At 43.5% G+C, this 142161-nt stretch overlaps 3 protein-coding genes and 1 long non-coding RNA gene across 6 annotated transcripts; 2 read left to right on the top strand and 2 right to left on the bottom strand.

Moving 5' to 3' along the window:
- Nucleotides 1-40547: 40547 nt before the first annotated feature.
- ZDHHC15 (zinc finger DHHC-type palmitoyltransferase 15) lies at nt 40548-60739 on the top strand. Its single transcript, XM_058847833.1, has 12 exons — nt 40548-40689; nt 43606-43632; nt 45670-45764; nt 46428-46548; nt 47548-47617; nt 47984-48016; nt 49087-49207; nt 50324-50456; nt 51643-51769; nt 52343-52452; nt 53577-53659; nt 54648-60739. Exons 1-11 carry the CDS (start codon nt 40548-40550, stop codon nt 53618-53620), a joined length of 1023 nt encoding a protein of 340 aa, XP_058703816.1. The 3' UTR covers nt 53621-53659; nt 54648-60739.
- Nucleotides 60740-61577: 838 nt separating this feature from the next.
- Nucleotides 61578-74894, bottom strand: UPRT (uracil phosphoribosyltransferase homolog). The gene is made up of 7 exons (XM_058847835.1): nt 74544-74894; nt 68877-68919; nt 65232-65301; nt 64474-64536; nt 63321-63482; nt 62673-62771; nt 61578-61972 (listed from the first exon to the last, which is right to left on the bottom strand). The coding sequence occupies exons 1-7, from the start codon at nt 74828-74830 to the stop codon at nt 61866-61868; spliced, it is 831 nt and encodes a 276-aa protein (XP_058703818.1). The 5' UTR covers nt 74831-74894; the 3' UTR covers nt 61578-61865.
- Nucleotides 74895-75344: 450 nt separating this feature from the next.
- LOC131583569 (uncharacterized) lies at nt 75345-77336 on the bottom strand. Of its 2 annotated transcripts, none has more exons than XR_009278535.1 (3): nt 77191-77336; nt 76432-76551; nt 75345-75635 (listed from the first exon to the last, which is right to left on the bottom strand). It is a non-coding gene; the product is annotated as an uncharacterized LOC131583569 (long non-coding RNA). The 2 variants fall into 2 exon arrangements; XR_009278534.1 differs by having other exon boundaries at nt 76432-76510.
- A 4956-nt stretch (nt 77337-82292) lies between these two features.
- On the top strand, nt 82293-117843 carry ABCB7 (ATP binding cassette subfamily B member 7). Of its 2 annotated transcripts, XM_058847669.1 has the most exons (16): nt 82293-82492; nt 88240-88317; nt 89842-89928; nt 94617-94736; nt 101972-102104; nt 102929-103197; nt 104404-104492; nt 105016-105103; nt 105723-105897; nt 107263-107420; nt 107958-108121; nt 108283-108412; nt 108918-109089; nt 112635-112738; nt 114271-114378; nt 116860-117843. In XM_058847669.1, the coding sequence occupies exons 1-16, from the start codon at nt 82319-82321 to the stop codon at nt 117076-117078; spliced, it is 2268 nt and encodes a 755-aa protein (XP_058703652.1). In that variant the 5' UTR covers nt 82293-82318; the 3' UTR covers nt 117079-117843. The 2 variants fall into 2 exon arrangements, with proteins under 2 accessions (XP_058703652.1, XP_058703653.1); XM_058847670.1 differs by lacking the exons at nt 112635-112738; nt 114271-114378; nt 116860-117843 and adding an exon at nt 110670-110749.
- The last annotated feature ends 24318 nt before the right edge of the window (nt 117844-142161 follow it).

Below are 142161 nucleotides of genomic sequence, written 5' to 3'. Positions count from 1 at the left end.
ACTAGGAACCAAGACTTTGATGTTTGCACCTAAGATTTCTCAGGAGTGTTGTGGGTGGCTGCACAGAGATTAGGAAAGCAGGAAATCCCATCAGCAGAAACAACAGCACATGGAGGGAAACTGGTGTAAATTTGATTGGTCCCTTAAGAGCAGAAAGTGAGCGAGACAGGAGGCAGGTTTGGAAAAACAGCCAAGGGACACCTGCTACCTTAATGGATGGATGCACAGTAAATAACTGCTAGGTTTGTATTCTCAGGGACTAAGGAAGAAGTCCAGTCCTGGATCAGCCTGTAGCTCCTGCTCAGTCTGGCCTTGTTGCCTCAGGAGGTTGGTAGCTGGCAGATTGTACAGAGGATTGTACAAACCCCACAGCAGGGAACTTCCCGAGGGCTCCCCTTGGCACAAATCCTGGCAGCCTGTGCTCAGTCAGGATCAAGACTCCCAAATCCATCTGGGGACCATTTCCTGTCCATCTCAGATACTCATTTATGACAGTGTAGATAGAGCTGAGAAATTCCTGCCTTTCCCCAAAGCCATGCTTTTGGAGAATGTTCTCATTCCTTCACAGCTCAAGTTTGTTGTGAGCGTCTGTGAGAATTCAGCCTGTGGCTGTTGCATTTGGGGAGCTGGGGTCTGGATACTTGAGTGGGGGAGAGTCTCTTTTATTTTGTTAATCAAGTTTTCAAATGATTCTGCAACTGCTATTGTTTGAGACAATATTAAACTCATTTACTTTATTTCCATATATTCAGCGACTAATTTCTGTGCTGCTCTACTACGCCTGGCTGCCTGAGCTGTAACCCTTCTTAATTTCATTTTCTGTGACCTTGGAGCCATCTGTAAAAAGTATCATAACTTAATGACTTCAGAGCCTGAGCCACGAAAGCTGAGGTGGTTTGAAAGTTAATCACAGCACAGAAGTGACCAAACACCTCTGAGTTTGCCAGACCATTTGGAGTTTCATTGACTAAGAGGCAGCATCAAAGATATTCCCTGAATTTGAGTGTACATTGGGATTTAAATGACTGGGGAGGCAGATGATGCCTTCAACAGAAGCAAAGGAATCTCCTGGATGGTGCTGGGATGGGGGAGCCATTGCCGCGTGTGATCCATGCCCGCGCTTCCCGCGGCTCCGCTCTGTAGGATTAAGGAATCCTCGCTGTGGTCTTGCTGAACATGTTCCTGCACTTGGTTGGCCTCGTTAAGACTTCACTCTCTTTTGTCACAGCCCTGCCCTAACTGAAACCACATGCCCTGGGATCGTGTCATGCTTGGAAGGGAACCAATCAAACAAGGCACGTTTGATTGGCCTCACTTGTTTTAACAAACTTAAGGAAAACATTTCTGAGGGGATCTTCCAGAAAACCACGCTTCCTCCAAGGCCTTGCAACTGAGGGTTCAGCTGATGTCTTTCACTGGTACCCAGTTACCTCCTCCAACTCAGGATTTGGAATGAAAACGAGCTCCATTCTTTTGTTGCACATCCCTGGTTTTGATTAAGCGCATACGCAGGTGGAACCGTGAGCACCAGTGTCTTCACACAACTTTTACAAATGATTCTGTCCAGGGGAGATGTTGCTGTTAGTTTTACTGACACTCATAAAAATGCACACAAATCCTCAGTGTTGTTTTCTTTAAGTTACTAAAATAAATAACAGTGTGAAGAAGGAAATTGGTGGTGGAGGGCATTGGAGGACTGATAATCCTACCAGCTAAAGGGATAGGAAGGGAAACAGTGGGATGTTTTAATTACCAGGTGTTAAATCATTATTTCTAGAGCAATATCTACCACAGATGTTTTTCTGAGGTCATAACCATTATTCAACATTTAACACAGTTGTTTCACCTTTACTGAGCTTTTTGTCTGGATTTGTCCTCATATCAAATTCTTCCTTAGTAAGGAATGAAACAATTTTCAAGATACCATAAGTTTATTTCTGTAAGACACAGAAATTGGCTAGTATTTACATGTAAATATATATATTTATAGGGTGTGTTACATCTGTTTGATTAGTCACAAACAACATTAAACTCCTGGCAGGGACAGAAGAGAAATTCAGCAGGAGAAATAGATTCTATTACTTGTAGAATTTTAACTTCTACATTTTTAATGAAGTCTGTCCAGTTTAATAATAACCTTATATCAATCTCATAAAATACATATGGATTGTTACCATGAATATGGTTATTTTTTAACTGAACTCCCATCATGCAACAAACCAACAGGTATGTATTATATCATTAATAATATTATTTCCAATCCAAATGACCAAATTTCAAATGCATTTTTGCAGTTCTTTTACATCTAATACCAATATTAACTCATCATCTTCTCTTTTTAACCATTCCAATTGCATCTCTTATTAAACACAATGTGGTTTATGGTTACTTTTCCAGTATTTTAACCCAAATCTGTGTTTCTGTTGATAACATCTGTGTTTCTGTAGTTCTGGGATTTTGTTGTGTCACCTTACTACATTCTAATTTGTACATCCTATCTCACAGAAGTTATTTTATAAGTAGCTGTATCATGATTTATATTGAAAACTCTTTGATTTTAGCACACATTTCAGCCAGCAGTATTTAATTCCTAGTCTGTAATAGCCTTGAACTGATTAGAAAAGGTATTGAGATAGAATTTCCTCTCACTTTTAGCCATGAATTTCTGTTTATTCCATAAGTGCCATTGTTGCTGTGTGGGCTTGTGTTTAAATCCCCTCCTCACAGCTCTGTCATTGCAGAGGCTGCAGATGGATGAGAACAGGTTCTTAAAATGACCAGGCCTCTAAAATCTGCTGAAACCTGCACAGGGGCCACCAAATTTTTTAAATAGATTTGATTTTATGGTAAAAAAGACAAAAAGATTTCTGGTAGCCCCACATTTTGCATTAAGGAATTGAGTTTTCCGCTTCTAACGTCTCTTCGAAGTAATCAACACAACTTCTAAGGGGTGATCCCACCACAGAAAGGGGGAAATTTGCTTTTGGTGTAAATTTAAGCCTGTTTTGACTCAGTGCAAGTGAGGAAGAATTTCACTGCTGTCAGTGGATTTCTGTCATCACAAAGCAGGGCAGAGGAGCCCCAGTGCATTCTCCAGGAGCCACGAACACAAGGCATGGCTCTATAGTGCTTCTTCACTGCCTCTGCCAAATTTTAATGGCATTTCTTGGCAACTTGGGGAAACTGGATAAGGCTGAAGTAGCAAGAGGCACATTGTGATGGCTGTAAATGTTGTTTATATTTGATATCTTCAGCAGATATCCTCAAAGAAACATTTTTGGCCATAGTTTTCTGCCCTGATCACCACGGAGCTGAGGGTGAGGAGTCTCAGCCCTCCTGCAAAGTGGTCCCAGCTGTGCAAAGCAGCAGCCCCAGTGCAATCCCAACACATCCAGCACATGGAAAAAGGGGATCTTGTTTCCTGGAGTCTGTTTGGTTTTTGTTTATGCTCTTTTGTGACCAAGTAAAGATAATAATACATTACTTCTTCCAACAGAATGCACACTAGGAAAGAGCTGAAGATTTTTACTCAATGAGTATTGATTCCCCTTTTCCAGATTCTCCAAAAGGCTTTGTCGGCAGGATTTTTCTCCCTACAAAAGAGAATTATTGGCTAATTATTAACCACAGATGTGCTCCCTGAAACCCAGATTTGACTCCACTGGGTGCAGTGGGTGGGGTGATCAAACAGAAGAATTGAAGAATTCTTGGGCATCTCAAGTTGTTTTCCAATAAACTCACAGTAAATATTCTATTCCTAAGTGACCTAATCCTCCTTATGTCGAGCTCAAAGCAAAAGTATGACAATAAAAACTTTAAAACACTTTATTTTGTTATCCTGACACTCCCTCCTCTTTTCCTTTCAAGATCCATCTTTTGGCCAATTTGCTTTTTGTTCCTAAATGTCTCTCCATGTCCAGCCTATAGCAATATTAAATAGTTTGGTTAATTTTCAGATGGCATCAGTGACCAAGAGAAAATTTGGTTATTCCCACCTCTCTCTGGGATAAATTCTACCTACAGTTAATCAAATATTTAGAAAATACTATTAGTTCCTCCACAGCTTGATGTACAACTGGTCTCATCACTGAATTGGAGAAGATAAAGTATAAATTGAATATTATTCCTTTTATTCCAATGAGAGTATGGCTTGTTAGGATGAGAAGTGAAGAAAGAAATTTTAAACTTGAGTCTTGAGGTCTTGTCTCTGCTTTATGTACTTGAAACTACATAAATTGAAAATACTTGTGTGTACTTGAAATGCACTTGAAAGTTCCCAGAGCAGTTTTCACAGAAATGGAGTTTTGACAACATTACCTTTGCCAACATTTTATTTCCCTCAGCCGTTGTACGATGTGTTTTTAGTTGCCACTGTCTGCCACGAGAGTGGTTCTGTTTCAGTGGCACTGGAGTCATTTGTGAGTGTTGGAATGAAATGCTTGGTGTAAAAACAAGATTTGACACCAGTCAAATTCATCACCCCCTTGTTTGGAGTGTGGCTATTGCTGGCTCACTCAGGGCACAGGCAGAAAATACCTCTGTAGTGCCCAACACTTCACCAGTGTGAAGCAACTCATGAGCTGGTCCTGGCTGCGTGGAACTGGGAATTTTCTGGCTGTTTTGACAAGGATAATCTGAGTTTTAGCAAAGATATTCTCATGCCACCAAACTTGCATAAAATGGTGACATTTTCTGTAAATATTCCATAGCGATTGTCTCTGTTGCAGTTTGTAGAAAGCTCTGTGTGTTACTCACACATTTTCTTGCTTGAGGCAGTTCTAGCAAGGAAATGGTGTGGTTTAAGTATTTATATGAGTTGGGATTGTGGAGAATCCTGCCTAATCCCCTTTATTTTGGCTGAATTGTCCTGTTAGACCTGTAGATGAAGGAAGAGTTTAATTTTCAAACTCCTTAGCTTTAGCCCAACAGCTGATACCTGTGTCTGGTTTAAAAGATGATCATCCAAGAGAGCAGCTGGTTATCAGTGCCTGTTCTACAGACACAGCATCTACAGGAGGTGCTTCTGCCTCCAGAGGTGTTTTTCAGTACACTTTGCCTGGTGTTATCAAGTGAACATGAGCCAGGTTTTCCATGAAGTGTTTTTTGTAGTCAGTTTTCCTTGGGATCTTGTGTGTAACAGGGAGGTTGGTGCCCACCCTGCCATCCTCACTCGTTACTGTGAATGAAGGAGTGAGAGCACCCCAGCATTAGCATTGGTTCTGAAGAATTGCTAATTACAGACAAAAAGCCTGAAGATAAAGTTCTGTGATAGTCAATATTTCACTGATAATCTGCCAGAGAATAGAGAACTCTTAAACCATTTTTAGTGGATGACAACTAATTTAAGAGCCTGGGCCCATGCTGTGTTGGAGCCAGAAAATCTGGTAATTAGAGCAAGGACAATCTCTGTTGCTTCTGTTTCCCAGCTGCTCCACTTGGGATGCAAATGGCAATATGGAATTTCCTTGCAAAGGCTGAAATCCAAATAATTGTCTGGATTATTATATATCACAGTCTTTCTGTGATTTCAAATCTCATCAGGACTCAAGAATGAAAATGCTTTGTTTCAGATTATGTGTCCTCACCTCCTAAAAGAAAACACCAAAACGATAAACAAATCACCTGCCTGTCACCAGAGGAGATCACCAAAACTTCTGAGAGGTGGCCAAAGCCACTGAACAGTTAGAAACAGCAACTGCTAGAAAAGATCTGACTTTGTACTTGAAAACATTCCAATCTCAGGCCACTGCTCCAGCTCCTAGGCTGCCCATTCCAAGTGGGCCTGCTTGTTTTCACTGCAGAACAATGGAAATTAGAGGTAATGGAAACTCTCTGCACAAGAGAACAGGGGGGTTTAACTGCACCTGCACTCTCCTTCTCTGTTTGTGGGGCTCTCTTGTAAAAGGTAACGTGGAAATGTTCAGGAAAAGGTAGAAAAGACAATGCTACAGAAAAGTTTCGACTGTCACAGCTCTAAGTGGGATGGGAATACAGTGCCAAGAAATGGAGGAGGGATTTTGAAGAGTTTGAATCTTTTATTATCCAAATCAATGGTTAATCTGAGTGAAAAGCTGAAGGGTTTTTTTGTTTGGTAGCTTGTTCCAAGAGCTAGAACTGAATATTGGGCCCTTTAGATCTCTGGAAAGGTTCAGCTCCAGACTGTGCAGGCAGCTCTTCCTTCATTGCAGGCTGAATTAAAGCTTGAACAAAAGGTGTCCCATTTGAATCTGGGTTCAAATTTGGTTTCTGGGGCACCTCTCTTTGTCAATGTCCTGGTCAAATCCTCCTTCACACTGCAAAATCTTCCAAAGCCCTTGTGTGTTTGTGCCTTCCCCTGGTGGAAGGGCTGGAGAGCAGAAGTTATTGTTGACTGCTGCTGTGGACTCCCCTGCCCCACCTGGCAGCCTCTCTCCACCTTTAACTCCGGACTCTGATTTTCACAGTGTATTTTGGATAAAGCAGAAAGAAATGGAGGAATGTCTAGAGATGTTGAAGCTTTGTGTCATTTGCCGAGGTGCTCGTATGCCTGATTAATTATTGCTTAATTATAAACCCTCAGGGTCATACTTTTCACCAGTGAGAAGAAAATGTTACGCAGACTGCCAAGAAATATCAGATTTTCCATCCCAGCTGTTTTGTGATTAAATGGCTGCACCACAAATTTAAGAGAGCTGTTCAGCTGCGCTTGGGGGTGGTTTGCCTTTTGTTTATCCCTCTAATGTCATCCCAAGCAGAACCTCCACTTTTCCTCTCTCTCAACGGGGGATTTTTTTGATGTCTAGAAGCAGTGGATAGGTACAGCTGAAATGACATGCTTGGTTTTCCCTTTTTGTGTCCTGGAATGTTGCTGTGCCCACTCCAGGGGAAGGGGACAGAAACACAGTAATACTCACACTATGTACTGGGCAAAGGAACAGTGAAATTCTTTCTTTTTTTCTTTTTCTATTTAAAGACAGAACAAAACTCTTCAGAAAACTTTGGAAAGGGTTTAGATGGCTAAAGGAGATGCTGGTGCTCCTGTTCCTAATTTCCCAGGTCTTTTCAAAAGCACAGAAACTCAGTCCCTGACACTGGAGGTCACAAACACCCTCAAGTCTCTTCTGATGCACTTGAGAATATTTTGGAGCTGTGAGTAGCAGCGTTACCATGGCCTGTGTGAAAAACAGACCCTGGGCTTGCTCCTGCTCCCTGCAGAGCTGCTCTGTGTGAGGTGTGAGGGGCACTTTTGGTCACAGGGCTCTTTTTGACACCGTATTCCAGAGTAAAAAGAAGATGCAGAATTTGGAGAATTGCTGACCCCTGGGCTGTTGGGGTAGACAAGGACTTCCAACAAATTCAAAATAGTGATTGATAGAGAACTTGCAAGTCCCTAACAAAGCAAGAAGCAAAGGCAGAAAGGATGGTAGTAAGACACTGATTTGTGCAAGTTAAATGATCTTTAGCAGATTAAACTGGAGATTTATCAACAGCAGAGCCATTTAATAGACTTGCAGCATATTTACTGCTGCTTTGATATTTGTCTCTGGCAAAGAACTGTCATAAATATGAAAAATATCCATAACAAAAGAAAAAATAGGGACCAGCAAATGACCTGAGAAGAGTACAGGTCAGAAATCAGGGTATGAGTGACCTCTGAGGCACTGTGGCTTGTGTAGTTTAGAAAGTGATGGCTGAGGTGTGTTTGTAAGAGAAAGGTAGTGAACACTGCTCTAAACATAGAAATAGAATAAAAACCAGCAGGTAAGAGAATTCCAGAGTCAGACATTTTTGAAACATGCTAAAATGCTGATAATTGTTCACTGGAAGAGATTCTTTAAGGACAGTGTCAGTTGTAGATTGCAAAATCCTGTTGGGATAAACACCTGTTCAAATTGTGTTGAGCTGCTCTAGCACCACATCTGGGGGTGAGCTCCATTTTCTGTATAACCAGTCTGTGCAGAAATGAAACATCACATTTCCATTAAAAGGCAACATGAAGAAAGTTTTCAATTTTGTCCAGCTGTGCTTTATAGGAAACTTAATAGCCCAGAATGATGTACACTTTGTCTTAGGACAGGAAACAAAGACTATTGTTAGAGCTGTGCTATATCCATCAGGAAGTCACTGACCTGTATAATTTAAACTGTGCAGTAGGAGTGGAGATCTTAAAGGTATCAAAACCAGGAGGGCACCTGACTTAATAAGCAAAATACAATTGTTTGTAGTAAATGTCTCTCTACTCTTTCTCTCCAGCTAGAGGGGAATTTTGGCCTTTGCAGGCTGGCCCAGGGTGTGATGCATACATATGTGCCAAGGGACATTTTGAGCCACTGCAATGTGTTGTTTGGAGGATTTAATGCAGAGCTGTGTTTGAGGTGAGGTACTTCCACTGTCAGAAGGTCATCATCAACCTGGGTCTCCTGGAAGAAAAATCAAAACATCCCATCAAACAGCTAGTCTGGTCCAATTTTTTTTTTTTTTTACTTATTTATTTGAATTTTTTGCATATTCCTTGAAATGTGCCCTGGACCAAAGTGAGTTCTTTTGGGGCTTAGATCCAAAATTTGTGTTGATATTCACTAAATATGCCAATTCCCAGTCTGTTCTATGTGCTGCCATGTTTAGTCACCTTGCCAAGCACCCTCTTTCTTCTATTCAAATCTGGTTAGGTCTTCTAGAAAGATCTTTTATCAGTACTTCAGAATGAGCTTTATCATAGGTGTTTGCCTGGAAACTGTTAGCAGGAAAGTTGTGTTTGCTATGGGAGAGGAGAAACCTTCTGCTGCTCACTGCAAAACATTATATCCCTGTTTCTGCCCTTGAAAATATCAAAGGTTTCAATGCTGACTCCAGTACTTGTCCTTAAGCACCTGTCCCTGCCCTGCAGCTTGTTCTGAATTCAGCCTCTCTGTCAGTGCAGCACCAGGACTGATGGAATCCACCTGGATTTGTCAGCACAGGGATTTGTTATTCCTGAGTGGAGAGCAAATACAGATAAATAAACTGCTTCATTTCAAAATGAATACAAAGGAGGATGAATCCCTACAATGAGCACTGGTGCAGGTGGTTGCTGTTGCTCTGTTTGACCAGTTTGTTCACCTCAGAGAGCAGCTAAAACAATTTCGTTATAACACCTTCACTTTCTTTTTCCTTTTAAAATACTTATGCAATATTTTCTTCTTGAAAAAAAAGCCACTATTTTTGCCTTAGAGGATTTGAAATTGACCTGTTCCCCAGACTTATGAGCAACAGGCTCGTGGTTTCTTCCCCAAGAACTTAATCCTGCAAGCACAGCTCACATGGAGCAAGCCCTTAGTCACAGAGCAGTTTGTTTTGACAGTCCTAAATGATCCATACAAGTCACCCTTGCTGTACAAGAATTAAGTAATGTCTCCATGTCAACACTTTGTAGAGAGCATGCTGAAGTTAATTTGCACCCCAGGTCAGAGCCCAGATTCTTTCAAAGGAGTGACATTGAGCATAACTGGTTGGATTTCTGTAGCCCTTGGCTGAGGTCTTGGCAGCACAGTTTGTGTGAGTGTCCCGCACAGGACCGGTGTGAAACCAGAGCAGAGAGCTGTTCACAGCCTTGGGGCTTGACTTATGGCTAGACCCAGAAATTGTCCAAATTCATTTCACTGCTGTGAACATCAGTGAGTGAAGAGCTATGAAATCACCAGTGGTAATTGCCATCACTCGTTTGTGATACTGTGTATTTAAAAGATAAATAAAAATCCCCCTGAACTTCCCTGGTTTCTGTGTGCTGTTGATGACAGAGGAGATCCTCATCTCATCCTGCACTTTCCTGCTTTAGCTGTCAAAGTGTGAAGCCAGAAACTTCATGTAATCACAACTCTGTACAGAGAGTAAAAATCAATTACCAACATCACGGTAACCTTAATTTTCCTGTCATTTACCCCTTTAAAATGATGCTTAGAATTAGCATGTAATCAAGTATTATCTTCAAGAGAAAAAATAATTGTGCAGAGTCAGATCTTTCTTTTTTTTTATGTGAATCACCCTTAATTGCCTGCACTCAACAAAGGACAAGTCAGTTTGTATGGAAACAGAGGAGATTTCAATGGGAGAATAGTGTTAGCTATAAACAGTTCCTTCTTGATGGAGCCATGATGGACCAATATCAACAGAGCCAATCCCAGCTGCTGATTATTTCACATTTATCTAGCAAAGCAGAAAAGACCTGGAAAGGAACCCATTAATACCCATCTTATTCTGCTCTGCATAGAATTTTTGATACAGAAAAAAATTATTTGTAATTGTGATTTTGCTCAGCCATTGTTCCTCTGTTCCCAGTAAAACTGGCATTTTTTTCCCTTCATTTTGTTACAGCATGGCAGTTTTCTGAAGTCTTTGTAACTCAGCCCAGTGATTTAGATGGGAACCTGCTGGTGAGATTAGCCCCAGATTTTTTTCTTACTGCATTTTCACCAGGACTTTCCATGTAAAGAGTTTGATGCTGTAGGGATGAAACCCAAACTCACAATTGTAGGTGTCTCCTGTAGTATTTGCAGCCTTGCTGCTGCCAGCTGCTGACACACAAAGTGGATTTCCCAAGGCCATCTGGTTCATGGCAGAGATGCTCATCAGGACCTTCATCCTTTCAGAAATTCTCTTTGGTGTTTTCCTTTGTATGTAAAAGTTGTCATGAGCATAAAACTACGCCACTGTGAGATGGGAGTAGATTAAAAATAAATAAATAAATAAAAATACTGGAAACTATGCTTGAAAAAAGGGAGTAAGGAACATCCCCTCTGCCATCTGTGAGGTGGGAGGGTTAAAGCCACTGCTTGCTAGGACTGCAGGTGGCCTGTGGTGCTTTTCTTTTGTGGACATCCAAGAGCTGCAATTCCTTGGGGAAAGGGAGGCTTTGTTATGAGAAGCAGTCCCAGGGACTCACTTTTTCCAAAAGGTACCTCGTACTTGCTCTCAGATTGTTGCGCTGTGTGGTGATGAATAACACTTGGAAGCAGATGTCAAAGGCATCAGTGCTCAGTGGAAATAGTACATTTTTTCCATTTTATGTCTAGTTTAGACTATATTAAGGAGGAGGGAAAAAATTTAAAAGCTGAAAACATGTTGAAACGAGTTAGGGTTGTAACAGAACTGACGACAGCCAGGAAATTCCAAGTTAGGGTCCTCACTCCATCCTCTCTGGGCACTCAGAATAAGAGTTCAACATCCAAGCCCTTGGGTTAGTGTTGGTCACAACAGCTTCAGCCTTGTTATTTGCCATTATGTCTGTGCCTGTTTGGGGCTGGCTGTTTTTCTCTTTTCTTTTGATCTTTCATAAAAATTTATAAAGTCCCTGTTCTGCACCATGTGCCTTCATACCAGCTCAAAGCTGTTAGGTAACCATGAACTTCATAAACACTGGTCTAAAATGCTCTGCATCCCAGAAAGGTCACAGAAGGTTTGTTCTAGAGACAAGAATGAACACAAATATGAACTTCTATCACTGTTTATTAAAGCATGTGATACTCACATAAACATTGCAATATTTTCTTTGCATGTGTTAGCAATAAAAACATTCCGTATTACTAAAATATGAATATTTAATCATGTCATGTTGCTTTTTCTTGAAGGTAATATCAAATTTTATTTTGCTCAAATGTTGACAATAAAAACTGCTCTGACTGGGTTTGCTTTGACGGCACGGAGCAGTTCCATGTTGACACGGGGAGGCAGAGGCCAGCTCACACATTAATAAATGCAGTATAACCATGCCAGCCTTGATGCCTCTGCCCTGTTTACCCTGCTCCTCTGATGTGTCTGGATTGTGCATTTCTGCCATTTGTTCGATTTGGGAAGGTGACATTATCTGGAGACTTGTAGATCATAAAGATTGTAGTCCAAAGTGGACTCCTGTGGTCACGTACAGCAGTTATGGATCACAAGGCTTAATCCCCGTTGAACAGGAAGAATCCTGATCCTACAGTTTCCACTGATTCATCACAGTCTGTCTTCACTTATTCCAATAGTTGGTAACCAGAGTGTCTAAATTCGCTCCTTAACTCCTACTCTGTATTTATGCCCACTGGACTTAAAAAAGCATTCTTGTCTCTAGACTGAAATGTTCCTCTTCTTGGATTTCTTCTATTTTTTTAGATACCCAAAAAGTTAGCACAGAATCCTCTCCTTAATAAAGTTAAACTAATGTTGCTTCTAGACTTCTTTACCCAGAGCAAATTTAATTTTTAATCCTGAATCAATCAGGATTTCAATCAATTTCAATCCTGAATTAAGATCAAAGCAAATTTTGTCAATATCAAATTTTGGGGTGGTACCTGCAGCAGCACCAAACCCAGAGATGATGTAAACACACTTCCCATATGGGATATTCCACTTTTGGGAGCTCTTGACTGCCGAGTTACCCAGTGGGGTCCCTGCAGAGGATGTGGAGTGGCTGTGGAGCAGAGGGAAGGAGGGCTGCAGGTTGAGTGTCTGACACAGTATTTGGCTGCCCTGGGGCTGCTGCTGTTGCTGAGTTTTCCACATGGTGCAGATCCCAATCAGTGACCAATCTCTTCCTGCTTTCTCCTCCCACGACGTTTTTTGCTCACATCTTGGGTCGTTGTTTTATTGTTTGGTTCTTCCCAGTTAACACCAGAATGTGTTCATGCGGTCTCACAATTACTTTGGGATTCGGTGGTCAGGTTCATTTCTCAATCCCCATTTAAATGTCATTTAACCAATTTTAAACCCTCTTAATATCTTCCTTGTTGAGTTTGTCTTTCTCGCTTCTCAATAAGCAGCTTTTGCTGACATTCAGCCAAAGTGCTTTTCTGTAACCCTCTATTGATTTGGATTAATTATCAATCCTCTTTGAGCTGCATGGGTAGAGACATGTGCTGTTATCCCTATATTTTCTTTGGGAAGCAAGGCTGACCAGGCTGTCTTTGCCAGACTGTCCAACCTACCCTTTTTAGAAAACTGGCACACCACCAGCTTTCTTTTAGTCCTCTGGAAATTCCACTGTCTTTCAAGAATTCCAAGTATTCCAAGACTTACGATGTCGTGCAGTCTTGAATCCAAACTCCCCACCACATTTCCCTTCACAAAAATAACTATGAACTTTCTAAATTCAATTTATTTCTTTAAAGCATTTCCAAAGGTATAATGTTTTGTAGAATGTCTTTTATTGGAAAACCTAAATTTGAAGCTGAAAAGCTAGTTGGCTTTATCTTTAAAAACATGTTTTTTAAAAGATTCTCATTGTTCAACCCAAGCAATTCCAGTCTGTGGTATAAATAATTGTTTTAGTGTCTATTATGCTCGAGCACACTGTGTGAAGAAAGTGAAATTCCAGCTGGACATGTGTAGATAATTAATTTTGGGGGCAAGTTGTATCTCAAGTATACAGGGTTTGGATTTTCTGTTTCAAGTAAAATTATTATTTATCTACACACAAGCATGTGTACTTACTGAAGGAATACCATCAAAAACACGCTTCAGAACAGGTTAATTTTAAAAAACCAAAGAAGCTGGACACCCATGAGATGTTTAGTACAGGGAAAGCAATAAATGATCAACTCCAAAGTGCCTAAAGAGAAAGGAAAGCTTTAAAGGACAAGTGTCAGAGGGGCTCTGGAATCACTTGGAGTTATTTGTTAGACTGAGAGCAGGGGTTTGAGATTTCAAGGTTATGAGGAGGACATCAGAGCATGGAAAGAACAGGGTCAGCAGTGAGGACATCCTGGTGCTGCAGGCTGTGGTCCCACTCATAGGAAAGGATGATCACAGCTCCTGTGGTTTCTGAAGACACGTTCTCAAGTTCAAAAGCCTCTTGTCTGGAGCTGCTCCTTCTCTTGCCCTCTTGATGTGAGTGGGAAACATTTTAGCACTTGAGCACATCCTTCAAAGGTCTTTCAGGAGCAGTAGCTGCAAGCAGGACCTGGGCCATCACTTGTCCGAGCAAGCTGAAGGATCCATGTGAATTTTATCCACACAACTGTATTCTCCTGTGCTTGATAATTTGTTCTCAGAAAACCTCTAACAATGTAGCAGAGGCCAGATGTTTATTCCTAATCACACTGGTTCATGCTACAAGCTTTTAGTTGTCCCTCAAGGCTTGATGCCTTCGGTGCTTTGGTTTCTCTAAAATGCCACTGGAAATTGTCTCACATGAAATTAATGTCGGTTATTGTCGATTTAAAACTGAAAGTGCCTCAGTGGTGTGTGTATATGGCTTACAAGTTTAAAGCATTTTAAACCCTGTAACCTATTAAATACAGAACAGTTTTGTAGCATGAGAACCACTTTGTGTTTTACAGCTGAGGGAAACTGATGAATAAAAACCACCAGTGGCAGAGCTGCTGGGAAAACTCTCAAGTGTTGAACATCAGGGCACCTTCAAGGACCCTGGTTTTTAACCCCAGCTCATATGGCTTCTATTATTTATTGCATTTCACTTTTTTATCGGTGGCTTTAATATTAAAAGATGTTATCCTTGGTGAACTTCTGTTCAGCAAATGTGCTTTCTGCCTTTTATCTGTTACATGCAACACAGAGCTCCCAAAGTTACTGCCAAGTTATAAACCCCTATGAAAACGGGCAAAACAACCAAAATGAACCAAAAGGAGATCCAAGATCAGTTTCCCTCACCCCAAATTTGTTGTCAGGGAACATAAGGACTGATGTGACCTCAATGGCCTAAGTGGAATATTTGGAAGTGCTGTCTTTTGGGAGCACAGCTAATCTCCAGCATCCCTGCCAGCTCATGCTGCTGGCTACATGTGGCATTTGTGGGTGAGAATGAGTTTTTGATGCTACTTTTATTAAACTGGGAAAAAAAAAAATCAGCTCCAGTCTAATGCAAGCTGCTTCCCATCCAATAATCTGAGTGGGCAGTGCAATGGGGTATTTGGGGTTGGGTGATGAGGATGATGAAGGTGATTGTTTTGTTATGTCCATCCAAGCTCTGTGGCAGTGACCTGGCTGTGATATCTGCTCCTGATTGTGAATTCAGCCCTGATCCCCAATGGCAGCCACGGGAGGCTGCAAAACATCAGCTGGCCCTGGTAGTGCTCATGGTAGTTTTTTAGGTTAGGGTTTCTATCCCTTTTCCTTCCCACACAGTTTCAGATACATTTCTTGATAAACTAAAAATAGTAATAACAACCCAGATAAAAATTCAACATCTTAACTCATATCTGGTTTAGGTTTTGGGCTTTGTTAAAAATCTGCAAATCAAAACCTGTGTATTTGTGGGTTTGCAGTGACCTGACTCTGAACTCCTGGCTGCCAGGGCAGCACCCAGAGCCCTGTGACCCTTCTGCATCCCCAGCCCTCCACACCCCACACCGTTCAACCTCGGGAAAATTTGGTACTTACAGGTCTAGCATGGGAGTTGAGGATTTCAGCTACGCTCCTGTATGTTTGGGTCTTCAGTTTTGATTGGAAATCTTTATTCTGCCAATATGCTGCTCACACAGCATGATACCAAATGTTCTCACTTCTTAAAGTCTCTGTAGATGGAGTATGAATTTATTGTCTCTGAAAACAGAGCTGATCTTAAATTAGGATGCTTTCAGCTTTGCCAACCTGAAGCTCATAAAGTAATTAATGCACTGAGTTAGTGAGTCTTTGTTGTCATTATCTCTAGATGGCTCCCAAAATGACTTTACTCCCTACTAGAGCAATAAGTCTTCCCTTGTACTTCTGTGAACATCTGCAGTCCCACAGGAAAATATTCTGCACAATTACAGCGATGCCTTTTTCCAGGAAATATCTGCAAAATCGTGTCAGTCAATCAATAAACAAAACTCCCTCTTGTTTTTATCTTTGGTTCTTGTAAGCTCTACGGTCAAAGCACTGCCTCTATTGGAAACTTCTTTTACAAGTGCTGTAAGAGTTTGGGAAATGTGTCAAACATCCCGAGCAGCTGCTGAGCAGAGCCCTGCGATCCCTGTGTGCTTTGGCACCGGAGGGATGCACAGGAGCAGCGAGTGAGTGGAGGAGCAGGGCTTTGAAGTCTGCGTGGTGATGTTATATTATTCTTGGCTCTCTGCACTCTGGAAAATCCACTGCACCGAGTTCTCAGCGCTGCTGCAGCTCAGGGTTTTTCTTGAGGCTGGGGAAGGGTGGTTTTAGCATTCTATTCGCCTATGAAACACCTCAGTCGTTTTGCTGCTGAGATTATGTTATTTTATTAAACTCCCATTAGGCTTTTCCTTTTTATGATTGGAGCAGTTGCCCAGTTGGTTTCTTGGGGTGTTTCGTGCTTTCACCACAACACTGATGAGTCCCCTCCTCTGCATTTGCAGTAGGGTTTTGTAATGACTAAATCACAGCTGAATTTTCTGCTTTGTAATTGGATTCACCTACACCCCACACTTGAAAAATAGAATTACTTCACCTTCTATTGCATCTTCCACCTCCAGCTGAAAAAGCTCTAGACAACCTGTTATGTACTCAAGCTCAAAATACAAAACCACAGCTCTGGGGCACTTAATGATTGGAACATGGGATGTTCATGGTTATCTGATTGGTGGCCTCTGAGAGACAGATGGCAGTCTGAACTCTGGATGAGGAAGGTGCTGTGCTACAATAACTCTTTGTGAGGCAATAACAGCTGGTCCTTTTGGAACAGGAGTGTCTGGAAGGCACTGCCACTCTCTGAGTGGCCAAGTGACAACAACTGAGCTGAGCTGTTATCTCAAACTCACCCCCGTGTTCTCCCTTTAGCCAAGAGAAAAATAAGAGTAGGGAAGATTCAGAGAAGGGGCAGGAGAGAGGGGACATGGGATGATTTAAGTCACAGGAAAATGCTTTTTTCTCAAGGCAGACTTGAAAACCCATATGGCTGTTCAGGAGTGTCTTAGTCTCCCTCCAGCTGCATCCCAAAGAGTCATCCTCCTCTGGTACAAATAGTGTAGTTTGCACTCTTAACTAGAAAAGCATGTTGGGTCCAAAGTGCCAAATTCTGCTTGCCAAATATTGCTACAGATCTAGAGCTTTTTTTCTTCTTCTGTTTCAAATTTTTGAGTTGCTACTCTTCAGCTTGGTAATGTTTTCCTACATGCACACTGGCATTCCCATTTGTGTCCTTCTTATTATTATTTTTTGTTATTATTAGCATTCCTGTTATTATTTCAGTGAATGTCTCACAGCTACGTTTTTCTAGTCTTTAAATTGCAGTGCAACATTTTTAATCCCGTTACGTTATCTCTCCTCATGACTTGAATGACGTATTTTCTTCAGAGCTTTCTTTATTTTCTTTTTCTTTATTTTCTCTATGTCTGAAAACACTCACATGGCTCAAACCCCGAGCCAAGCTATAGATAAACAGCTCATCTCAAACTGACCTTTGATTGTACTTCAAAACAATAAGGGACAAAGGAATTCTCATAGACTTGTAAATCTGTGGTGGGTCTTTGATGCTGGCACAATGCATGGATTCGTTCAAAATTTGCAGCAGAACCCAAAAACTTTTTTGGACTTTGCAAAGAGTCAAACTTTTTAAAGGGCTTCAGAACCTGAGTGCTTAACCATGTCAGGTATTCTTGCAAATGAGTCTCTTGTCATGTGAGCAAAGGATGCTGAAGCAGGCTCTGAAATGCTACTGATCCAAACTGCTGCTTTTCTCTCTTATTTTGGATGTTTTTCTCTTGTTGTGCACATTAAAGGAATGTGAGGGGTTTTTTTTCTAGACTACTGTAAATTTAAAATAAATATTATTGATAATATGCACTAAGTTTATAAATCAGCTCAGTTGTGCTCGCTGGGGGTTTTAATCATTGTCAGAGGGGGTTCAGCACCTGCTGCTTTGACTTGTGATCTTCCAGTGGGAGCAGGTGCTGCATTTCTGCCTTTCTGCAGCTCAGGGAAGCTTGCTCAGATGAGGTTAAAGAACTGGTACTGGCAGGATTATGTGTAGCTCATAGGTGAGGAGAAAAGGAAGGAAAATAGGAACAATTTGTATGAATGTAGGAGAAATTAAAAGCTTCTCCTTGAATATGTAAATAAAGTATTTCTGTAGTTCACTGAAGTTTAATTTATTATTTTCTTTTCCAGAAGCAGTAGGGGCAGGAGAGCACTGGAGAGGGGTTCCTTGGCCTTTAGAAAAAAGGGAATTTAAAAAAAAGCAATAGACCAATGCCAGGGAGGTGCCAATGGCTGCAGATGGGTCTGAGCATCCCAGAGCTGCCATTAGGGACAGTGGGGAGCTGTTGGGGCACTAATTTAATGTACTTCTGCACTGTCTCCAGTCACATATGGCTGGATTTATTCCCTCTTTTTTCAGTCACCAGAGTTTTGGGGTCTCAGGTACTGAGATTTTACAGAAAGGAAGAAACCTCAGTATAGAGAATCGCAGAAAATAATTTATTGCCACACTCCAAAAATGGTTCTATCAGCCTCTGGTTTATTATTTGAAAGACAAACAGGAGTTTAAATATAGGACAGATATAAATTCACAAAGCAGAAAGGTTGTTTCTTCTTCTTGTTATTAATTTGAGAATTCTCTTCTGTCACTGCCTGTTTTCCTTCTTGACACAGAAGTCACCCTGTTGGCCTGCAGGACATGCTGAGCCATGAGCAGAGGGCACATTTTACTGTCTTAGACAACAGAAAATCTATGAGGCAGCACTTCCAGTGAGGATTGTGAGGGTGCCACAAGCACTGACAGGACTGCTCTGGCTCTGCAGCATCTGCTCTGCTCCCCTCCTGCACTAATGTGCTGCTGCTTTCACAGCAAGAGGTGATGGCCAGGTGTCCTCAGCACGTTCCTGGCACTACCCAGCTCCTCTGGGCTTCCCAGCAGCTCCTCTGGGCTTCCCAGCAGCTCCTCATCACATTGTCCCCACTCTCCCTGGAGCTGTGGCTCATGCAGCCAGCTCAGTTGTGTGAGTCTCGCTTGGTGTGTGTCACAGACACCCTCCTTCCACCCTGGCAGCACTCCCAGCTCCTCGTACAGACCAGAGCATCACGCTCCTGGGAAATGCAGCATCTCCTCAGAGCCTGGGGTTAGTTCTGAAGGATCTGTGCAGCTGCTGAAGGCACCAAACAGCCCAGAAACTCAGCAGAGGGCTTTGCTGCTCCAGGCAGGGCAGGGTTTAATTGCCCGTGCAGCAGCACCTCTCCAAGCACGTGTTCCAGACAGCCAAAGCCCCAGAAACTTGATGCTCCATGTGAAGAACACAATGTTCACCTGGTGCTTGCTGCCAAGACTTGAAGGATGAATTTTGAGACCAGGGCAGCCTATAAACTCACACATTAGGCTGAGTCACTGTTCTGGCAGGATAGGTCTAATTTCTCTTTATATAAACTTATCTCCAAAGTACTTTATCATCCAGCAACTGCTCCAACACAACAGCCTCTGAATGGCTTAGCATTGCAGAAGCAATTATTTACATCAGGTGGGGGAAACAACTCTGTGGTAGGTCTTCCAAAGAAAGGAAGCAAGCCCAGATATTTTATTTTTGTGCTTTGTTTTAATACTCGGCTCCCCTTCGGATGATTCAGATCTCGCAGTTTTCCACGCCAATTTGTCTTATCCTTCCCAAGAGCATTGGGTCAGTTCATGCAGCTTTTCATAAAGGCTCCATCTCTTCCACAAACACACACGCACTGACACCACTCAGAAATGGCCCCTGGTAAACAAGAATGGTAATTGCTGGTAATTATGGGCTACGAGGAGGAGGGAGGCGTTTAAAAGAAGCTGCAGGCTTTGCAAGACAACAATTTGTAGCTGGATTAAGCTGGAATAAACCCAGGTCCCAGGAGTGAAAAAACAGCATTTCTAAGCCTAAAGCAACACTGGTCTGCCAGTTGGCTTGGAGTGTGCAGTGCCCAGTTGTAGTTCCAGGCCCTCTGGAAGCATTTAACAACCAAACATTAAGGGGACAGGAGCTTAACCCTTACATGCTGGAGGTCTGAGTTGTTTAGGGTTTTTTGCCTGTATATATGAGTCCAGGAGGGTGTTTAACAATTTTTTAACCTAAACAGAATTTATTTTTCTATAGTATTTCATGAACATCACTTGCTTAAAAAGCCACTTCAACAGTTAAAAGAATTAAGCTGAAATTCTTGGATTTCACTGGAAGGGCATCCTGTCCCTATCCATCAAGGACTTGTTGCCAGCAGTTTTGCCAGGGATTTTGTTCTGAAGAGTGATGGACGGGCAAATGTTTGCAAAAGTGTTTATTGTAGACTTTTTTAACTTCAAGAGCACATTGGCCACAATGCTTATCTTGACAGATTTCGGAGAGAGGCCATACAGAACAGGTATAATTGTGATTATAATTGTGATTTTGGGCCATGAATGCTTTGCAGAATGTTTCTCTCCTGGAGTGTTGGTATTTCCAGACTTGAGGGGATTGTCAGAGGTCAGTGTTTCAAAGAAATTAATCCCTGTTTTGGCCTATCCCAGAGTCTTTATGTCAAACAGCACAGTTTGTAGCACATGGTTTGTGCACTTGGGTAGTTTTTCTTTTTCCCCCTTTTCTGGCTAAGAATGCAAAAAGCAGATATAAATGTGAGGTTTTACAGAAAAGTGCTCACAGGAAAAAAAAATTGTCCTCACAAAACCTGGGCAAACTTTAGAGGGGCCTGGAAAATGATTGTCTTCATCAGCATAACTCACGACTGTTAGATAAATATACACAGCAGAAGCGTGCTTTAAAATGATTTTACTCTGCAGATCCCTGTGTAGAACTCCCTTGAAGGAGCTGATGCCATTCTGGAAGGAAAATATTCTGTTCAAGGCTGGGTTTTAGCAGAGGGTCAGGAAACTTGGTGCTTCAGAGGTGAGCTGCAGGGCAGGGGTGTGTAGGGTGTGATGGGGAAGATGGTGTGGAGTCCATCAGGATCTTTTTCAGGCGGCTTTGATGCTACAGGAAATACTCACAAGAACTGCATCCTCAGTTTCTAGTTGTAATCTCCTAGCATTCTCCTAGAGCATTCTTTAGGACATGCAAACAGATTAAAGACTTGGCAGAGTCTTTATATAATAATAATTTATCTATAAGGAGTATTCAGTGTTTTTTTAAGTATTCACTTTCCAAGAAAACACATGCAGCAGAAGAAATCATTTCAGGCTTAACGTATTTTGGGTTGTTTTTCAGTTGTTGAAATCACATTTTCTGAAGTTTTCCTTTAAAAATGCCAAGCTGATTAGTCTAGCTAGCTGCTTTCCCAGCCTAGCAGCCTCTTGCAGGGTTAAAGTAAAAAAAGCATCAATTGCTAGATCTTTTAATTTCTGAGCCTTGCTGAACGTGCTGCCTGTTAACCCCTGAGGACTGTGAAACATTTGTGCTCTGCAGGCCTGTGGCCAAGCTTAGCATGCCACAGATGAAGTAATGCCATACCTGTCCATCTGTTTGGCCTATTGCTTTACAATATTTGGAATAAAAATTGAATTTCGTCTCATTTTCTCTGACATTGTTTAGAAATAGACCATTCTGACGTGTCAGAATGAAATGCAAATCACCCCTTTAGCAAACCAAAGTGTGATTTCTGACTGATATTTTGCAAGCCCTGACTGTTATGATTGCTACCCAGTTGTATATCCTCCCCTTCCTCCAGCAGAAAATGTAATGGAAAACGTAACCCTGACAATTACATACAGATGGCACCATCCCATGATTTCAGCTCTGTGTGGTGGCTTAGATTTCTGTGCTACAACTGGTGTAAATTAAATTGTAGTCATCCCCCTGCACATGGATTATATTGTATCTGCAGCAGCAGTGAGAGCTGCACATCTGCTGGGTGAGAGGCCGTGCTGGCAATATTCAATTTATTTGCCTGGGACACGGTGCAAGTGCCAGTGAGGGCCCAGGGATCCAGCTGAATTTGCTGGAGACCGTATGAAATGTCTTGGATCACCCCAGCCAGGATTTATCATCTCTGTGTGGTGACAGAACAGTCTGGGGTGTAATTTTTTTCTTCATCTTCTCCCATGCTGGGAACAGCAGCCTTTTCCAATTGGAGTTAGGGGATCTGTTATGGGGTCGTCATGTTCAGGGGGAGAGAGGTTGGGTTTGTCCAAGCAGAGGAGGGAGGAGAGGGAAACCAAAGTCTGCACCCTGCTGCACCCTTGAAAAATCAGTGTTCTCTCTTTTCTTTCTCTTTCTCTTCTTTCTTTTCCTCACAAATGCTTGGTTTTTCTTTTAAAAAGAATCAGAGGAGAAGGCTGTGGTGTCCCTGAGCCACACATGGGATCCAGCCCAGCCCCAGTGACAGCCACTGTGGCCAGAACAGCACTGCTGTCACTTGTCCCTCCTCAAACCTGGCACAGTTCTTCAACCTCAGGAGACTTGGTCTTCAGCTGAGCTAGGTGAGAACATCTTTTAGAGGCAAGATGAAATGATTTTGGGGCTTGTCAGAAGAGTCAAAACATCAGCAGTAGAGCTTATCCATCGGTGTTCCCAGGGCTCTTGCTGTAGGGATTCAGCTAATTAAAATTCCTTTTACCTACATTTTCCTTTACTGCTTCAGGTGGTTATAAGAGCCTTCATTTCATGTCCCCAACTATTCTAATGTGTAAACCAGATGCTCTGCTCCACTCTGAAGTGGCAGCATTTCAACAGTGGATCAAATGATCCTCCAGCATGAGATCTGTTACTGGCTTGTGCCTTCGAAGATTGTGGCAAGAATTTTAATGAAAAGTCTAAGAATAACATGAAATTTTAAGATTGTAAGTCTTTGAGCAGTATGAAGTGCTGGTTTTATTTGATTTTACCTTCTTTCCATCCCATGGGTATGTGTGTGTTTATGTGTGTGTATATATCTCAATAAATTAAAGCAGGAGCTCTTTCTACAGACCTGGCTGTGTGATTCATGCATGGAAAAGGGACAATACCAAACATGTGAGTTGTTACTGTGAGGTTATGAGCCCAGTCTTATTCCCAGGGAAATTGGTTTAAAGCAAGGCCTACATCCTTAATGTTTTCTACAGAAAAGCCTGAGACAGTAACCTTAGGAGAATGAAATGTGAAACCCCCGGGGTGATTTGAGTAGGGCCACAGTTGAAAAGCAGCAAGAACAGGTTCCCTTTGTACTTGTGTGAGCTGCACTTGGCATCCCTTGGGGCAAATGGGGAGAATTTCAGCCTTCAGTGTCTACACAATCCCTCATTTTTCGGGAGGCTCGTTACAGAGGAATGCTCTCTGTTCTTGTGAGCCTGGAGTGGAAGGTGATCACTGATTAAAGCAGAGGCTTTTGATTAAATGATGAGGCTATTTTAGTGATTAAACACACAAAATAAGGTATTTTGGAGGGTGCTTTCTGCAGGAGCTTGGGTAGAAGGGTCAATGGTGGTTTTGGTGGTTGGGAAGGTGCACAGCTTGGAAGGGGAAATTACAATTTCAGGATTATGCCAGTATTCATCTGTAACCAGATCTCTGTTTATTTTTGTTTCCTGAGATGCTGTCACAGGCATGTATTGTATTTACCTTTCTGACTCCAGACACACAATGCTGTGTCACTCATCACAGATAAAAGGCTTCAGTGTCCTCGGATAATTACGGAAGTTTTATTAGCTGTGATGAAACAATGATAAAAGGTATCAGGGCTTTGATTCCATCTTTTGGAAGGGAGCCTATTTTTTCATCCGCATTTTCCTTTTATTGGAGCAATTTTTAAAGGACTGGTAATTTTTTTAGGAGTCAAACTACCCATTTCCATGAAGCTTTTACCCACATTCTCAAGGCATTGACTTCTGTAATCACCATAATTAGCATTGCACACAGACCCACTGTTGCAGGATGATTCATTAGTGGGAGGGCACTGAAATCTCCTGTCCAGTAATCTCAATGCACAGAACCACAGAGGTTTTGTTCACCAGGACAGGAACTCTCTGGTTTATGTGTAACTCTGCTCTGGTTTGTGTGTGCAATCCCAGCTCTGTGGAACTCCTATAAAATCGTGGAAAAAGGGCTCTTCTGCTGACATTTGTTTCTATGTATTTTGCTGAGTTGCTATGCTTGCATTTTTTAGTGTTTACATGCTGCAGGGATGTAAAAAGCGCAATGTTATGGGGGAAAGGGCAGGGTTTGCTTCAAATTATCATTGAAAGAAAGAAAAAAAATGCAGAGAAATGTCAGGAGATCTTGATGAACACGTTTCTGCGGGAACTGGAAAAGAGACCAAGCCACAAAATTGGGAACTAGATCCAGATTCCATATCCTTCAGCCTCACCCCTAAGGGGATGAGAAATTCAGGGCTGAAATACCACAAGTTTGGATGAAATTTCTTGACTTCAACCCCTCTCTCCACAACCTGGTTACACTGATAACCTCCTCATAAATGTTAGTAGAGCAACACCTCTTTCTGATTATTGTTTCTGAGCATAACAAGAGCATTTGCAATCAGATTAAGCATAAATGTAATTTCTTCCTGTTTTTTTTCCATGACATGAATGCGTTGTTTGAAACAAGCAGTTATGCTAAATATTACTGAGTTGCCTACAAAAACATTGTGAGATGTTTTCTGCTTTTAAATTCTAACTCAAAAAATCATTGAACTTGTTTACACTCTGGCCCTTTAACCGATAAAACATAAATTAGTGGTTGTAAGAGGCAAACGTGTCAGTTTTTGGACTGAAAGTAAGAGGGTTTTTAAATCTGAAAAACTAATTTGATTCCAAGCCAAACCAACCCACAAGACAATACCAGAAGATGCATTTAACTAAATAATCCAGCCCTTTTCTCCCAACTATTTAGATAAATGAATATTAATGTCAGAAATTTGTGATACTGCTTTTAATTTCTAAATATCTCGATGACAGTAAGTGAGAACTAGTTGTAACATGTCTTTGGGTACCACAGTATTTCCCCTTCCTGCATAGCAACACTTAAGATAAAGCAAGAAAGAAAATCTTCCTGTGAATTTTAAGATTCACATTAGTGTTGTTATAATTATAATTAAATGAAGGTGGGGTTTGGTGTCTTGGGTTGGCAAGAAGTGTCTGCAGGAGATGAGAGGATGTGTTGATGCCAGAGGTGCTGGTTCTTGACCCAGCTCCTGGTACCTGCTGGGATCCCCAAGGTGTGATCAAACCCCAGAGATTGATGCATTTTTGTCCTTCAGTATTGTACAGAAAATGGTCTGTCCCTGGACCTTTGGAATTCTGAGACTTTCAGGAGCTTTAGTCATTTAATTTATTATATAAAACTCTTCTAATTATCTTCACAGTCAGAATGTTCTTCCTATTTTCGCTCTTCTGGCTGAATTCCTCTGATAAAATAGAAGTGAAACTGTGCAATGATGGGAAGGAGGAACCACATTTCTTACTAAGGGTAGCCAAGACATAAAAGATAAGATAAAGAGACTCAGGAACAAGAACACATCAAATCAGCCTGAACCTGGCTGTCTGCCTTGTGCCTTTTATCCTCCATCACAGAGGTACCTGCTTGTCTCTCTCTAAGTCAGAAGTTCTGTATCATTGGTCTGCTGCCAGGTCAGCTATGACAAAAGAGAGTTTACTTTCTGTAAAGAGAAAATAACTGTTTAACAGGCAAAACTACATATTTTATATTGAATATATATATATAATTGTAATTATAGAATTATTATAGAATATTTTTATCAGAATTATATGCAGCACCAATTCAGTTGGTTCAGCCATACCTGGTCATTAGAATTGGCCATACCTGGCAGTATAACTGGCTTTCAATAACAATCATCTGTTTACAACTAAAGCTAGTTCAATACCTTGACTTATGTCAATTAATTTATTGATTAGGACTAGCAATATTATAAGCTTGGAGTAGAAGTCTCATTTCTTGCACTGTTTTACTCTGTTGGAGTAATGCAATGCATTTAAGAAGACATCTAGTAGATAAGGGTGATATTTAGGTAAATTTAATCTGATCTGAGATCTGCAGAACTACCTTGTCTTCACCTGTTGATCTCAAAAGCAGGAACACAAAGCTGTCATTGCATCAGAGCAGCAGCAACTGAACTCTGAAACACGTGAGGATGATAATTACCTTCAGCCTCTCTCCATGGATTCTGGCTTCTGACAGGACTCCCACCAATGGATAGAAATGTTGTGCCAGTAATGAAAATGACCTGGATTTGTAAAGGGTTTTTTGGTTTTTAGGGCTGTCTGTCCCAGGGTTGTGTTCTGTTCCAGCAGCAGCCCAGGAAGGGCTGTGGGAGCCCAGGGGACCAGGCTGGGTGGAGGCAGGAGGAGGAGGAAGGTGCTGGAGAAGGTCAGGAGGAGCCAGGGTTGCCTCTCCCAGCCCAGCCATGAGCCAGGGCCGGTTGGTGGGGCACAGGAAGGGAAGCGGCTGAAGGTGTTCAGAGATTTAAATCATCACAGCTGCCTTTTTCCACCCGGTTTTGTTCTGCCTCCTCTGAATTCCGACACCTACACAGTGCTCTGTCTTTTCAAAACAACGTTGGAGTTCCCGACATTGAACTCTGCAAACAAGTGTGTTCTCAATTAAGGGAAGAACTTCTCCTGCCCCCCCTGCTCCATCCCAGCCTTGGCTCAGATGTGCCGGCCTCCAGAGGAATCACACCAGCACATTTTTCATAAGGTTTCCCCCTCCCAAAATCCCATCGAATGGCTGTTTCTTATAAACCAATGGAGATAATTTCATGGCTTTTCCCTTTCATGGCCACCCACCTCCTCTTCCCAGCTAGCTTTGATATAAAAAGACAAATCCTTTCCCATTCACATCAAAAGCAGGAGGGTCGCCCTGTGTCACCTACCCTGGGATTTTGACTCAAACTTTTGGAAAAAAATTAATGGAAAGAGCAACTTGGTTTTAACTCCACCACAGTGTGTGTCACCAAGAGTTTTCAGGGTCATTGACAGATCAGTTTCATAGACCAAACAGATAAATAGGCACGAGTTATTCTTTATTATTATTGTTCATAATTTGTTCATGCCATGAGTGTGCTGAGTGCACGGCAGGGATACCAGCCCTTCCTCAGGGAACACAGGGTCTAAGCTGGACATATGTTTTGTATATTTTCAGTGTGTATTCAGGCACCTCCAGCACTGGATAGGCACTTTCAAAAACAAATTTGAAGTAATAACAATAACATGCTGAGTGATAACAACAGGCATGAGGGTGAGAGGAGGACAAGGGTTACAAAAATAAAGATCATGTGAATTGTTTGCTTTATGTCACACATGAGGCTTGGGATCTCTCTGTTTTTCTTTTTCTTTGAATGCTTTTGTCATTCCTTTCTCTTTGGCAAGAGAAGCTGACAGACTTTAGAGGCAGAGGAATTGCTGCTGGAGTGAAGGAGCAATGAGGCAGAGGAAAGGGGCTGCTCCTGCTGATACCTGAGAAACCTCTGGCCTTGCTGCAGGCTGAGGGCTGACTTAGAGAAGGGGAAAGAAAATCTGAACACAATTTCTACCATCTCTGGTGTATGAGGCTGTCCCTAGTATGAGCCTTAACACTGATTTTCTGAAGGTTAAAACTAGAAATACCTTTCTTCGTTCTTATTCCAGATGCCTCTAACAATTGTGGAGGTTTGTGAAAGCAAGAGAAAAACTGAGTGAAGTTCCCAGGACTCAGCACTGATATTTCAGTGCTCATTCTCAGCACATTTACCTGGTTCTACATGTACCTGGTGTCCTTCCCAGAATCTGCTCAGTGCTTGGAGCAATCCCTGCATATGGTGGATGTTTCTAAGACACCTTTAGCCCCAGACAAGTGCTGAGCACCCTGCTCTTCTGAATGGTTTAATGTTTGTCAGCTCTATCCCTGAGCATCTTTCCTGGTGCATGATACCAGGAGCTCTGTGTAAGCTGAAGATCTGTTTGCTCCTGTGGGGTCAGGAGGCTCTGGAGAGCTCTTTACACACTGGAGGATCTCCTGAGGAGCACAGGCAAGTCCCAGCTCCACATCTCCCTCCCTGCCCTGGGCAGAGGGGACAGCCCAACCCCAGCACAGATTTGTGTTTATGTTTGCCCTGGTTGCTGGGCCAGCCCTTGGACAGAACCAGGAGTCACTTGGACTCATGGTGGGAGTCACTGGCTCTTACTTTATCTCAAAAGTGGGGTATAAATTTACTACTTGCTTTGACAAGGTTGTCATTACACAAATGCCTTTTTCCCTGTGCCTTACATGCTGCAAATCCTTTCTATTTCAGCATATTCCCACCACTGCATTCCCAGTGCCAAGGTCTATGCCTGCCAGGAGATGTGGTCTATTTGTGCTTTTGTTTCCAGTTAATTCTATTTTTTTCCTCATCAGCTCTTGAGAAATGCTGTGGCCTGTAGAGATAGAACACATTTTTGCATTTTCTCCATTGCGTGAAGGAGTTAGCTGCTAATAAAGCCAATTCCTTTATCAGATGCTGCTTGCAAAAATATTTGTAACACACGCTGGAACTAATTTTTTTATCAGTTATTTGCTTCATGTGGGGATTACAATGGGCTGTGCTTCATCTGATAACTTTTGCAGCTTATTAGATGTGAATTTACTAGCTGTGAACAGTTGAATAATATAAAACTCACAGAAGAAACAAGCTGCACCATCACTAGTGTAATGATCTCTCTTAAATTAGCTCTGGCCAAAGTTCATATTTCACAATCCACTAAATAGCTTTCTTATGGATCATAAGATGAAGATACACTGAGTAAGGCAACTGAGTTTGTAATATCTTTGGGATAAGGTGAACACTTTCTAACAGATCATGACATTATCAAAGTGCTATTTGAAATTGGCTCCATATGCTGCAGCAATGCTGTGAGATTTCACCCAGAATTTCATTTTCAAATGTTTTCCATTCAAGTTCACTGAGGGTAAATTGGAAACACTTGGGTATATTCCACTTATGGACCTGTTAAGACCCACTTAATTTTAACATGTGGATGTGCAGAGAGAGAGGAAGGAGAGGGGAGCTGTAGGATGGGGTGAGCAGGAATGACTCTATCTACTGGTGGCTTCAGAAAATCTGAACAGTGTGTGTTGGGTAGGGATTGCACAAACACTGCTGTAAAACCCCCTCACCAGTGCATGACTTGTGTGAAGGATGAGATTTTGCTCTGGAGGGGGCAAGAGTCAGCCTTTGGCTCTGCCTGCTGCAGGTGGCATCAGGCACCAAGGAAGAGCCAAGGCAGAGCTGCACTGGAGCTGTGCTGTGGCTGGCAGGCTTTGGGCTGGCTGCAAACCTGCTCTGCCAATGCAGGATCTGCTCAGGGTGCTCTGGGCTGGCTGCAAACCTGCTCTGCCAATGCAGGATCTGCTCAGGATGCTCTGGGCTGGCTGCAAACCTGCTCTGCCAATGCAGGATCTGCTCAGGATGCTCTGGGCTGGCTGCAAACCTGCTCTGCCAATGCAGGATCTGCTCAGGATGCTCTGGGCTGGCTGCAAACCTGCCCTGCCAATGCAGGATCTGCTCAGGATGCTTTGGGCTGGCTGCAAACCTGCCCTGCCAATGCAGGATCTGCTCAGGATGCTCTGGGCTGGCTGCAAACCTGCCCTGCCAATGCAGGATCTGCTCAGGATGCTTTGGGCTGGCTGCAAACCTGCCCTGCCAATGCAGGATCTGCTCAGGATGCTTTGGGCTGGCTGCAAACCTGCCCTGCCAATGCAGGATCTGCTCAGGATGCTCTGGGTTGGCTGCAAACCTGCCCTGCCAATGCAGGATCTGCTCAGGATGCTCTGGGTTGGCTGCAAACCTGCCCTGCCAATGCAGGATCTGCTCAGGGTGCTCTGGGAGCAGGTCTGGCAGTTGCTCACTTTGCTTTGTCAGGCTCTGACAAAGAGTGGTGATCTCAGTATCATCTTTTTTTGTGATTGTCGGGTAAAGGATGCATCAGAAATTCCAACTGGGATTAATTATTTCCTTTCTTTAGAAGAAACTGTATGAGGGACTTTATTTTGCAAAGAAGGATTCAAATTTCTTATTTCACCAAGGAGAGGAGCTGAGGAAGGGACCAAACTGCTTCAGTGGCCACTGGCTCCAGAAATGAGGAATCCCCAAGAGCTTTGTTACACTTGTAGGCTGATAGCATTCCTTATGTGAGCATTCTGCACCTGCTAGGAATGGGTATAAAAAATGGGATTTGGTAGCAGTACTAAAGAGTCTTTTCAACTATTTGTATAAGATATTATGGAGTGCTTTAATTTAGATCCCAGGGGCTGGACTCGATGATCCTTTTGGGTCCCTTCCAACTCAGGATTCTATGGATCATAATAATTAATTCAATTTAACAGGTTATTTGGAATAATGCCTGAAGGGGGAAAAGTGCAATTTTCTTAGTGCTAGTTCAGTTCTGCATTTACATTTATCTGTGATATTTAATTATGGGCAGAAACACTGACTATTATTTGCATTAAGTATCTCAGTACCCGTCTGGTCTTATTAAATATATTTGATTTTTCTAGTGCTGATAGTTGTTTTTGTAGGTTAACCACATTCTCAAAACGTGTGGGTTTTTATCACACTATTTCTAGCAGGTTTTCAGTGCCAGACAGGACATCTTTTCCCTAAGGGGAAAATGCAGAAGAGAGCTAACTGGGAGATGGGATGCGACAGCTATCACAGCTCCACCACATCACCCAGCAGAAACCACGGCAGGGGAGGTGATTGCACAGCTTATCCATGGCTGGAAGGGTATGGTTCTCATTTGGAAACTGCTATTCATCTAAAATCTCCAATTCTTCTGCCCTCAGCATGAGTGTTTCTGAGTTTTGCATCAGAGCCTGGAGTGGAGCCGCACACGTGCACACCTTTACATCTGGTGTTTTATGGATTGTTTGGAGGAGCTGTTACTAAGCAGCAGCTATATCAGGGCTCCATTTTATAAAGAGGAAGGGCTGTGTTACTCATTTTGTTTCCAAAAAATTCATTTGTTTTGCATTCCCAGAAGGTACTTTCATTCTCCCAGAAAGGTCAAGCAGAAACATTGATGTAAGTCCTGTTTATGGCAATTTTGTTAGATTTCCAGCAACTGCAATGGAACATATTTATAACAAGTGTGTTTCTCTCTAGGGTGATACCATTAGTCAAAATATGCTTTCTCATATTTCCTCTACATAAACACAAATAAGTTTTAGGATTCAAACTCACTGGTCTTGAGGATTCCCACAACCACATCTTATTAGAGGTTCAGAAGGCTGCACTAGCTGTAGTTTCAATTTGGGATGAAAAGGTTTTTTTAGGAGAAAGAACTTCAACCAAACTAAAAGGGTGAAAAACAGCATAATATTCCATGTTTGGGCTGTGGTCCTGAACAACACAGCAAGCCTGAGAAGTCCAATGCTTTAAACACACAAGTTGAGATTTGATGTGCTGAGGATCCAGCTCTGGCATTTGTGTTGTTTCCATAGCAGTCAGCATCTCACAAACTTCTACTCAGTGTGCTCAGGATCCAGCTGTCATCTGTGGTGCAGAGCAGCCACTGCCCCTGTTCTCTCCATGTATCCCAAAATATGTGGGGTCCTAGAAGAAAATGGAAGGAAGCAAATTGTGCCCTGCTACAAATGTCAGGAACAAACTTGACAAAACTGATGGCTGGGAAAGAGATCAGGGGTTGAGAAGATCAGAAGTTGTGACTGATATAACCATGGGGATAAAGCAAGTTCTGTATCTCCACTTCCATCTCATTTCTTCACTCACAGGGCTTCTCTTTAAATAACATGAGTGTTAATCTGGAAAGTGTCCAGACAAAGAGGTAAAAATCAGTTGAGCTGAAATGACATTTTAGATTTCAATGTAATAATGAACTGGCCGTGAATTAATTATTGAAAGCAAAACCTTCTGTGATGCCTTAGGAGGATATGTCTGCAGTGTGTGTCAGCTGCTTTTTTCCATGTGCATCTCAGTCTGAACAGAGCTTGGTACAGACACAAAAACTGATTTTATAGAAATTTTAGAACTCTGGTACCTTGAACTCTACATTTAAATGCAAATCTCACTGATGTACGTGGGACAAAAGTGAATAAAACTGGAAAGCTCAAAACCTCTTTTTTTTTTCTTCTCCTCCTGCTCCAGTTGAAGAGCAGCTGTTTGAAATGCAGAGGCCCCCCCTTCCTGGGGTCTACCAGCACAGGCATTAACTATTTTTTGGCAGCAATATCTCCATGTCCTAGGACCTCAGTGAGTTGAAACAGAATTTCAGGCCCAAGTTCCAAGGAACAGCATTAAGGGCGTTGTTATGTATCGCTATGTTAAAAACACTAACTACAATTCAGCAGGAAAAAAGCTGGCAAAACCCTGCCTCCTTTGCTCTGCCAATATTTATGAGCACTCTGGGGGCTCATCGGCACTGCGAGGGAAGAGCGAAGCGAGTGCTTAGATTATGTTCCGAATATTTGGGGCCAAAACTTGTTTTTTTTCACACAGCATTTCAAGAAAAGTATTTTGTTTTTCCCACAGATTAGAATGGACAATTGACAAGAAATTGCATTTTTCTCAGGGTCACCAGCCGTAATTCCCAGCACCCATCACATCCCTCGCAGTCACAGTTTAGAGGAGTTGGAGCTCGTGTAAGGCAAGAGAAAAGGGATGTGGGCTGTCAAAGGTGGGTTTAACCAGCAGCAGTCACTGCATTTATTGTATCTTTTTGTACATTGAAGTCTAAAAGTGACAATGTCAGGTATTTGAAAGTGTCCTAGTTTCGTGTGAAACGGATTTATCAGAGATTTGTAACAATGAGAACAAAACATTCATCGCTGATGGACTCAGCTGTATCCCAGTGAATAGAATTTGCTGAAGCTAAGACAGAGAGAAATCATGTGCTAGGAATAGAGAACAATTTAAATTACACAATACTCACCAAATCTTCCTTAGTATCTCATTAATGGAATAAGAATGGGAAAAAAAGTGATGGAGAAACAGAGGTGAAGAATTAAATAACGGTTTTGGGAATCACTTTCTGGGCAAGCAACTTTCACCAACTTTCTGACAGCTAAAAATAAGTTTAGAAATAAAGCCATGTGGATAACTTGGTCTTCTCTTCTGATTGTTTTAGTTGTACCTCATCAGTTGTGTATTTCTCTACACCTCCAGCTTCTCTACCCCAAAGTCTCTATCAGACAATGAAAGCAAAGGAAATGTATTAGAACTGAAGGCAAAATAATAATGAAGAAAATGGATGTTATCTCTAAACTGTAGTAAAATGAACAACTCATCCATTGGAATACTATGGACAGAGCAAAGCAGAGTCTGCTAAGGACAGTTGAGAAGGCACATTCTGAGATGATTCCCACTAGAAAATGTTTCCCTGTGTGCACCACAAGTGTGCTGGGGTCTGTCTGTCACTGCTGGGGTGGTTGAACATCGTGAAAGGAAAAACAGAGGGGAAGATTATCATGATTGACAAGAGATTAAAGGATTAAACAATTATAACTTGGACAAATGACAATTAAGGATGAGAAAACTTTCTGAAAGTAATTGAAGTTGAGCTCTGAGAGGGAGCAGAAGTGCTCAGGGTTTTTCCTGGGGCTGCAGGTAGGAAACTGAGAAAAAGAACTTGGTAAAGCTGAGGGTAAACACTGAACTTTGGTGCAGTTGTTCTGGTAAAGGTGGTACAAGCTCCATCAGCAAGTCCTTTATATTTCAATGTTATAAATCTTCTTATGCTGTAGGGGATGATGTGTTACTGTCAGAAGTGCAAACTAAATCTAACACTCTTAATAGATATTAATTGTCTTCTGTGTGTCCTTGCTGCTCGGATAGGGCAGCAGAGGAAAAAGGTCATGGAATTAACAATTCATCAGCTATAATTTGTTTCTTTTTAGGAATATATATTACACATGTAGTAGTAGATTCTTGGGGGCTTTTCCATATGTTTTCTGAGTCAGGAGTTAATATATTATAAATGAAAGCACTAAAAAATTGTTCACAGGACCAGCTAAACTTTTGTGTATCTTGGATTCATAGCTTTAGACAGGCAAATATTTGAATAGATCTTTTTTCCAAAAAATCAACAATTCCAGTGTCCTAGCAACAGTTCCATAGTTGATTACAAATATCAGACTTCCCAGGGTATTGTGGAATTCATTCTAGCAATCCAATTTAATTAATTCTCTCTTCAAACTGATCACCAGACTGACACAGGTTCTGAAGCTTGGAAGAAATCTCAGATGTAAATGAGAGTGGAGCATCCTCCAGGAGATGGGCATGGATCTGTGAAAAAAGGAGTAAGAAAATCCATTGTCAGTAGTGATGGCACTAATTTTAAAAAAGTGCCTAAAGCCAAAGCTTATTTCTGTTTCATGCTAGTGAAGAGTAGCAGGATGCTTGAGAGATTTCTGCAGCACTTATCATTGTACTGAAGGAATGGACACTGCTGCTCCAGGGGAGACCCTGCCTTGGATAGTGCAAAACCTGAGAAATCAGCTCAGAAGGTTCAGTTTGTGTTTTACTTTCAGAGGCTGAAGGACAGTGAACTTGCTGGAGTCACACCAACTCTATCCTGCAGGGCATGGAGGGAGTTATCAGTCTGAAACCCTTTAAAGAAAAAAGAAAACTCCAGTAAGATAAGGCAAAATTACATAAATAGAAAAAGACAGTTGCTTTTTCCATGTGAGTGATTCTGTAGGCAAGAGAATTTGAGTCAAATGCTGAAAATGCCTCCCTTGGTTCATTAAGGATGGCTCCTCCTCACCCTGATTAGTCCAAATGAGGGAGTCCTGTGGCAGGGATCCTTAGCAGGGGCTCATCAGCAGGACCATGGGGTTGAATTTCTGGTGTCCTGATCCTGTGTAGGCTCTTCCTCAAGCTCTGCCTGGTAAACCCAGTTCTGAGGTGCTTTCATCCACAGGGTGGAGGTTCTCCTCACTGAAATACATTTATGTTTCATTATTTTGCAAAGGACAACTCTGCAAGGACCACAAGCAGTGTTTTCAAGTCTATACCTTGAGCAGAAATTCAAAGCCACGTCGTTCTTCCGATTTCCTTGATATTTTTCCTCATTCAGTGCCTGGGGGATAAAACCAGTAATTTGAAATTTGCATCCATATTATCTGCTGCCTTCCCCATCCATATGCACCATCTCCAAGAGCCCAGGGCAAAGATGCCATTATGCTCAGTCACTGCCCAGCCAGGTGCAGTCAGGAGATCTAACAATGTTAATAAAAGGGCTGATGAAGAACAAAAAATAAACAAACCTGCTATTGTGCCTGTAAGAATCGCTGCTACCAGGAAATTAAAAAATTACACGTGGCATATGCTGCCTGGCTGCACTCAGCACTGCTGTTCAACTCTGAAATTACTGCCACCAGCTACAAAGAAAACTAAGATTTGCAAAAAAAAAAATCCGTTTACAAAACATGATGAGGTTACAAAAATGTAATTTTCTTCTCTGCATCTCTGAGACTGCATATTTATTTTCATGGCTTAAAACACAACTCTAAGAAATTCCATTGCTGTGTACATCTCATTCTTTAAAGGTCTTTTCCAACCTGAAATCTGTGATTCCAAGACTGTTTTAAGCACTGTAGCAGCCCAGGGATTGTCCCAGCATTCGTCTCATCTCTTCCCTTGAGGGAGTCAAGTGCCACAAGGACTCTTGTGGCTGAAAAGACAGAGATTTAAGATATCATAGAGGAACCTCCCTGGATGTAGTTTCTCTCCACATCTCTCCTTCTCTAAGGGCACTGTGTGAGGAAGGCCTTTTTCCTTCACAAAGGGAAAAGACCCCTCTACCAGGTCAGTAGAGTCAGTGCCAACTGCTGTGATCAATCCAATGTCAAATAGCAAATATCTGTGAGAAAAATTCAGGATTCGCTTGGTGATCCCAGAAGAGGAGGAATGAGTAAGACAGCTTGGCTCTAAGTCTGTAGAATGATATTTGTGTTAATGTTTTGCTTTTAAAAGGTGTGAAAAAATATCTGTCATCTGTCTTATTAGAAGGATGTTATTTAGGGTGCAAAATGAAGAATTTACAAAACAGGAAATATCAGGTTTATGGTATTCCATGGCACTTTTTACCTAAATCTACCTTTTAAGCGCATTTGATCAGACATAAATCTTTGTGGAGTCTGTGAAGACAACAGTTGCAGGGAAATATTTCAATCGATATTTGGGCAAGGTTTATACACGTGACAAAACAAGATTATGGTTTTTCATCCCCAGATTTGTCTTTCTGAAGCTCTGCTGTCCCTGTGGAGAACGAGCAGCTCTGGAGCTGGATGTGGATTGGGATTGTGTGGACTCCAGCACCCTCTAATGGTGCCAGCGCTCCCTCTACGTCCCTAAATCCTCACAAATCCTTTCAAACAATATAATAATGAGAACAATTCTACTGCAAATGGCCAATTTTTCACTCGGTGGCAGTTTTGTGCTATTTTAAACAGCTTTAATTGCAATCTGTTCTGTCAGACACATTCCATATATCCTGCCCGTATTTCCACGTTAAATTAGGAGAAAATGTTCCAGTGGGGGATGGGAAAGATGAGAAATAGGAGTGAGCAGATGCAGGTGATGACAAAGAGCAAACAACACCCCGTGTGCAGCTTGGCAGGGCTCCTACTGCTGGGCAGGACAAAAAAAAAGCTGAGAAACCTGAAGGGAAAAAGTCAATCCACTTTGGTTTAATATTAATGAGAGGTTAATTGTCCTAAATGTAACTTTTGTCTGAGAGCTGAAGAGAAATCTTAAAACTGAATGTTGAAACAGAGCTCCACCTGCTTCATTAGGGCTCTGCTGATTTACATGAGTATGTTCTAGCAGTTTCCTAATTTATTTTCTCCACTGCAAGGCAGGATCCACGGGTTTATGTGGATAAAGGAATGGTAGGACCATTGTGTGTGTGTGCACAAACTCCTGTGAAATGCAGGAGTCCCACTACAGTGCTGCAAAATCCTGCTGAAATAACAAAAAAGAGCTTTTCCTGGGCTTTCTGGGAAGGTGTTAATGTGTAAATGTGGCGGCTTATCCCACATAGTGGAGAGTTCTTAATGCTTATAACAAAAACACAACTTGCTTGTAGGTCAGTACCAATCCTCACTGCATGCTCTAGGAAAGCTCCTCTGCAAGAGCTGGGGTGCAGCATTTTTGATAGAAAGCCCAAATCTGATATGATAACATTTAGCATTTTAGAGTAGATTTATCTCCTTACCTACAAGTACAGCGTGTGATAGGCCAAGATGGGATTGAGATAGGGAGGGTTGCTGTGTTTTCCTACAGTAAAGGACAAAAATGGGCCAGCCTTGGGGCTCACAAACTTTTTTAGCTCAGCAGGAGCTCAGGAGCCAGCCAGGGTTGGGTTTAGTTCCCAATTTAGCTCTTGGATTATCAAATCTTCTTGGATGTCTGTCACTGATAAGCAAAAGCACATTAAACCTATCCAGATATAAATATGTCTGGCAATTGGGTCACACCTTTATTTTACATGCCCTTGCTTTAGAGTAGTTTGAAAAGTTGGCTCTGTCCAGGCTTTGGCTCCCTGCAGTTTGCAGGGGTTGTAGCTGACTTTCCCCACAGCTCCAAGACTCAAGATTTGGAAATGAAAAGTGGGGAAGCAAATTGTGCAGCTTTGGTTTTCTGGATCAGAATATAATTTTGAAATTCAGACAGTAATCCAGGCATAGTTTCACATTCAGCACTGCAAAGACAAACTGCATTTTCCAGTTGTGTTTCTTTTACAGGACGAGACAACTGAGCATTTTCTACCATGAGTGATTTTTTTAAAGCATTTTCTCACATGAAAGAGCATCTCAGTGAAATTGGTACACGTGGGGGTTTCTGCAATTGTAAAAGCTGACATTTCTTTCCTGATTTCTTCTGTTTCCTGATTTATTTTAGCTGTGTTTGGACCAATGCCAGAGCTGTCTTAGCTGCTGTCAGCCTTGCTGTGGTTTTTAGCTCCTGGGGATGACGTGTTCCCTGATGCCCAGAGTGTCTCTGCCACTGGTGAGTCACCATCATCTTCCTTTCTTTAAGCACCCAACAGTTTGTTTTTCAAGAAGAACCAGTGATGATGAGCCTTATTTAAATCACCCTAAAGCTGCTGGGGCTTGGGGTATTTTCTGCAGTCTGTGCTGGTAGTTTCGAACAGTGTAGTTACACTGTGGGTGCAATCACAGCTTCCTGAACTCTGCAGAAGCCGCCCTGTTTAAAGTTGTGTGAAATGTGTCTCAGCAGGAAACTGCCCAAGGTCAGGGTTAAATTTAAAATAGGGATGTTATTTAGGATAATCCCACTTTCGTAGTTTCTGTGGAGCCCAACCAGGCTGCAAACCCAGAGAGGTTTTTCTCTACTTTTACAATTGGCTTAAGGTCAATTAAATTTAATATTTATTTTGAATAACACCTGCAGTGTTGATTTCTGGAAAGGACACAAGGTGCCTTATCCCATTTATATCTCACTCCAGCTTTTTCAAATGGGGAGCTATCAGCAGAACCACAAGTGCAGAAATACATCCTAAGAATCACAAAATTTAAGGTCACCTGATTGCTTTGTTTTAAAGAGCTGTATTGAGGAATCTTACCTCAGATGAGCTCGTGTTTATATAACTAAATCTCCCCTGGAAGCACAGGAAACAAAAGAATTTTGAGAATAATCATGTGGACCTTAGAGCACATAGAAAAACTGGTTGTTGAACCAAAGAAAAAGTCTTAACTTTATTTGCAGAGGCTTTATCTGACACACTCTGCTCACTTTTGCATGTTCCTTTGCTGTCTGTTGGGAAGGTGCCTTCCTGCTTTACAGGAATATGAAGGGAAAGTGTCCCATGGATGTGCTGTTCATCCCATCTATCACAAGAGAGGAGATTCTGTGATTTGCTTCAGGGAGTGATTTAACTCACGAGAGTGATTTATAAATCTTACTGATTATAAAATATATTGCTGGCAAAAATATTCCTTCTCAGCACTTACAGTGGGGCAAGGAGGGAAAGCAGGGAGCACTCACATCTTCTCCTAAATCCTCAAAACTTTGAGTGTATGTGTTCTAAATCCCCTTCCTCAATCTCCTGAGAGGAGTTTTTTCATATGCATATATATATAAATAAATATAATCTTAATATAATGTAATATAAAAATAAATATATATTTCTAGTTTAGGGTTACATGCAGCTCAAGCCAACCTATGTTATCCTATCTGCAAAGCACTTTTGCTACAGCTACCCAAAATCTTGGCTAAGTTCAACCACACACAGAAAATTAAAACAAGTGCCAAAGCGTTCAGGTTTTATATTAAAGAAAGAATTTAGTAGCGTGGAGGATTATACTGATTTTATAGCCTGAGCAGGGTAGAGAAGAGGTTAAGACAGCTGTCAGCTCAGTAGTGAACAGATTTTTTGTCAAAAACAGAGGTTGTAGATCATACCCATCTTAAAATATTGAGAGAACTAAATGTGGAATTACAGGTGTAGTCTGAGGATTTGTGGGTGATGTCTTAATTTGTTGATCTGGGCAGGAGAGTGGCAAATGTGCCAAAAAGAAAAAAGGGTTGGTAGAGGCAGCACAGCTCTGAGTGTGAGCCCAATAAGGGAAGTTTTAGAACAAATTCTGAGGGGAAAAAACCTTAATGAACAAAGAGGTGACCAGAAAGTGTCACAAACTACACCAGGGGTTTGTCAGAAGAACATTCTGTCAGATAAGTCATTCTCTTGGTGAGAAAACGAGTGTCATTACCAGATGTGATAGAGTGGAGTTGTTCACCTGCAGCTGCAACTCAAATCACTGAGAGAGGGAATGAGGAGATTCCTGCTGGAATTCAGAGGGGGATGTGGGGCAGTCTGGGGCGGGGGGATTATTTTTGTTTTCTTTTTTGTACATTAAAAACCATGTTACAGAGGACGCTCCTTTTGTGTTCCACGAGTTGTCTGGAATCTGATCCTCCCCTGGATATTCCATAGCAATAAGCGAATATTGCATATATATTCACTTGTATATGTGTGTTTGTAAACACACATATATATATATTTACATACTCCTAGGTGTGTGCTGAGGGGATTGGAGAGCAATGCCAAGCTTTTTTCTGTGCAGAGGACAGGACAGTGCTACGAGATCCCGGCATGGTTCAGGATTTACCACAGTGGATCCATCTGGGGTCACCCCCCTGCTCCAGCAGAGCCATCCCAGAGCACAGGGCACAGGATTGTGTCCAGACAGCTCCGGAATATCCCCAGGGAGGAGATTCCAGCCCCTCTCTGGTCTCTGTTCAGGGCTGGCCACTGCCCAGGGAAGCTCGCTCTCACGTCCAGCTGAAACTTTCTGAGCATCACCTTCTGCCTGTTCCTTTGGTGCTATTGCTGGGCCCCGGGAGCGGAGCCTGGCGCATCCTCTGACACCTCATTTTAGATACTTATTAATGAGCCGTCTCCTCCCGAGGGTGCTGAGCCCCAGCTCCCTCAGCCTTCCCCCTCAGAGACGCTCCAGCCCCGGGTGTGCTGTGCTGCGGAGCCCGGAACGGCACACAGCGCCCCAGGTGTGCCCCATAGCGCTGAGGAGAGGGGCAGCATCACCTCCTTGCCCTCGCCAACAGCACCAAGGCTGGGATCGGGCAGATTCTGAGGGAAAAGTAAAAGTTTTGAGTAAAGTACTGGAGTAAAGGCGCCTCAGGTGGGACCCGCCCCGAGCGGCACCGCCCGCCCGCCCCGCCAGGGGGCGCCGCTGCGCGCAGGCCGCTCAGCCGAGCGCCGAGCGCGCCGGGCCGGGGCCAGCCCGCGCAGCCGCGCGCCGATGCGCGGCGCTGAGGGCGGCGGGATGGCGCTGTGGCGGGGGCTGCGCTGCTGCCGCCGCGCCTTCGCCTGGCTGCCCGTGCTCCTCATCGCGCTGCTCCTGCTCTGGTCCTACTACGGATACGTCTGCGAGCTCTGCCTCGGTGAGTGCCCGCTCGCACCCCGCGGGGCCCGCCCGCCCCGGGCCGCGCCTCGGTACCGCCGGGGCCCCCGCGGAGCAGCGGGTGGGGGACGTGGCGGGCCGGGGGCTTCGGGCCATTCCCCTTCTCTTTCTCCTCTTCCTCCTTCTTCTCCTCTTCTTTTTTCCCCTCCTCCTCCTCCTCCTCGCTTTCTCCCCTGCCACCTCGTTCTCCTCATCCTCTCTTCATCCTCCTCCTCCTCGCGGGGCCCCGCGCCCGCCCAGGTGCCCGCGGTGTCCCGAGGCTCCGAGCCCGGCAGTGATCCGTGCACAGCGAGAAACACTTTAATAAGAGTCGAGTCCTTTTCGGGACTAAAGAGGGGGATTAGGGCGTGCTGCCCTGTTTCCCACAAGGTTTGTGCCCCGGCCGGGCTGGTGCGGGCTGTGGGTGCTGTTTGTTAATCATGAGCTCTTGTTTTGTGTGTTCCTGGCAGCGGAGAGGGAGGGGACATTTGAGAGGGCTGGGAGAGTGATCCCACAGTGAAAGCCAATGTTGTTGTGATTTGATAACGTCCAGATGTGATTTATGAGCTTTGATAACGTCCAGATGTGATTTATGAGCTAAAATCAGTTTGTGCCCGGCCTTACAATCGTTTCATGTTTATATTCTGAAAAGGAAAGAAGGTTACATGAAATCCCACTCAGGGTTGGAGTTGTTACAGTAGCACAGAAAACACTGCCTTTTAGAAGAGGAAGCTTTATGCTGGCTAGTAATTGTATATTTAATGTAGTAATTTAACTGTATAGTAAGTTGCAAACTTTCTTATGTTTGTTATTTCTGGTTCAGTGTGCTACTGAAAAAAAAGAGTTGCCCGGTCTGATGGAGAGAAGAGCTGGAAGCCTGGGTTTGTGAAATTGTCAGGAGATGTGGCTCCCCAGGATAGAGTAAGGGAGATAAAGGAAACCAGAAGTCCCAGAAAGGATGGTTTGAGATGTTTCTGGGGCATGAGATGCCTTCTGGTGCTGTACAGCAAACATAAATCAGGTGTTTGTTAGGGTTGGCAGTGCAGTGAGACCTGTTGTTTTTTTCTCAATGGGAACTAGAATGAAATGCAGCTTTTTTGGTCTGTTCTAATCAGCAGCTTGACAAAGCTCCAAAACACTTCATCATATTTATCCCATCTCTGAGACTTTGGGCTGTTTCTTTCAAGAATTCACATGGGATGATATCTCAGTGGTGCATGTAACTGTCATTAGAACATGTGATAAAAAATGGGGATTATTTTCCTGAAACGCTGTCAGTCTTTCGAAATGTGCAGTGCAAATTCCGTAATGCTGAGCACGGGCTGACCCCAGGTCTCAGTGCAGCTGCTCGAGGAGACCCAGGTGATTTGAGTGAGGTTTGGATCGGGGCTGTGTTGCTCTGCAAGTGCTGGTTCAGCTGGCAGGAGCTCAGCTCACTGCCTGAAATCACAGCTTAAAATCATTCATTTGCCCACACCCACCTGTTTTTTTGCCCCATTTCTCTCTCGTCTCTTTTATTGGTGTGTGGAGGAGTTTATCTATGCAGAAGTTGAAATAACTGAAATATTTCAGGATTTGAGCATGAACTGTTGGCCTGTGCTGTCACTTGCTAACCAGGACATTGTCTCTCCCCACATTTCTAACACAGCAAGGCTTGCTGAGCTGGCTGCCTCTTCTCAGCTGCTGTGAGCCTGTAAATAGTGAATGCTTTGTCTGGAATCTTGGTTTGCATTTTCAGCTGTGCAGAGCACTGGAAGTGCTGTGGGAGTGATGTCTGGGAGGCACCTCCTGATGCTGGGTTTGAGCTCTCAGTGCCTGGGGTGACCAGTGAGTCACAGGAGGAGGCCTCAGTTCCTGTTTGGCTGGCAGTTGCTGCCACAGTGACAACAATGATCCTGCCACAGAACCTTTTGTATCATCTGTGCTTGTGCTCTTTTCTCAGGTAAAATCCTTAGCAACGTCCTGCTGCAGGTGTGGTCAGGAGGGAGCCCCGCAGTGTTTGTTTAAAGCTCATCATAGCTTGATTGACAGAAAACCAAAGGAAAAACTAAATGTTTCCTAACAGTCTTGTTTACCTGAAATTGAGTGGGCAGAGACACAAAAGGATTCCATTTCTTTTTTTGTCTGTATTGCTGTGTGTCACAGAGCTTTGTCTTCCAAGCAATGCTGTTAAAACATCACAGAACTCTCTGTTTTCAGTTCAAGAAAGCTGTCCTTGTCTCTTCTGTTAAACTTGGATGCTGGCTTTTAAAATAATGGATGGATTTTCAAATAGTCACAAGAAGAAGGCATTGAACAATGCACCTTTTGCTGGTTGCTCAAAGGGCTTCTGTTAGTAGGGGCTTTTCTCTCACTATGGAGAAGTAAGAAGGGGTTGTAAAATTTCTGCTGGTAAGAAATGTAAAAACAACTAAGTCATTGCAGTTGCTGACTTGGACAAAGCTGAGAAATTTATAACTTTTTAATCCTACTGATGCAGAAATGCTTTGGGACAGTGCTTACAGAGGAGGTCAAGACCACCTGGAGACCAGTGGAAAGCAGCTGCAAGTATGTGGTAAATGCATAGAGATGCAGCTTGAGGCAGGTGCTAGAGGAGCCCTGGTGATCTTCTCACTGTCACCAGCAGATTGCTTTTGTCATATTTCTAATGCAAAATATACAGAATATATTTTATAAGCAGGGAAAACACAGCACAAGTAACAGTGACTGAACATCTTGCTGTGGGTGTGTGTGAGAGTGAAGAAGAGTTGTTACGGATGCTTTTGGTTTGTTGCTGATCTGTGGGTTCTCTCTTTGCCTCTTGAATTTGAACATTTTTCCTTAAATGGCTTTATTTCACATAGAAATGTTAATTGTCAGAAACTTCTCTGGGATTCATATTTCCTCTGTGAACACACATTTATTTTTTCTTTTCCAGTGACTGTGAGCAACCCTGTGGAGAAAGGTACGTGTGATGATTTATTATTTGCCATTCAATCCTTGTGTAAAAGGACTCACATCTGTTCTATCTGAAATATCAGAAATATCTGCTGTCATTTTTTTAAAGGTACATCCTCTTTCAGCATTTCCTTCCTGTAATTGCACCCTCCTGAGGTACTCAGAGCATGCTGCACCTTCTGGGTGCATTGGGAAATGTTTTGTTTAGTCACAGACTGGGCAGAACATGGAAAGGCTTTGATCCCTCTGACTCTTTCAGGAAAAGCTGTTTGTGTCTGTGCACACCCACACGCCTTTTCTCCCTTTCCCTTTCACATTTCCAGAGCTGATTTTACAAGACAAACAGAAAATACTAGTTCCCATCTGCAGCCCACCTGGTTCCATTTGACCTTTCAGTGAAAGCTATTTTTGGTGAGCTTTTTCTCTCAGTTCTGGTGCCCACTAACAGATCCTGAGTCACAACACGGTAGGATTGCTCAGTGACACTCTTCAGACCGGTGTGTTGGTGGAGGTAACAGCCATGTTCTAAGAATAAGGAGTCAGTGGCTATTTTAATATTCTTCCTCTTCTTTCCTGGAGGTGCTTTGGATGCTTTTGGCTAATCCAGGTGCTCTCTTGGTGACTTTCTTCTTCAGGGGTTATGAAGGACAGAAGTAGGTGTAGTGTAAGCTGTTCCATAAAGAACAGTGCCAGCTGACATTTAAAGATCCTCCAGATTGCTGCATCCAGTAAATTCTCTTTCCCCTATAGAGCAGTTCTAACGTTTGAAATTGCTACAGAGAAACTGCAGAAAGCAGGATGTTAATGTCTACTCAGCAGAAGAAAGTGAATTGTTGCCTAATCCGTTAGTGCATCTCCAGGTCAGCTTCCTCTAATGTGCTGCTGGGCTGATCAACAAAATTAAACCTGTTGCAAGATTTATCTCCTTCCATGTTAATTAAAAATGGCTCAGCTCCACCTGTAGTGTAGGGATAACATCTCAAACCAGCTTGGAGCATGAGAATGACTTAGCTGTGATTCACAGCTCCTTCCCACAGTCCATCACATCCTTGTGAGATGTGTCCCATCATTTGCCATCTCATTAGAAAGTCTCGCTAATGCATTTGGCCTTTTTTACCAATTTTCACACAGGAAAATGTGTTTGAACTTAACCATGTTTTGACATAGTTAAGAAGTGTTTGAATTTTAGATTTCTCTTTCCAAGTAGTTATTTTAATCTTATTTTCTAGAATTTGAATCTTAAATGAAACGGGGGAAACAAGATTGTTATTGCAATGAAATGATGTGTTTAAATAAAACTATCTTGTAACTTTGGTAATGTCTTAATGAGGTAAGTGTAAAGAAATGGCAAATAATCTGTGCAGCTGAAGGACACAGTTCTGGCAATTCTTCCTCAGTAATCACAAGCCTTATTTTACTCAATTTGAGGGAAGTTTTCCTGATTTGTTGTATCAACTGTGGCAAATGTAGAAGATGTTTAATAAGAAATTTGGCTTTTTCTGGTGATGCAAAGCTCATATTATTTCCTTCTGCTCTCACAAGAAGCACGTGGTGCAGGAGTGGGCAGTGCACACTCTGCTTCCCACTGCTTTTAGCAGCAACTGAACCCCAATACTGGGAAGTGCTGGAGCATTGCAAAATTCACCTTTACACAGCCAGTTCTGCTGGGCTTGTGCCTGGGATGTGGGGAAGAGACAGGAATGCTGTCATTCCTAGGGACACAGGGTTGTCAGCTGCCCTGTGGGACAATTCTCTGACAGCTGCATCTTCCTCACCCACAGAATGGGATCAGGTGGAGCAGGGGAGGCTCTGAGATTGGTCACCCTGAGCTCTGGGATGCTGCTGACCCTGAGCCATAAGGTTTAGCTGGACTGCAGTAATGGGTGGCACTGGATGGACATCTGTCTTTTCCTTTCTGTTTCCTTTTTATTTCTTTTTTTTTACATATTTGTGAAAAATTTGAATTATGCCCATCATGGATGAAACCCTTGCTTAAGAAGTCATTGCTCTGTTTCTGTTTTTTCTTTTCTTGTTTTGTTTTTAGTGGCCTATCTTGTAGTATTCCATATTCTCTTTGTGCTCTTTGTGTGGACATATTGGAAGTCTGTTTTCACTCTCCCAATACAACCAGGCAAAAAGGTAAGAGAGCCAACACCTTTCATTCCTTGCAAAACAGAAGCAGAGATGTTAAAGAAAACTTAAAAATCCTTCAGTCTAGTTGATCTGGAGAGGAGAGACAGAGGCAAATGTGTTTTAATTATTTTTCAACCAAATATTTACTCTGTCATGTTGCTTGGATTGGTAGATTTTAATTTTTTTCTCATTTTGTTTTACCTCTCTGAAATACTAATAAAACCCTCAGTTTGAGGCAACAGAATAAGGTCAATATTTGTGTGGCACTCCAAATATACACAGCCTTGCTCTGATCCTGATTACAAGAATGTAAATTTATAAATAACAACTAATCCCAGTTTTAAAAATTTAAAAATGTAAAGGTTCTTGTTCACTAGAGAGGTGCTGAATGTGTTATAAAGGTGAGTAATGGTATTTATCTAAGGCAGCGATAGGAGCAATTCTAGTAAGTTGTTTTATGAGCCTTAATTTCACTTTTTTATTTCTTATTGATGTGTCTCTCAGTATTCTGGCTCTCCAGCACTCACTACCTCCCTTTGTCTTAACAACCACATTTTCCCACTGCATGAATCTCAGGAGCGGGAGGTAAAAACATTTCCAGACTCAGCTGTATGTGAAATGCTCTCTTCTCCCTGTGGTAACTGCTCCTCTGGTGCCTTCTGCTCGCAGTTCCACATGTCCTACGCTGACCAGGAGCGCTACGAGAACGAGGAGAGGCCCGAGGTGCAGCGGCAGATCCTCGCCGAGATCGCCAGGAAGCTGCCGGTGTACACGAGGACAGGGAATGGAGGTCAGCCCAGCACGGTGGCCCCACATCCACCCCCACACACCCCAGCAGCACGGGCTGGCACCCATGGGATCCTGCTGACCAACAGCGTTCCCAGGCACCCACTGACTCTCCCTTGCTCTCAGGGAAAACAAAAAAAGCCTTGAACCCTCAAATTCAGTGCAGTGCCATGTGCTGCCTTTGAGAAGCAAGATGTTGCCCTTTGGATTTATAGTCCATAAGCCCACATGTGCTGTCTGTATTTAGAAATAGCAATAGAATAACCAAATCTGTCCTAATTTTTACTTAAAATGGAGTCTGGCTTAGAGATGCAGGACATCCTTCTGTAATCAGTTTTCTGGACTTTGTTCAGTGATTAAAAGCCTGCTGCACTCCCTCCACAGCTTAAAGAAATCTGTGTTCATGTTGGAGGCTCTGACCTGCTTGTTTCTGTCAGGCAAGCTGAAGAATTTTGAAGTAGAGAACTGGAATAAATTGGGAATTATCAAAATAAAATGTAGGTGGTCTGAGTAAATGTGGATGCAAGTGTGCAGCTTCGGTTTGTCACTTTTGAGCTGGTTGTATGGGTTAGAGTAGGTTCAGGATAGATGTTAGGAAGGAGTTCCTATGAGGGTGGGCAGGCCCTGGCACAGGTTCCCAGAGAAGCTGAGGCTGCCCCTGGATCCCTGGAAGTGTCCAAGGCCAGGTTGGACAGGGCTTGGAGCAGCCTGGGATAGTGGGATGTGTCCATGCCCCTGGCAGGGGGTGGAACATGATGAACTTTAGAGTCCCTGCCAACCCAAAGCATTCCATGGTTCTATGATTTTATGCTTTCACTGATTGTTGCCCCATCTGCAAGTCTCCAGCAGAATTACGAGCGTTGCTTACCTGATTGTGACCTGGCAGCAAACACCAGCTCACCTGCTGAAGTGATGGAGGAAAAAAAAGAATAGTTAGGAAATGAGCACAGTATCAACCAAGACGTGAAAAAATTGTTTTGTGTTAATTTGTCTCTAATTCCAGGGATTCGGTTCTGTGACAGATGCCAGCTGATCAAACCTGATCGTTGTCACCATTGCTCTGTTTGTGCCATGTAAGTCATGGGCTGTCCTTCACCCCAGTGCAGTCACCACAAGGTTCTGTGAGTGGGCTGCTCTTTCATGTGTCTTTTTACACAAAAAGGTTCCCCAGGGTCTCTGTTCCAGCTGCAGCCAGCAGTGCTCTAGGGCAGAAATCATTCTCTTGTCTCTTTATCGGCCCAAGGACATTAGTTGGTCTTCAAATTCTAAGAAATGTTCCATCTTAAAATTATATCTACCTTAAAAAAACTTAGAGACAGCATAATTTTGAGTGTCTACCGTGTAGAAACCTCACAAAAATCAAAGTTTTGCTGTTGACCTGCAGTTGGTAATGAAGTACCAATTAAAAATCTTCCATTTTCCTTTTTTGTCCTTTGCAGGTGTGTGCTAAAAATGGATCATCACTGTCCATGGTATGTCCTAGATACTGGTTTGTGGTTTTCTGAAAGGAAGGGCTACTTAGATATATTTCTGTGTGCCTCTCATGTCTGTATGCCTCTCACATTTTAGGCCATTCATCTCTTGAGTTTGGGAAAATTATAAAATAATTGCACTTTAAAATTTGCCTGAAATTAAATTTTAACAAATCATTCATGTTTGCTCCATAACCCATGTGTAAAAATGCTATTATATTAATAAAATTTAAACCCCAACTGCTAATACACTCATTAACTATTATTTGAATTTAAAAGGGCTCCAGTTTAGCCTTTCCTTTGGGCTGTCTCAGTGTTTCAGCTGCACTTGGGGTGCTTTCAATAACAACATTTGCACATGGATTGTTTCTGAACTGATGCTGATCAGAGACAGTCTGTAAAGAAAGCTGCATGGAATAACTGAGCTTTCCACCTTTCAGAATTGCTGCCACTAAATTTCTTAAATTCCTCCTTTTTTTAAAAAAAGGAAAATTTAAGAATTCAGAAACTACACAAACATTTCCCTACCTGAACCCTCTTGGTTATCAAAATAGTAGATGATTTTCCAAACCTGAGTTCTGACACAAACACCCACTGTGGATTTTTGTACATCCCCCTGTTCCTTTCTAGAGTTGTCCTGTGCATGGAGAATTCTAAGCAAGTGTGGGGTTAATTGGGCTGTATGTAAGCAAACAGGCAGGGGGGAGGTGGCTCCTGAGGTTTGCAAAGGAAGAAAGTAGCACAGAACTCCCAGCTCTGATTCCCTTGGCAGACAAGACCCAGACAGGAGGAACGAGCTCCTGCCTCTGTGACCCATTTGCCTGTGGTGCCAAGCTCAAAACAATCCCAAAAATCTGAGCTGTGCTTCTCCTTGGCCCTCAAGGAAGGGTTTGAGTGGGAAGCAGAGCCATCGGTTCTGTTCCCTTTTGGCCACTGAGGGGAGCTGCTTATTGGCAAATTCCGTGTTGTGATCCAGGCCTTTGAAACCCCCCAAACCTGGTCGTGCTCGTTGTGTTACAACCACTGTGTGCTGCACAAATCCTGATTTCAACTTTGCTTTTGTCCTCCAGGGTGAATAACTGCATTGGATTTTCTAACTACAAATTCTTTCTACTGTTCTTAGCCTATTCTTTGTTGTATTGCTTGTATATTGCTGCAACAGTCTTCAAGTATTTCATTAAGTATTGGACAGTAAGTCATGAAATCCAGTTCCTTTTTCATCTCCTGTCAGTCTCGTGGGCTTCAGTGACTCTCGGTGCTTTGTTGCTCTCAGGCAGTGAAGGAAGGGGCTGCATTTTCCTGGGAGGTGTTTCCTGGGCCCTTTGGGCATCCACCTCTTGTTAGATGTGCAAAATGCACAAAGCAAGAAGCAAGCAGCCTTCAGGAATTTCAGCCTGTAGATTATTTTCTGGCAGAGAGTTTCTGTCCCTTCCCTGTCCTTGTGTTTGCATGGGTGTCCCTTGGAAAGTTTGGCATTGATGTGTAGGATTCTGGCAATGATTTGTACTTATTTACTGTGAAGAAAAAAACGAGTCAAAAAACCATGTTCATTTTCTAACCCCCATAGACCTCCTTTTTCAATTTAAAAAGCTGAGTGAACCAAAGGAGGCTTTTTTGCAGTTACTGCTGATTGTTTCTATGCAAGCAAGGCCGGCTGACAGCTCCAGTAAGACACTGGCCCTTGGCCTCTATTTCTGTCCCCTCTGCTCAATAGCTCTGTCTGTTTGTGTTTAAGTACCTTTGCTGTGCACTAATTGTTCCCCACACACAGCCCTGAGGCCTGGAGGTCCCCAGTGCCTTCCTGTGTCCCTGCTGGGCACCTCTGGTACCTGGCTCTTCTGCTGGAGAAGTCCCACTTGGCTTTTAAACTTTCCCCATCCATCTGTGCTCAGTTCTAACACCCCCCCATAGCTGCAGATGTGGAGGGCACGTTTCTCTGGGCTTACCTTGAGCAAGGTGCAGAATTTTAATGTATGCACAGGAAACTGAGCAGACCTTAATGAGGGCTTCAAGAGCTCGTGCTCATTTCCCAGGGTGTTCCTCATGCCCACCTGGGCAGCTGTGGTGGGCTGGCTCTGAACCATACCAAGAATTAATAACACCCCCCACTCTTTGTGCTGTGGTACAGGAGGGGAAATGAACCACATTCATTTCTTTGTCTCTTTTTGCTTTTTATAGTAAGGTTGAATTTTGTCTGTAAAAGTTTGAGAACTCCCAATAGGAGTTTTAGAATTGTATTTCTAAGTACAAATAATTTCCATCCTTAATTTGTTCCTGTCACTTGTTCTGTGTTGCTTTCCTTTCCAGGGTGAGCTGACTAATGGACGTTCCAAATTTCACATCCTTTTCCTTCTCTTCGTGGCAATCATGTTCTTTGTAAGCCTCATGTTTCTGTTTGGCTACCACTGCTGGCTCGTCAGCAGGAACAGATCCACTCTAGGTAAGGCTCTTCTGCCTGTTCCTTCTAGTAAGACACACCAAAGGTGCTGTAACAAGAAAAAGAAAGAGGAGAAAAAGGGCATTTGTTCTATTTCTGTACATTCCTGCTGGTTTATGAGGGGAGGAAGATTTAAGATCTTGGTACAAGCTGCAGAAATTTGTCATTGCAAATGAGCTGCATTTATTAGCTGGTGTGACAAAAGCTTTGTTAGGGAAACCAGAGCCTTAAAGTGTAGAAGTCCAATTATAGAAGTGTGTGTTATGCATATGTAAAATTACATTTGCTGTGAAATGAGTGCAGCTTTTCAGGAATAAGGGTTTGTTATGCTCCTGTGATGGGGTACATCCCAACCAGCTTGGTGAGCTTGGGAAACACAGTGTCCATCTTTACTGATAAAGACAAAGAAGTTGTGACTGTAAAACCAAAGAAATTATCATCTAAAATAGTATCATTTTACCAAAAGTTCTTTGCCTTTCCTCAGATAAATGTTCAGCTTTCAAAGCTTTTGGGATAAAGTTTTGTAACAAAACAGACACGATCAAGAGTGAGCAAATATTCTGATTTTATCTAGTTATTTACCTCAAAAGTCATTTCATGGGGCACTGAAGCTCATCTATCCCAAAACATCAGACCTGTGCAGCAGCTGAGAAGGAAGATCAAGCTGTTCCTAAGGCACTCAAGGTTCTTCTCTCCTCTCTTTTCTTAATTTTATGCCTCACCAGAACCCAGAGTTTATTTGCAGTTGTTTGTCCCTAGTGGTTGCTCATTGTTACATTAATGAGTGAGGTGATTTAAATCTGCAGTGTCACTCCTGGAATATGCATTGAAGGCCAAGCTACTTCATTCTGCAGTTTTTTACCTAGAAACTTTTACCCTCTGAATTTCATCAACTCTCACAGAAACATCTTTTAACTCCATTCTCTGGATGAAACAACCCATTGTGAGTTGATTTGACTCTTCTCTAGGTTCAGTTGCACTACCAAATTCCTGCCTTGAGTTGGAAAGCCTTTACAGGCTTTGCAAAATGGGGAAAAAAAACATTATTTTGAAACTTTGTAGTGCTGTATCTCTATAATCCATTAAATCACATTGTTTTTAGATGGCTACAAGATGAACAACCCTGTTTCAGAGTGTTTGGCATTGATTTTCATGTTTTTTTCTCTACTGAAATTGCCTCTGTTTGCAGAGGCTTTCTCAGCTCCAGTGTTTCAAAATGGCCCAGATAAAAATGGATTCAATCTTGGCTTTGTGAAGAATCTCCAGCAAGTGTTTGGGGAAGAAAAAAAGCTCTGGCTGCTGCCTATTGCCTCTAGGTAAGTAACCCTACTAAAAGCTGAAGTGCTAAAAGCGGATATAATTATAGCTTTTCACATTTTATGTATGGGTTTAGGTCACAGGAAAGTGAAATTTTTATGTATCTTTCAGTAAGAGTGGGGACATTTTCTCTTGGGTCTCAGCCAAACACAAGTGAGATTTCTGCCCTGAAGTTGTGGGATAAAATGATAAAATTTATACCTATTAATTGCTTCTTTTTCATAAATGTTTTCCTTAGTTCCCCTGTCACTTCTAACTATCCACAAGTTAGGTTTTCCAGGGTTTTTTTTTTCTGTATTCAAATGATTTGATCAAATTAACACATTTACCTTCTGCTAAAAATTACTTGATTCCAGGCCACAAGTTTTAACTTTTGTACTCCAGAGACCTTGAAAAAATTGAGAACCAAAATGAAAGATAAACATGGTACTTTTCAAAGCTTAGAGACGATTTTAAGTGAACATGGGAAATACTGGCTTCAGAAAACTTTGCAGAAACAATGTAGGGAAATTGTCATCTTTTAGAGTCACTTTTTGCTTTTGCAGTGTCCCTCTCTGCCTTTCTCCTTGCAGCCAGGGGGATGGACATTTTTTCCCAATGAGAGCTTTGAGTGAAGCTCGGAACCCTCTCCTGATAAATGAGGAGCAGTGGGAAGAGGACGGAATAGATGAAGAGCCTCAGGGTAAGGAAATCAGTGAAATTAGTTGTCCTGACCTACAGTGGCCAGTAGATGAATTATAAGAACTAATCAAATTTAAAAACTGTGTTGGTTAAGTCTCTGGGTAGCTCTGACTTGATTAATGAGCACAGACTAAAAATAAGCTCTGCTTTGGAAAAAATTCTTTTTTTTTAGCAGCTTTCTACTTGCAAGTGAATGAACTTAGAGGGTGTTTCAAGGATTAGAGAAACTGAAGTTGCCACAAACTGAGAGGATTTACATGTAAATGTTGCTGCATGCAGCACAATTATTTGGGATGTAAAGTGGTGCCTGCAAGAAGGAGGATATTTAGATTTTTTAAAGTGTATTTATCCTCTGAGAGTGTGTGAAAACAGGCATGCAAACACCTAAGTGCAGGGATATATTTAAGGAAGCTGCTTTATAATTTATCCAGCTTTTTTGCCAGAGTAAATTTACCTGCTCTTCCTGGCTGGTTCTATACATTTTGGTACTTACACAAGGTAACACAAAGGAGTTTTGAAACCATCAGAATTCCTGTGCATTTTTGTCATTCCTGTGGATTTTTAATGATGCTTAAAATAACTCCTTTAGGAATGAGTCAGAGCTTCTTCCAATTTTTACAAACTTTAAATTATCTGAATAAATAATTAATTCTTCCATATGAATACAGTGACACTGAGGTGATTTTTGGCTAGATCAGAACCCAGATTATGGTTAGGAGCTTATATAAAAACTCCCAATTTATAGTGCTTATAAAATAACTGACATTTCCAGGCAGTTGGATGATCACTGTGGGTCCTTTCAACTGAAATATTCAGATTCTCTCTTACACAACAGAGGTAAACCAGTAAAAATGTCTAACCAGAAAGACCTGAAATGTTCCATTAAAACTGCAAGACCTTTATTTGTCTTTGTGGCTTTTTAAAGCTTGTGACTTGGTTATGAAATAAATAAGGCAAATAATAGAGCAATCTCAGTTAAAAACAGCTGTTCAGTTCTCTCTGACAAGTGGTTGTCTATTTTTGTTTGTAATTATCCTTAAAAACACAATTCCATGCTTAGTGAAAAAATGTATTCACAGTGAGAAAAACAGATTTATTTACCTCTGACTGCTTTGGTTTTCACAGGCTCTGGTGAAGCCTCATCCCTTGCCATAGAAAGGGAGACATAGCAGTGTGAAAGCACAGTGGTGTAAAGCTGGATCAGAAAGGTCAGTGTTTCTTTCTCTATTTCCCTCAAAACCACTGCTCTGCAGGGCGTGGGGAGGTGATGTTGGACAGGTTTGGGCTTTAGCAGAAAAATATTTCTCCAGTTTGCCCAGAAATCCCTCGTTCAAGGGGCCCTGATGGGAAGATGAGGCTCTCAGTGGCCCTGGGCTGGGTGCTGGCACAGGTGACACCAGAGCCACCAGCACTCTCCAAAGGGAAGGACACCAACCCTGCAGCTCCTCTGGAAAACAGGGCAGGAAGGACCCTTGCAGTGACCTGGCCAGTGACAAGATGGAAATTCTGGGATCCAGGGGAGGTGTGGGAAGGTGCAGGTGCGGTGTTGAACTGAAGCTGAGCACAGCCAGGTGGCAGCTGGGAATACAAGGAAGTGCCTTGTAATGTCACATCAGCTGTCACTCTTCTCCAGGCTTTCCCTCACCCTGGAAAAGGTGACAACAGCTGACACCAGCTGCTTCCAGAACATTCCCTGCTCTGCCCCCTGTTCTGACTTGGAGAACAGGGCAGATGCCCCACACACATCCTGCCCCAGGAGCTGCAGGCAGGGAGGAGGACACAGTGTCCTGTTGTCCCAGGGGAATGTAACTGACCGAGATTCCAGGAGCATCCTCTGCTGTCCCCCTGGCTGGAGGTGGAATTGCCAGGTGGAATTTGCCCCTCTCAGTTCCAAGGCAGTCAATAACTGGTGTGACAGAGCACTGCAACCCCTGCCTGGCTCCCCTGGCACACAGGGCCCCTCCACACTGCTACCAATGGGCTTCTGGCACCTTGTAGAAGTCCACTAAGAAAAACCCCAGAGTATTTTTCTGTCAGCAGTGAGGGCTGCATCCTGCCATCCCACCAGGGCAGGCAAAATCAGCATTTTCCTGTTGTTCTTCATGGCTTTAAAACGACTCCCAAAGCCCAGATTAGCCCTCAATCCCTCCTAAGAGCAGTGCTATGGTTGCACATTTGTATTTCTTTAAATTTCAGCTTCCCTCTCAGGAGCCAACATCCCTTCTCTTCGCAAGGACTTCAGTTTTGAGGGTCAGAAAACAGGTGGATCTTCAAGATGAAAAAACATCCTGAAGTATTGTCTGATGGGAATCTGCATTCTAGAGTGCTTCTCCAGGAATCCTGCTGTCCAGATGTCCCAAGGCTTTATAAGTTTAAGTTACAGACTTAACAGAACAATTTGACAGAGTGATTCTGGCCAATCTTCTTTGGCCTGCTCTCTTTATTTTATAAATACTATATATTTTTTATTCAAAACAGGTAAAAATGTTGATGCGAGTGCATTTCCAAAGGCCTTTTCATTTTGCAAACATCAGGGACTCGAGCTCTTGAAATTCTTCCAAGCCATAATATTCTTGGGGATGGTTATTTATTCTGAGGCTGATTCTCCAACCTTCTCTGACAAGTGACATTTTCTAATGTGTTTAAATTCTAAGTCAGTCAGTTCAGCTCAATGCAAGACAGACCCAGTTAAATCTGGCACTAAATTGGTAGCTGAATGTAAGAATATTGAAAGCAAAAGCGCTGAACATGCACATGTACATGTGCATCTGTGAATGAAAATAAAATATTCACATTGCCAGTATCAAGATTCAAGAATATTGTGGCCATAGATTTTTTAAAACTGTTTTTTAGGAGGGTGTTATTTTCTTAGAGTTTGGGTAATAGTGCTTTTGCATCCTAATTGCAGGCTCCTAAAATGCAAAAGGGAACTTCAGACAGTCCAATTTGCATTAATTCCTAGGGCTAAAATGTCATCTCATTCCTGGATCAGTGTTTGATGGAGATTTGTGTGTTCATGGAGTCAGAAAGGAAGATGTGAGTTCGAAATGTGCACTGAAAGCGTGGCTCCATGAGTCGTGTTTGGAGTTTACACTCCTCCGGGGTGGTTTGAACCCCAAAATGTTGAAGACACAATTGATATATTGAATTTTATCAGACTTCTTCCCAGCTCAGTGCACTGACTGGCTTCAGGGGTTTCTGCACTAAGAGGTGATCAGATTTTTTGCTGCGTTTTGCTGCATTTACAGTCAAAGAGGTGGATCCCTGTTTTTGTTCTGGGGAATGGAACTGAGACTTGGCTGGCTGGATTATGGACATTTTTCTAGACCTGAGTCCTTTTTTTTATTTGCATGATTCAGCCCAGTCCATCATTCTTGTTTGAATTAGGTGCATGCTAAAAGTATTGGTGTACTGCCTCTAAGATCATTTAGTACCATTTTCTATCCCATTTTTGTGTTTAACAGCCCACTGATGTTGGCAGTGACTACAGGAGCAGCTGTGCATGTCAGGAGAAAGGAGCTGCTGAGTGAGTTTGGTGATGGAGGCTTTGCTTGCAGACTAAACCCCTTTTTCCTCTGTTCCTTTGCTGCTGCTGCCACAGGGAATGTGTTTGTGAGCCAGGACAGCCTTGCAGAGGTTTCTTCCCTAAGAAAAGGTGTTTAACTCCTGGTTGATCCGCACCCTGTGGGTGGGAATTTTGTCCTCAGCCTCTGCAGTTTGTGTGGAGCAGGCAGTGCTGACCTCTCTGCGATGTCTCACTGCTGAATTTGGTTGTGAGGGACCAAGGTGGGCTGGCCCAGGCTGGTGTGGCTTTGTGTCTCTCCTCAGGGTGGCCCTGAGCAATGAAAATATTCCTGCTTCAGCCACCTGAGCCCCATCTGTTGAGTGGATTTGTCACCAAACTGCTGCTGAGTGCTGGAAGGGTTTTTCCTGTCAATCTGAAGCTGCATTTCTAATGTAAATCTGGTGTTGGACCTTGTGCTGTGTGTGATGCAATGTGGCAGCTGAATTAATCCCCTCATTCCTGGCAAAATGTGCTCTGGAGAGGGAGCTTCAGAGGATGATGGCAGCTAAACACAGCCGGAATTTAGCACCTACAGAGGTGCTATTTGTGCCTTTAAAAACTTTCAATTCCTTGTACATAAAACCAGGAAGATTATTTGGTGACTTTGTTTCATCCTGTCAGCTGAAGGGTATTTTTCCAGAGGTTGTGTGGATTTCTGAGCAGGTTCTTGTGCCCTTCTTGGGCTTGGCTCTGGTTCCAGCCCTGCCATTATTTGAGTTGTTTGTGTGCCAGGCAGCAGCAGCAGAGCTGTGCAGGAGCTCCCCTGCCTGTTCCTGCTGCTGCACTGCTCATTAGAGAGTACAGAAAATCAGGCTTTGTCTTCTAATACTAATCCAGATATCTTCATGATGGTACAGATACCAAGCTCAGTTTAAGAAAGGTTGTTAAATGTTTCCAAGTAACTTTTATTGAGTCACTTTTCTTGTAATTAATTAAGGTCATCTCTTCCCTTTCCTTCAAAGCAACTAAAAGCCTCCCATGGTTTAACAAACTCTTGTCCGGGTGGAAACAATACAGAGTTTATCACTTCAGAGCCACTTCTCAATATCCACACGTCAGATGCTGGAAAGCTTCATGAAATATGAAACAAACCCAAAAGTTGTGTAAAATGAGGCAGAACAGAATGGGGAAAACCCACAAGTCTGAGTGAGCAGCTCCATTTTGTTCCCTTCTGCCTACTTAAGGTGATATCCTTATTTTCCCCCTGGCCTTTGTGCTTTTTATGCTTTTTTAAATGCACTGGAAGAGAGAAGTTCCTCAGGCTGCCGTGGTCGCTGCTGCAGGTGACAAGAGAGAGAATATTCAGCCCAGTGTGTGGTAGTTTCTTTTAACCTGCAAATGGCTCTTCAGGGGTAACCCACTGCAGCACCTCCTCTGTTTTCCATGCCTTGATCTTCACCCAGAGGTTCTCCACCATCATCACTGACTGTAAGGGCTGTATCATCAAACCTCTCCCCTACCTGCCCTCCATCCCAGCATTCCAGGAGTGGGATTCATCCCACCAAGTCCCATCAACACCAAGGGTACTGCAGCTCTGAGAGCTGCCCAGCGATTCCAGTTCATCCTGTGCTGGTGTCCCAGCACTCCAGGTACACCCTGAGCCCTCCATGTGCCAGCAGCAGCCACCAGTGTTCACTGTCACTCTCTGGGTGTGTGCTGGAGATGCAGCTCCAGTCAGAGAACCTGGAGAATTGTAAAGGTTTGAGTCAATTCTGGTGCTGCTGTCAGTTGAGTGCCTGAAGGTGTCTCAACCCCCTCCAGGGGCTGTTTGCTCTGCTTAGCATTGGAGCTACACTACAGCTTTCTCAGCTATGAACAACTTTTCCAAGTGATGTCACCACAGGAAAGGAGGGAATGCTTTTGTTGGACTTTACTGTGAGGCCTCCATTGTTATCCCTCTACTCCTGGATTCATCCTCTAAAATAACTGACCACTGACCTCACCTCCTCACCTCTCCCCCTTCTCTCTCGTTTACATTCAGGTACAAAAACCCAGACAGAGCATCACATTGATGTTTCTCTGTGTGGAATTGTCCTAAGTCCAGTCCTGGGCCAGCAAGTCCTGCCCAAGGAACCAGGACTTGTGCAATCCTCACTGCACTGCCAGGTTTCTCTTGCTGAGCTGGAAGATTTTGGAGTAGGATAATCTTGTTTTCTTCCAAGCAGGGAGCAGTTCTGTGTTTGAGGAGGCTGTATCCAGTGTGTGTGGGGTGCAGTCAGTGGTGAGAATCAGGAAGATTCCAAACCACACTATGCAATGAATGTTTGCTTCCTGGGACAAACAGGAATGGATTCAGCAAAATCCACGCCAGCTGCAGCTCTGTAGTTCTAGATGCTGGTCTGGACTGAAAGCACAACTTGATGCATAAAGTCTGTAATATGATATGAATGTAAAATGTCAAGGGGAAACAATAAAAAAAAGTTAATTATTTTTTCCCTGTATTTAGCTATGAAGAATGATGTGCTGAGCAGTTACTCTGTGCAGAGTTACTCTGCTGAGCAGTTACTCTGCACAGAGCTGGTGCACTCATGGAAGGGTTTAATTAGCAGGGGAAGGAACCACTGCTGACCTTGTTTATTAAGCCAGAATTAATTAACTCAAAAGGGTCATATTTTAATTTCAATGACTCCTGTGGTACAGATTTCTGAAATGGATCCATAGTACTTGAAAATACCTCAATTTTATTGATATTTTTCCAATTCTATCCACTTCTACTTTATTACAGAACACTTGCAAACCTACAGTCATCCTGAACAGATCACTGAAGGTGTTTGTGTGGCAGAGGGGCTGTTTTCATTCCCAGCCTGATCTGTCAGACCCTGCCCTGCTCACAAACACTGAGCTCGCACCCACTGCTGCAGGGTTTTAGTCTCCTGTCCTTTTTCCATCCCACTTTGAGTCTTCCCTCTTCCTCCTGAACATGCAGTTAAATATCTTCAGCTTTGAGCAGCTTGTGCTGGTTTTTTTGGGGTACTGTGAAGGTGAGTAGGTGTCATTTTATGCAGTTGTGCCATGCATTTTATTTGTAATTAATCTCTCTGTTTGTCAGGTATTGGTTTGTAGTTCCATCATCAGGCCCAGCTGGCTTTGCTTAGAGCAGGATCCCACTTCCTGCATTTTCTCATTCCTAAAAGCCTCATTTCTTCATTCTCCAGCTTTCTTTTGGGATGTAAACCTTGTGAAATAAAATGTAAGTTTACATTTCAAATACAAGCCTATAAGTTGCTCATGCCTGCATGCTCCTTAAAATACTGTTGTTTTCTGTATGAGGTTTTAAGATTTACAGCAGCATTTGTAAAACTTTAGTGGGTAAATTGTTAAAAAAAAAAAAAATTATGTTAAGGAGGGTGGAAAAAACCACAACCCCCAAAAAATCCAACAAAAAGGACAAAGGGATCATCTCTGCTTCTTATTCCAGCTGTGCTTGAAAAGAAATGCCTGTTTGCATCCAGTGCTGGTGTCAGACAGCCCTTGGAACACGCAGGTACATGACCAATGGCTTCCCTGCTGCTTCAGTACTTCCTGAAGCACTTCCTTGAGTTAAACCTTGCACAAATCCCACGGGAAACCTGAAACCCAACAAAATCGGCCTCCCCCTCTCCTTTCTAACCTGGGGAAGGTGTGTGCAGCCCCTTCTCAGCACTTCCCTCTGTAAGAGGAGCAGAAGCCCACAGTGAAAGTGTTGGTGAATTACTTCCCCCCCATTTTCTGGAGGATCCGGGAGCCTCCAGGACGTGTCCCAGAACTCCCTCAGCATCTGGAATGTTGCTGATGTCATGAACTGCTGGGCTGGTGCAGGTGACCTTCCCTGGGAGGGAGGAGGAGGAACCTGTTGTTCCTCTGTTCTCACTTAACCCCATCCTTCTCTGGAATTAACCACACTATGGAGAGGCTTCCTGCTCTACTCAGAGCTACTCCAGAGTGATTCCAAATCCATTGCTGGAGCAGGGAACTTTGGGTTAGGAACATGGGAAGCAGGAAAAGTCTTTGTTAGTTTATAAATTTATAATCTGCCTGCTCAGCTGGCTGCTCCTCATCTGAAAATGCTGTTTGTGGTGCAAATGGGTCCCTCAAAGATAGAACCGAGCTAAATCTCAGGATCAGGGGATGGCAGAGCTGTGGTGTGTGAAACCCCAGGAGGGTTTCAGGCCCTGGCAAACGGGGCTGGAGCAGAACCCCAGTGCAGGGGCTGCTGTGGGTCAGGGGAATCCTTTGGGAGCTCCCTCTGGGATCAGCGCTGCCATTCCTGATGGAGCTGACAATTGGGAAACAGCAGCAATCCCCTGGAGCAGTTTGGAACTGCATCCAGCTGCTTTTTAGGAGCCCAGCATGGCCTGGGGCTGGCACCTGTTCCAGTCAGAACTGGTGACTTAATACACATCTCTCCCCACGAATTCAGTGGGAATTCTTTTCCAAGGAATGTCACACCAGGATTGCTGCCCACCTTTGGGGTGTTGTGTTCAGGAGTTTAATGCTGCTGCTGCTGCTGGCATTGAGACTTTTGATATCAAATGGGTTTTTACAAAAGCTTTGGATACTCGTTTTTACTGTTGGACCAATGTTCTGACTATGCTGATGCTCTGTGAAGTTTCACTGGCATTTTCCAAGTGTTTGTACAGTTTCTACAGCTGAATATCCTGTATGTTCTGCTTTGTTGTTTTTTATTATGGTTTATACTGCACTGCAGGCAAGAACTGCATTAAAACCATTTTTGGCTAATTCATTAGACTTGTGAATGGTTATTTCCTATGCTTGGGCTAAAGAGTTCCTCTGGAGGTGTTACACAACTTTAATTGGAATTACTGCTTGGAACAGGGAAGGTTCTTTATCTGTGACAGAAAGATTCAGACCTCAGCACTCCACTCACCTGATGAGAGATACAGATACACAACATTGCCTAACCCTGCAAGTGTAGAATCTGGACATACTTTAAAATAATAATAATGGTTTATATTGTATTTATGGATTTCCCCAGAGTTACAGAAAGGGGAGGTACTGGCCAGCTGCGTGTGATGTACTTGATGCCAGGGGATTTAAAGAAAGAAGGGATTTGGCTGCAGATTGATGTTTAATGTGACCAAACAATGAAGGCTGCTGAGCCCTGAGGGCCACACTTGTCTTCCAGCTCTGGTGCCTGGAGAACAGGACTAGAAATCAAGTTCCAGCTTTTTGCTGCAGTTTTCCTGTCATTTAAAGGGTTGGTGAGACTGATCCAGCCACAGGTTTTGTCTCCTAGAACTTCTGAAGTTCTCTGTGTAGAATTTCCACAGGCAGTGCTGCTCCCACCCCCAATTCCCAGCCAGTTTGCACCTGTGCTGCAACAGGAATCTTCTTGATTCAGAACCCTTGAGCAAGACAGCCAGGGATGTTGCACTATTTGAGAATAATGTTTGCAGAGCAAAATTCCAAGAATTGTATCTTTGGTTCTTGGCCACCAGCCAAAAATCCACGTGGCTGCTGAGGAGGACATTGAGATCCAAGTGCACCCTGAGATTTGGAAGCACTGGGAGTGGCTGTAGCTGGAGTGACACCAAGTGACCCTAGAAATGAAGGACACTCCCTTGGGGTTTAGTTGGGTTTATTTTGCTCTTGCAGGTGGCCACGGACAGGCTGGAGAAGAATAAATAGGTTAAAGCAGAGTGTGGCAGTTACAGAACCCCAACAAGGAGATGCTTGACCGTGTAACCGGAGTGCTTTGTCACTGTACCTGATCCCTGTTCAGGCCGCCACTAACCTAAGTTAGTTGGCCAAAAAGGTTTGAAACATGCCCTTGACCAACTCAACAGTAATAAAATGTAAAAAAAACCTCTTGTAATGCCATAGAGTCATATCCAGTTGTTCCAAGACTGTCAGTCTGTCCCAAAATACTTCTGTCCAAAGTGTGTTGGTGCAACAGGATGCACTTCTGTAGTTAAAATGGTGATTTCTGGGAATTCCTGGATGATGGATTTGGCACCTTGGAAGAGACAGCAAAGGCAATAATGACTACAGTGCTTCAGCCCATGTCAAATTGTGATCAGAATTGCAAAGATAAGTCAGGCTCTGTGCTCCTGTCTCCTCTTCCTGTTCCTGTCTTAGCTAACCATCTATAAGGAAAACTGCCCGACTTTAGGGGATTGCTTTTTTGGGGCTTTCTTCTTCGAAAGTGCCTTTCCCATCCACACACACTCCCAATTAAAGTGGTTACAGGCTGCTCTGCAGTTCAGCTGAGTTTTTTGATGGTGATTTCTGCCATGGCCACTTTCTAATACAATACACAAGATCCTCTTTCCTCCCAGACAAGCAAATGTTCCTCATTTCGATCCCCTTTAACCTGCAGCCAGGCCAGTTCTGTAGCTCCATTCAGCTCCCACTCCTGGTGTTCTGGTGCTGGAGCAAGGCCCACATTCCATGGTCCAGAGCAGCAGCTGGCCTGGCACTGCTCTGTGAGCCATGGACCTGGCAGTGCTGCAAACTCCTGCTTTTAGGAACATTCTCCCATTTGCAGTTTTGCCATTCAGTCCCCTTCTCACTGCCCACATCAAACATGGCGCTGTTGGCTCACTTTTACAATTCAGCCAAAAAAACCCCAAACCTGTGAGAGGCACAGCTCTGCCCTGCCTGTCCCATGTATGACTGTGCCACTGTCCCCAGCAGCCAGAGCTGTGCTCACTCACCATGAGGTGTGGAGAAGAGGCTGAGCAGGATGATGACGCTGGGCTGGACCCCGTGTTCCACAAGCACTTTGACAGCCTCAATGACCGTGTTCCCAGTACCTGAGAGCGCAAAGAGGGGACAGGATTTAGGGGTTTTGCCCTGGTTGATGAGCTTGTCCTAAGCTGTCTGAGAATACCTGTGGTACAGTTGGTGTGACTGAATGGTGATTCTGTACTTTCCCACTGGAAAGGCATCACCTCTGCATGTACTCCCTGTAGAAAATGCTGGTCTCCTAATGGCAGAACTTGGAGTGGACAAATAACCTCATCCCAACAAACTCCTTATTATAATAATCTAGAAATGTCTCATAATAGAATAAGAAAAGCACTGAGTTTTTTCCCATGCCAAAATTCATATAATTAAATTTATATCGAGTCTTAATCTCAGCCTTTCTCCCAAAAGCAGCCATGCCCAAACGATTTGCTCTGCATTCACACTGGTGCAGCTGAGTAATGCGTGTCCTGGCACAGCCTGATCCATTCCCTCCTCTGTCACCTAAACCAAGCAGAAAACCCAATCAAAGCCCCTGAAATGTGGAAATTTCCTTCCAGTGCCGGCACTCGGCGTTCAGAGGAGTCTGTCTGTCCGTGCTGGCGGCAGACACTCACTCAGGATCGGGTACATGAGCAGCACTTTCCTCCTGTAGATGTCTGGGGGGAACTTGGCGTAGTACACCTTGGCTCGCTGGGTCTCCTCGTCGCTCTGGATCAGGATTTTCCCGATGCGGATGGATCTGCAGCAATCCCGCAGGCCCTGCTCCATCGCCTCCCCTGCAAGGGGCAGCACAAACACAGCAGCAGATGCTGACACTGACAAAGGGCTCGGGGCAAGGGGCTGCAGGGAAAGGGACAGTCCCAAAGGGACAGGCCCCAGATGGACATTCCCAAATGGACAGTCCCCAAATGACAGTCCCCAAATGGACATTCCCAAATGGACAGTCCCCAAATGGACAGTCCCCAAATGACAGTCCCCAAATGGACAGTCCCCAAATGGACATTCCCAAATGGACATTCCCAAATGACAGTCCCCAGATGGACATTCCCAAATGGACAGTCCCCAAATGACAGTCCCCAAATGACAGTCCCCAAAATGATAGTCCCCAAATGGACAGTCCCCAAATGGACAGTCCCCAAATGACAGTCCCCAAATGGACAGTCCCCAAATGACAGTCCCCAAATGACAGTCCCCAACAGGACAGTCCCACCCCTGTGCTGGTGAACAGCTCTAAGCATTCAAACTCTTGAAGCTCTTTCCCTTTTTCCCCATTTACAGCAAACCGAGTCTCCTCGGTGTTGCCGAGCCCCTGGGTTTGGTGTTCCCACCTCTCCCAGGAGAGAGCTGGAAAGGACAGAAGGTGCGGGCGGGGTTTGGGGACATCCCGGTGACAGAGGGTGGGGCAGAGTGTGGGGCCGCTGGCTGTGACAGCTCAGATCCAAAGGTTTGCCCGGCACTGGGCAGTACCAGGGACTCTGCCCCCACCAGCGTGGCTGGGGTGGGGCCCTGGCTCTGGGCACAAGTGGGAAACAGGGGAGGGCACCTGGCCCCTCACAGGGAGCAGCTGCCAGGGAAGAGGCCACAGGAGATCTGTTCCAGACATTTGTCTCCTTAAAGGTTAATGAGAGATATTCCTGGACATCCTGTTATCAAGGATACCTAAGAAAGAATTTGGGTAAGCCTGTTGTTGCACATCTTAGCAAGGAAGTTGCTTTCAGGTTTCCAGAGCATTTAATGTGTGCTCCTTCAGCAGCCAGCAGCACCTACCACTTCTCATGATGCTGACCCCACAGTTTCCCTTTTCGAATCGGACTCCTTCGTACTTGTGTCCTGTGAGGAAAGAAACCAGGGCTCAGTGGCAGTGGCTGCTCCCTTCTGCACTCTTAACAGGGAGGAGATGGTCCTGGATCTGTCACTGACTGATGGGAACAGATGTGACACCAGTGCTCCAGCAGCTGCTGCTTGACACAAAAAGGAGGACAGGTAAGGGATGGTGCCTCCTGGGGTGGGTGTGTGAGCTCTGGTTCCACAGCTGAGAGTTTGCAGTCCATCATTTCTCCAAGAGTAAGTAAAGCCACACCAATGTTTTACTGCAGAGTGGCAGTGTCACCCTGCAGGAACGCAAGTGGAGCTCTCAGGGGGAGCAGGACTCAGCTGGTGCAGTCTCACAGGTGTGATGTGGGTCACACCACCCAGCTGAGCAGCTCCTCACAACCTGCTGATGCACTCAGCAGCTGCCTCTGAGTGCTGCACACCTGAGCATCTGTAACCCTACAGATCTTTATAGCTGACAGGAGGAACCACAACCCCTGCAATGGTTTTCTCTAGTCCCTACATAGCCACTTTTTATTTCCTGCTCATCCTCACTCCCAGCTGGCCCCAGTTGCAGGGCCAGATTTAGGCTGGCAATGATCCTCTGAGTCTCTTGCACCTCAGGATATTCTGTAACTCTTGTAATAAACTATGTATTTTGATATCAGTTCCACTTCCAGTCCTGCCCAGGCCAGGGGTGAATTCCCACATACCTGTTGGAGTGGTCACAGTACATTCTGTGTAGGGCAGTTGATTCAGTCCCTCTTCAACCACGAGTCTGATCTGTGGAAGCAAAGAGATGGATCAGCTTAAAGGGATTGCTATCTCTGGAGATAAGGCACTTCATGGCAGTAGCAGTTACAAGGACTGGGTGAGCCCAAAGGGTCTCTTGAACATCAGTTAGGGACTGAATTTAGAGACCTTTTGGGGGTGAGGCCTATGTTTTGGCCACAAATCAAACAAAGGCATTGCAGAACAAAATTGGGAGAAGAGAGGGGTTCATAAGCAATCATAAACCTGACTTCATTTACATCTGACAGGCAGAGACTTCAGAGACAAATTATTCTCAACAGGTGAGGGAGGCACCAATGCCACTTCATTTGCTGACAGGAAATCCTGGTGAGGGAAAGGAGAAGCTCCCCCTCAGCCAGGCTCTATTTTCACATCCCTGTTTCCAGGACCAAACTGCAGCTGGGCTGCCAGAACAGCCCCAGAAGCTGCAGCAATGCACACACACCACCAGTGCCCAAAGACAAGTCAGCAGATTTAGGAATCTCTTTATGACCATCTCCAAGCTCCTGCCAGCTCTGGTTTCCATGTGGTGCTCTGCCAATCCCTGCAATTTTGGATGGTCCAGGTGAAGGGGCAGCTTGTGAGCCCCCCAGCCCTCCCCTGGTGCTGCCCTGCAAAGTACAAAACACACCCATCTGCACCCAGAATGATTGTCCTGAAGGATGCTCTGGGTATTAAAGATGTGAGAATTTTCTCTGTTCATGAGCCAAAGATTCACAGGCCAGAACTGCTCAAGGAAAACTACTGCCAAGCAGGAGCTTCAACTAAAAAATCACAATTATTCAAAATTCACTGTGGGATGGCAGAAGTGAGGCAATGCTCCTGGGATGGAGCAGGTGTACTGCTCACCTCAGGCAGTTCTTATTCCAGGACAACCTGGAAGGTTTTTCCTGTCCTTCCACTCTGCCCCAGTTCCTGGCACACAAGCAGCCTCTGCTAGAAATGGTCCCTTACATTTATAACCTCTCTTTCAAGGTATTTTTAGTCATTTTAGTACAACTTTTTTCTTCCTAGAGCTGTGTTTGTGGCAGCCATACTCAAGAGCTTGTGGTCAGTTTCTGGCACATTTCTACCCAATTTTATGTTTTTGAACTTAATTCACACAAAAAAAGCCAATCTATTTGCAAGGTTTGGAAGAAAAGCTTTTTTTGTTTTGCTGTAGTCTGACATTGCTCCACATAATCTGCCAAAAATTTAGAGTAATCCAGTGAAGGTTTTATGGTCAAATAATCTCTGTGATCTCCCCACACTTATCAATGTTTTACACAGAGGCTGGAAGGATTCTTCATAAACTTGTCAGTGTTGATAAAACATTAATTTTTGCACTGTGCTTTCTGCCACCTCCACACTCAGGGATTAATTTCCTCCTCTTTTCTCTTGTGCCCCAAGAATCAGCTGCTCCTCTCCCAGAGAAAGGTGGCTGCCACTGTTTACAAGATAAAACCAGTATTATTACAGCCCCACATGAAACAGGAAGTAAAGCTTTGGTCCCAAGGTAGAAAATCCTCTAATCCATTATGTATGGCTTTTCTTGGAAGCTCAAGAGGAGGCAGAATGTCCTCTGCATCTCTACAGCTCAGCATTTCAAACCACTTTTGGATGCTCACCTCCTGAAAGAGGTGGGCAGAAAGATGAAGTGACCTGGTCAGTGTTACAGAGGGAGCTGCTGGTAGAATTGAGAAATGCACTCATGGCTCCACCTCAGGCCTCCAGTCACCCCCAAAAATGTGCTTTCTGCTGCACCAGCACCTGTGTCAGCAGTTCAGTACCTTCAGTGTGTGGTGTGGGATCAGGGGGTGCCTCCTGTCCCAAGAGGAGCTCTGTGCTGTTCCCACCACCTGCCCTGAGTTCCAGCTGTCCCCAGTTCCACCAGCAGCAGCCACAAGGACTGACTGTCTCCCATGCCAGGGGCTGCTTGTCCTCCTTTCCAAACACCACAAAGGTTTGTCTTGGTCCTTCCTCATGACTTTAACCTCACTTCTTTCAGCTTCAGCATCACAGCCCTGGCAGTGCCTTTCAGACACTCCCTGCCAACCTCCACCACCCATTAAATCCTTTTTCTCACAAGTATCTTCAACCATTTCCTTTGTGCCATCCCCTTACCTGTGAAACAAACTGCCAGAAGGAAAAACTGCACCACCAGAAATCCATCAACTTTAGAATCCCTCCTTAAGACCTCTCCCTCTGGTGACCTCAGGAGACACTGTCCCTAACAGCTGCCAAGGTAGGAGCAAAATTAACTTCATTCTCACTGCAACAAGGTGTTTTTTCTTCCCCTATAATCCCACACTTTTCTTCATGTATTGCCTCTTGCCCTTAAACTCTGTTTGCTCTCTGGGTGGAAAAGATGGCAAGTCATAACCGTTTGCACCTTGCCAAGTATGGTAGAGACCAAATCCCACATGAAATTATAACTGTTCTTGTCACACCTAGGAAAAATATTTAGAAAATGAGAGTGCTACATATTCTTTTGTGCAGAATTCCTCGTAAAAAGTGGAAAACAGAGCTGCAGGACCAGCACACAGAGGGTCTCTGTCTGTGCTGGCCAGCCCATAGAGGACACTGGTGCAAGGACCTGAACTCACTCCCTGGATCTGCAGTTTCCAGCAATGAGAGGGGGGAAAAATTCAGTGTTTGCCTCAGAACAGGGCAGGGCACCCAAGAAAGGTGAGAAGGCACATGGAAAAAAGTCCTTCACACTAATTACTGACAATAAGGTACTGGAATGCAGGAAACATCCTCAAGAAGGGGAAAGTAGGGGAGAAAGTGGAAAGCCGTGAAGATAAAAAGCACTGCAGTCACAATCTTGGGTTGTGATCATATCTAAACCTGAGCAAGCCTGGATTAAGGTTGGGCTCATCACAGGAATCCTGCCTGCTGTGGCTGCAACTGTGAATGGTTTCTGGACTATGCTGGAAGGGAAAACACTTCCCTCTGTTAATGAGAGTGGATTTGCAAAAAGCAAACACCCTTGTGGACACAAGCATGTGTGTGGTAGCAAGTGCTGGGGTTTTCTTTAAGCTTGTAATTTAAATGAGATAAAGGCTGCACTTCCTACAGTCTTTGTTCTGATTTACTAAAATATGTGAAAACTTCAAACTGCTTTGTCCCTGCCAGTAACCACCATATGGCTAAAAGACATATTCTCCATGTGGATGCACCCAGAGCTCCTAATCTAATACACAGCAAGTGTCAGGAGGCACTTCTGCAGGCAAGCAACTGGTAAGATCTAGGCTGTAAGAAATTATACTGCTCTGTTCACAAGATCAAAGTGCTGCTTCAAAATAAAACTCAATTATCTGCAACCTCTGTGCATCTGGTTTTGAACAGAATTCTCTTATTACTACAGGTCTCTGTCCTCAAGCAGCTGTGTCTGGTAACACCATGGTTTCTGGAACCTGCTGAGATGAAACAGTGAACAGAAGTCCCTTCACAGAAAGTTGCTGTCACACAGAAATTTCTTTTGGGTAGAAAAGTTGCTGTCACACCACCATTCTTGTGTTCTGAGAGACCCATTTTATGGAAGAGTTGCAAAGTAGAATATCAAGAAGAAATTTTTCACCTACCAGACGATCAGCAGAAAATACGAAGTCTCCTCTACTGGATTTCCTGAAAAAGGTAATCATTTACATTTTAGGTTGGGGAATAACTTTAAGAACATTGCTTAAATACAATAATAAATACTATATTCCAAGGCAGTTCAGAGAAAAGGCTTCTATTATAGATTAAACTTATCCCAGAGGTTCTGCATCGTGGGTTTCCTGGCTGGTGGCAGAGATGCAGTGACCCAGCACTGGGGTTTGGCTCTTGCTGCTGGCAATGCTGCTGCTCTGCACCAGTTATTAAACAATTAAACACAAGAGGATGATGTTCTGTAGGTTTCTCATGGTACTGCTGTTCCAGCTCAGCTCCAAAACACCTCCTGAGCTCAGATATTCCTGCATTCCCTGCAGCTCTGAGCAAGTGAGCTTTGTTTGCCTGTCCTCCAGTCCATCAGAAGCTGTGGGACAATGATCATGCAGCTCCTTAACCCTGGGCTGACAACACACCTGATAAGCAGGAGATACATCTTATCTTATCTGGAACTCACTGAGTGTGATTAGATCAGTGAATGTGGGGTTAAACTGAGCAGGGATTAATGAGCATTCTCATAAAAACACATCTCTGCCTCTTATTAGTTGGGTACAACCTTTTGCTCGTGTGCCTGTGTGGCTTTTGGCCCCTTCAGGAGGCGAAAATGCAAGGTTAAAGCCTGAATTTTAGAAGCAGCTTTAACACCTTGCTTCCCATGCCAAGAGCAGCTCTCACCACACCAGAACAGGACCCGTTTCCAGTCAAGGAGCCAACACTCGCAGGACAGTAGCCTTGAAAACCCTCAGACACAGCACCAATATGGTAAGAGGCACTTTTAAATGAAATGTTCTATTAATCCCTCTCATGTTTTCAAACCCTGATACTCTGCATGGCTCCTTAAATACCATTTTGTATTTAATCCCCAAGATTCTGATACACCTCGTGGTTACATGAATTAAAGTCAAAAGGTTTGCCTGCTCATTGCCTGGGAACCAGACACTTATTCCCCACTTTAAAAAAGAGGTTTAAAAAGAGCATTAACTTAATCTAGTTTCTTTCCTTGTGCTAATAACACACTTCTAAAATACTGATTGTTTTTATTTTTTCCTTCTTTCTGGTAATGACAAGATATTCCTAGCTTTCTGCTATTCTGATATTAACTAGACAGGCAATGCTCAAAAAGACCCCAAAACTGAAAAAAAAAAACAAACCCAACCCCAAATCCGTGCAATTATATGACCTGATTTTATTAAGGTTTTTTGAAAATTTCATATATGTGATGTAGATAAGAGGGAAGTAGCTAAGTGGCATATCTAGGTTCTTCCAGACTGGCATTTCAGAAAATTTAGCTGAATTTCACAAATAGGTGTAAGACAGAGCCAACAATGTCCAGACCACAGTTTTGACTGTAAAGTGATAACATGTTTAGAGTGAATCATCTGAGTTATAAATGCAGATTATGAGGTTTTGAACCAATTCCTCTGTCCTTGCAGAGACACAGATGTTCCTCTGCACAGCTCACTAAACACCCTTTATTGGTTATACCTGGCTTTTGAGAAGGGGAGGGCAACAGAAAACCACAGTGCATACAAATAACAGTAATACAGAAAACGTCAGACCTCATGTACAGGGGCAGCTGGAAAGCTGTGACCACATCTCAAACCCCACATCCTGTCAGAATTGCCAGGGGGCAGAAAAAAAAAAGGGCTTATGTGAAAACACTTTAACTGTTCTCCTTAAATACCAAATAGAAATACACAAAGTAACGATTCATGTCAGACTAGAAACTTCTAAAGATAAACATCTTTAGACAACATCTAAACCTATGAGGCATTAAAACCTAACTCGTAACAGGAACATTGTGTTACACAATATAAATGAGTTTCACTTCATTTCTGAAGGCAGGGGGGCATGGCTGATGCCACAGTGTCTGCCTTAGAAAGTGAGAAGAAATGGGTTTTTTGGGACTGTGTTGTAATATAAAGTAGCTGCAGGGTTTCTTCCTGCTTCAGCACTCGGTATTAGTGACAAACACTGTCAGGTCTGCAGGTACTGGGGCTTCAGTAATTCCTGTTTCTCTCATTACCTCACAGAATTTGTTCAGAGACACCCAGGGTGAGGGCCAGGCTGAAAAAAGCCACTTCCCTACAAAGGATTTGTAAAAGGTTTTAAGAAAACTGAAGGCACTGGATGAGCTGCTGGCATTCAGGGAGATGATGTGGCTGGGAACAGGTCCACGTTCTACCTGCAGCACTTCAGTACTTAATGGACTGCAGTTGTTAATATTTTCCATTCTGGGGCTGGGATGCAGAGGGACCCCACCCTCCCTGTCTGCAGCAGTTGTCCTTACCCAGCACAGGTGAGTTACACTCCTGAATCCCCCTGCTCTGTGCAGCAGCCAGGACTGCACATCCAAGCACTCTGCCATCTGCATTTCTGTGTTATCACTCATTCCTTAGGGAATAAGAAGCTTTAGCAGAATACCAAAGAATGATCCCACCCAACAGACACAAAAACCTTAAAGTATCTGGATTTAAATAATATCTCTTGTTAAATCATGACTTAAAATGACACTGCCAACCTGGGCTAATGAATTTGCTTCTATATAAACACATCACTGCACTATCCATTTCAGCTTCCAGATGCCTGGTTCACATTTGTGAGGCTAGAAATTACCTTGAGATCATTCCTTCCTTGTAAAGAGGCTGTAACTGTTCTAGAATGTTCAGTACTTCAGTGCATCAGCTCACATCCCATTAGAGCACTTGAGGTTCATATCTCACTCAGTATAAAAGGCACCTGCCCCCATTAAGCATTTGCTGAGCAGAAAAGCCTGAGGGAAAATGAGGAAACCCAGGCACAGTTAAGATGATCTATCCATCTACCCAAATCTGGCACACAGACCAAGTTCTTTTTAATTTTAAGGAAGCAAAAGTGCCATTTCAGTCTACCAGGAGGACATCCCTGACCCAGCCACCCACCTCTGAATCCCATGGGACACCATGACCAGCCACATGAAGATGGATTTTTCTTTATAGTAATACCAATTGAAAGGCCATGATTTATTTCTCTGAATCCTCTCAGGAATAAGGAAAGAGCTTTCCACTTCTCTGAGCAGCTCATGCTATGGACAAAACAGTCCCCAAAGTCTTCTGCATCTGGCCTGACCATTCTAAGCTCCATGAAAGCATGCCTGGTTCTACCTTGCAGTTCACTGGGATTATCTATCTGAGTATTTACCCCTTCCTCACTTACAGGAATAGTCCCAAATTGACTGGGTTTTTTTCCCTACTTTTGTTCCATTTCTCACTCCCCAGGAGCTTGCCTTTTAATGTCTGCCATTTTCAGGTATTGCTGTATTTGGAACATCCATCCTCTGCAGCATTAAGGAATCTAAATATTCTCCTTGAGTTAAGGTGTTACCCATTCTTTTTCAATTCAGAAAGTCTAAGTGACAGGGCTCTAATTGCCTGTAGATGACAGCTTCTCCCTCTTCCCAAGCACTGTATGTGAACATACCCCTCTATTTATTATCTAAAGTAATATTTTTTTTATTATTACTTTTGACCAGTAGCTGCTCTGAGCCACATTGCTGCCAGCTCACAAACACAGTTCTGAGAAGGAGGAGTTTCTTTTAGCACCTTTGAATGCTACAGTAGCTACAGAGTTGTCTTAGGGCAAATTATAGCTGCCCAGGGAAAGGTTAATGAACAGTGCTTAAAAAATCCTCTTCTCCCTTCAGCATCTTTCTGAATGACAGGCACTAAAATAGGCCACTCTGAGGTCTCTTAATGAGATGCATTTTTCTGAATGTTGAATTCCTGGGACAGAACACAAAAATAATGTTTCCCTACTGTCCTTACCTACAAAGCCAACCCTTCTGAGCAGGCTGCAGCCCGATTTTCCTCACTGGTTGGGAAGGGAGCTTGGAAGTGACAGTTCCATCCCCACCTCCAGGGCAACATGGCACTCAGAATAAAGTACAGTCTGCGATTGCTGCAGCTGCTCTGACTAATTCACTGTTTACAAGTCCTATTCTAGACTTCCTCTTACCAAAGTCTTGCACAATGAAGCTGATGTAACTAAAAAATGTCCTTCAAGTTAAAATTGCAGCTGCTGCCCTCTGGATAAGCTCACTGTAACCTGAAACCTCCTAAATGTATTTGAAAGAAGTCAAAACCTCTGTACAACAAAATAATAACAATAAAATCCCTGAGTAAAGTAATAATATTGCTAGTATCTATCCAGACATCAAAACTATATGGTTTTCACTAACCTCAAAACCTGTCACAGGCCATCACCAAGCATTGTTCAGACTCCCCCTCTGTTTCCCACTGCTTAGCCCACTCCCAGCTTCCTTCTCTGCTCCACAGAGAAGCTGCCAGGTGGGAGATCTGTGTGGTCTTGCCACAAGTGCTCTCCTTACATCAAGACTGCACTGCCTCTGGTGCTTCTGCTGACAGCTTTTGGTTTTGCCATAATGCTTTGAAAATTCCTTTGAAAATTGAAGAAAAATCCTCCACAAACTAATTTAAGGTAAGGAGGCTCAGATAAGTTAATAAAATTAATGGAGGTATTGTCTTTGAGAAATGGTGAGCAGTTTTGCATTAAATAATTAATTACTGTTAGCTACAAAGTTAAGCCTCAAGAGCCAGAAAACAGAAAAACATGGACTATGCAGATGGACTGATGTGAAACACAGCAAGGAACAGTGTCTCTGAAATGACTTATTGCAGATGTCAGAAAGCCACTGTGTCTCAGGGAAGAGAGGGCTTTATTCAGAATCTTATCACTCTGTTGATAGGCTTGATTTCACACCTCTTTGCTTGCAAACCAGTATTTTTTTTAATAAATAGATGGATGCTACTGAGTTTGTCTCATGTTGCATGCTGTATTTAATACCTTCCACTATCACCTTCCCAGGGCTGAACAAGCACAGCTACAAACGCGACCGATGGGAGGGACGTGTTCAACACCTGAGCTGGGTTGTGGAACATGGTGCTCACAGCTGTCCCCAGTTAGATCCTGGGAACGGCACCCCGCCCCATCCTGCCTGCAGGCTCCGATCTCCAGAAGCGGTAACGAGCCCCAGCTGCTGCCGGGCCCGCCCGCGGGACCGTAAGGTACAGCCTCCTTTCTCATGGGCTTTACACACCATTGTACTGCTCCTTGTGCTGATGTGGCACGCAAACTCCGAGCCGCCCGCAGGGCGGAGGTGAGCAAAAATCCCCATCAGGAACCGTCCAAGTGTGTGAGGGTTTAAAGACGCGCCGAGGCGCTGTCTCAGAGCCCGGCAGCCCCGCGGCGGGGGTGGGCAGGGAGCCCCGGGAGCGCAGCCGTGCCCTGCCCTCGGGCCCGCCTCACCAGACATGGCCGCGCCGCCGGCCCGGCCGTTCGAGCGGGTACACGCGGCAACCCTCGGTCCCGGCCCCCGGGGACAGCCCGGCCACGCCGGGACCCGCCGGCAGCGCATCCCTCCGGCGGCAGCGCCGAGCCGGACAGCCGGCACCAGGGGCCGGCTGAGAGCTGTTCGGCGGGGCTGCGGCTCCCTGGAAGAGGGAGGGATGGAACGAGCGACCGGTGACGATCCCCCTCCGTGTTCCCGGCCCGCCGCGGCTCCTCCCCAGCCCACGGTACCCGGCCCGGCCCGGCGCGCTCACTTGTCCCTGATGATGGTCTGTAGCTCCCGCAGTTGATCGTTCATGGGCAGCAGCTTCAGCTGCGGCCCGATGGCCGGCGCGCCGACCTCCCCCGCGGGGACCGGCGCCTCCGCCGCCACTCCGTTGCTGCTGCTGCTGCTGTCCGGGCTGGGGCAGCCGCTGTCATCGCTGGGCTCGGCGAAGCGAATCAGCCGGGAGCCGCCGCTCGGCGTGGCCGTGGTGGCCGCCGGCGGCTCATCCTGCGGCCGCGGGCCGAGGCGCTGGTTCTGGCAGGGCATCGCCTCCATGCGCCGGGGCCGCGCCCCCGTGAGCGCTGCCGGGGCGGGGGAAGCGCGCCCGCCGCCCGCGCTCCATTGGCGGCCGGAGCCGCCGCTCAGCCCCGCGGCGGGAGCGCAGCGCGAGGGAGGGACCGGCAACGTCCAGCCCCGGCCCAGCCCCGGCCCAGCCCCGGCCCGGCCCCGGCCCGGCCCCGGCCCAGCCCCGGCCCAGCCCCGGCCCAGCCCCGGCCCAGCCCGCACTGGGCGCTCCGGGACAGCCCCCCCGAACTGTGTAAAAGCCTCGTTTGCATCGCTGTTTTTAAATTGAAAAAGGAGGCCTGTGGGGGTTAGAAAATGAACATGGTTTTTTGACACGTTTTTTTCTTCACAGTAAATAAGTACAAATCATTGCCAGAATCCTACACATCAATGCCAAACTTTCCAAGGGACACTCATGCAAACACAAGGACAGGGAAGGGACAGAAACTCTCTGCCAGAAAATAATCTACAGGCTGAAATTTCTGAAGGCTGCTTGCTTCTTGCTTTGTGCATTTTGCACATCTAACAAGAGGTGGATGCCCAAAGGGCCCAGGAAACACCTCCCAGGAAAATGCAGCCCCTTCCTTCACTGCCTGAGAGCAACAAAGCACCGAGAGTCACTGAAGCCCACGAGACTGACAGGAGATGAAAAAGGAACTGGATTTCATGACTTACTGTCCAATACTTAATGAAATACTTGAAGACTGTTGCAGCAATATACAAGCAATACAACAAAGAATAGGCTAAGAACAGTAGAAAGAATTTGTAGTTAGAAAATCCAATGCAGTTATTCACCCTGGAGGACAAAAGCAAAGTTGAAATCAGGATTTGTGCAGCACACAGTGGTTGTAACACAACGAGCACGACCAGGTTTGGGGGGTTTCAAAGGCCTGGATCACACCACGGAATTTGCCAATAAGCAGCTCCCCTCAGTGGCCAAAAGGGAACAGAACCGATGGCTCTGCTTCCCACTCAAACCCTTCCTTGAGGGCCAAGGAGAAGCACAGCTCAGATTTTTGGGATTGTTTTGAGCTTGGCACCACAGGCAAATGGGTCACAGAGGCAGGAGCTCGTTCCTCCTGTCTGGGTCTTGTCTGCCAAGGGAATCAGAGCTGGGAGTTCTGTGCTACTTTCTTCCTTTGCAAACCTCAGGAGCCACCTCACCCCTGCCTGTTTGCTTACATACAGCCCAATTAACCCCACATTTGCTTAGAATTCTCCATGCACAGGACAACTCTAGAAAGGAACAGGGGGATGTACAAAAATCCACAGTGGGTGTTTGTGTCAGAACTCAGGTTTGGAAAATCATCTACTATTTTGATAACCAAGAGGGTTCAGGTACAGAAATGTTTGGTGCTTCAAATTCCTAAATATTTAAGAAATTTAAGGAATTTATTTAAGGAATTTAAGAAATATAGTGGCAGCAATTCTGAAAGGTGGAAAGCTCAATTATTCCATGCAGCTTTCTGCACAGACTGTCTAAAATGAGAGAGGGATATAGACATGTAGCAGAAATACATATAAAACCAATTCTTTTCAGAAATGTGCCTTTTAAAAAGAGAAACTGCATGAGAAAAGAAAGATAGACTCACCCTCTCTCCTCCTCTTTCCTTCTCAGGTTCTGGTGTGCAATTCAAGAGCAACAGTGTGCTGTGAGAAATGATGCTGAGCCTGCAAACACCGAATCCTTCTTACTGAGGCTGAAGCAATTCCTGAAGGATAAACAAAGCTGGAACCATGAACTACACACACGGAATTTCTCCTTTCCTCTCTGGCACACCTGATAAGCCTTAAAGCTTTGTCAGAAAACCATCCCATCCCACCCAGCCCAGCAGTCCAGGCTGAGCCCCTGGCTGCAGACAGACTCCCCGAGTTCCTGGCTGTTTGCATCCCCTCCCGGAGCGCTGTCTCAGAGCAGCTGCAGGAGCAGAGCTGGTGTTTAGTCCACACCTTCTCTTTGCCCCAGTGTTCCAGACACACCCAGTAGATGCTCAAGGCTCTTGCTCACTGGGAAAGACAAATTTCCAACGCACCTGACAGAGCCGTGGAAGGTGAGGAGGGTCCCAGAGCAGTTCCCAGGCTTCTCCATTCCTTGACAGGCTCCTTGTTCCACCAAACAGCCAAAAGATGCCCAACCCTGCCTCACAAGGCTAAAAACCTCCTTATTCAAGTCAGGCAGCTCCAGCAGGGTCACAGCCTCTGAGGATCCCCTGGCCCCATTAAACTCTGCTGTTAACAGGCTCTGAGCCCCCCAAATCTGTCCCGGCCTATTCCTTCGTTTCTCCCCCACCTTCCTCCCAACTTTTCAGCTTTCTATTGTAATTCTTCCTTAAATTGTGCATTTCTCTTACCGGTTTCCATGGCCAAACACCTCATTATTGGTGCCTTGTGAGCAGGAGGAAAGAAAAGCTCCTATTTGTGCCTGGGCCAAGGCGAGCGCTCTGTGGACAGAAGGCTCTGTGTGCCCTCGTTCCCTTGGCAGGAAGAACAACCTCGGCCACTTCAGGGGAGGTGACTGGATTAGCAGGGGAGAAGGAAAAAAAAAAAAAGAGAAGAAGAAAAGCAACCAGCAGCAATCAAGAAGTCTCAAGCATGGCCTGGTGTATTTGCAGTGAGCCAGAGCACAGGTTGGAATTCTTAAAAACGAGATTCACTTAATAAATTATAAAAAGAATTTCATATAAATAAAAAGACAATTAGGAGACAAAAGGAATAAAGCAAAGGGTTAAAACGGCCGGGTGCCCTGGTGAGTTGCCAGGAACACACCTGGTATCTCAGGAACACTCTTTTTATCCCCCCCTGCTGTGAGGGGTTAATGCATATTCAAAGCGTGTCCCCTCCCTGGTTCTGCCTTCTTGGATCATGCTTTTGCACAACTTATTTTTCTGCTGGTCAGCACTATTTTTGTTGGTCATCATTATTCTTGCTGATGAGCATTATTTTGGAGTTTGGTTTCCTTTCTCTTGCAAATGGTCACTTGTTGATAAGAGTCTGGCCCCATCACCGTCACCGTTCCTCTGAGGGTATCTGGGCTTCATATCTTTTGCTGATAACAGTTTGGACTCTATTGTTCTCCTGATAACAGCTTGGGCCCCACTGTCCTTGCCCTCTGGGGTTTCCTTGCCTTGTACCTAGGAAATTCTTTTAAGCTTAAGACTTGTTAGTAAGAAAAAAGTGCATACATAGCTAAAAGTACTTAACATATAAGATTCATCTGCGAAAGCCAATATCACAATACAAATTTATAACAGAATAAAACCTGGAGAAGGCAAAAGGATCAGGACGTGACAGAATCACAAACTGCTGTGGATTCACTGTAAGTTTGATCTTTTCACAGGCACTAAATCCATGACCTGGGCAAGGCTGGATGCCTCTGCTCTGTGCTGGGCTGTTGTGCCACATTCAGTTGTTTCTTGAACACTTCAAGGGATGGTAACTCCACCACTCTCCTGGATGACCCCTTCCAATGCCTGACCACATTTTCAGTGAAAACAACTGGAGATGTCATTTTTGTAACACAAACACATTTAAAAATACAGCTCTCTTATGCTACTTGTTTAATTGACTGTGAGATATATTTCTCACTGCATTTCCAAAGTCTGTGCATCTGCTCAGTTCTTAAATGCAGGGTCTGAGGATTAATATGTTATAAATGCAATGGCAAAATAAGGTCAATAAAAAGCAATTTATTATAAAACAATTGAAGCACCTGCAACGAAAGAGAAAAACCACAATAAATAGGTCATCGCAGTGCTGGGTGGACAGGGGTCTATGCCCAAAGGTATAGGTGTTCCCAAATCCACCCTGTATGGGCTGCAGTCCGGGGTTCTTATAGGGGTTTTGTGCCCTGAGGCCAAAACTCTGAGCAGTCACTGTTCAACAAAGTGTCTGGATGGTTGGTTGAATGGATTTCCTGGAACCAGAGAACTGAATCAATAGACAGTGGGGCAGAGTCTCCTCATATGTAAAAAGGTCCTGGATGTTCCTTGATTTCATCCTGGTTTGGGCCATCAGGACGGAGTGGTTGGCTCCGGGGTTGGGGCCGATGAATATCTCAGCTGGGCTTCTTTCAACCTTGTCTTGTTTTTCTGGTTTTATTTTCTTTGCTTTACTTTCTTCTTATTAATTTTCCCTTTTGCTTCATGTACTTCCTTGAAGCATTCCCATCCTTTTATTCATATCCTTCCAATACCATTGATACTAAATTATGTTTGAATATTCACACTTTTCTTTTTCCTCTAGCCTTACTCTGGAATTGATTTTGATTCCCACAGTCCTGAGGGACTTTCTTTTAGGCTGATGTCTGCTATAGCTGAAACTGTCAATGTTACCACACAGAACAGAGGTTTCAGTCTCCCTTTGGCATACTGATTATCTGGAATTCAGTGTTGATTATTTCCATTTTATAGGAATGTTATTAATTATAAATCTTACTTCTATATATAGTCTTTATGAAATTGTACTCTGCTTTTTACAGCTAGAAGAAATAAGTGCTTGTTGCTAGAAGTGAAATTCATTACAGCACTAGAATCATATTAAGGACCTTTAATGAGAAAGAAGCTAAGAATTTCAAGAAACTCTAAATAAAATGTTATTTTACCTCCACAAGATGGGTGTTGTATTTCTGTTGCTGAGCTGCTTCTGTAAACTTTTCTAGCCGAAAAACTAACATGCTCTCATTTAGTACACTGACCTTATTCTCAAGCCCTGGTTTGTTGTCTACACAGCTCCTGGAAAAAGGCCAGATTAGGTATCTTTTAGGATTCTATTCACAAATCTCCTTTGTGGTGAGTTATTTCCATTCCCGAAGCTATTTCTTCAACTGAGCTGCTTCAGCAGGCATTGATCTGTCTGTCTCCAAGGAGATCCTCTGCTTCCACAGCTAAATCTGCAGAGAAATAGATATTTATTCTGTGGTGAGCTACTTTAAGCAGTGTAAGTTCATAAAACTTCTCTGTTGACCTTCTGTGTCTCTATCATGAGCTCTGTTCTCCTGGTTCTGTCACTCTGGGATAGAAGTTGTAACTACTACAGAAATGTGGGCTCTTTTCACCCTGTGTGTCTCTCAGGCTTTGTGCAGGGCCTTGTACAGGTATCAGTAATCTGGGATCACATAAATAAAGTGGTATCAAAAGGAGAAAGAAAAGATCAGAACTGGAAACAAGACTGAAATATTAGCAGGAGGAAATAAAGCCAGTAGCATGGGAGAGTTATTAAAGAAGGAAGAGCAGCTGAAGTAAAATTGGCAGGGAGAAGACTCATATCCAATATATTACATGTGGTAAAAAGTAAAATGGTACATTGTCTAACAATGACAAGGCTGGGATGATGCAGGGGGTGTGAGGTTTGACAATAAACTTTTGCTGAGTGATTTGTAAGACTCCGTTAGAGGCATTGGACCTGTGAGATCCTGTGATACCACAGGTTCTGTTATCCCAGTGCAGGATGTTCCATGTGGCACATGTCTGAAGAGACATGGTCAAAACACTGGACACATTTCACAGGGCTGAGAGCCTGTGCTGCATGTTGAATCGACCCATAAAGCACCACGTGTGCACACAAACACTGTGCATGAAACCATCACAGCAGTGCATGTGGGAAAATTACAGAAACGTTTGAAATCACTCAAACAATGCAGCTGTGTTGGCCGGCCTGTCTGTCCAGGCTATCCCAGACAGATTTGTGATTATCCCGCTTTGCCTGGTCAAATTTCCACGTAGAGCAGAGCATAGGGAAGGAAGCGGATGTATGGAAGCCAGAAGCCCAGAATTCCTGTTTATCCCTCTGAAAAATGCCACGGGGCGGCAGTGTTCAGAGCCAGCTCTGCCAAATGCAATTATGATGAAGAATTAGATTAGTGCCAGAGAAATGTCACCTCTGTCATTTGAAGTGGATCTTGGTCAGGAGCAAAGTTGCGTATCAAAGCACAGACTAGAGAAATCCTGCCTCATTAAAAATCTACTTTAAGCCAATTGTCCTCTTCCTTTCTGTCTGTCTGTCTGTCTTTCTCCCCTGCAAATGAGCTTACAACTCTCCCTCAAGGCAAGAGCATCAACAGTCAAGCTCTGGTAGCTTTGAAGAAATCTTCATGTGATTAAAAATGCCACACAGAGTTACAGCCTTCTGACAGCTCTGCATGCCGATCACATGGGAGTATATAGGCCATCAGAAATGTAATCCATGGCATAGCTCTATCTTCCTAAGTGGGTGTTTAATTAGGATCCGTTCTCTTGCTGCATGATTCTGCCTCAAAGGAACTATGGCTGAGCTGTGTGGGCTGGAGGAGGCCTCTGAGGTAGCTCAGAACTTAACCCTGGGAAGGGTGTGGAATACAGGATTAGGTATGTGCAGAGATGTATCATCCCACATGTCATCCTCACCTTTTCTGCTGGTGCTGAGGGTCAGGGCTTTTCTGTTCCCCAGGCAAGGAAACTGACTGGGCAGCTGCTCTGTGGGGGACCCAAAATCCAGAGGGACTGTGTGCCAGCTCGAGCACCTCTTTCGGTCTACAGCAAGGTGTGTCCAGCTGCATCAGGACAAAGTGTGGGAGTGCTACAATCAGCTTGGGAGGAGTACCCTGTATGAAATACTGACAGAGCTACTGACCAACATAAGCGATGCTTGCAGCTGTGTGGCTTGTGCTGGGGACACCCCTATTCCAACAGTGCAGTGCACCAAAGAGAAGGCTTTTATCTGCAGTCAGAACAAAAAGCCTTCTGAGAGGGGCATGGCCCAGAATGGCCTGTTTAATTCTGGCCCGGAAGGGCCTGTTTAACTCCCAGCTTGGCAGAGGTGTGCCTGTCCCCCTCAGGGTGCCATGGCAGGACTCAGAGCAGCCACTTTCTGGATGCTGCCATGGACTGAGGGCAGCTCCTCTCACTGCATGCTTTGGTGGGGCCATGGGCTGCTCCTCTGAGGAACCCTCTCGAGACACCATAGCAGGGCCAAGGGCTGCTCATGAGGGGGCAGAGGGCAGCCCCCCTGAGAGTGCCATGGCAGGACTCAGGGCTGCTCCTCTCTGAGTCCAATGGTGGAGCTGAGGGCTGCACATCTCTAGGCACCATGGTAGGGTTGAAAACTGCCCCTCTCTGGGTGCCATAGTGGCACCATGGCTCAGAATACCTCCTTTTTTGGCACCATGGGGAATGAGGGCAGCTCCTCTCAGGGTGCCATGGTGGAGCTGAGGGATGCCCTTCTCAGGGTGCCATGGTGGGGCTGAGGGCAGCCCCTGTCAGAGCGCTATGGTGGCGCTCAAAGCTGCCCATCTCGGGGCACCATGGCGGAGGGCAGCCCCTCTCACAGAATGCCAGGGGGAGGCCCAGGGCAGCCCGTGTCGGGGTCCCGAGGTTCCGAGGGCAGCCCAACTCGCTTCCCGCTGTGGCACCGCACGACCTTTCCCCTCAGGGCACTCAGCCCCGCCCCGCCCCTCCCGCGGGTCCGCCGCCGTCCCACAATCCCCTGCGCCCCGGCCCTCGCAAGATGGCGGTGCTGGGGGCACCGCGGGGCCTGGCGGCCGCAGCCTCCCACAAGCGGCGGCTGCTGCTCGCCCTGGCCCTGCTGCGCCCGCCGCCCGCCGCCGCCGTCGCTTGCTTCTCCGGAGGGACGGTGGGGAGCGGGCGGCAACGCGCCCGAGCCGCCCCGGGGGGTGCACAGGTGTGTGGGGGCACCGGGGCGGGCGGTGAGGGGCTGAGGGGGCGCCGGGGGCTGGGAGGGCTGAGGGGTGGGCGGTGAGGGGCTGAGGTGGCGTCGGTGCCCGCAGCAGTGCTCCGCTGGCTCTGCCAACACCGCCCGGTTCGTCCTTGCCTTACCGGTATCGGCGCCCGCCGCCCCGGGGGACGCGGGGGGGACCGGAGGGACCTCTCGTGGGGAGGGACCGGGTGTGTCCGGGGGTCTCTGGGGACAAACGTTAAAAGCCTCAGTGTCTTTGAACGGATGCTGAATACGTGTATAGTGAATAACTTGTGCTGGCAGCTGGTTCTGCCGCTGTGTGCGGAAAGGGAGTTGGAATTGGAATGCTTTCTGTCAGCTGTGGAAGGTTGTATTATGTCCTAGTGAATTATTATTTATACAGGTAAAGTATTAAGTACTTTATCTCAAACTAAGTCCAGCTTTCACATGCATTTTTCAAAGTGGCTTAAGGAGATGTATCAGAGAGACTGAGGCAATGAACTTTCATGAAGTCTCAGCTTGTAATTCTGTTCGGTAATAAACTTTTTTATCCCCTCACAATACTGCTGTTTATGAGTAACTTTTCTTTGTCACCGACTTTGATTAGCTTTTCCTGACAGGCAGAATTCTGTCGGGGACTACAGTCAACTTTATCTTACTAGATGAGATGAGCAGGACTGAAAGGGTAAATTTTGGAGGTTTTAGTTTTGAAACTTGTGCAAGAGGCTGAGAGCTAAAGTCGATGCAGATCAAATATTTTACCCATATATTTGCATACATTAAAATATACCTGAATACTCAGTATTGTCTGGTGTTCCTGGAGACGTATTTCAGCTGTTAGGGAACAAACAGCAATGTTATCATGGTGATGAATAGAAGTATTAATTATATTCCTGCTTTGCTTTTGAATGACTTTATTTTCATGCAAGAAATGCCAGTCCCTGCTGATCAGTTTTAATTGCCACGTGTCACTAAATGTGGATTTGCACTAGATTTGCTGAACTAGAGAGCTAATACTACCTCTTTGGGATATATATATGTGTTCATCTCTTTGGCTTTTTAGTTTCTAGGCATTTTTGTGTTAGAAAGTGGTCAGTGACTGCATTTTTAACGGACTGGTAATGAATTCTCACTTTTGCATCAAGGTCTATTTGGCTGAAAATTAGAATTCACGAAATGCACGAAATAGAGCATTTATTTTATTAAATACTCTAACAGGATGCTCAAACGGAAGTGTTCTGGACTTTTTTGCTTATAATGCACTTCAAAATTTTGTTTTTTCAAAAGGTTAATTAAGTTTGCTGACAGAGGAAGTTGTGTTGTCCTGACAGTAAGGACTTTACAGAGGACACAGTTAAACCAGAGCTCCTCACTGCTGGGGTAAAACCCCAGTGGGGAGTGAACTCCACAGCCACAGTCCTGCTTTAATTGACATAATTTACACAAACAGCAGAGGTTTGTGGCAGCAGAACTGGATCAGTCAAGAGTTGTGCCTGTTACAGCTCAAACTGGTGAACAGTACAGCCATAGCTTAACTCCTGAGGAAAAATGGGATTAAAGGAGGGAAGAAGCTCTGGTAAAGTGACCATAAGAGCAAAGTTGTAACCATTCTTTTTGAAAAAGTTAATTTCAAAGACTTGCCGCTCATCCCTCTACTCTTCTTTGCATTCATGTGATACTTGGCCTCCTGTCTTCATAGTTTCATGTCTGTTGTAATTTTTTTTTTAGCTTACAGTTAATTGTAAGCTCAATTGTATTATTGTACATTATATGTATTTTCTATGGTACTTATTGCCATGAGAGCAAAATATAGTAGAGTTGTTTGGGTGCTGTTGCATTAAGATTCAAATATTTTTTTCCCCTCACACTTATATTTTTCGGTAGTTTTGATTGGAGTTTTTCTTTTCTGAATACTAAGCCATGTAACATTTGTACCCTGAAGAGGAAAAAAGCTACATTTATGGAGGGGAAAAAACAGGTTTCATAAATATTGTGGAACTGGGATTAGGCCTCATTTTTTTTGATATTGAGATCAGTTTGTATTTCCATAACCACAGCTCCTTCAGTTCAGCCTCCTGTGGTTGGAGCAGGCAGGGGTTCATCATGTCAAAACTTGTTTTTGGAATTTAGGATACTGCTGAGTAGAGAACTGGCACGTTGGCTTGATAAACTTTCATGAGTAACTGAACAATTGCTGTTGAGTTTTTTTCTAAGAAACTTGTGGGTTTGTTTTTTGGGTTTTCTTGTAGAAGTTTGCCTTTATCCAAAATTAAAAGCAATGGCAAATTCTATTCAGTGTAAATATGGAAATTAAATGAATATAAGAATTAGTTAAATTAGATAAATGGAAAGAAAACAACTTCTGATTGGAAAGGTCAAACAGCCCTTAACTATATTTTGCTAGGGATCTTTTTAAGCAAAGAAATACACTGAGGAGTTTCTTTAGGGAAGAACTTTGGCAGTTGTAGAAAGCAGGGCTGTCTAAATTATTGTAACTGTAACGGTACAAAACAGAGACTTTTTCCTTCCATTATCTTGCCCTTCCAGCTGCCAGTGATAAAGAGCTTGTTCTTCTGCATAACTTAATATTATCCCTTGCTCTGGAAGGGGTTGCAAGTGAAGTTTCAGGTATTTTTGTTACATTTATTTGTATTTTAGCTTGGTTTTTTATTTATTTATTTTCACCTGAAGCTTGGTCTAGTCTGTAAAATCACACTGATACTTATTTTGCAGACATTTCATGTGTTTGTGTGCATTGCTAAATTCTCTTCTCTGGACTCTGAAGGTGCACTTGGACAGTCTCGGGCAGTCAGCAATCCTCACTGGCAAATACCTGCTTTGTAAGGGGCTATTTGAAATTCTCTGAATTTTCAAAATCCCTTTAGAGAGGAGGCATTGCTGTTGAGCAGAGCAGCAATCCCATATCTGTGCCTATAAAAATGGACATTAAAAGTTGCTGTGAGGAAGGATGCTCCATCTCTGGAAGTGTTCAAGGCCAGGTTGGATGGGCTTGGAGCAGCCTAGGACAGTGGAAGATGTCCCTGCCCATGGCAGAGGGTGACACTGGATGAGCTTTAAGGTCCCTTCCTTTGCTCTTTACACATCCAGAGCAATTGCACATTGGCCACTGTTAAATGTAGCTCCAGTTAAGTTTATATTGTTCATACTGGTGACAGTTTAGCCTATCATTATACCTGAATATTTTCACCTTTTTCTCTCATTGTCCTCCACTCTTATCTATTCATCATTTCTTTTCTTGCCATGTAAACGTAGTAGGATTAGTTGTGGGACTTAAATGCTGCAGAGGAACTTGAATCCCTCCTTCAGTTATCTTCTCTGTTACAATTAGTTTAAAAAAAAATCCTCATGAGAGGAGTGCAGTTTGGAGCACAACGTATCATATTCCAGAGAGAATCTTCTGAGTGTGGGCTTGACCTTGTACAAATGTGTTTAATCCCTGTTGTTTGTTTGCATTTGTAGTATTTAAACTACTACCCACAGTCATGACACTTCAACAACATGACTTTTATGTGCAATCAGTACTAGACATCTGTTTCATCCTTTAGAGCTTATAGAATCATATCCAAAAATACATTAAAAGAACATAATGGTGCAGAGTCAGGCATTCAGGAGTTACGAAGTGCCAGAATTCAAGTTCCTTGCATTATTTCTTAAATTCTGAAATAAGTAGGACTTGCTCCTGGTTCTTTAAAGCAATAACCTGCTTCTTTTATGTGTTGTGATTAGATTCAAATATGGCTTTTCTTTGTAGTTTTAAAGCTCTTGGGAGCCCTGGTGAGGGAAAGTGGAGTCCTAAGTCTTCCTGCAGGATGTGTGGAGAGTGGCAGGGAAAGCTTCAGCCCCTCTCATTTGGGCAGTTTTGCTGTCAGTGCTGTGACAGTCAGAGGAATTACCAGTGAAGAAAATTATTCACCTTGTTTAACTCTTTGTTTCTTTGCTCACATTTGTTTTTTAGCAGAAGCTTGAGAGATGATTGATACCTCCAGTGTTCCAGACTCAAGACTGAAAATAAGAACAAGTTTTATTTTGTATCTTGTACAAAACCTTTAATGTTTTTGCTGCCTTAACCCCAAGACAGTTCATAGCTTTGGTCAAGAAATCAGGCTGTCTATCTAATGCAGTAATTGAGACCAAATCTGCTGGTGCTTCAGTAGAAGTTATTTCTGTGATGTTGTTTGCTTCAGTCAGAAGTGAACTCTAAGAATTTTGAGGTCAAAAGAGATGGATTTTTAGTAACACATTTTTATAATGTCCTGTGGCTACACTCTAGAAAACAGTGATTAGCTACTTTGCAATACTGCTGAAGCATCATAATTTTCCCATTATATTTTGTGTTTATCTCTGTTTACACTGTCATCATTCCTGTGGAAAGTGTCTTGCTTTAGATGGAATCCTTTGTTCTGGCACAAAGCTGTTGAGTTATGACTGCATTTACAAGGAAGTGCTTTAGAAATGCAGTTCCTTTGTTTAACCCAGGTCTTGGAAGTATCAGGATGGTTCACCCAGGCCAGTTAGCTCTACTAAGTGCAAAATCTATAATTATGATGTTCATTCTTTCTCTGTATATAATGTCATATAATAGAAATGTTTGGAATAGCAGGTCCATGTGATGACTTGTGGAGAAATGGTTTTAATTTTCTTTGAAATGACTCATGAAATTATTACTTGAGGTATGTGTCTTAGGAAGAAAAGGATGTTTAAGGCAACGTATAAAATATATGATGGTACTGCTGTATGTCAAGGTTAAAATTGCCCTTTTTTATGATCAAGGGGGTTTATTGGGGTTTTTTTTTTCCTATTTGTCCTTTGCTAAGGGCTGATGAGCAGCTCTTTGACTCTTTTGCTCTTGATGTGATTATATGGAGTGAGGAGTATGGTTAATACTGTAACAGAACAGTGAAAGATTGAATATTGAGTGTCAGAGCTGGTGTGGCACCATCAGTGCTGACCAGGAGAGGTCCCTGTGTTTTGCCATGGGGAAGCACTGCCAGCCAGTCCCTCTGAGGAAAAGAAATAGTCCTTTTCAACTATTTTGGTACTTTAAAACATAAAAATTTTGATTGCTTTGCGAGGTAATGTGTAGAATGTGGCACAGTTGGTGCCAGCTGTGTGTTACAGGTTAAGGTGCATTGAAGGATCTGTGAATATTGCATATATTGTGTCCTAATAACCTAAAACTTGTTGCCAGCCCTGTCCACTTTCTCATAGTCCCAGTGCTTCCCAGGCAAAAGCTGTAGATTTGATTTGCTTTCTGGAGACAAGCATGGCATGAGCTAAGAGGAATTGAGAACCTATAAGCATAAAAATAGCATTTCTTAATGAAAAACAGGACAAAAGACTATTTTTAAAAGAATTCAGGAGACAACCTGGGAGAAAATTAAAGTGAGAGGAAAGGGAAAACTGGGCTTTTGTTGTACTTAAGAAACAAAGTGATGAGAGTGGGGATTCGGGGAAGGAAAATTCAGTTCATTGTCACTGAGCATTTCTGATGTGTGAATGTAATTTATTTTACAGCTGCTCCCCACCAATTTTCTTTTTCTGTGGTCAGTTGTTAAAAAACAAAGCCATCTGCCTTCTTTTCATGTGATGCTTGTTTACATAAACTAGATGAATATTCTCTGAATGTGAAGTGCATGTTCTGCATGACTCTGTTTTCATTTCTCTCTTTTTTTCTCCCTTCTTTTTTTTCCTCTCTTTTTTTTATTCTGTAGATTCCACCAATCTCCAGGCAAAGATCTTGGCATAGTCTGGGAGGGAATTATTCAAGGCCATTATTGGAGCATTCAGAGGTGGGTATAAATTGTTCCATCCATCAACTTGCAGGTCATGAGAAACTTAAGCCCTTGGAGCATCTTTCAGTTTAGATGGCTGTTAATTTTTTTTTTTAATGTAACTATTTACATTTCTGAAGTTAAATGGCAACTTATGTTTCTGCCCCTAGAAGTCTTTTTGAATCTCTGCAAAATAATGATAACACAAAAACTTCAAAAAAGAGTTCTTGAAAGTACAGGTTTTGCATGGTGATATTTATATTAATTTATTAATCATAGAAAATACCCAGGTAAGGAAGAGCCAGGTAGGAAACTCTGAGTTTTCCTTCATTATGTAGGGCTTTATTCATTCAAAATTCTGCTTAAGTTGTAGAATATTCTCATAATTGAGTGCCAGAATGTCAGGCTCTTACTCCTATAAGGTCTGCTTGCTTTAAAACCAGTGCAAGCACAGGGAAGATGCAATTTTTCCTGTTTATGGAAGAATTATGACACATTTCTGAGTAACACACTTATTTGAATGAAGCTGAGAAATGTATTTGTCTTGCTTTTCTTTCTTGTTTTTAATTATAAAATAATAACCACTCATAACTGACTTAAGTAGCTACAATCTTTTGAGGGTCATTGTGACTTCAAAGCATGAAATCAACTTAGATTGGTTTTCTTATGAGGTTTTTCTTTAAAATGTAAAAAGTGACATTTTAATTTGGGAAACCCTGGGGTCTGCTATCAACCAACATCTATAAAATAAGATTGCTCATGAGCTTTTACATAACTTGAACCTGGAAATTGTCAACATGTAGCAAACCTTTTAAACAAAAAGCAGATTCTTTATTGAAAAGCTTTAACATGTCCATTGTTTGTGGCGGGCACTTTGAACTTGGAAAACTGCCTGGTGGTAGTGAGTTGTTATTTTTTAGTACATCTACATGCATAAATAAATTCAGAAGTTTTCTCCAGGGAATCTTGGCAACATGCTAAAAGAAATGAGCATTTGTTTTTAACAAGCAGGTTCTTTTCCAAATTGTCCCTGTACATGAATTGCAACAGGGCCTCTGGAATGAGACAACTTGTGCCCATTCCCATCCTGCTAGGAAAGAGAAGTATTTATCTATCTATCTATTTATTTATCTAAGCAGATCTATCTATTTATTTTGCCCTTAAGTAAAATTACTCTTACATACATGAAGAGAATATTACTGCTTAAATGTGTTCCACTTTACCTATTAATGTGCCTGAGTATGGTTATCCTCCAAAACCTCAAGGTTTTTTCTGTGTTCTTCAGTTCATTTTCAATATTTAAGGCTCTGCTATCTTTCCCTCCTGGCTGCTTGGAATGTGCTCTTTGCTGCTAGGATTATTACATCCCTTTTTTATTATTGTTTTCTTAAGGCAAAGTTTTTAGAGGAAGGTGAGATTTTTTATTAAACCAAGTTTAAACTGTTTGACAATGAGGGAGGAAAAACAGGCCAGTAGTTCTTTCTGCTGAGGTTCCTTTTTTTTCCTGAGGTTCTTGCAAACTGACTTCTCATTTTCACACAGATCCTGCCCAGGTGGCAGCTGATAGAGAAGAGGATGTGTTGGCACGGCCATGCTGGTGGAGGACTTCACACAGATCCAAAAGAAGGGGTAAAACTTGTTCAATTATTATTGCTCTTTAAATAAAAAATGTTATCAGATTCCCCAAAAAAACTAAAAACTGAAGACCTCAAGGAACAAATTGTCCAAAATTCACTTGGCAGATATATAAATATTGTAGTAGATACTGTTAAATTGTCAGTGTAGACTTGCTAGCTCTTAAGTCACCAAATGTTTGTGATAATGGTGTTGAAGGGCTTTATTTATTTTATTAAAAATACCATTTTACTGTTACACACTCCCTTGCAATTGGCCTGGTTTAGATTCTTTTGATGGAAAATATGTTTTCTTGTCATTCACTGGGTTGTTGATCTTGTTTGTGACTGATATTTCCCTGTGACTTGGCAGACAGGATAGTAGAAATCAGCTCATAGGTTATTGCATCAGTTGGTAAAATCACACTTGAAATGGGAGGGGAGAGAAGTAATTAAACTCTGTGTATTTTTACTTGGAATTAATAATATTTTGACTGTATTTCTATTCAGGAAGCACATTATAATAATGATGGTGGTATATGAGGTAAAGCATCTTTTATTAGATCAGCTAAAAGATTGATCTTTTATTAGATCAACTGATTACAATCAGAAAATGAGGCAAACTTTTGGTTAAAACAGGACAGTATCAACTGTGTGATTAAAATTGCCAAAGCAAAGCTCTTGAGTGTACAGAACTTGCATCTTCTCATTTCCTGGGCACACTTATTTCTGATGTTTCGTGTATTTGTAGAGTCATTCTGTGTGAATGGTTATAACTTGTTTGAACTTGGATGGAATCTTCCCTAAAATTAGTGAAGACCACATTGATGACAAACTGAATTTTCAGAATCCAGGTCTTTCAGGGCTGCTTTGCTGGTTTAACTGTTCTGAGGTTGTCTCTCCTACAGCCTCAACTGTAAAGAAATTGAAGAATTCAACCTAGGATTTTCTTTCAAGTTTTCATTTGAGAGTTGTCCCTTCATTGAATCCAGACCTGTTTTTGCTACAGACAGAAGTCAGGAGAGGTGCATGTTTTATAGTAAGGGGGAATTTCATGACCTGAGGTGTAGCCAGGCTGTTCCAGTAAACATCTGTGATCTTTTCTGCATGAGGCACAGGGAGAAACAAAAAAATTTGCTGTCTCCAGTCAGTGGTACCAGTGGCTCTGCATATAACATTAACTTCAGACTCATTTTAACACCCTCCTTGCAACAGGTGTAAGCTCTTTTCAGAGATTTCCTGGACAAAAAAAACTTAAATCAGAGAAGCTGATTCTCCTTCTCTGTTTCACGTATTTAAATTCCAGGATTTTCTCTAGTCAGAAAGGAAATGGAAAGTTCTGTTTAGCACAACACAAGTAGCCTTAAGGGATGTAGGAAGTTCCTTATAGCAATATGTTATCCAAAAATTTTGATGCCAGATGATATTTTTTTAATTTGCTGGCATTCTCCCTTCAGCTATTACTTGAGCTATTCCTGTATGAATCAATCCCTTAATTTCTTTACTCCAATAAAGGTTAATAAAGGACGTGGTCAGTTAAGGCTGTTGTCTAACTAAACAAATACCAACTGTCCAGGAGAAGGCAGCAGGAACCAGCTGTGGAAGAGGTGAAATGTGTGAAGAGTGGAAAAAAACAGGGTAATATTGAGTTTGCCAGGAATTTCTCAGCAAAACTGTGGAAGGGAAGGAAATACTCTGTTGCTCCAAGTGCAGTTCCTGTATCTCATGTATACATGTGCTTGTACTCAGTGTGTAAAAATACTGGCACCCCATTTACCACATTTTTTCCCCTTAGGATTATACTTTTAGGAGAACTGCAGGTGAGATACCTGTCAGCTCTGTTCCACCTTTCCCTGTTCCAGATTTTTTCTGACAAACCAGGCTGTTCATTCTGACTTTGGGAGTGACATTTTAAATTGCCCCTTTTATAGCAGCTTCTGCAGGTACAGAACTGAAGGTTAAGGATGAGCACAGAGTGAAGGGCACATTACCTTCATCTCAGATGTGACTACCAGAGAAACTTACACTTTTTAAATTCCAAAATAACTTTTACTTGCAGCAGTGGCTGCTGTGCTGAGTACTGAGATCAGAACTGGTCTTTACCATCTTTGGGGTTTTTTTTGGTGGTGGTTGGGAGAATAACCTCATGCAGGGAGAAAAATCTTGTGCTGGTACAATAAAGGGGATGATAGAGCTCCCTGAGGGAGCACACAGGGAGCCAGAACCGGGTGTTTCTCTCTTCATCAGCAGTGACAGCTTAAATTCAAGTCAAACTACCACTTTGTTGCATCCCACTTCTGACAGCTCATCATCCTGGCACAGGCTTTATCCACCAAGTGACAGGATCAGCCCAGTGAATGCCTTGCAGTGCTCAATAACCATGGAGATTGTGAAGAGGATTTTTGGCTTTCTTTTTTTCCCCCTCTTTAGATATTTTAAAAGGTCCAGAACGTGGATGGGGCGGGTAGAAGGGACAGGAAGTTGGTCAATAGTCATTCTTCTGAAAATAATTTTCAGTATTGCATAGTGTGTTTTAAAAACATGCTGCATTCAAAAAGAGGAAAAGACTTGCCTACTTTGCTCCCTGCTGTATTAGATTTATAATATTTTTCCTTCCATTCCTTGTATTTCTGTAGAAATAGACCTTGAAAGAAAATGTAAAACATTACTGCCATTTAAAAGGAGGTAAAATAAATTCGTCTCTTAACCTTTTTATGTACCTCAGAGAATCAAAAAAGGGCCTGAGTCCATTGAACAGATTGCTCATTTTAATTCTTAATGTTGCCACTTGCATATTTAAACAATTTTTAACTCATGTTTCTGTACAACAGTAACATTTATTTCATGGTAAACTTTGATGTAATATGTGTGCATTTTGCATCCTTTGATATTTCTTCTTTTTCTTTTGCAAGGCCTTTGGCAAATGAGTGGCTGCCTCCTGACTTTTTTCTAAATGGATTTACTTCTGTCACCATTCAGAGCCATGAAAAAAGGAAATAGATTCCTTGTTTGCAGCCAATATATTTTGTTCCTTTTAATAGCTTTTCTGTGCAAATTCTGCCTAGCCAATAGCAACATATAATTAGAACTGCTCTGATTGCACATTTGTATCTTTTGTGTTAATGTGGTACCAATTTTTTTTAAGTTCCTTTTAACCTGTAAGTGGTGATCAAAGATATTTTCCACGTGTTTGAACTGCGTTTTATGCATATCCTTGGCTCAAATGGAAAGATTTATGTATATGCTGCAGCAGATATCTCCATTTTTTAAGTGGGTAGGACACAACAGAGGCACTTTTGCATCCTCTCTCCACTGACAAATCTTCCATATATCCATTTTTTAAAAGTAGTTTGAAATGTGCTTATCCTGCGTAATGTTCCAATACATTTGCAGTTGGTGACAAAAGGCCTTGGTTTTGCTTGAAGCTGTGACTAGAAAAACTGAGATGAATTTCCTGGTGCTTTTAAAAGCTTACCTTTATAGGATTGGCTTCCCTGGTTGCCTCAGCAATTTTACCTTTTAAAAGACCTCTCCTTTCTTGCTTATTCACCCCAGACCTTAACAGAGAATTTCTTTTCTAATTCAGTTTATCCTCAGACAGTAAGATTTATTATAATAGTCCCCCTTCCTACTGACTTCTGTCATAAGAGTCATCTTTGAAAGGTGTGCACTAACTTTTTGTTCCCCTCCCTCCTCCCCACTACAAAACATTGCCTGAAATGGAGAGATTAGCTGCCCTTGCTGCCCTCCTTTCTGTCTTAGATAACCCTCGTGTCTTTCAAGTTAACCCCAGTGTAGCCAACACAGAAAAATGAGTTGTTGATACCTGTGCTCTGTGTTGCTGCACATCCTCTTGTTCTTAATTAGGAAACATGGTTTAGGCTGCAGAAAACTTAGCTTGAGAGTTCAATGTGATAATCAGAAGTGTCAGTGATAGACATCTGTCCATCTGGAAAATAACCTAAATTATTGTAAAAAAAATACAGCAACCAAACCCAACAACAGAAAAACAATCCCAAAGCAAAACTTAAAATAAACCCAAACAGAAAAAGTAATGTTTTTCAAGCTTTCTTGTTGAATGGATTGTGCTCTTACTTAGAATAAAATTTGAGATTTGAGGGGAACCTATTTTAAGAATTCAGTTTAAATTGATAGCATCAGTTAAGCCAGCACGTGGCCATGTACATTCTCTGCCTTGTGAAGCCTGAGTATCCAGTGTCAGGGAATGTTCTCCAAACTATTTCAGTTTATTGTGGGCCTTTCAGGCTTCCTTCTTGCCTCAGTTATTTTGTTAATTAGTCAATTTTTTTTGCATTTCTCTCCTGTTGGTTCTAAGCTATTTTAAAACATCTTTCAAAAAAGAAATAACAAGCCCTTGAGGAGATAAAAAAGAAAGGTCAGTTTATTTGTTCTGTGAAGTATTTCAGGATGAGGAATTGTGGCTTTCTGTGTTGGAGCTGCAGCCAGCCAGACTTATACTATGGAGAACGTGGAATGTTTTAAGGCATGTCAGGGGTATAAACCTAAAAACTTCCATCTTGAAATGTTCATAGGCAGTCCTAGTCTCAGACACAGACTCAAATATGTGTTTCTTGTCAAATGAAATACAGAAGTGATCCAAATGTATAAAATTCATTCTTATTTATAAGTTATTTTACTTCCCAAGGTCTCTTTGTAAGGCAGTGCCTTTGTCCCTTCCCACAGCTGAAGGAGATCGATGCCAAGAAGATCATCCGGGCGATGCTGTCCTACGTGTGGCCCAAAGACAGGCCAGACTTGCGGGCCAGGGTCGCCATTTCCCTGGGCTTTCTGGCAAGTGCCAAGGTAAGAACAGATACTTGTTGTACTCTCACAGTTGCTCTTCATCTGCACAAGCAATAATTTTCTTTTCTAGTATTTAAGGGCTTTTACGCTCTTAAGATGTCTGGGTTTTTTACAGGAGCATATATGAGGAATAATAGCTTGGATTTTGGAGCAGGCTGTATCTGCAGGTAATACCCATGTGTATGTTTAGGGAGGTGATGATGACAGCCAGAATTTTTGTTTGCCTTGATTCCATTAATTTAGCTCAGGTTTTTCCATTGCCAGTTAAGTATTTACCTCAGAAATTACAGGAAATGGGAGTTAAAGGCTGTTCTTCTCTTCTGGTGTGGTGCTGTCAGACAGGATTTCTTCAAGGCTCTGTGCCTGTTCTCAACCCTGAACTTGATCAGTGTGATGGTGCCTATTCACAGGTCTTGCTGTGCTGTGGAAAGGGGATTTGAGCTCCAGTCTGTTGATATTTCTCTATGGGATAACAGAGGAATTAATTGTTTTGGGGACTCCTCTGGTGTCCTAATATGAGAGAAGCTGTATAACCTTTTTGTATTTAACAACCTTGCTTTCATTCAAATAACTTTTCATGTAGTCTTTGATTATGAAATGGAGGATTGCTCTTTATTTCATTATGTGAAAGGATCTTCTATATTCTGACCTGCAACAACATTAGTGTTTATTTGTTCTTTCAAAGAGTTTGGCATGCAAAAGTGTTCTGCAGATTAAAAGGGGATATAATTCAAATTCTGTGCAAACCTTGTAGAAATAGTTCAGAAGAGCAAATGTTAGCTTCCTTTTGCTTTAAATAAAAAAAAAAGAAATATTTGATTGCAAAATACTGGGAGGAAGTTTTGTGAATTCCATTGAGACATCCAGCTCAGCTGGGTTGCTTTTAAGTACAGCAATTTTAACCAAACATAAAGCTAATATTAGCACTCAGCACCACTGCCATGTTATGAAAAGAGAGAAGAGACAAATTTCAGCTCTGTAGGTGTTAGAAGAGGAGTGCTTGGGAGAGAAATGTGCTCATTTCTGTGAGCTGAAGAGGAATTGCTGGTCTACAGTGCTTTCTCAAGAGGTTTTTATCTCTCAGGTACTCGTGGGTACTGTCTCCAGCAGATATTTGGGTTGTGCTGCAGTTGAGGATGTTGCTGATAATGCAGGTGATGACATGCAGAATATGTCTGGACTGTGCAAGTGAACTTCCCCCCTTTCTGTGTGCCTGGGCAAACCCACAGCAATTCTTTCCACTGCCTTTTAAAACTCTGGGGGAAACTGCTCAAAATGCAGATGCCTTCAGGTTTTGTGATGTAGATCTACCAGGTGGATATGAAAATTATTCTCACTTCCTTTTTAAAGGCTCTTATTAGTAATGTTAATAATAATCTGAAGGCAGTTTTTAAATGTTTGAAGTATTTTTTTCTCTTCTTCTCCCCACTTCCCTATTCCCTAATTTGTAGTGTTGTATGAATATGATGGAGAATGTGAATCTAGCCTCTAATCCTGCATGTGGCAGCACTGTACCTTGCCTTTAAGAAGTCTTACTAATATTTCAGGCAGCTTTCTGGGCTGTTAAGAAAACAAAATTGATGACCAGGATGCCTTGACTCTTGCAAACAGCTCTGTATTTGGTGTAAAGAAGTGCTGTGGTATTTCTAGTGGGAGAGAGAGATGTTCCTCCATCAGAAAATCACTGAACTGCTCTTTGGGAAAGTAACTGGGTGTTTGGATCTCTTAAGTGTTCTCTTAAATTTCCCACTTTACATTTTTACAAGGCAGCCCAGAGGCCCTGATGTCCAGAGCAGACTCTCCGAAGAAAAGCAGAAAACCTGTTGAGCTTTGCCCAAGTTTTAAGAGATGCTTGATAAAGCAGAAATGTTTTGTGAGAATGGTTTTTTGGGGCAAACAAGGATTTAATTGGGAAAACACACAGCAAGCTCTCTGTGGAAAATATATGTCTTATAACTGGCAGGGGTGAAAAATTTCATGGATGTCTTCTAGCTGTCCTTTGCTACTGTTTTGTTGTTTTGTTCTGTCATTACAAAGCTGTGTTGGATAACTGCAAATTAAGGAGTTACCCTTTATCTTAAGAGCTGTGCTCACTCTTCCTTTGTGGGAAGAATTTTCTTGAATTGCTTCATCATATTAAGTGTGAGTGTCAGTGTGACACAAGTGATGTGCAATAGTTTATTCCACAGCTGTAGTGAGTCTGTCACATCTTTGAGCCCTGAACATCTGCTGCCCTTCCAGAGCAAACAAAAGGTCACTTTGTCCTGGAGAAAATGCAGTACAAAGTAGCTTACCTGTATCTTTCCTGGACCATGTGTAATTGTGTGTGGTTTCCTCATTATCCCATTTGGGAGCCCTTTGTTCTGCTTGCTTGTGAGGTTAATTGCAATGCACTCCACAGACCACACAAGCTGTTTATGTTAAAGTTTTTCTGCTATATAATTGTGTCAGCACATGAACACCAGCATGTTTTTCTCCTTACTGCAGTCCTGGCCTGATTTCTTTGTTCACTATGGAACAAAGTGAATTCTGTGTCTGAAGGATTTACATCCTTATTGTGGATTTTTTTCTAAAGGCCCCTCTTTCTGAGGGGTTTGCATAGAGAACTCTAAGGTCACGATGGCTGCTGCAAGTCACCTTCCCCCAAAACACTCCTGTAAGCCTTTTGGCCAATTCCTTCTGAGTTTGACAAAAGATTTTCAGGTTTTATACCTCTGAATTTACAACATGAGGTTTCCAGTTAAAATACAGAGGCTGTAAGGTGGCTTCAGTTTTATCCTGAAAACTCCATGGAATTAGAGGACTCATGGAATCACAGAGGACAGGTAGGTTATGAAATTCTCAGCCACAGGGGGAAAATGTAAGGAATACACCCCCAGTTTAATTTGGTTACTCACCCACAAAACAACTGGAGTTCATTTCTCCTTGTCCTGCTGCTTGAGAAATAATTTGTCTCTTTAAATCTTCCAGTTCAGTAAAATTCACTTTCAAAACAAAAGCCAGTTTGTGTGCAGCTACTGAAGAGCCTGCAGTTACAATCTGTCTTGACTCCTTTTGTGGGGCCCAGTTGCCTGTCATTGAACAAATTATTGTGATTTTTGGTTCCTTTTTGTCTCCACATAACTGCCAGTGGTATTGTGAGCCTTCAAAGTGAGCTGTTAGTATGGCTTTTTATGACAGGATGGAGTCTGCTCCAGGGCTAGTGAGGTCTTTTCTTCTTTGCAAGATTTGTTGTATTATTATGACACACTTTAAATTTTTACCTTAAATATTTATAGCCTATCTAGATGTGTGTACACAATCTGAAGGATGGAAGAGGAAGGCAGGTGCGAGGAGTACACAGGGCATTATCTGTGTTTTCAGACACATGCTCAGGTTCTGCATATCTGGATTTTCTTTTTCCATGTTCCTTCCCCCTTTTTTTGGCTTCTCTACTGGTGAATGTATAGCAAATGCTTCCTTACTTTTCTGTTTCTTCCCTTTTTCTTCTGTGGCACAAGGAAAAAAGTGCTCAGGCTTCTGAGGAGCTGGATTAAACACATGAATATGACAAAATCACTTGTCACCTCTGTCAGCCTGCAGTGGGATTTGGCCTTCTGGTCACAGACCAGGCATGTGTTATTCATGAGCCAAAGAATTCTTTCAGACTCCCTGCATTTCTACTGACTGCTAATTCCATAAGTTTCAGAACAGGAATGGTTGGCTAAGGAGGCAGGACACAAGGGTTGAATTGCAAATTCTGCCTGCATGCAAAGATAACGATATCTCTCAGATCAGTGAAGCATGTTCCTATGATCTTGGTGTTTGAGCTCTTTCTGGGGGCTCAGATGGAGTTAAATAATTGCAATAAACCTTTAGAAATTGTTAGCTTTTGGAGGAGTTTCAGGTGAAAAGTATTTAAAATTGGCTTGGGTTTTTATCCTACTGGAAAAAGTGTAGTTCAGGTCATCATTAAATTTGAAGAAGCCATGAAGCCAGGCTCTTCTTCCCTCATCTGGAGCACATTTTGGAGCTTCTTTAGCAGTCTTGCCTCCAGAGGGGATGGAGATTTCTGTGTGTATCTCCACAAATGGAGCTGTTGGGTGTGTATGTTTATATTGGTCCAGAGATAAATTCAGTCATCTTCATGCCAGCATTTCTCACTGAATTATTGTCAAAAGAAAAGTTTGCTGTGGACCGGTTTTATCTTGTTGGGGTTCAGCCTGTCATTAATTTATCATCTTTACTAAACAAAAAATGTTGGGAAGAGCAAAATGAAAGATAAGGCTTTTTGCCTTAAAAAGTGATGTAGTCCCATGGGGGAATAAAGATGATATTGCACTGTCAGTTTAAAACAGTGCAGTCATTAAAAAAATGTTTAAACTCATTTACTCATGATTCATTCTAGGGCAACCTGCTGTTAAATGTGGGCAATTGAGTTGGGATAATTTCATGGGATGCTGTATTTGCTTTCCAATAAATTCAAGCAAGGATAAGCTATTAATTCAAACCCAGAAATAGAAAATGTACAAATTCATATTAAAAGAGTCTTTTTAATGGGAATTGTTATCAAGCTTTCAGGCATTAGGCAGAGGAGGGAAGCCTGTACAGATATATTGTGTAAGACAATTGTTTTTCATGGTAGATTTTCATGGTCTACCAAGGTGTGCTTAAAGCTTTTTGTTCTGTGCCAGCAAATACAAAAAGAGAACTGTGAATTTATGCAGAAGGATGAAATTTTGTTTCCATTACTATGAACGTGATCTCATTGACTTAACAAATTGAGTAGGAAAGGCCTGTTTCTAATAATGGCCTCTCATCTCTTGCTATAAACTTTGTAAGATTAACTTTTCTCTTTTTAAATTGCTGGAAAGCAGACTGTCTTGATTGCTAATGAAATGCAATACCATGCTGCCTTGTTCTTATTCAAGCTTTACCCTCCAGGAGTCAGAACAACTATAACCTGAGACCAGGCTTTAAATTTCATTTAAAACTCTATTGGGAAGAATTATATTGATGTAAAAGAAGACATTTCTGCAAAATTGTAGGCTGTTACCAGTTAAATTAATTGTGAGTGGAGAACAGCAGTTTAAAGAATACATCTCTTTTCTTTAAATGGACTTTAAATATATCTGTAGTTCTATTTCAAAACTACCTGTAGTGTAACACAGTCTGGTGAGGAGTAAAATCCCTGCAGAGAGATTTGTAAGGATCTGCAGCAAATGAAGACCAGCTGCATTACAATATCCTTATTTTCTCTTGAGAGATGTCTCCCAGGAAAACCTGCACTTTGTCATGTTGGTTGTCACTGGAACACAAATAGCAGTAGATTCATCTTTATTAAGAACAAAATGCCACCCCAAAATGGAGTTTCAGTATCTCTGAAGGCAAAGTGGAGTTTGGTTATACTGGGGGAGGGAGAGGGATTTGAGATTTCCACAATTCCCATCTCTTTGAAGGGGACCTGAGGCTGAGGGACTCTCAGACTGCACTGGACAAACTCCAGAGCAATGTTTGAAGTAGGACCTGATCTTTCAGCTGTTTTCTCTTTTCAGTCACTAACAAACCAGCACTAACCTCACCCAGGTGCCCTCAAATCTCTTGTATCTCCTCTCAGATATTATCTAAATTATGCTGTGTTGAGAATTTTGAGGTGTTTTTTGTAATGTATTTAATAGGAGACATGGGGAAAGAGGAGAAAATTAATCCCTTCCTTGTTTGCATTTAAATCTTTAGGCTAAAACACTATCTAAAAAAATTAACAGCACAGATTAAAAAAAAAAACAACTTATAAATCTGTAGTTTACAAAAATATTTTCGAAAGTCCAATTACTCTGCTTGGTGAAGTTCATACCTTCCACTATTTGCCATAATTTGTAAAACTGAGAATATTGGATACTGGGACAGTCATTAGAACTCCTGGAAGTCTGTCTTCCCCCTTGAATTTGGACTGAACTTAAGAATGACTTTATCACTCTTTTCTCTCAAAATCTAGTTTTATCCAGTTAATTTACAGTTTTTTCCCCTGGGCTTTTCAGCTCTGACAGATGTCCCTAAATACAATTGAGATCTAAGTGGGTATCCAAAACATTTGGTGGAGAGATCTGAAATATCTGTATCAATCTGGCTCCTGTTTTTTGTTTCTTCTCATGTAAAATAATTTGTCATCTACCCACAAGTTTTTTTCCAAATACTAAAAAAAAAAGGCCAATTTTAAGTAAAGTCAACTTGCTGTAAAGTATTTTAACATCTGCTGTGATTTCAAGATTGTAGGTCATAGCATAGTTGTTCAACTGCTAAAAAAGTTGTGTCCTTATTTTCAAATCTTAACAGTTAGGAGCAGTTTGAATTAAGAAATTCTGTTACATTTATGAAGTTTGTCTGTAAATTGCCTTTCTTGTTGGCAGTGTAACAATGGTGCACTAACAAGACTTAGGAATTTTATGTTTTCTGTGAAATTTTCCATATTTTCTTGTGCTACAGGTGTGCAAATAAAAAACTGCTGAAGTTGGTGTGTTTACATATCCATTTGTTTGGGGTTTCACATCTGCAGGGGGCCACCACTGGGTGATAGGTGGTGGATGTGACCAATGTTTTTGAAAACTCGTATTTGTACAGTAATTTGTATTGTGTTATAGACTGTACAGAAAGTCTTTTTTGCTGCTGTGCCAAACCCCAGGGTTAATGCTTATACCAGGTTAATGTTTGGGGTGATGTTGCAAAGGGAAAGCATTATTTAAATTTTAGGGGAGTATTAACAGAGACAAAGGAGGAGTTGGTTTATTTTATTTGACTTCTGGAGCTTTGGTTTAATCCAGTCCAGTGACCTAGTGTTAGCAAAGTGCAGGTGAGTGGTTTCCTGTGTAACAGAGCTTCTTCACACTGAATACTGTCAGCATCATGAAGAGCAAACAGCTCCAAATAATGACACAATTTAGTAGCACTGTGTGTGGCTGCTGCTCCTTTCCTGGGCTTGCCTTGCTGTCCTGAGAGCTCAGCCTCACTTCAAGGGCCTTTGCAGTGTAATTTGTTGAGGATAGAAATCCATATTTAAAAGTGAGATAGACAAAGTAACCCTGCAGTCCCAGCAGCAAGGATTTAACAGTGGAAAACATTGTGCTTGAAATAAAGAGCCAACTCACCTGCACCAAGTGCTTAAGGACTAAATATGACAGTAGAGCAGTTTCAGAAAAAAATAGTCATGCTCCATAGATGTTTTAATGCAAATGATCTAATTGGTGTGCTCCTGCTTTCAGGCCATGAATATATTGGTTCCCTTCATGTTTAAATATGCAGTGGACAGCCTCAACCAGGTGTCTGGGAACGTGCTCAACCTCGGCGATGCCCCAAGCACTGTGGCCACCCTGGCAACTGCTGTCCTCGTGGGCTGTGAGTGCATTTCCAAATTGTGATGGGAGTTAAGGGTCTGCAGGGAGGGATGGGCTCAGCAGAGCTCCTGCCCTTTGCACAGCTGGCTGTGAATCACAGAATCACTGAGTGCTTTGGGCTGGAAGGGTCCATAAAGTTCATCCCTGGGTAGGGACACCTCCCACCATCCCAGGCTGCTCCAAGCACTGTCAGTCCTGGCCTTGGACACTTCCAGGGATCCAGGGGCAGCCACAGCTTCTCTGGGCACCTGTGCCAGCCCTCCCCACCCTCACAGGGAACAATTCCTGCCCAGTATCCCACCCAGCCCTGCCCTCTGGCAGTGGGAAGCCATTCCCTGCATCCTGTCCCTCCATCCCTCATCCCCAGTCCCTCTCCAGCTCTCTTGGAGCCCCTTTAGGCCCTGGAAGGTGCTCTGGGGTCTCCCTGGAGCCTTCTCCTCTCCAGGTGAGCACCCCCAGCTCTGCCAGAGCACCCAGAATATTTTAAACAATTTCATAGTTACTCTGTGTTGATGTCTGTTCCCAGTACTCTCTGACCTTGCTTCTGGTATTCCAATTAAAAAATTAAATAATGCTTATAGAAATTATTCTTGATTATAAATCCTGCCCTTTCTTATAGCCAGCTGCAAAAGAAACTGATTTAAATGTGTGCACAATGGTTTATAAATGAAAAATTGCATAAAGCTTGGGCCAATTAAGTATAAATTACCTTTGAACTAAAATTGTTGAAAATATATAAAGAATGAGTCTAGTGTAATTTCATGCATGAAGGGAAGTTGAAAATATAATTATTTTCATTTTGTAAACTTCTTCATCCCTTTTTAGATGGTATCTCAAGAGCTGGGGCAGCGTTATTTAATGAAGCGAGAAATGCAGTATTTGGAAAAGTAGCTCAAAATTCAATCAGGAGGATTGCCAAGAATGTTTTCCTGCACCTTCACAACCTGGATCTGGCCTTCCATCTAAGCAGGCAAACAGGAGCACTGTCAAAAACCATCGACAGAGGCACCAGGGGCATCAGCTTTGTTCTCAGTGCTTTAGTGTTTAACCTGGGACCCACAATGTTTGAAGTGGCTCTGGTCAGTGGAATTCTGGTAAGTGTGGTTTAGTCATTGTTGGAATTGTCTCATTGGGGAATGATGCTCTTACCAAAGTCTACTGGGTATTAATAATGATAATTGAATTTACAAGGTGAAAGCAACTACTGTAAAAGACAGCAAACTGTAGTTTTCAAATATCAGTTACTTTAAATCAGCTTATTTGAAATTATTTTCACATTTAAAGCCTCTCTTCGGCCAGTTGCATTTATGTGGACAATTTTTAATGTTTTTCTTCAGAATTGTTGGGAGAATGAAATTAGAAAAGTAAACTGTGCACACAAATATACCCAGGTGAATAGTGAGAAGACAGAATAAAAATGTTGTGGTTTAGTGTATTCACGGATAGAGGTGGGGAGTGATTATTGGCTCTTTCCTGAATACTGATCTGTACTTATCCAGAACTTAAAAGTGAAAATTAGCTTTTGGAAAATAGGCTTCTCCTGGCAGGTTTTAAGCTTAATACCCTGAAATTTAAACATCTATAAAAAAATAATAAATCACACTTTCTGTCCTTGAAGTCAGGATCTTGGGGTATTATTTGGGTGCAAAAAATCTAAATCTTGATTATGTATCTCAGACTAAATTAAACACAAGAATCTGGTTCTGTTTATTGGCCTTTTTGGAAGGATTTAATCAAGTTTGAATGGAGCAGTGAAATGCCTGTTGAGGTTGGGTTAGGTTTTCTAACCAGTGGAAGTTGCAGACCAGGCTGGCTGTCAGCCAACCCTCCTTAGGGCTTTTCTCTCCTGATGTGCCCTGAAGTACAGAAAACGCTTCCTAAGTTGTTTTGCAAGGCCATTTATTTTTTCTTCTACAGTCTTCAGATCTCTTTCAAAATCCACTGAAAAAGCATGGAAACAAATACTTATTTGTGAAAACAGCACAAGCATCAGCAGCATTTATGTTTTCTAATGTGAAAAATAACTTTGCAGTATTAAATACACTAGCTCTTGGTTATTGCCTCCAATCTTTTCATCTAAATCCTTCTTACTGCTTTCCTTTTGAGTTTAAGCCTTTATTTAGCCTTAAGCTGTTCAGAGCAGGGATTGTTTGGGAGGGACCATCATTTCTTGTCTTAAAATTAGGATAACTTATATGGAGACAATAGCAAAGTTTTGAAAATTATGGTGATTCTTTCTATTTTCTTTTTTTATTATTATTTTTTATTTTTATTTCTTATTTTTATTTTAAATCTTCCAGTATTACAAATGTGGTGCTGAGTTTGCTTTGGTCACTCTGGGGACACTGGGAGCCTACGCAGCGTTCACGATAGGAATCACACAGTGGAGGTAAGGCAGGCCCTGCCCTCACATTCCTCAGGGTGCTCTGATGCCTCAGCCTGAACTTGTGATGATGCCTTGCAGTGGCTGCCTAGAACAGAGGCCAGGCAAAGTAAAGAGAATAAAGTGGGGATTTATTAAAGTCCTTCAAACAGGTTCACCTTGGGCAGTCAGAAGCTTCTGGGGATCCACCCAACATGGACGATGGACACGAGTTTTTCAGACAATTAGAAATTTGGTCCATTTATGTATCAGGGGTAATCCTCCAATTACAGCTTCAGGTAATTAAGTCATATTCCCCCAGTTTGCTCCCTTCCAATTCACTTTTGTCAATACTTTTTGCGCCCTGAGGCAGTAGAAGGTACTCAGATTTCAGGCCTAGAGGAATTGTTTTGTCTGACCAAAATGTGAAGACAGTTACCTGACATTCTATATGGAGTTTAGTGTTACACACTAATGCAGTACAGGATTTGAAAAATAGAAAAGCTAAAATCTAAGGCATCAGTGACTGGATCAAACCTTCCTTTCCCAGGACTAAGTTTCGAATTGAAATGAACAAAGCTGACAACGATGCCGGTAACGCTGCCATTGACTCGCTCCTGAATTATGAGACTGTGAAGGTAAGGCCAGTCTTTACTACCAGGCTCTTTGTCTTGCTTCTGTCAGCCTTAGGGAAGTGAGTCATAAGATTCATCTTTAAAGGGCATATTTGGAGCAATAGCATATTTTTAAGCATTATTCATTTGAAGAGTAGTGCGTGGCATTGACAAGAGTAGCAGGAAGGTTTTTAGTGGGGGCTGGAAAAAAACCTCTTTGTTAAAAAAGAGTGAGAAGTTTCTTTCATGGCTGAATTGCCTTGACCATCAATTCCTGCAGAGAGTAAACTTAGTCTTGAAGAGGAGGTTTAGGTTGGATATTGGGGAAAGATTCTTCCCCCAGACTCCCAGGAAATGGGCACATCCCCAAGGTTTCCAGAGCTTCAGGAGTGTTCAGACAACACTGTCAGGCACAGGGTGGGATTGTTGGAGTGTTCTGGGCAGGAGCTGGACTGGATGATCCTTGTGGGTCCCTTCCAACTCTGGATATTCTGTGATTGTTTCCTTCAGTTGTTAGAACTGTTGGAGAGGAGCTCTGTGTGTGTGTCAGTGCACTCAGTCTGTTCATACTGGATTTTACAGCCCCTTAAACAATCCAACATGTTTGTCACTGTCACATTTACCATTTTTGTTTATATTGTAGTATTTCAATAATGAAAAATACGAAGCCCAACGGTATGATGAGTTCCTGAAGACCTATGAAAAAGCCTCCCTGAAGACTACCTCTACTTTAGCTCTCCTCAACTTTGGCCAGAGCGCTATATTTAGTGTGGGTTTAACAGCCATCATGGTGCTTGCCAGCCAGGGCATTGTTGCAGGTAACTCACCTGTCTGTAAGCCTAAAATGAGTCTCCTTTGCACCATAACAGAGGTGTTAGTTTTAATTTACTGAGGGTTGATGTGATAGTTCATTTTGAGAGGTTTTGATTGAGAACTTTTTGCATAAGTTTTGTCTATTTCTGCTTCTTGGAGTATTATTAATTGCATTATATCTCTCTCAATGACTCTTTCAATTATACTATGAATTTATCAGAAACATAAAAGTTCAGCAGTTAAAGAAAGATCCCAAGAAAATGTAACTAAAGGAAGCTTTTCTTGAAGGTTTTTGACAGGCACTTCTATAGATAAAAATATTTCTGTGGACCCTCTACAAAGATCCTTTATTTTTGCCCTTCTCCCTTCCCATATTGGCAAGACTCAGTGTATATAGACCCTTGTGCTTTGTCTCCAGTGGTTTTGTTACCAATAATTCACTTTCCTTAGATTAATAAGGGCACATTATTAAAAGAATTGCTTCCATCTGTTCTATACTTGTTTAATTTACTGCATAAAGTAAAGCCTGCTTGGTTAGGAAGACACATTACAAGCTTCAAATACAGAATTAGGGTAAGGCTCTACTAAAGTAAGGTGGTTTTAGAGTAAAAATAATGATGCTTTAAAGACTGTTAGCATCCAGAAGTGTTTGAAGGGCAGACCTTTATACCATGTGCTCCTTCTTGCCTCTGCTTTGCCCTTTTTAAAGATGCCAGGGCAGTGAAGGGTTACTCTGAGCAGATCAGTCAGTAGGTGCAGTTTATGGCTGTTCTCAGGAAGATTTAGAATGGCTTGAAGCAGGATGGTAGGAATATGGCTTTAAATCATCTTTCTGGGCCTGTTTCAGCTGAACTGACCTGCCACTTACCTTTAGCTGCTGTGACATCCCGAGTTTTCCCTTGATCAGCCTGTTTGATACTGAGCTGCCCAGAGGTTCTCAGTGTGTTTTGGCAGCTCTGTGGCACATACAGCATGAAAGCTCTCTCTTGATCATGACAGAGTCTATCATTTGGATTTGTATTTGTGCTTAAGATTGTCTTTCCTGATGTATGCTTCCATATATAATTTCCTCCCCTTTTAACTTCCTTAGGCCTCTCTGTGGATTTTACAATCTGTGCTGCTTGCCTTATTTGCCAGTGCTATTATATATTTTTAAAAGTGAAATCAACATGAACATTGCCATTCGTTTCAGGCACCCCTATATAAAATCTGGGAATGGGTTCTGGGGTTTTGTTTGTTATTTAAACATCTGGGTTTAGAAAGAGGATAAAATAAATTGAGTTGAATTGACTTGATTTTTTTCTCTTGGTGCATCCTAAAAGGAAAACCCTTCAAGTCTCCTTATTCTCTCAAACCCCTTTTGTCTTAAGGAAGCCTTTCTGTTGGAGATCTGGTAATGGTGAATGGATTGCTGTTCCAGCTTTCTCTGCCCCTGAACTTCCTGGGAACAGTGTACAGAGAGACAAGACAAGCACTGATAGATATGAATACCTTGTTTACACTTCTCAGTGTAGATACCAAAATTAAAGTAAGTAGTAGCTTAGTTTCCCTAATTGTCTGGGTATTTAACAGGGCTGTGTGCAGCAATGCCATCATTTCACTGTGTTCTGATCTTCCAGGTTTAATTTCTATCCATGAAAGAGTTGTTGTGTGTGAGGTTGCTGTTCTGGCTCCTCTTTAAGTGCAGTTACTGCAATAGCAGTTGTTTTTTTTCCTTTACTTGTAGAGAAGCAAAAATTGCTTCATGAAAGCTGTGTTTGTATTGAGATTTTTTTATTTAAGTATTCATGCCTCTTGCTTGAATTTTTATTGGTAATTAATGATGCAGAATATATTGCAAAAGAAGTTATGAGGCAGAGTGTTTACAGCAGGAATTTTTACCTCCTTTGGGGAAAAGGAGGAGCAAACCAATGTCACTTGTGCAGCAAATTATGGTTATTTTCCACATATCTGAGCTGGAGTGTCTGTTTGCCTTTTTCTGAGGTGGGAAAGGGACTGTTGAGCTTGTTGAAGTGTTGGAGATAATTTCTGGGCAGCAGATAAAGTGGAACTCTTCTTTTCATAGGACAAAGAACTGGCTCCACCCCTGCAGATCACCCCTCAGACTGCTTCCATCGCCTTTGACAATGTGCATTTTGAATACATGGAGGGGCAGAAGGTCCTTGCTGGAGTGTCCTTTGAAGTCCCTGCAGGAAAGAAAGTGGCCATTGTAGGAGGTAGTGGGTCAGGGTGGGTAAATGGACTAAATATGCCAATCAATGCAGAATTTAGTTTTTTAAATATGGTGCTGCTTGTGTTTGCTTTTTATTTTGTTTTTACATCCATTCCGATCGGAGATTGTAAATGACAAACCAGGATGTGACATTAACTTCAGTTCTTTTCAATTCTAGGAAAAGCACCATTGTGAGGTTATTATTTCGTTTCTATGAACCTCAGAAAGGAAATATTTATGTTGCTGGACAGAACATCCAAGATGTCAGTTTGGAAAGTCTGAGAAAGGCAATAGGAGTTGTGCCTCAGGTATTCCATGTTTCCTTCTCCCCAGACAGTCCATTGGAACAGTAATTCTAGTCTATTGTAATAGTAATTCTCAGTATCTGGCACTGGTTCAGTGAAGGCCAGTCCTAATGCAGTGATGTTGCATGGTGACTTTCAAAGGAGCTAGACTTTTTTCCCCCCAGGAAATATTGTGTTTTTATATGCATCATCATATAGATCCAATTTCTGAAATGTGTTTAAGCCTCCCCATGAGAAACTGCCTCCAGCTTTAAGTGATTTAGCTTTATACTTGATTACCACCTGTAATGAGTTAGCAAAGTGGTGAAAGTATGCATGACATACATATTTAGGACACAAAATATATTAATCCCTTTTTTGGGAGAAGAAATTTCCCCAAACACTTTTACCTTCAGGCTGCGTAAAGGAAAATACAAGCCATTCTATATTGATTCTTTCACGGGCTGGGGACAGTTTTGAAGCTGTTGTTGATGGTTTCTTATTTAAAATGTGCTTCCCACAAATGCAGGATGCTGTTCTCTTCCATAACACCATCTACTACAACCTGCTCTACGGCAACACGGGGGCCACAGCAGAGGAGGTGTACGCGGTGGCCAAGCTGGCAGGGATCCACGATGCCATCCTGAGGATGCCCAATGGCTACAACACCCAGGTTGGGGAGCGAGGACTCAAGCTCTCAGGTTGGCTCCCAGCTTCTTTGTATCACTTTTTCTGCCACAGTTTCATGCAGAGTTTAGTCCTCAGGTTTGCTTTTAGCTTATGACACAGAATCTTTAAGGTGGGAGAACAACTCCAAGAGCAAGTCCTACCTTTGACTAAATCCCACCATGCCCACTAAACCACATCACCAAGTGCCACATCCACTCCTTTTTGGATCACTTCCAGGGATGGTGACTCTACCACTGCCCTGGGCAGCCTGTTTTGATGCATGACCCTTCAGTGAAGAATCTTTCCTAACATCTGACCTGAACCTCCCCTGGAACAGATTGAGGTCATTTCCTCTCATCCTGTCTCTTGTTCTCTGGGAGCAGAGCCTGATCCCCACCTGGCTGTCCCCCTCCTGTCAGGGACCCAGAAGGGCACCCCTGAGCCTCCTTTTCTACAGCCTGAGCACCCCCAGTTCCCTCAGCTGCTCCTCATAGGACTTGAGTTCCAGACCCTTCCTCAGACCTTCCTGTCTCTGGACACATTCCAGCCCCGCAATGTAAAGAGGAGCCCAAAATACCTACCTGTAAAAGCTAAATATTAATATGAAAGTCTGCAGTTTTAGGCAGCTGTAGTCTGCAAGATATTCAAAAGAATGTATTTTCAGGGAATAGTGTTAAATGAGATTATAAGTGAGGCTGGAGGTGCAGCTAAGTAAAAATTATTTTTCTCATGATCTGTTTGGGTAGTGGACTAGAATTGGGAACTTTATGCGTGCTTCAGGTCCTGATCGTGCTGAGGAATGGAGTGGGTGCAGACAGAAGTGCTGCCTGTTGCAGAGGCAGTTCTGAGGGTGATTTCTTTCTCTGCAGCTGCTGCAGTCAGGAGTCCTGGTGCCTTTGAAACAGGGGATCAGAGGGTACAGCCTGTACCCAGAACAGGAGTGCCGGAGAAAGTGTGCATGCTGCAGAAGGGGATTATGCAGAGACCTAGAAGGGAAATAAAATATGTGAAGCACAGATCTGGATGAGGGAATAGAAGGTGCTAAATAGGTACTGGCAGAACTGAAGAGAATCGTGCTAACAATGAAAGATTTGTCTTGTGCTGCCTGTCTCCCCACACTTATAATTGCTAGAAAGAGGATTTGACTGACAATAGGTTTGAAATGTCTTGGTGTTTATAGAAGAGTAGAATGGTTTCAGTTGGAGGGAACCTGCTAAAAATCATCTAGACCAGCCCTTCTGCTGCGAGCAGGGATATCTTTCACCAGACCAGGTTGCTGAAAGCTTTAACCTCATGTTGAGGTTTAGATTGGATTTTAGGAAAAATTGCTTCAGCCAAAAATTTGATCAGGCTTCTTGGGACAGTGGTGGATTCCTCATGCCTGGAGGGATTTAACAGCATGTGGATGTGGCACTTGGGGACATGGGTCAGTGGTGGCTGGGGGAACAGTTGGGCTTCATGGTCTTGTGGGGCTTTTCCAACCTGAATGATTCTGTGTCCCTTTCTGAGTCTGTAGCATTGTGTGTGGGTATGTTGGAGTTTCCTCCTGACCTCGAGACTCCTGTAATGGAGCCTTTCTGAAAATGGGTTCTGCCTTTCCTCCATCCTTCAGTTTGTGCTGCCACTGGGATGGTCATAAGCACCCACCTGCCAGTGCTTCCACAAAGGTGGTGTTGAGAAAGGTAAGGGAATGGTGTTCTTTTCCTGCTTTGTTTGTATTTAAAGAGGAAAGAGTATGTAAAATACTCAGGAGAAAGACAGTGGAATTCTTCTGAGCTCTGAGTAGGCATCTGCCACTGAAAGAACAGCTTCAGTTTCTTATTTGCAACAGTTAGGTGAATAGTGACAAATGCCAGTAGTAAATAAGCTTCAGGAATGTGTGCAGCCAGGGTCCAGGAGTCTCAGGCCAGTGCTCTCAGAAATGGTGTCATTGTTCAAAGGATTGGAGATATCACATGGAAGGCTCTGAGTTCCTTCAGTGGCTCTGTAAAAAGCTACTGCTAATTGGAATCTATAGTTCTCTCGATAGTAGATTAGCTCCCTAAATTCTTATAAGGATATGTATTGGATTCATTTCAGAATTAGTTTGTGGGATTTTTTTTTTTAGTTGTGTGAGGCTTCTACAAGTCTAAGTAGAACACAAAGTCCTGTTTTTTTCTGTTATTCTGTGGCAGGAATAGAGTGAGTAAAAGCTGTGTGAATTGAAGTGGTTCTCTTTAAAATCCAGGGGTTTATGTGCACAATGGAAAAACAAGATTTTAGCTGCAATGACAGATTTGCCAATTTAAATGGTGATGTAGCATTTTGTGCAGTTCTTACTGTTCTCAAGGATTCATTCATCAAGAATAAAAAACGAAAAACAAGTTATTTTGGTTGTTCCAAGTAGAACCCACATCAGTGTTGTCTAATAGATGTGTAATAAATAGGCAGAGCTGCAACAGCCCCAAGTTCCTGACTTTGTGAATGGAACAGTTACTGTGCTGCTGCCCTGACTGTGAATGGGGAACATTAGACAAGTGGATCTGCTGCAGATATGAGGGATCTGCTTACTGAAATACGTCTTTCAAACATGGATATTGTCAAGCTGTGAGTTTTGAAGATGCTGTACAGGGGAGAGGGGGGAGAGCACACTAAAAAACAGACTGAGTAAATCAAACAGTTCTAATTTCTCCTGAGTTCTGCCAAAGACAGTTTAAAATGTGAACTGCAGCATTACCACCAGCCTTTTAAATGGTTTATGAAAGCATGTTCTCTCCTGATAGGAATGGAACATTAACAAGAATATAATGGTATTAAATGGAATGTTTTGAAGTCTTGAATAAAACAAAGGAGGACAAGTGCACAAATGTGACGTGTTCGCATCGCATACCAAATGTTTAGCAGATTTTAAGTTCCCAAATGCACCTGTTTTCTTGTCTGTAAAAGTTGCCCTGAGTTATTCTTGAGTAGATGTTGGCTGTAAGAATTGTTTAGGAAGGAAACTAGTCTGAAACTGGGTTATATCAGAAACCACCAGGCTGTAGATGGCAGGCTGAAGGTGGTTTTCAGTATAATATTAACTGTTCTTGGGTGAAATTTGCCATTATGGGGTGGAAAGTTGGATAAATATCAAGGAGAGACCTGAAAGACACCATGTGTGAGCCCTGAAATCCAATACAGCAGGTATGGACAGAGCAGTGGTGGGAGAAAACTGGATTTGTGTGTTCAGAGTTACTGGATGGAGGAGATCTTGGGCTGAGTGAATGGGCTCCTACTCCCAGGTGTACACAGTGAGTAACTCTACAGCATTGTTACTCACCTGTGTCAGACTCTTGCCTTGGAGCAGATACAAAATAGTTCTCTGTCCTTTTCCAAAAGGATGAGTAATCTTGAATCACTAAATTTACCAGGGAGCAGGAACTTGTGTGCTATCTTATGTAACATGTCAGACATTTGTCAGCAGTGACCATGATGTCTATTAAAAAAAGGAAAAAAAGCCAACAGCCAACCCTCAAAAATCATGTCTGCTTTTGAATTTAGACTATCACAATTGTAACTTAATATTTTTTCTTTTTTTTCCTCTTTCCCCCTCATTCAGGAGGAGAAAAGCAAAGAGTTGCAATTGCTAGAGCAATGTTAAAGGAGCCACTTATTTTTCTCTATGATGAAGCCACATCATCTTTAGATTCAATTACAGAAGAGGTAAATTGGTGTAAAAAATTCTGACATTTAAGTGATGCAATGATGTTTGATTCTGATGCTTTTCCATGTTCTATTCCTCTCAAAAGTCTGTTCTTTTGCAAGGGTTTTCTCAGTATTATTAAGAGATGCTATGTCTAAGCTGTTACCCTAAAGAGCAAAGCAGAGATGCTCAGTCCATCTGCTTGGAGATAGTGAGGAATATCAGCTGTCTCTGGGATGTTTTCTGTTTCCACTCTGGAAGTCCCACTCACCTTGATACATTCATCCCTTGAAGCTGGTGCAGGTGGCCATGAAGTGTGAAACTTTCCAGTCCACTTCAGAAGGTGTTTAGATGCCATCTAGCATCCATCAAAAAAGCCTTCTAAATAGTTGGCACATAATGCAGGAGAAACCCCCCTTGTTTGTTGTGCAGCACATGCAGGTGAGGTAGGTGTGACCTGCAGTGCTGGTGTTCATTTGTGTTCATTCCACAGGAAGGGCTGTGACATGGATGTGGGGACACTGTGACAGGAGCTGCATCATCCTTCATAACAACATTTTTGTTTAAGCACAAGACTCTCAGCACCAGCAGTAATTTCCCAAACTAAAGTCATCAAAAATGAGCTAAGCTACAGCTCTGTTCACTTATGCAGGTTATTGAGTGAATTTATTGACCTGTAATCTCTAAATTACTTCAATTTTCCAGATGCTAAGAATGCAGAGGATGAACTGTACATCCATATAGCACTGAAATGTTGCACAGCTGCTTCATGGGTCAGAAATGTCCATATCACACTTAATTCTCAGAGTTTTCCTCTCTTGTTTTGCTCTATCTATGCAAGAGTCATAAGCAAAGCAGAAAGTTTCAGAGTAGAAATGCACTTTGAAGACAGCAAATTAAAATGAGGCTTTTCCACAAGAGTATGGCTAGGAATGGAAATGTTTTCTGACAAAAATTTTTAGGGAAATGAAGTGGACGCTTCACTTACAGTAGTGAGGGCACAAATTCCCACTCAATGTTCCTTGCAGAGGGCTGTGGTTTGGAAGGTGGTGTAGAGCTCACAAAGGAAACACTGGATAAATAGATAGATAATTCCCAGAGTTATTCTGCCTTTGTTCCACATTGACATAATAGTGAGAAGGATTTTTTTCTTTAACAATCATGGGAAAACATTAATATTACAACCACAAGGAGTTCTTATTTTCAGATGCTTTTACTGCTGTTTGCTGCTTGTGTAGCATGGCTCCGTGGGGAAGTTTTTCCTGAAATGAAGTGACACTTCTCTTCCTTTGTCCCTGGGGATAGCTGTGTTTTTCTGTGAATACAAGCTTTTTTTTTCAGCTTGAGGCTTTAGCAAAAGCACAGATATTTCATGTTTGGGACTCTTCTGTTTCTCCTGTACGTACTCGTGGCTGTTTGTTATTGAGAAGCTGTAGCAGTACCAGAGATGATTTTCAAAACTTATTTACAGTGATTTGCATATTTCCAGCAGCATTTTATTTCTCCTCATCTCACTCAGGAGTAAGAGATTGTGTCTATTCCAATCTTGCAGAACATTCTCAAAGCCATGAGGGACATGGTGAAGCACCGGACATCGATTTTCATTGCCCACAGGTTGTCCACGGTGGTGGATGCAGATGAGATCATCGTGCTGGATCAGGTGAGGGCTCACCTGGTGCTCTGTGACTTTCACATCATGTCAAGGTTTGGTTTAGGGACTCTCTGTGTCCAGTTTGAATTGTTACACTCCCACCAAGCCACTGGAATTTTTTTTCTTTGGAAATGAACAGTCTTCGAAAATTCCAGCCCAAGCTTGGCATGTGGGACTGTTTTGTATGTTGTTATTTTTATGTCTTACTGTTGCATGTTTTTAATCTAATTTTCTGCGTGCTTCTGTCAGTTGAAGTTTCCTAATGTGTTCCCCCCATTTATGCTTCACTCTCATTGCTCAGTATGTGTTTTTCACATGCATCCATTTTTTCCTCCCAGTGGAGAGGACAGCATGTTCCGTTTCCATGCAGATAGAACTATTGCAGGATTGTTCAATCTAATTATGTTAAAAATCTGAGCACCATTCTCTGTTGTACCTGTAGAAAAGTGTGATTGTTCCCTTTCTGTAGGCTTCTTTTCTAAGAAAAAACAACATATTTCAACATTTGCTTCCCTAATATCAGTGTTCAGCTCATACTCATCCAAAGTCCATTTTTTTCTCTATTATCAATATCTGGTAAGAGATTTAAAATAAACAAATGTCCTTATGGTAACTTCATAATTATTCTTTTAACTGATAATGCTGAAAGTACAGTGCTCTAATCTGCTGATAATAGATGTTAAATTTATCTCTGCATTCATTTTTATCAGTTGCTATTTATAAGCTTGTGCTCATAGGTGTCTTTAGTGACTTAAAATACACACCTAAAAGCAAATAAATTATTCTTACTCTACATTCAATGATTTCATGGACAATTAGAATCATATCTTTTGAAATGGTGGCATTTGCTACACAAAACACAGCTTTATATGAATCTCAGGATGAAGTAGTGGAATAAATCACTTGCAGTACTCCATGGAGATTTTATTTGTTTTTGATCTGCTTTGTATTTTCAGCTTTTGCTGAAAAACCCTCTCTTAAGGTGTATCCTTCCTGCAAGTGCACGTTAAAACATCTCACAAACATTTTGTAACATGTCACAAGGCAATTGGCAGCTTTTTGTTTTCCATGCAAGTTTTCACAGCTTCCTAAGAGCGTGTTTTGTGTTGTAGTGTAACTGTTAAATTAAAAATAAAAGCACAGCCTCAAACTGTGAAGGAGCCAGGGTGCTCCCTTTGCTGAAGGTTGGGATTGTGGATGAGGGAGGCAGCTCTGCCATCCCAGCAGAATTGATGTGTTAGCAGCCAGGTAAATAAGGCTCAGGATCAGGGATGAGACAGGGTGATTGTGGCTGGTTTTGCTTAGCAATGATAATCATGGAATCACAATTCCAGCACCTTTGCTGAGGTAAAATCAGAATCATTCCTGAGTGGGTAAACGTTGGAATATAATGGTACAGATCCTGATGCTGTGGAGCTGAGCAGAGAAGTTCCATTTTTGAGGATTGGTCAAGAGTTACTAAAAAAAAGCCATAATTTAAAACCTGGTCTCTACTCCAAATTAATCACTTAAAGGATTTAAGTAAACTCTACAGTTCTGTTGATCAAGTGAATGTTTGTTCAGATTCCACTGGCACAACTACTAATAGAACTGCCAAGACCCAGATTTTTTCCCAGCTTGTCCATCAGCAGATGTCACTAGGAGGGAGATTTAATTGTAGGTCAGAATTTAGAGCTGATATCAAATCCATGTGCTTGTCTGTATAATGTCATGCTTTCCCAGAAGGAAAAGTAGCTGGAGAATGAATTAAAATGAGTTTAATTTGAAGTCAGTGAATGTGTCTCTCAAAGTAAAAAATTAGTTTGGTTTTTTGAAGACTGGTGGTATTTCTCTGTAGGGTTGGAGTTCTCATGCAATTCTCCTCTCCAGCTCTTCCTTTCCATGCTGGTAGTCAATAAATCATCTCTGCTCCTGAGAACAGCCCAGAGAACTGAACTGCTCACAGTTTTCATGATGGTGATTGCAGTGACACAAGCTACAGAGCACCCATAAAAGCACAGTTTATAGTAATTGTTTTCAGGAATTGATCTTAGATGTGCTTTGCTTGTCTAACACAAACCCCTCTCTGTCTGCTCTGCTCTTTTAGCTTCTTCACGTGTGTTTGTTACCGAGCAAAGGCAAATCCATGTTTATTTTGGTACATTCACATGACCTTTGCAGGAGTAGTTGAACACTTTGCTCCTCATACAGAGCTCTGTGTTTACTTTAGATAACTCCTCCAGTTTAGATAGTAAAACTTTCCATGCTGGTGGGCTTTAGATTTTGTCCAGATGGACAAAAGGCACCGGCAGCCTGAGAAGAGCCCAGCTCCTTGTTTTCAGCTGGTGGTGCCTACACAAGTGAGTGCACTGTGCAGTCAACCCTTGCTGTTTCAAGCTCCTCCTCATTAATAACTGCTCTAATCCATACTGTGAAACTGTGGTCCATAGGCTGGCCTATTCCTAAAGATGTGGGAATGTGGGTTCCTGATTTCCTGCCTTTGTCTTGCAGGGTAAGGTTGCAGAACGTGGCAAGCACGCAGAGCTCCTGGCGAATCCCAGCAATCTCTACTATGAGATGTGGCACACACAGAGCAGCAAAGTGCTCCACAGTCACAACCACCCAAACTGGGAGGAGAGAAATAACCAGACATCCAAAGAGGAGGAAAGGAAGAAGCTAGAAGAAGAAATTATCAACAGTGTGAAAGGCTGTGGGAACTGTTCATGCTGAATAGGATCCTGGATCTCATATAGCAGGTTAAAAATGCACAAGAATACAGTGAAATGCAGCTCTTGTTTTTAAGTCACCATTCAAAAACTTCTGGGTTTTACAATTTTTGGATTTTACAGTTTCACAGAGGGACATAATTTCAACCAAAGGAGTTCTATTTTTGCATCTTTAGGAATCTCTAATATTCAGTGGCATCTGCAAGAGCTGAGCTTTTTCAAAAACTTTAAACTTCCCGACCAAGGGTGTAATTTATGGCAATTTTTAGGCATTGATAAATTCTCCTGGTAGTCGGCTGATGTGGATTATTAAATTGTAAACAGACTTGTCCTTGATTTACATTATTTCTCATCATTGATGGTTGATAAATGCGTCATGTTTTAATTGTAATTGGGCTAATTTGAACTCATTTGCTAGTGAGGAAGATGCCTTTTAAATTCTTCAGTGGTGTTCTGGTTTAAAATCTTCCTTGTAAAGGGTAAGAGCAGCCTCAACAAAATATTAGGCTTCTAGTAGCAAACTAAATATTGGAATTACCCCTCTCACCTTTCAGAAGCACCTTTCATACTGCACTATCAGGAAATGGATTGGTATTATTCTAAAGGAAAACTTAACATTATTTTTAAGTGAAAAATGAATATATCCAAGTTCAGGATTCTGTATCCATAGCATCTGCTGTAGTAGTCAAAGCAGAATGCAGTCGCTCTTTCTAGTTCAGTCATGGTCTTAGGGGGCAATTAAGATTCAATAAAGACTTTCATAAATTTCTATTATCTCATTAATGTATGAGAAAATGACCTGGATAATGCTGAAAGCATTGCTGTAATAATCTCCTCATTTCAACAGCTAAAACTTCTCCAGTGGGAGGAAACCTCAGTGTTTGGGATCTGCAGGACACTGTGGGTGTGTCAGGTTTGGGAGGGGGCTCAGGGGTCATGTCTGGGAGAAGATGCCAGAAGCTTCCCCTGTGTCCAGCAGAGCCAAGGCTGAACACATCCCAACAGAGCAATGCACTGCTGGGATCATGGATTTGGGAAGGGAGGAAAAGCCTTCCAAGTGTAAGAGCAACTGGAGCCAGAGAGAGGAGTGGGAATGTGGGAGAGCAACAGCCCTGCAGACACAAGGGCACGGAAGGAGGGGCAGGAGGAGCTCCAGGTGCTGGAGCTGAGATCCACCTGCAGCCCATGGGGGGTCCACAGTGAAGCAGAGATGCTCCTGCAGCCTGGGAAGGAGCCCTGGATGGAGCAAGGATCCACCTGCAGCCTGGGAAGGAGCCCTGGATGGAACAAGGATCCACCTGCAGCCTGGGAAGGAGCCCTGGATGGAGCAAGGATCCACCTGCAGCCTGGGAAGGAGCCCTGGATGGAGCAAGGATCCACCTGCAGCCTGGGAAGGAGCCCTGGATGGAGCCAGGGGGATGTTCCCAGAGGAGCCTGGCTGTTGGGGAATCCCACACTGGATGAGGCTCCTGGCAGGACCCGTGGAGAGAGGAGCCTGTGGTGGAGCAGGTTTGCTGTGAGCCCCTGGGGGACCCATGCTTGGAGCAGCCTTTTCCTGAAGGACTGTACCCTGTGGCAAGAGGACACATGGAAAAGACACACTGGGGCAAGGGAAGAGAATGAGGAGGAAGGAGCAGCAAGGACAACGTGATGAACTGACCACAGCCTCCATTGCTTGGAAGGAGAGGAGAATTCTGAAGTTGAGCCTGGGAAAAAGGCAGGGATGGGAGGGAAGGTGTTTTAAGATTTTGTTTCCTTTTCTCATTACCCAACTCACACTTCTAATTTGCAGTAAATGAAGTTAATTTCCCCAAGTGGAGTCTGTTTTGCCCATGACAGTAATTGCTGAGTGGTCTCTCCCTGTCCCTGCCTCACCCCACGAGATCTTTGTTCTGTTTTCTTCCCTGTCCAGCTGAAAGGGGAGAGGCTGGGTGGGCACCAAGCATCCAGCCAGGGTCATCCCACCACAACAGGCTTGTATTTTTAGGCCTTGTCACTCCAGGGAAATTTACCATCTCTTTAGCACGAGCTATCCTGGTGTCATTCTTCATGTTGAATTTAAGAATTAAAATCTTTCTCTTGGATGCTGAAAAATAACTTTGTTATTTCTGGGGAATTACACCGGTATAATTACACTGATACAATTACGTTTGTAAATCAGATGCAAGATTTCTCAGTGTGGGCACTAGGGAAGGGCTGAATTTGGTGCTTCTGGAAATTTAATTGCAAATAGCATTTATTTTTTTTTGTTATACCCTCCCCTACAACTAAAAATAGGAACATAACTTAAAAGGAGTGAAACCTTTGCTAGTTACTTATTTTCTCTCTCTTAAAATGGTGGGTGAAAAAACAACCTGGCGTCAATCTCCAGTTAAAAATGATTCCAAAAGCATTTTAATTTTCATCCTTGGAGTGCAGATGCAAAGTGAAGTCCAGTTAATGTCGTGGCAGTGCAGAATTCCTGCTTACAACTGTGCCTTTATTTTCCCTAATTGTCTGCTGGTTGAGCTGCTGACAGCAGTGAGGGGACTGTAATGGTGCAGTTATCTCCCAGCTGCCAGAAATAGCAAAGGTTTATTGAAAATCTTATTTATGAGGAATCTCCCTTTCTTGCATCGTGACAAACCCCAAACTATGGCTCTTCCCCCACTCTGCAAGAGCTGATTTCTGGAAATTATCTGTCTGCTGTTCATGCAGCAGGTAACAGGCAAAGGTTGTAAATAGTAATATTTCAATCCTGAGATTGTTTTCCTTTTGGCACAAAGATGAGAAATTACTCTGGTCTGAAATGTGGTGAGAAAGGGGTTTTCTCAATGAAAAGTTCTCCATGTGCCAGGGCTTGGACATCCCAGAAGGTCCTGACAGGGTCACAGAATTGGGAATTGTCTGGAATCAAAAACCACTTTAATGCCAAGTTTGGTTGTGTTTGTGAGGGACAATTTCAGATGAAAGCTGATGGATTTTATCACTGGGGATGGACTTTGCAAGGACTGAGAGTCTTGGGCATTACAGGTTTGGAATGAGGATGATTTTCAGGTGGCAAATGCCAGGAATGATCAGTAATTGTTTAAATCTATAGGGTTTGATGCAGCTCTGAGGCCATTACGTGTCTCTGCCATCCTTTTGGTGCCAGTGGATGTGCTGCAGCTCTGTCCAACTTTAAATGGAATGACAGGAGGGAGCTCTGGACAAAGGCAGTTCCTAAAACAAGAGGCCACTCATACAGAATCTGTGTTTTAAAGAACTGCAGTGAATTTGTGGAGATGACTGAAAACTTTCCCACATCATGGAATTGCTTGATAAACATTCCTGGCTTGGTGGTGGCTGTATTGGGGTGAATTGAAATGGGTGAATTATCAAGCAGTACTGGATGAGTCTCCTGTCTGCTGTAAAGTCAAACTCGTGCTCTTTTTCTTCTTTTTTCATTTAAATTTTGAGTTTTTATTCCTATACTGTGACACCAAAGTGTCACCTCTGAAGCAGATGCTTAAAGCACTGAATGGGAGAGTGGTGGATTTGGAGAGACTCCCTGACACTTAGGACAGTCTGCCTGGCACCTCTCAGAAAAGCCTTACAATTCTCACAAAAACCTTTTGATTTGGGGGTTCTCACCCAGCCTCAGTGGATCTTGGTAATTCTGCTCTGCTGCAAACTGAAATATCCCTTGTCTAAACAGCAGCTTATCATATTCTGGACTTGTAGCTGGTTGTTTTTCAAAATTCAAGTTATCTACTCCCATTATAAAATCTTTGCTTGCAGTTTAGAGTAGAAAAAGACATCCATTTTTTTTTCCTCTTAATTTTCTGTTTTTAGAGGAAATGTTTTTGTAGAAAATGGATTTTTAAAAGGGGCTGCTGCTCGCAGTGTGTAGTGATCTGTTAACTGAACTCACAGAAATCAATCCTAATTCACATGTAAAAACTTTTTAGGCTCAGGATGACTAATCACAACACACAAAATTTGGCCTATTTTAACCTCCAAGTTAGGAAACCAAACGAGTTATTGGCAGGGAGGTTGTGCTTTTTCCAAGTGGATGTTCAAAACTTACTCCTTGCACATGATCCCTCAGGTTATCTCAGCTCTTCTGTTCCATAGAATTACAGTTACCTACATCTCTCAACACTGAGTTTTTGTTCAAGTTTCTTTTCAGAATGGAAATGTAAAACTTAACATTGTACAGGAAGGTGACGTGTTCCAGAACAACACAGAAAGCTCGGTTGAGATGAGATTGTGTAACCCTTCCTCTGGAAGACTCCTGTCCTTCATCTGTGTGTAGATAATTCTTACTAAATAAAGGATTTATCTTTGTGAATAGAAATGGCTGTCCTGTCACAAAGGCTCTTCCAGCTTTACAGCAATTCCTAGAGGAAACAGTCATTGCTATGGAATGTGAGTCTCAATTCAGCAATTGTTTGTGGTGCTTGGTGGTGCCAGTGGAGCAGGTAACCAATCCCAGGCTGTGCCTTGGCATAAGGTGACTGAATTCCAGGTGATCCATCGGGGGTAATTTCATGGATCACACCTGGATCCTGCCCCTCCTCAGCTTTCACACCACATGTGTGTGGAGCTGCAAAGCCAGGTGAGGAGCTCCTGTTGGCTGCATCCCCCTGATGGGAATGAACTTGCTTGTGAGAAGCCTGACTGTTTCTTGCTTTAAAACACCATGTTTTTATAAATGTAAACTCTTAACATGTGCTCAGTCAAAGTAGAGCAGTTTTAAGAATCTGCTTGAGCCCTTGACATGACATTGTAATCACTGACTGGATTTAGACTTGCAGCTGTAGCTCATTATCAAAGCAGAATGCAGGAAATATTTTTTTATTATTAATAATTACTGCACTGTATTGATCTGAGCCACAACAGCCACTCTCCTGCTGCCACTGAGCTGTGTGTGGTTGTGCATAGGGCATGGTGCAGGATGGATGGGAGATCCTAGAGCAGCCTGGGGTATTTCAGGTCTGACTGGATGAACTCTCAGCGGCTGTTTCTAAGTGTTCATTTATTCTGCCTCTAAATCCTCTGATGGTACAGTGCAGGAGTGCTCCATAAATGTTATTGACATTAATGGAATGGCCACATCATGGATGGAAGTGTAAGAGACGCAAATTGTAGATAGATACATATAGAACAGATAGAATTCATCTACTTCTGAACTTCAGTGGATAAATTTGATGTCTTTATAAGAAAATACTTAAATGGATACTTCTTGAAAACTATCTTTTAAATTCCTCCAGGTGACTTTTGACCAGCTTCTGAAGTCTTTAGTCCCATGTTGGGACTAAACTCAGGGAATAGCCTTACCCAGCTTGGAAAACCAGCAGAAACCTTGAGAGAGGACTTCTCCAGAGGCAGGTCTGCAGGCTGGGGTGTGGAATCTCCTTCAGATGAGAAGTTTCAGTTGTACTGACAGTACAAATCAGTGGATTTATCAGTTAAAAGAGCCAAGATGCTTTCCTGGTGTCTGGGCAGAATTTAAAACAGCATCTCTAAAGCTGAAAGAGTCACATAACAGCTCCCCCACATTCATTTCCAGTTTCTAATGCCCTTTATAAAAGTAAAGCATTTTAAGTCACACCAACATAAACTTGTAAAGCTCTCAGCCTTGTGCTGGAGAGGGAAAAGGAGACAAGTTCTTCCCCTCCATTATGGAGAGGAATAAAGAGCCTGGAGCAGAATACATCAGGTGCTGGGGTGTCTTTGAGTGCCTTGTGCAGGGCTCTGCAAGTGCCAGCTGAAGATTTTACTGGCCTTGTGCACGTACCAACAAATATTTAGAAAAGTGGAGGTTGAACAAATGAAAAGTTTTGATATTATACTTGGTAGAGAAAATGGAATGTGAAGGTCAGTCTGTAATTAGGAGGGAACCATTCAAGAACAGCAATGGAGGAATTATAGAATGGGAAATGAGCTTTTAAAACATGGAAATAGATGTTCATGTGTTTGCTCACAGAGTTGTAAAAATCTTTATTTCTTCAGTGAATTGAAAATCTTCCTGGCTTTTGAAGAACACAGATAAAAGATTCAGCTTATTTACAATTAAAACCAGGGAATGTTCTCTGGGGAAAACAGTGTTTGCAGAATCTGTAAAAGGTGATGAGTGATATCGCGTGTCGATGCTGCTACTTGTGATTGCAGGAACGTAGGATACTTGGCAGGATACAAGGGAGGGGGAAGAGCACAAGGCACAAGTATTTTAGGCTGGAGTTGTTCCTTCTGCCTTGTGGAAATTGCTTCACTTCAAAGCCCACACAAGGACTGTGCTGGTAACACACATATACAATGTTTCTGAAATCTATGGGGTAAAAATTAATGACCTGATGTTGTACAGTACAGAGACTTTATTTTGTAAAAACCAATATCTTATTTTATGGTAGTTAAATGTCAGAGGAAGAGAAATGCAGAGTGGTGAGCTTGGGTTAGTGGAGGAGGAAGATTTTCTCCATTCAATCCCTTCACTCCAAACTGTGAGTGTTAATCTGGGCCCCACATTACAGGGGCCCCTTGGGCTTTGTGTATGAGCTGATCTCTCCTCCTTAGACCTGACCTTACCTTGTGCCTCTTCTTCCTCCCTCTCCCCTTATTGGGGCTCTAATTCTGTAATTCTCCCTAAAACCTTTCCTGTCTATAAACTGGAGGAAGCATTAGCAGCTTCTGTTTTAGGGCTGGGCTTTATCCCACATGTTCCTTGGAGAGGTGCTGCCTCCAAAGGTGACCTCAGTGGTTTGGGACACTGTGAAGGCTCCTGTGCTGCCTTTGGAGCTGTGTAGCCACAGCCTTGCAGGGGGAGAGGTTTGTTCAGTGAAATGCTGCTTAGGGAGCTGTGGCACAGCCTCTGAATATTCCAGTTTGGGTTTCAGCTCAATCAGCTCCAAGAGTCTGCTCCAGTGGTTCTTGTGTGCTGGGGCTCAGGTGTTACTGGGCTTCTCCAGGTGTCTCATTTTCAGCAGCATGTCTGGGTGAAGTAGCCATGCTTCCAGAATGCTCAGGGAGCTCTGCAGACAGCAGCCTGTGCACATGATTCCCACAGCATGGAAAGATTCATTTGAATGCCACATCCACTAAAAATCAGTGTTTACCAGAAAACCCTGCTTAGTGCTGCTGCACGGGGCAAACCTGATTGCTGAAGGTGTGTTTGGGTGTTGTGCTGCTGCAATATGTGGAGCAATTGCATTCAGTCTTCTGCTTTCTTATCAGTCCCTGGAATTTTTGATGTTAGAAATCTCCAGCTGACCACAGAAACCTTCTATCACCAAAAGCAGAACTCCATGGCTCAAATGTTACCTCCTGAAGAGCAGCATGAGGAAGATTTAGCCCATTAGGTGGGTTTTTTTAAATGTCACTGTTCCCTGAGCTATGCTCCCAGCAAAACTGGTAGTTGGAATTTCCAGCAGTTAATGAATTCTCAAATCAAAATATGTTGTACCAAAAAAGAGGCTGAAAGTTGCTTAAATATTCTTAAGACTTTGTGCAACTTCTGTCCTATGTTTGTACATGAATTACTTTAATTCTGCCAGATTTAGCTGGATATTTCCATGTTGCAGTGGCATCAAGCTGGGAAGAATTTATTGGCTCTACAGCCACGTGTCCAGCATGTGCTGGTGTGGAGTGTTTCCAACACTTTGTGTCTTCCCTCAGGAGATGTTTGTGTGATTCACAGGTGAGTAACACTCTCAACTCCTAATTCATCCAGGAAATGCCACACCATGGAGCCCTGGTATGCAGAAATGCACTGAGTGTGTCCCCTGAAAAGGGAACAACAGAAGCTGGGCTGCAGCACTGAAATGATTTCCTGATGGAAATGGTCCAGGAATCATTGACAGCAAGTCAAATGCAAATAACACTAGTGAAAACAAAAGGGAAACATAAAAAATGACTTTTTAGTGGATGATCAGCTCTGGAAGCTGAATAAAAAGTGGGTTTTGTTGATTATTTTGTGGGATGTGTTTAATTTAATTGAAGGCCCTAAACTTTCTAACTGTTATTGAGCCTGCTGGGAAACAGTCAAGTTCCAGCAAATAAATGTCCATGAGATTCCAGTAGGTATCTAGAAAAGCAAATCCTCCAAATGGCTGTTTTCAAACTTGATATCAGAGTCCCTGTGGAAATTCCTTCACTGGGATATAAGCTCACATCTAATGGCAGTCTCTGATTTAGGCCAAAGCTGCTTTACTGATGCTCGAGCTGTCCTATGGAGATCCTGCTCTAGCTGAAAACCACACAGACTTTCACAGCCCATAAATCCCACAGAATACATCTCTTAAGTACTTTACTCAAAGGAATGTTAAGCTCTTTTACTAAATCTGCAAATTACAGTTTTTTGACAACTCTGAGTTTACAGTCTGACAGCTCACGTCATCAGTCGGAATGGGATGAGCGGAGTCAGAGCTTGCTGCTGACTTGCAGGGATCTGCTAATAACAATCCACTGGAAAATGTTGGAAAGCTGTGACAGCCTGGGAATGGTTGGTGACATCTGTTAAACACACTTGTTTTTATTCCCACTGACTGCAGCAAGTTCAAGTGATATTTCATGGAAAAGCAGTGGTTGTGTTCCAAAGCAGGAGCCGACAGCCTCCCTCCAGGACCCCATCACCATCCAGGTGAATTTCTGTACTAATTACCACATCCCAATACTTAAGCCAGATTAAAAATAGTTTCTCAACAGATGACTCCTCCCTGAGTGCAGAGGGTAATGAACCTGTGAGCTCTGCAGGAGAGATGGAGGAGGCTGGTGAAGCCCTGGCTGCTCTGGGGTGCCCAGCGCTGGCTGTGTGGGGAGCGAACACTCACTAAATAACTTCATGGTTCACAGCAGCTCAGCCCTGACTTAAACTGAAATGGGCAGTGGCAGGAGAGCTGTAAACTCACAGGTGCACCAGAGTCATCTGAGGAACACACACAAAGCACAAGTGTGAGCAGCCAAGGAGAAAAGCTGTGTCCTTCTTTAGAAGACTCTGCATGAGTCAGTTGTGCCCTGTGATTGAATACAGGGTTCCTTGCAGTGCAATGAAGTTTATGATATGTTTTGTAGGCACAATCTACTTGTTTTTATACACACTTGGCCTGAAGTTCTTACTGAACCTGCTGTCAGACCTGTGGGAGTGGTGGCACAGGAACTGAAGGAAACATTGGTTTACCAGGTTATGGCAGCACAACTCAATTCAGCCAGTGCTGCTCTTTAAAATAAGTGCAGAAAAGAGCATGGCTGGAGAAAAAACTCTACTTGCTGAATCACCCAACTGTTGCCAACAGAGTTTTTGAATCCCAGGCCCGGTTTTTGCACTGCAGACTGTACAGCAGAGGTGGGAAGTGGCTGGGAGTGTGGTGATGAGTATGAAGGGAAGCCCTTGGCACTGTCCATGTGCTGAGTTTCTGTTCAGCCAGATGTTATCTGAGCCAATGACAAGCTGGGATCAGCCTGGCTGAGGCTGATTGAAGTGTTTGGTTACCCATAAATAGCCATAAACAGAGGAAATTAAATAATTGTTATTTAAAAAACCCCAAACCCACCTAGAGGATAAACTCTTCCATTTTCTCCAAAGGCTTCTCTAACAGTTTGCAATTCTTTCCAAGGACTCCACACCTTCCCACCAGCCTTGGTATGAGGTATGAGAACAATATAACCTATAAATCCTCTATCTTGGAGGTCTTCTCCCACCTAAACAATTCCATGATTCCATGCTTTTATAATCTATGAACCAGCTAGGATGAATTTAGGGACAAGTTTGATGCAAGCAGGGTATGGTTACTTAAACCCTGGTGTTTCAATCCACTGAAAACTGAGTGTTTGATGCTTGGGAAGTGCAGAAGTGAATCCTTTCAATGTGTGTGACCTTTTCTATAAGGTTTGCCTCAAATCCAACGTGAACACCTGCAGCCATGTCCATTGGTCACACACACCTTGACACCATCTTATTACTGAGGAGAAGGAACAATGTAAGGAAACGCTCACACAGCCGAGAATATCTGTTTGTCCTAGAAGGAAGATCTCTAAAAATGTCCAGACTTCAGCCTAGATGAATGTCTGTGGATCTCAGAATCTTGGGACTGCCATCACAAAGGACTCTATAAAAAGGTTGGAAATGGAGAGGCTGCTGCAAGTCCTGTGGATAATTGCCTGGCTCCGTGTGCTGTGCGCAGGAAGGTCACTTCACACAGGCAGTGCAATTACCTCCTGGACAAATGGAAAATGAAATTGCAACCTTGTGTGTGATTGCCAAGAAGACAACCCAAAGTGCTGGCTATGAGCAAAACCTCTGCCCTCTATGTGGCAGGAAAGCTGGCACTGTTCTCCCTGGAAACAATGGATTTGAAAATGTCCATCTTTTAAAATGTGCCCTTTCAAGGTGTCCAGTGAAAGATGATGAGCTGCTAAGTGTTTACAGTGGTTTCTGCAGCTCTCAGTCTAACAGAGAACTCTCATCACCTGAGACCTCCCAGGGTGCTAGTGGGAAGCTAAAATTCAGACTGAGTTTAAGCAGAACCCAAGCTGACAGCAGATACAGGGCTTTACTACAGGGGATGTGATGCATTGGAGAGGGGATTGAATGGTCCTGTGCTGTCAGTGATGGAGTAATCACTGAATGAGTGGTTTGGTTTTTTTTCCTTTTTATTATTCAAATTTGGGGCAAGAAAAAAACCAGTTTACCAGCACTATGCTGCCCAGAATGTGTGGGTTTCAGAGGACACACAGGTGGAAGTCTTGTCCTGTTGAAGGTGGAGGCAAATGATTGATAGATCTTCAGAATACCAACAAAAGAAAATTCACTGAGAGATTATGAATTACAAATTTTAAAAAAAGCCTGGGTTGTAATCACTCAGCATATACAAAACTCCTTTAGTTTTAACCTTACTCTTAATTTTGGGGGAGTTAATGACTGATACAGGAAGCACCTTTAACTTGTACTTGGTGTCGTGTTTCTTTGTGTTGTTGGAAGCAAACATTTGGCTTAAGGAAAATTTGCACAGGTGTAAAGCTTTCCTTCTATGAATATTTAAACAAATGGGGGTCTGTCACTGAACTGCAGTTTAGTAATTTTTGTATCAGGCTTTGTTGGGTTGGAAAGCATTTCTTCTGTTAGGCTATAAAATAAAAGGATTTATCCTTAAAATAAATTAATCAAAAATCTCTTGTGAAAATGCTGAAGCTAAGTGGAAGATTTCCAGAAAAATCGAGCATTATTATGATTTTTTAAAAGTGTGTGTAAAATAATCCAGTCTTCCAAAAAGATGCTTGAAGTTGTTTGGATAGAGTTGGCATCTGCCAGAGTCGAGTCACACATAAGATAACATGATTGACCATTTTTGGCATGGGATGGGCTAAATTGGCTCATCTGTTGGCTGTCAGTCTCTTCTGAATTAGATCCAACGCTTTGTAGGCACGTTTCCATCTGGTTAAGTTTAGGACTCAAGCTGTTTATATATTAAAAAAAAGTATTTTGTACCAATAACAATTTCTAGAAAAAGCGTTTTGCTTATGTTCCATTTTGAAATTATTTGGTTTTTCTTCCTGGTTAAAATAACCTCCTGAAGAGTGAAAGATGATGTGCCCATGTATTATGTTAAGACCCTTGAAACATGCAAATAAAATGGAAAGAAATTAAAAATTTTGTATGTACATATTTAAATATATGTATATATGCATGCATATCATTCTGTAATATGTGACTCCTCTAAATTGGAAAACCAGATTTTAAGTCTGCTAATATTTTAACCATGTGCATTAGGAAAGGAGGATGAATACATGCTGTTACACTCACATTGAGTCTTTCTAAGATTGGCCTTGCATTATTTTTATTCTGAATATTCGCCATCTGGCACTGGGAGCTGCAGTATTTAGTGCCACAAATAATAATGAAAAATATGGTAATAGCTCGTGATACTTTAACGTAAAAATATAAGACAGAGGGTATAAAGCTCTGGGCGTATGATCTTACAGCTGCCAAAGCATGTTGTTCCCTCTGCCCTTGTTTTCCATAAATGAGTCTTTGATTGGAGACAGCAGCAGTAATGGGAAAGTCATTGGTTAATGCACATTAATGAAACTGCGTTACTGGAGTTAATGAACTACAGTCCTTAAGAAAAACGAGCAGGAAAAACGCCAGGGTTTGTGTCATTGTGTTCAGGTAGCTGTGGCTGCAGCCAAGAAACACCAGGGAAATGGTTTTTACTCCAGACTCACCTGAGACAGAAAGTCTTTTTCACATGGAACATGCCCCATAGAAATGTCTGAACTTTAAACTGAAATTGCCTTTTCCTTTCCTCTCTCCCCCATCGAAATACAATGAGGAGACTGTTGCATATTCAGCAAAGCTGTTGTTCTTGCTGCAGTTAAACTGCATAATTAGGTGGGGTTTAAAGAGAGCTGAACCTCAGTGACTGCAGGCTAAGGCAGAGGTGAGACCAACACCTGGAATTTACCCAGGTGAGCTGCAAACCAACTCAGGGAACTTACTGAGGTGTTGGTGCTTCAGGAAAACAGTTCCAGAATGTTTGGGTTCAAAGGCAGCAGGCATTTCCTGAATGTTCCTCTCAGAGAGAACAGAGGAATTTACCTTTATGATTTCTATAAGACTGGATTTATTTTTGACCACTGGCCAAGCAGCTCTGGGGATGGCAAGAATTCTGTGGCCGTGTTTTGTGGCTGCTCTGTTGGCATTAAAATCAACCTCTTTCACCAGCTCTGCTCTGTGGGTCCTCTGCTCACCACTGCAGCATCCTCTGCTCTGGAAACAAGAGTGAAAAGCACAAGGTGCCTCTGGGCACGAAGAGTTTCATGTTTGCTAAAGAAAGGAAATAATTTATCGAACACTACAAGTAACGGCTCCATCCACAATAAACAGGGCTTGGCTCTGTTGGCCTGTGCAGCTGCCCCAGAAGAACCACAGAGCAAAGGGAAGGATGGAATTGCAAAACAGAATCTGAGTTTCCAGCTGTTACCAAAGAATCCTGGCCAAAGCAGCAACTGGCTTTGAACCTGGAATCCCAGAAACTGCCCTGCACCTCTGCAGTCCATCCCTACCCAGGTCACGGATTTAGTGCCTGTGAAAAGATCAAACCTACAGTGAATCCACAGCAGTTTGTGATTCTGTCATGTCCTGATCCTTTTGCCTTCTCCAGGTTTTATTCCAACCTGTGCTCTGGCTCACTGCAAATACACCAGGCCATGCTTGAGACTTCTTGATTGCTGCTGGTTGCTTTTCTTCTTCCCTTTTTTTTTTCCCTTCTCCCCTGCTAATCCAGTCACCTCCCCTGAAGTGGCCGAGGTTGTTCTTCCTGCCAAGGGAACGAGGGCACACAGAGCCTTCTGTCCACAAAGCTCTTGCCTTGGCCCAGGCACAAATAGGAGCTTTTCTTTCCTCCTGCTCAGAAGGCACCAATAATGAGGTGTTTGGCCATGGAAACCGGTAAGAGAAATGCACAATTTAAGGAAGAATTACAATAGAAAGCTGAAAAGTTGGGAGGAAGGTGGGGGAGAAACGAAGGAATAGGCGGGGACAGATTTGGGGGGCTCAGAGCCTGTTAACAGCAGAGTTTAATGGGGCCAGGGGATCCTCAGAGGCTGTGACCCTGCTGGAACTGCCTGACTTGAATAAGGAGGTTTTTAGCCTTGTGAGGCAGGGTTGGGCATCTTTTGGCTGTTTGGTGGAACAAGGAGCCTGTCAAGGAATGGAGAAGCCTGGGAACTGCTCTGGGACCCTCCTCACCTTCCACGGCTCTGTCAGGCACGTTGGAAATTTGTCTTTCCCAGTGAGCAAGAGCCTTGGGCATCTACTGGGTGTGTCTGGAACACTGGGGCAAAGAGAAGGTGTGGACTAAACACCAGCTCTGCTCCTGCAGCTGCTCTGAGACAGCGCTCCGGGAGGGGATGCAAAGAGCCAGGAACTCAGGGGGAGTCTGTCTGCAGCCAGGGGCTCAGCCTGGACTGCTGGGCTGGCTGGGATGGGATGGTTTTCTGACAAAGCTTTAATGCTTGTCAGGTGTGCCAGAGAGGAAAGGAGAAATTCCATGTGTGTAGTTCATGGTTCCAGCTTTGTTTATCCTTCAGGAATTGCTTCAGCCTCAGTAAGAAGGATTCGGTGTTTGCAGGCTCAGCATCATTTCTCACAGCACACTGTTGCTCTTGAATTGCACACCAGAACCTGGGAAGGAAAGAAGAGGAGAGAGGGGGAATCCTTCACCCTCATGAATCAAAACCCCATCCTGCCTCCTGGAGTGCTTCTCATTCTGCCAGTGGTCTATGTTAGTTCTTGTTCAGAAGTTGGTCCTGGAAGTCTGAGAGAGTGGGGAAGGAATCCTCTCCAGCTGTTTGTGGCAGAGTGGGACAGGAGGGCGATGTCTCCTGCCACTCTGCTCCCTTTCTCTCTGAGTTTTTAAGGTTCATAACACCTGGGAAGCTTTCTGCTTGTACCATGCTTTACCAGGATGACCCAAAAATATAGGATTTGAGATCTTCTGAAAATCCCATTTGTGTTCTACCTGTGCCATGGGCAAACCAGAATCCTCTGCTGAACCTCTACCTCTGCTATGGTTTAGCAGAGAGGCAGAAATTAGTTGGGCCACAGAACAATAAGGATTTGACCTGTATTGGCTGTGCTGCAGTGAGGCTCCCATGAATCTGGAAAAGAGGGAATGATGAAGAAAAGAAGAAATTATGGAAAATGAGCACTTGGAGACCTGGAAACCACCATGGCATTGATCTCTTGTCATAAACCAGGTTCTTTTCTCTTAGACTGACTCCTGCTTCCTAGAGAGACCAGCAGGCAGAGGCTCCTGGCACATATCCATGTCTGGGCACACAGATTCTGTGTGAAGACAGCTGGAAGGCTGGGACAGATGTAAATGTCTGATCTGCTCCGTGGTACAGGTTGCAGAGACTGCTCAGGGCGCTGGCTGCAGCAGTGGAGCTGCATGGGGGGGCTGGAGAACAGCAGGGCTGTGGGGCAGGGCTGGGCTGGCATCACAATCACCCCTGCCTCAGGGGCTGTCCATCCCTTCCTGCCAAAAGGAGCTTTCTTAGCACCTTGTTCTGCCACCTGTGAGTCTCCATTCCACAGCCTGGAAAATGAACACCCTGCCAAGGTGGGGCAGCTGTGCTGCCATCAAATCAGTGCCCCTTCCACATCTGCTTGTGGCAGTACATGAAAAGATCACAGTGCACAGACTGTTAATTTTTCAGATTGCCTGAGATGCTGTGCAGAACTTTATGCTGCCTATCGATCACCGTTGTGGTGGTTCTGTAATTGAAGGACCTTCAATGAGTAGTGTGGATAAGTGGAACTAAAGGCATTATATTGTTTCACAGCCCCAAGGATAATCTTTGAGCCTTGTGTTTGTGTTCCCTCTAAAATACAGCACTTAAATAAATACCTGGGTTGTCTTTCTAAACTGGATCCAGGTGCAAGGCTCAGTTAATTGAATGTGTCTTTTCTCTCCACCAAGGCCCTCCCCAGGTTTTACCTCTAATCTTATCTTGGTGATTATACTCAGGTGATTGCCATCACCTCCAGCACACAGCTTCAGTGTGGCACCTTCCCAAAGGCATTGGCAGCAGCTGGCTGCCTCTGACCAGGTGCTTCTGGCCACGTTATTCCTGCCTTAGGAGGTGCCTCAGCAGAAGAGCTGCCAAAGTTGCTTGTGTGCCTTTGGTGGCACTTTTGAAGGGCACAGCCCCTATGTGATGTTGCTGAGGGCAAAACCTGCCCCCAGCTCATTTTGAAAGCAGTTCATGACCACCATCCACCTGTGTGTTTATTTTAGTGAGCACTGCCAGGTGTGCTGTCACCATCTCACCTGACCCTGATTAATTACTTATTTATATTACTCAAATCTTTCTGCCAAGAAAATGACGGGGTAGTAAAACAAAATGCAGCATTACAAATGTGCAAAGGTACAGGGAGCAAAGTGTGCAATTCCAACAGCAATGTGGTGAGGCTGGAGAGGAAAACCATCACTTGGGAAAGGACTGGGAAGTGCTACTGACACCACCTCACTCTGTGGCCTTGGTTAAATCATAGTCCCAGTTTCTACACCCCTTCAAGTGTGTGCCCTGACACAGTGAGAATGAATAATTTATTCACATGTGATGTATGGCATGTGCTGGTCCTGGGTACTGCTATTAATGAGAAAAAATGAGATTAGCTCCTTATTTCGCAGCGCTGAAGGCTCATGTGTAAAGTGCTCTGAATTCAGAGAGCATTCCATATGTTGTCATATGTTCCTGTTTTATTACTGCTTGGATGGGGGTCTCTGATGCTGTGGGAATAAGGACTAAAGTGCTTGATGCTTTAATATTTTAGCCACAGCATTAGCTAATCAATTTCTAGACTGTATGTGTTAAGATGAAAAAGCAGCAAACTCAAGCGATACCTTAAGACTAGAAACCCCTTTTAAACATCACAGTGAACTTAGATAAACCTAAAGGCAAATAGGTGTGTCTGGTTTGCCTTCTATTTGCTGAACCGTTCTGTTGGTTCAGGAGATGAAATAACAGAAATTTCCTCCGGTCCCCAGTGCAGAAAGCCCGGCCACGGTGCACATGCGAGGGTGTCACAGAGACACAGGATGCGAGAGTGAGGGCTGGGGGTCCTGCGAGAAGGGGAGGATATTATCAGCTCACAGACTCTGGAGATGTTGGCTCCTGCCTTGCCTGTTTGTCGCCCTCCTGCTCGGCAAAAGGCAGCGCCTGGTGCGTCCCTGCCTTCCCTCTGCGTGCCTGGCATCTCGGCAAGTCCTCAGCCATCCTGAGATGAGGCAGCCTCCTCCCGGGAATGGGCATCTGAAGGTAAACCGTAGTTTTAGACGCTGTTATTAATACCGTCATCACGAAAAAAACTCGGGAAAGCTGCTGCGAGCCCTGAGGTGGTTCCCATATCCACTATGGAGAACCGAGCCGGATGGACAGCGCTGGGAGCGAGTTCCACTCCCGGGCTCCGGCCAAGCCGTGCGCGGGGGGTGACACCCGCTCGGGCCCATTGTCCCCTCCCCGCCGGCCCGGCCCGGCCTGTCCTGTCCTTCCCCCCGGCCCTTCCCGGCGCCCCGTTCCCTCTGCCCCGGCGGAGGGTTCGGCACCTGCCCGGGCCCGGCGGCGGCCACGCGCCCTTTATGTCCGGAGCGGGCGCGGTGCGCGCTCCCGCCGGGCCGGGTGCTGCGGGGTGCGCGGTGCGGGCAGTGCCCGGCCGCCGGTCCCGCTCCCAGCGAACAATGGCAGCGGCGGCGCTGCCCGGCACCTCCTGAATGGGCGCAGGCCTGGGGGGGGGCGGCGGCGAGGAGGAGGAGGAGGAGGAGGAGGCAGCGGCGGCGGCGGGGCGAGGCGGGAGCCGCCGCCCCCCATCCTCCCTCCCGCCCTCCGCCCGTCCCTGCGCAGGGAGCGCGGGGCCGGGGGGCCCGTCCGTGGGGCGGCGGCGGCGGCGGCGGCGGCGGCGGGGGAAGGGGCGGGGGCCGGCGGCGGGAGGCGGGGGCCGGGGGCGGGCGCGTCCACCTGCGCGCGCCGGGCCCCGGGCGCATGGAGCAGCGCTGAGCCGCAGCACCGGCAGCGCCCGGCGGGCGGGGGGACCCCCGCTCCATCGCGGGCCCCGCGCCGAGGTGAGTCCCGCCGCGGCGGAGCTTCAGCCACACACACACCCCCCCCTACCCCACCCCTCCCTCCCGCGCCGGCAGCACCGCGGGGGCAGCGGGGGAGGAGGAGGAGGAGGAGGAGGAGGAGGAGGGGATGCTGATGGCAGCGCCGGCCTGCGCGGAGGCCTGCGGGGAAGTTGCGGGGGGTGTGTGTGTGCGAGGGTGGTCTGAGGTGACGGGGGGGGGGCGGTAACTTGGCGCCGTGGCCCCCCCACCCCCGGGCAGGTGCAGCTCGGGGCGGGGGCGCCGCCCCGCCGGGCCCCCCGGCGGCCGCGGGGGCCGCGCTTACTTCAGCCTCGGCCAGAACAAAAACATAATGAAGGAGGGGGGGGATGGGATTTTTATTTTTATTTAAGGGGAGAGGAAAAAAAAAAAAAAAAAAAAAAAAAAAAAAGAGCCCCAGCCCTGGGAGTAGCTGTCACCGCGCGCATTAAACTAGAGAACTGGCTAATCAAATAAAACTGGCTCATTGTCTGAAACTCTATCCCAGCGCAAAATGCGGCTGTGAATGTAATTAACCATCTGTCTGGCGGGCGGCGGAGCGCCGGGTCCGTGCGGTCGACACCCGGGCGCTGCCATCCCCGAGCCCCGGGATGTGCCCGGTGTGTGCGCCAGGAGGATGCTGGAGCGAGTGGGGGGGGGGGTGGAACGAAATCCTCGCTCGGCTCCGAGGCGAGCGAGCGATGCACGGTGCGCTAGATGAGCCCAAAGAAGCCGTGAGGGACCGGCGATGAACGCCGAGGCGATCGCTGGCGGGCTCGGGGTGATGCTCCGCCGCGTTCCGCCTCCCGCGGGGACCCCGCGCAGGATGGGTGCGTATTCGGGGGATCCGCGGCCGGCAGTCGTGGGTGGATGCGTGAGGCCGGAGGGAGCGCTGCGCCTGTGCGAGCCGAGGCCTCAATGAGCCTCTTGCGGGAAAACAAAACGGCTCCTTGGTCCTTAAATCCTCCCGGAGGTTTTTTTTTTTTCCCACCCCCCACCCCCCCGTTTCCGCCCGGCGCTTTGCTCGTCCCCCCTGCCCCGCGCCGGCCCCGAAACCTCTGTGCAGCCATCAACATCCTGGTACTCGGCTGTGCCGCGCCGGAGGTACCTGCTGGCATCGCTGGAGCGGCGTGGTACTGCGGTAACACCGAGCCCACGCTGCTGCCAGCGGGGCTCGCTCTGCTCTACACACGCTCCTGCCTCTTGCTTTGCTGTTTTAATTTTTTATTATTATTATTTTAATTTTTTTTTTTTGTACGTGTGCGTGATTTGGTAAAGGAATAATACAGAAGCTAAAAGATAGCGGCAGCGCTCAGGCAGGTAGGATGCAATTTAAAGTCGCTCCTGCTAATACCCCATGCAAGACTGCATTTGTTAAGGTATGCGAGCTGTGCAGAAGGCAGCAGTCTTTAGTGAATCACTTTTGAAAAACAAATACTTGACAAAAGAACCAGACCTGCTAAATGGATAACAATTATGTAAGCCTATAGTAGGTTTTGATGTATGTCAAGTCTGTTAAATAAATCAACCTGTTCAGTGAATAAATCTGCTCTGCACCAATGCTTTATTATAATTTTTTTTTTAGGAGAATAAACCTGTGTATTTAAGACGATTTTAGTGATGTGAATCTCACAGCCAAGCCCCATAGCTGCCAGTGGCACAAGACAAATCCGTGGGGAGGGTGGGGTGCAGGAGCATGGGGAGGGATAAGGTGGATATTAAAAATACACAAAGATGTGCATAAGGATTCCTAGTGATAAAATTCTCACTGATCCATGTCTTGATGGAGTATTTGCTTTGCAGTGGCAATGGCCCATACAAAGCTACATTGATTTAGCTCGCTCTGTTCACGATGGCAGTTCTGGTGAATAATTATTTTCCCAAAAGCCCTAACCAAGGGAAGAAAGAGAGTCCCTGCTTGGCCTACACAGTAGTACAGTATCTTTGAAAGCGTGTATCCGGCTGCAAATAAAGAGAGCCAGTTCAAGTGTTACTACACTCAGCAGGAATAAAAGGGAGGCAGAAAAGGGGAGCACCCGGCCGCCTTCCCCGTGTGCCTCGTCCCCCTTTCCCTCTCTGCTCCTCGCCCTCTGCTCGGCTTTGGGGGCGGGGAGGGGGGATTTTTGTGGGTTTGTTTTTCCTTTTTTTCTTGTGTTTGCTGTCGCCTTTTGGAGGCGAGGCTCTGGCAGCCCCACTTCAACGTTGAGTTCTGAATGCTGAGGAGTCTCTTTGAGATTGGGAAAAAAAAAAAAGAGGAGAGGTTGTGGCCAGTGGGTTTTAACTTCCCTAGCTGGGACAGGGAGTACGTGTGTGGGGCAGTGCCTTGGTGGTGTCCTTCTCTTTTGAGATGGTGAGGCCTCGTGGATGGTTTTGTGATGGCTCACGTGTGTATCTTTTCCCTGGCTCTGCAAAGAAACACATGAAAAGACTCAAATGTTCTTGCAGGACCAAGAAGGCCCCAGGCTTGGGGAGAAAGTGTTCCCAAACAAAGGGGTCTGGCTCAGGTTGGATCCTGGGTGTGGGACCCAACCACGGATGCAAAGTGCATTTTTTTTGGATATTAAAGCTTTTCCATTGTAGCAACAACCCAACCGTGCTGCTTTGCTTTCCCCCAGCACGGCAGTGAACCGTCCCCTTGAAGTTTATGCCCCATTGCAAACGAAAAGCAGCATTAGGAAATAATCTTTTCCTTGGGCAGAATCCAGGGAGGAGAGCCATGGATGCTCCAGGCCTTGCCCTGCTCCTTGTGTGGGGGCTCTTTGATGCTGCCCTTGCTGAGTTTGTGTTTGGCCATGAGACAGGTGGGTAGCCTGACTGTTTACCAGAGTAAAATTGCTATTGCTTCTCAGTAATGACAGCTTTTGGTCTGTGAGGGTATTTAGAAAAAAAATATTTTGAGAATTGGAAGGAAAATAATTGTTATGTAATCCACCTGTTACGTTCAAAGTCCTGTTTTCCACCTGGGAGAGGATTGCACTTTTTTTATTTTTATGCTACATCTTTGTGTACTTTTAGCCCCGCTTGAGTTGGCTTTATAATCATTACCTGTGTATACAGTCAGGTGCTTGACGAGCCTGATTTTGTGGAAGCTGCCAGCAGTGAGTAAATGAGCCATGTGGCATAAAACTGAGCAAAGCATGATTTGTTGGTACCTTGCTCTTCCCTCTTCTCTCTGAGCTGGTCTTGTACACCCACAGTGTCACCTGTGCTCTTCCAGCACAGGGCCCCACCTGATTTCTTACCTGTAATGTGGTGTGAGAGGCGTGGTGGGATCTCAGCCTTTTTGGTTTTTTTTTGATTTTTAGGGCTCCTGGGTGCTGTTACAACCAAACATGAAATGCTTGCCGCACGTTGTGTTGTGTAAGTTACAGATGCTGAAGATGATGAACTGGTTTGAGCATCCAGGAGTGGGGGTTTGCCTGAAGGATGCAGGAATTGAGGATAAAACCTGTCCTGCTGCCAGTGCCAGAGGGTTGGTGGCACTGCTGACCTGCCCGTGGCCACGAGGAGAAATGGGGAGTGTTTGGGGAAGCTGAGCCAGAGCTGAGTTTGCAGGAGGAGCCACCAATTCTGCAAATGAACCCTTCTCCTTAGCAAATTCATCTTAGGAACAGCCAGGGGAAGTGGCTTTGGTGCCGTGGTGCTTTGGACTGTGGTGGTAGCGCTGGGTGGATTTTGTTTGCAGTTCAGGGGAGTAGCATGTAATCTGTGTAATGCTGCTTTTGTGTGCTTCTATTGCAAATTGACGTCTGGGGAATGACATGAAGCAAAGGCTCTAGACCAGCAGGTCTGTGATATTTTTGTAGCAATGTCTTTTTATTCAAAGCAGGTGTCATGGAGATCTTTCATCCCAGGATTTCTTTCATCCCTGGCGTTTGTTAGCTCGTGTTAAAACTTTAAATCTTGAGAATTTCTTCTGTACAGAAGGTGTTCCTCATGTTGCTCTGGCATGGGCTGAGCTATGATTATGCAGTCTCCAAAGAGTGACACGGATGAGGTGGATCTGTGTCTGCATTGCTACGTCAGCCCTGTGAATAATCCAGGGCCGTGGCCCAGTGCCCTCCAGTCCCAGGCAGGGTCTGTGCCAGCTCAGTCTGAGGAACTGCAGAGATTTGGGAGTGGGCAGTGCTGGGGGTGTTGTCCCTGGGCACAGATTTCTTCTAACCCTTAAGCATTCGGAAGCTGATTTATGCCCAGCAATCTGAGCTCGTATTTGCGGTCTTGTTTGCCTTTAAAAAAAGCTTTTGACTAGGAGATAACTGATTTGCTTAATTTATCCAGGCTCTTGTCTCGATAGTCTCCCATGGTGGAAAATTCTGCTGGCTAATTGTTGCCTTTCAGTGATCTTGTACATCTTTGTTTTGTGCTGCATCTTCAGAACCTGGGCGGATGTGTCACTAGAAGTTTCTGATCGGTCTCCTTGTCCTGATTTATTGGTGTTGCTCCCTTCTGGGAAGGTGGAACCACAGTCTGCTGGCCCAACAGCATTGCTTCTGCTTGGACCCCAGCTAATTAATTTACCCCATCAGTTTAACACCTTCCTGAATTGAAACTATCAGGAATGTGATCTCTGTCTCTGCCAGTGGCTGTTGTTTTTCCTTGGGCATCAGACCACGAGTGCCTCTGTCTCAAGAGAGAGCTTGAGGTCTGACTTGGGATGTCACCTTGAGTGGTGTTGCAGTGCCAGTCTCTGCTGTGTCACTGGGGCTGGCAGGAGCAGCAGGGGTCGTGGGCCTTGCCTTGACACCAGTTTGGGGTTTTCTTGCCAATTTATCAGTTTATCAATTTATCCTCTTGCTCCTGTGCGGTTTCTGTTGTGCAGAAGGGACTCCTCGTGGTGGGTTTGGTGTGAAGGTCCCTTCCTGCTTTGTGGTGTTCCCTGCTGGTGTCTGGAGCTGTTTCACCTTGGAGAGAAGAGTGTCAGGATTTCTAAAATAACACCAAACCCAGGCATTTTCTAGCTCTGCTCTCCCCTGGAATAAGGAGCTCCTCACATACCAAAACCCAGCATTGTCACTGTCCTTTTCCTGATGTGCTGAAACTGGTGAGAAGGTGGCTGATGCTGTGAGACCATTGCATTTTTGAGGGTATTTGGACACTCAGATGGAGTTTATCAGGAAAATGAGCTCTTGTGGATCTTGCAGGACGTGGCCAGACTCTCAGGAGTGCCAGGATGTGCTCAGAACACTCCTGAGAGCTTCTTGGTTGTTTCATTCCCAGCATGAGACCTGGGCCCACAAATTCCCAGCTTTCCCAGTTCCATTCCAGGTGAGGTCTCTGCTTTAGCAGCTGTGTCCTTATTGAAAAAATCAGATTCCTTTCCTCGCACTTGGGAGGATTTTAATTGTGAGTTACAGCACAGAGGAACCAAACATAGAAAAGATGAGTTCTGTGGGTGAATTTTGTTTCCTGTACAATGTCCCAATGAATGAGCAGAGTCTTTGATGGAGGAGAGAAGCTGAAGCTTTATGAAGGGCCTGTTTATTGGCATTAATTATTTTTTATTAGTTACAGCATCCGTAGTCCGTTGGCAGTAGAAGAGCCCAAAGTAAGAATATTAATTCTTCAGAAGTTTTTCAAAGCTTGCATTTTTCATAAGAAGCTTGTGAAGCTTCAAATCTAAAGCTTCCAAAGCCCTTCTTTTTTTTTTTTATTCTTCAGAAGTGCCACTGAAGCTCTTTTTTTTTAAATTTTTCGTATTTTAGCTGAAACTATGAGTTTTACACATAGAAAAAAAAAATAATAAAATAGTTCTTTCCCATCCACTGCATTGGCCCCAATTTTCAGGTCCCTTTGCTACTAATTTTCTGTCCTTTTCCCCCTTTCTGGTTGGGGTTTTACTCAGTGGCTGAAGCACAGATGGATATGAAAGGTGGGTTTGTTTGTGACTGGCCAGTCAGGACAATACTTGACCTTCACAGTTGTTGAATAACTTCAGAGAAATACTTAACTGCTTCATGAGAACGAGGAGGGTGGCTGGGAATTTAACCAGTACAGAGGGAACCTGGTGTCTGTTTGGCCAGCAAGCAGTATTTTTTTTATTTATTTTTTTTTCTGGTAGGCTTGCAAGGTCATTTTTTAATACTCTGAATATGAATTTAAGGGTCATGCTGGTATTTCACTGGTTATACAGATGGAAGCTGGGTCTTATTTCATATTGCTCCAGGGAATGGAGCAATTAGTAATCTTGGCTCTCTCTGAGCCTCAAGGGGGAAAATGAAAATTGCCTTTTTCAGGGTGGTCACTGCTCTCATTTGCATGAAGAAAACTGGTGGGGAGCGGGCTGATTTTAACTACAAAAATTTGTGATGTGGGTTTTTTTGTTTAATATTTCTGCCAACATTACATGGACAGGTTAACTTCATTGACAGCTGTGCCTGTCAGCAGTAGAATTGAATGGCAGAATTTTTGGGAAGATCCGAAGGGAAAGCGCTGCTGACTGCAATTTCTCAGCTCAGCGTTAAAGCAAACAAGCAAACCCCAATCTCCCTGGCACCACTGGCTCTGCAGGGAGCAGCACACAATAATTTCCATTGGGTTTGTTTATGCCTGCCTCTAAGAAAATCTCCTATATCAAAATCACCTGTCCATGCAGTGACTCGATGGAGATTCATTGTGAAGTCCACGGAGCGTTCATTGCCAGCTCGTGCAGGAGTTCAGCTGCCTGGGACACAAACAGCATGGCTAATGGATAACAGTGGAGTTCAGCAACACTCCTAGCCCAGCCAGGTACAACAAATTCAGAGGAAAACCTCAGCCAAAACTCACAGAACAAATAATTTGTCCTAACCCTTCACTTACTTAATTGTCTTATTTATCTGGTTAGTTTGGTGGAGTTTGTGCTGCAGGAAAAGGAGTTTTGTTTATTGTGAGCGTTTCTTTGGTTCATTTGTGCTCTTTCCTTGCCTGCTGCTTGCTGGGTTTGAGCAGTGCCTCATCAGCAGCCTTTTGGGAGGTAGATGGGAGGCTGGGCAGGCCACTGTGTTTCCAAGGAGTTTCTGGTTTGAAAGAGTGAATTTTTGGTTGGCTTGATCGCTCAGCATCACAATTTATGGCTCTTTTAGGCAGCATAAAGTTGTGTTTCAGGATTTACCTTCAGGCTATAGTTTATGTCCCTGTACAGTGCTGAGCTGAGAACCACGTGCTACTTACAGTTCTCTATTCTTCTGCAAAAGGTGTTTAAAACCTGGTGCTTAATCATCACCAGGGTCTAGTGCTGATTTCACCCTCTGGAAGCAGTTCTGGCTTTGCAGGAATGATGAGCATTGGCTGTGCTGCAGAGCTGGAGCTTGTTAGTGGCCGATGCTGGCCGCCATGTGGTTGTGTGGAATTACTTTTGTGTGGAATTGCTGATTCTGACTGCTGGAGTACAGAATTACAGGTTCCAGTTCATGTGTTAAGCAAAGCCTGGTATCTCAGTTCTCTCTGTTTTTTTTCTTTTTTTCCCCCTATTATCCTCCCTTCCACCCTTGTTTGTGGTGCTCACCTCT

Source organism: Poecile atricapillus, chromosome 12 (genome assembly GCF_030490865.1).
Source record: "Poecile atricapillus isolate bPoeAtr1 chromosome 12, bPoeAtr1.hap1, whole genome shotgun sequence".
NCBI classification, from domain to species: domain Eukaryota; kingdom Metazoa; phylum Chordata; class Aves; order Passeriformes; family Paridae; genus Poecile; species Poecile atricapillus.
The sequence above is the reverse complement of the archived record's forward strand: the minus strand, read 5'-3'. Positions and strand labels throughout refer to the sequence as shown.

What these genes read in the sequence shown, in the direction of transcription:
- ZDHHC15 (XM_058847833.1), top strand. Translation starts at nt 40,548, where the DNA reads ATGCGCGGCGCTGAGGGCGGCGGGATGGCGCTGTGGCGGGGGCTGCGC. An exon ending in CACGAGGACAGGGAATGGAG is followed by an intron (nt 46,549 to 47,547) that starts GTCAGCCCAGCA and finishes CTCTAATTCCAG; the next exon opens with GGATTCGGTTCTGTGACAGA. An exon ending in CATTGCTCTGTTTGTGCCAT is followed by an intron (nt 47,618 to 47,983) that starts GTAAGTCATGGG and finishes TGTCCTTTGCAG; the next exon opens with GTGTGTGCTAAAAATGGATC.
- UPRT (XM_058847835.1), bottom strand. Translation starts at nt 74,830, where the DNA reads ATGGAGGCGATGCCCTGCCAGAACCAGCGCCTCGGCCCGCGGCCGCAG. An exon ending in TATTTTCTGCTGATCGTCTG is followed by an intron (nt 65,302 to 68,876) that starts GTAGGTGAAAAA and finishes TTGCTTCCACAG; the next exon opens with ATCAGACTCGTGGTTGAAGA. An exon ending in CCTCTTCTCCACACCTCATG is followed by an intron (nt 61,973 to 62,672) that starts GTGAGTGAGCAC and finishes GTCTCTTCCAAG; the next exon opens with GTGCCAAATCCATCATCCAG.
- ABCB7 (XM_058847669.1), top strand. Translation starts at nt 82,319, where the DNA reads ATGGCGGTGCTGGGGGCACCGCGGGGCCTGGCGGCCGCAGCCTCCCAC. An exon ending in AACTGCTGTCCTCGTGGGCT is followed by an intron (nt 102,105 to 102,928) that starts GTGAGTGCATTT and finishes ATCCCTTTTTAG; the next exon opens with ATGGTATCTCAAGAGCTGGG. An exon ending in TGAATTATGAGACTGTGAAG is followed by an intron (nt 105,104 to 105,722) that starts GTAAGGCCAGTC and finishes TTTATATTGTAG; the next exon opens with TATTTCAATAATGAAAAATA.